This window comes from Ziziphus jujuba, chromosome 10 (genome assembly GCF_031755915.1).
Source record: "Ziziphus jujuba cultivar Dongzao chromosome 10, ASM3175591v1".
Classification (NCBI taxonomy): domain Eukaryota; kingdom Viridiplantae; phylum Streptophyta; class Magnoliopsida; order Rosales; family Rhamnaceae; genus Ziziphus; species Ziziphus jujuba.
The window spans coordinates 5814168-5958346 of NC_083388.1; the positions used below are offsets into that span (position 1 = coordinate 5814168).

The following is a 144179-nucleotide window of genomic DNA, read 5'->3' on the forward strand; positions in this document are numbered from 1 at the left end:
TATCATTGGTCTGTTTTATAGAATAATTAAAATATTGTGAATCTCAATTTTCTCTCCACCTATAATTTCTATAGGCTAAGAAAGAGTCCACGAAAACCCAACTGTTATTTTTTAACTTTTTTATGTTTTTGCATTGCTTGTTTGAAACAAAATGACAAATAACAAATGACAAAGTCAAAAGGTCAATGAGCAAGAAACAAACTTACATTTCTGGGCATTGAAGAAGAGGAGGGCCTTGTGGAGGGCAAGAGTGTAATTATCAGGTGGAGGAGGATGAGACTTATGCTTTGGAATGGCTTTGACAATGATGATAGGAAGTGCAATCACCATGAAAGCTATAACAAACGACAAGATACTCCATTTGAGAGCCTTGCGGCTGCATATTATGCAACCCAAGTCCACGTATTTGGTTTTCTTCACATCAGGCGGTCCTAAAAGCCAGCTTCTTTGTGTATCATTCAATTGATGCTGGTGATTATGATCAAGATCAAGATTGGATTGCTGACGATGATACAGAGAAGCTCTATCCCAGTCTTCACTTGTTCCATTGTTCCTGTGATGATCATCATCTTCTGCATTATTCCCTGTGTTGCTCAGCTCAAATGAGCCTCCCCAGTGATTCCCTGTATGCATATTTTCTTTCTTGCCAAACAACAACCAGATGATTTTCTTGTACTTTAGGAGAGTTTCAGAAGATGGGCATGGAATTCATTCATTCAATCATTGCATGCATGGTATGCTGATGATACATATGATCATTGACCGTGAAAGAAAAGAAAAAACAGAGCAAACAGGGGAAGAAAAAACTGGTCTGGTTCTTCCTCTGTTTAAAAAACAGAGCAAACAGGGGAAGAAAAAACTGGTCTGGTTCTTCCTCTGTTTCTATCTGTTTCCGCGTGTCAGTTTCTCTGTATATATATTTTCAATTGCCGGTGTATATATTTGTTTATATGTAAAAAGGAATATGAAAGGAAACAGAGAGTTGACTTGAGATATAATTTGATTTTAATTGGTATTTATTTATGGTATGATGATTTATTACTATAAAAAAAAGTTATATATATATATATATAAAATGCTTTAATTATATATATATATATATATATATGTATGAAAATGCTTTAATTTCTTAGAGTTTGTTTTTGGTCTGACTTAGGGGCGGCTCTGTTTATTAGCCTTCACATTCTTTGACATGTGCAACTCATTTTTACTTTTTGTTTTAGTCTTTGTTTTTTTATAAATGGGATTTGTTTTTGGTTTTTTGGTATCTTATGGGGATTAGATCCTTTATTTGTTTCAACATAGAGAATGTGAAAGTATAAATTTCCATAATCCCCGCACAGATTTAGATGCGTTAAAAAGATGGAAAAAGAGTGCGGTAGAACAACAATAATTTTATTTCCAAGGTATACCACTAATTGAATATTTTATGCATCGGCCTAATAATAAAATGGTACATAAACTATATTATATATTTAATCTGTTACTAGCAAAGCATTTACCACGTGTAAAACTCACCCAGTTGAGGAACCATAAACACATACTGCTTCCATAAATAATCATATTAACTGATAAGATTTATTCCTAAAGTGATTTTTTTTCTTTTACATAATATATGGATATTTTTTCTTTCTTTAGCAAGAATGAATTGGTAATTATTTGTTTATTTTACCAGGAAGGGTGAATTGGTAATTGAATTGACAAAATGTTTACGATTTCTACTTTATGTTAAAGTCAAATCACGAGAGCACTTTGTGATACTAATATCTCACGGTGACATATTATTACAATTATTATTATTACAAATTAATTTATTGTTTCTTTTTTTCTTTGTTCATGATGTCACAAAATACCATTGATATTGAAAGTTTGGAAATTAAACTCACTGGATACATGAGAAGGAAAATAATAAGTTTTAAGCTAGTGGCCAAAGACAACTCCCAATTTTACTAAAGTGATTGGATGGTCTAATAAGCAATAAAAAATCAACAATGTCATACTGGTTTAGTAGATGGAGTACTTAGAAAGATGATGCATTGTGTTTGGTTGGAGTTCATTCAAAAAAATTAGAAGCCAGTTGTTTCGGTACAATATTTTCAACGCGCAAAATAAATAGTCCGAAAGAGAAAGTATATATGTATGTGTATATATTTATTGGTGACGAAGGCAGGCATGCAAGTCTACACAATTTGAACAATTCAAACGTTGTTTCTTTCTACGTTCCATCTAACAATTTTTAGTTCCTTCATACATCTATACACAAAAATATAAAAAATATATACTCGTTTTTCATTTATTACTAAGCATTGATGGCAACCCACAATCCACCAAATTCCAACAAATTAAACGCTAAAAGCAAAGACCACTCCACTTTCTTCTCTGCATCATTATCATTTTACAGCTAGCTAATTTGGGTTGAATCTCATTCTCAAACATCATTAAACTCATTCATCATCAACAACCAATATGATATTAAAATATTCTTTCTGGGCATTTTATACATATAATTAGTAAATATATTATTAGGTGTTTGAAAAGTATTTTAAGTGTTTTATTCTTTCTGGAAGTTCTATTGCTAACTACCCCTTCTCTTTACATAATAATATTGTCCCTTCTCAAGTGTATATAATATAATATTTCTAAATATTATCTTCTTGAAGCTGTTAGATAGCTAAGGTATAATATCCTACTCGTGAATTGTTTATTCATTACACGTTTTTTGGTTCATATATACAAAAGCAAAGATATAAAATATAGATCTGTTAGCTAGTCCATTACACATTGATATTATTCACAAATAAATAGATCTAGAATTTCCCAAAAGTCATCGTCAATGATATTACGGTAGCGAAGAGCTCCCAATAATATATTTTAGTGTATATTTATATATTTTATTTGGACGAAGAAAAGTGAGATGAATGAAGAACAAAATGAAGGAGGATGACATCATAATTAATTAATAAGTTGATTTTCATTTTATACTAATGTATTTTTCCTTCAGATATTAATGAAATTAAAGTTGAATATGAACATAACCAATTATAGGCTTGTACCATTTAAAAATGTGAGTTCAAGCAGAGTTTGGTGGAGGGCCATAAGTCTCCACCATAAGTTTGTCGTTGGAACATATTATTTTGGAAAAAAAAAAATAAGTAGAAGAATGTTACAAACAAAATTAAAAAAAAAAAAAAAAGAGAATATTCTCCTCAACAAATTTAAAAAGAAAAAAAGAAAAGAAAAGAAAAGAAAGTAGAATAATGTTGAGAGTTAAAGATCTCCAATTTGAGCTTCCTAGATTTTTTATTTTGCCTATTTACATGGAGTATTGAAATTAAAATTAATTTATTTTTTGATATGAACTTTTTTTTTTTCTTATTATTGGGGTTATTTGAATTTACAATTTTGAAATTATGAATAATACCGCTAGACTATTTTCACAAAATAGTATTTTGATCTGAATGTTGGGTGTTAGAAAATATTGATAGTTGTTATAATATTAAATAGGAGTTGGGTGATTGTTGATTTCAATTTCAATGGAAATTAATTAGGATATAATAATAGTTCCTCCTTACGGAATTGATTTTGTCTACAATTAGCATTTCCAATTAGTCATAACAGCCATTTTGAACTCACTTATTCATCAGAGTTGGTATGATAAAATTGAAAATGGCCATCATATAATATAAAATCGATGCTTAATTAAATCAAAATTGCATTAATATATATATATATATATATAAAAACGAAGGTCCATGTTCTTATTGCAATGGGCCATTATTAAAATTGTCAAGGACCCTTTTTAATTGAGGCTTGGGCCTTGATAGTAGAAAAATTTGGTGAACGCGGATGAAACAGGTCTCTACATCTTCATGTCAATTGTCAACATAATTACCCAAAAAAAAAAAAAAAAAAACAAAAAGAAAAAAGAATAGTCAATTGTCAATATTTTTTTATTTTTTTATTTAATTTTTTTTGTGTGGAATTGTCGATTGTTGTCAATATCAAATAGAATTCCATAAAAGAAAAAAAAGAAAAAGAAAAAGAAAAAGAAAGAAAGAAAGGTCATCTTAATTATGATAAGAGGCTCATGTATACCCCCAAACAAATTTTTTTTTTTTCACAATTAAATTTTGAGTTTTTATTTTTTTAGAAATAATTAAATTCATTAAATAGTTTCTCTTTTCTCATTATATTTTTTTTCTGGGTGAACCAGGCGTAAGAGTTTTATTGAAACTGGAAACAATAATTTTTTTTAATTCTGCAATGTTTGCCAAACAAAAATAAATAAATAAATGTAGTTTAATAATTAAAAAAAAAAAACAATACTTAATCCACGTAGAAAGTGACTACTTTCATTCATCTATTCAAACTTTTAGACTGATTCAAGCTTCTTTAATGAATACGTTGCATCCATTAATTGGTATTTTATAGATAATAAAATTTTATGACATCTTCAAGAAATTGGCATTGACACAAAAATTGACGATTTAGTCAAAATCTTAAAGCTTTAGGTCCCTGGCATTATTATATTAAATTGCATCTCTTGGACCAAATTCTGAGTTTTTATAGAAAATTAATCTAAAAAACACTTTTAGACTCAAAGGACGAAAAAAAATTAAAAAAAAAAAAAATTCCCATTGGAAACCAGTCATCTCTTCACCATCGTCTTGTTTGCTTTTTTCTTTCTCCAATTTCTCTTGAAATCATGTAGTACTAATTCAACAGTTGACACCATAACTCCCACACAGTCAATCACTGATATCCATGGCCAAACTTTAGTTTCCAAGGGACAAATCTTTGAGCTTGGCTTTTTCTCTCCTGGAATCTCAAACAAAAGGTACCTAGGAATATGGTACAAGAATACCCCACATGTAATTGTCTGGGTAGCAAACAGAAACAACCCACTTACTGATTCTTATGGGACATTAATCATCACCAGCGATTGAAATCTTCTTCTTCGGAACCAAGCAAGGAACACCATTTGGTCCTTAAATTCATCAGTGGTAGCAAACAATCCAGCTGCTAAGCTTTTGGAGTCCGGGAATCTTGTTGTTGGAGACCAAAACAGAATGGACAACAACAACAACACCTCTGATCATGATACTGTATATTATGCATGGCAAAGCTTTGATTATCCAACAGACACAATTTGAGCAGGCATGAAGATTGGATGGAACTTCAAAACTAGTCTTTAAAGATATGTAACATCATGGAAAAGCCAAGATGATCCATCAATCGGTGATTTCACATTCAGGTTGAAGAACAAGGGTCTTCCTCAATTATTCATTGCCATGGGAAACAATATAAAGTCTTAGTGAGGACCATGGGATGGACTTAGATTCAGTGCTAGTCCTAATACACTAGCTAATCCTGTTTTCAACTCTACTCTAATATCTAACGACGAGGAGTTGTATTACACTTTCCAGACCATTTCCAATGCAGTCGCTACACGCATGAAAATTGACCATTTAGGCTCGTTAGATCTCTTTATATTGCATAATGGCAGCACCAATTGGTCTATGATGTATACAGTGTCAAGTCCAGCGGCACCACTGCACCGACAGTGTGAAACCAGAAGCTCACCATTTTTGATAATGGTTGCTGCATTTAACATCGAAAAACAACTTGTTGCTGTAACTGGGCAACTGTTAGAAGAAGTTGAAACTGGTGGACATGCACCGACCTTGTGAGCCTATAAATAGGCTCCATCCCGTTGCATTCAATCCAAGCCAAACAAGTTCAATATCATCCCAAATGAGGAGTATTGAGAGTAAACTCCGAGAGAGAGTGTTTAAGTCTCCAAAGAGAGTTTGATAGAAGAGTTAAAACTCCAGAGAGAGTTTGATAGTAAAATAAGAGAGATTTCAGATGAGAATTAGAGAGAGAAGTTTTGTGTTTTGTATTCTATTTCCCAGAGAGTAATAGAATTCTTTTTATTTTTCGTCTCACATTTCTTCTCTATAATGGCCAGAGAACCACAACAAGTGGTATCAGAGCTCCAGGTTGAGAGCTTGGGTTCCAAATTTGAAGAAATAGAACCTTTGTTCTTCAAGTTGGTGTTTCGAAAAATTGCTTAAATTAAATATTTGATGATACCAGGTGAAAGTACTCGATGAGAAGAGAAAAACCAAGTTCGTTGGAGAGCAACTCGACTGCGAACAAGCCCACACGCACCGCCTGAAGTTTTCTGCAGCAGATCACTCGCCTCACAGGCCACATGCACCGTCTGGAGGTTGAAGACGACTACGTCATTTGCCACGTCACCACACGCAGCCACATCATCCACCATGCAACCCACACATCGTCAGCCATGCAATAGCCACATCATCTGCCACTTGTTGACACATCATCATGCTGCCATGTCAGCAAAAGTTTCTGAAATTGCAGAACAGCCCCTATATTTTTAGAAATTACAGATTGACCCCTATAGTTTTTGTATTTACAATTTGACCCCAAAATTTTGGAAAATTTTATTTTTGCCCTAATAATTTTGATGACTATAGTTTGACCTCGGAAGAGTCAAGTCCACCATTTTTGGCCATTCCAGATGCAACGATTAACTCCGTTTTGCCAAATTCAGCTTTGTTTTTTTTTTGGTGAAGTGATTATGTCAATGGAAGAATCATCTTCGGGAGCTATGGTTAAGCTCATGCCACCAATTATACACTTTGGAGACCTCGAATGGAAGATCTCCTCAATTGTAAGGATTTTTTTTATCCTATAGAAGCTAAAGGAGTAAATCCAAGAAGCAGAATGGAAGAAATTAAACAAGAAAACAATCAGTCAGATCAGGCAATGGATCGATCACAGTGTCTTCCATCATGTAGCGAAGAAAATGGACACATATGTCCTCTAGAAGAAATTAGAGGACATGTACCAAGCCAAGACTGCTCGGAACAAAGCCCTGTTGCTTAAGTGATTGGTAAATCTAAAATTACAAAGTGGAACTTCTGTAGCCGAGCATATCAGTGAGTTCCAGAGCTTGATAAATCAACTATCTGCTGTGGATTACCAACTAGGGGATGAGGATCAGGCTTTCCTACTTTTAAGCTCTTTTCTAGACAGTTGAGAGACATTGGTAGTCTCTCTTAGCAATTCGGCTCCGAATGGCAAGCTTACTATGTCTATGGTTAAGGATGCCCTATTTAATGAAGAGGTCAGGATAAAGGACATTGGCATGGACCAGTCACATGCCCTCGTCACAGAGAGAGGAAGACAGCAAAGAGGTGGTCGAGACAGCGAGAGAGGTAAGAACAAGAGCAGAGGCTGATCTACAGATTACAAGAAATCATCATATAAATGCTATCATTGTGGCTTGGAGGGTCACTTGAAAAAGAACTGCAAAAAGTTGTTGAGAGAGCAGAGACTTCAAGGAAATCAGCCGAAGAAGGATGGGGAAACACTAGTCGCTATTACAAGAGAAGTGGCGCTCTGCTCCACCCAAGAAGAGACATGTCTTCATATATCAACCCAAGACATTGAGTGGGTAGTCGATATTGCAGCATCCTACCATGTCACTCCATATAGAGATTTCTTCAAAACGTACAAAGGAGGAGACTTTGGTACGGTAAGAATGGGAAATTCCAATTTTGCAAAAAAGATGGGAACTGGTGATATTCAGGTAAAAATAAATGTTGGTTGTACAATCACTTTAAAGGATATCTTTTCCAGATCTTCGGCTTAATCTACTTTTGGGAGCAGCCTTAGACAACCAAGGCTATGACAACCATTTCAGCAAAGGCAAGTGGAAAATGACGAAAGGTGCCATAGTTGTTATCCGATGACATATTTGTGGAACTTTGTACAAGACTCATGTGAAGATATGTGTAGATAGCCTCAACATTGCAGAAGGAGAGGCGTTTCAAAATCTATGATACCAGAGACTTAGTCAGATGAGTGAAAAATGATTGTCTACTTTAGCAAAGAAGAAGCTTATCACTATTTGCAAGGATGTTGCACTAGATCCTTGTAGTCACTGCTTGTTCGGTAAGCAACATAGAGTCTCTTTCAGTTCCTCTGCATCGAGGAAATCATGGTTGCTTAGTCTGGTGCACTCTGATGTTTGTGGTCCCATGGAGGTGGAATCATTAAACGGCAATAGGTATTTCCTGACCTTCATTGATGATGCTTCTCAGAAGGTGTGGGTATATTTTTTGAAGACAAAGAACCAGGTATTGGATTACTTCAAATTGTTTCATACCATGGTAGAGCATGAAACAGGAAAGGAGCTGAAATGTCTTCGCTCAGATAATGGAGGGGAGTATACTTCCAAGGAGTTCGATGCCTACTGCAGAGACACAACATTCAACATAAGAAGACGGTCCCTCGCACCCCACAACATAACGGAGTAGTCGAGAAAATGAACCGGACAATTATGGAAAATGTTAGAAGTATGATCAGTATGGCTAAGCCGCCAAAGCCATTTTGGGGAGAAGCTGTTCGTGCTGCCTGCTATTTAATCAATAGATCACCATCAGTACTGTTGAATTTTGAAATTCCGAAAAAAAATGTGGTTGGGTAAGATTCCTTCCTACTCTCACTTAAGAGTATTTGGTTGTTTAGCTTATGCACATGTATTCAAGGAGCTCAAAGAGCAGCTCGATGCAAGATTTACTCTATGCATCTTTATAGGATATGGAGATGACTAATTTGGATACAGGTTATGAGATCTAAAAACAAAGAAGGTTATTAGAAGCAGAGACGTAGTGTTCCATGAAAACTAGACAATGAAAGACATCGAAAAGCCTAGAATGTCTCCTAATCATAGTTCTAGTGTCAAAGATTTTGGTTTTAATCCAGCACCAGTCCAAATAGCCACAGAGTATAACGAGGTGCATGAAAATATACTAGAAGCAGATGAGGAGGAAGAAGGGGATGTTGAGAAGGGGGAGACTCAATACTCTCAGGAAGCTGCAAGACCATCACAGCAGTTAGATGATGGTACACCTCCTGAAACCAATGGTTTACAAGTTCAGAGATTTGAGCAAGGCCGGATTCCATCAAAGAGATTTCTAGAATCTAAGTATATTTTGCTTATTGAAGAGGGGAGCCAGAGAGTTTCCAGGAAGCTGTTTCTGACCAAGGTAAAGAAAAGTGGCTGCACGCAATGCAAGATGAAATTGAATCTTTGTAGAAAAATCATATATATGAGTTGGTTAACCTTCCAACATGAAAGAAGGGACTAAAGAATAAATGGGTGTTCAAGCTCAAGAAAGATGGCAGCAGAAAGGTGGTGAAGCATAAAGCTCGATTGGTGATCAAAGGATTTCTTCAGAAGAAAGGAATCGACTTTGATGAGATTTTTTCACCAGTGGTAAAAATGACTTTAATTCGAGTCATTTTTGGTTTAGTAGCAAGTGTAAACCTAGAGCTTGAACAGATGGATGTGAAGACAGTATTTCTTCATGGTGATTTACATGAGGAAATCTACATGGAGTAGTCAGAAGGATTTGAAGTTTCAGGGAAAGAAAACCTCGTTTGCGAGTTGAAGAAGAGCTTATATGGCCTCAAGCAAGCACCAAAACAATGGTACAAGAAGTTTAACTCGTTTATGGTGAGTCAAGACTATAAAAGGACTGTAGCAGACCAGTGTGTTTATATTCAAAAATTTCCAGATGGAAACTTCATTGCACTCTTGCTATATGTTAACGACATGTTGATCGTTGGACAAGATGCAATGAAAATTAGTCAGCTGAAGAATGAATTATCTAAGTCCTTTGATATGAAGGATTTAGGACCAGCTCAACAAATTTTGGGAATGCAAATAATCCGAGACAGGAAGAACAAAAGGTTATAAGAGAAGTATGTTGAATGAGTGATAAAGAGATTCAACATGGATAAAGCCAAATCGATCAGCATTCCACCTGAAAATCATTTCAAGTTGAGTAAGAAATCGTGCCCCTCATCCAAAGAAGAGATAGATAATATGGCATCCGTATCTTGTTCTTCAGCAGTAAGAAGTCTGATGTATGCAACGGTGTATACCAGATCAGACATTGCTCACGCAATAGGTGTTATGAAGAGATTTCTTTCAAATCTTGGAAAGAACACTGGGAAACAGTCAAGTGGATTCTTAGGTATCTTAAGGGTATATCAAAGCTATATTTATGCTACGGGGGAGGTGACCCAGTCTTAAAAGACTATGCGGATGTAGATATTGCTGGAGACCTTGATAATAGAAAGTCTACATCAGGTTATCTTTACACTTTTATAAGGAGAGTTGTGTCATGGCAGTCAAGATTGCAGAATTGTGTTGCTTTATCCACTACAGAAGCAGAGTACATTGCCTCAGCAGAAGCGAATAAATGAATGTTGTGGTTAAAGCGTTTTCTCACAGAACTGGGCATCAAGTAAGAAGACTACAAGATACATTGTGATAACCAAAGTGCCATAGATTTGAGCAAGAACTTAATGTTTCATTAAATACAAAGCACATTGACATCAGCTATCATTGGATATGTGAACTAATAGAACAACAGTTGCTGAAACTGATGAAGATCCATACAAAGGAGAATCCAGCAGATATGCTAACAAAAGTTGTTGCTCAAAGGAAGCTGAAGCTATGCAGAGACATAATCGGAACGGATGCCACCATCAGTTTTTAAATACGACTGAAGGGAGAGAATTGTGAAGTCCAGCCGCACCACTGCACTGACAGTGTGAAGCCAAAAGCTCACCATTTTTGACAATGGTTGCTACATTTAACACTGAAAAACAACTTGTTGCTGCACTTGGGCAACCGTCAGAAGAAGTTGAAATTGGTGGACATGCACCGACCTTGTGAGCCTATAAATAGGCTCCATCCCGTTGCATTCAATCCAAGCCAAGCAAGCTCAATATCATCCCAAGTGAGGAGTATTGAGAGTAAACTCCAAGAGAGAGTGTTTAAGTCTCCAAAAAGAGCTTGAGAGAAGAGTTAAAACTCCAGAGAGAGTTTGATAGTAAAACAAGATAGATTCCACGTGAGAATCAGAGAGAGAAATTTTATGTTTTGTATTCTATTTCCAAGAGGGTAATAGAATTCTTTTTATTTTTCTTCTCACATTTCTTCTCTATAGTGGTCAAAGAACCACAACATGCAGTGCCTTATGAACTGTGCAACAATTATGGTTACTGTGGTGCTAATGGCTTTTGTAGTACCAACAAGGATCCCATATGTGAATGTTTGGATTGGTTCATTCCGAAATTTGATGTGTATGAGGAAATTGCCATTGGAATATTGCAAGAATGGAGATGACTTTGTGAAGCTTGGCGGTGTGAAGTATCCTAATTTCTTGGAGTTCTGGTCCAATGAAAGTATGAACTTGGATGAGTGCAAAGAGTTTTGCTTGAGGAACTGTTCTTGCACAGCTTATGCAAATTCTGATATTGAAAGAAGAAGCAGCTGTATGGTATTGTAACAGCCCAGCCCACCCGCTTGTGATATTGTCTGTTTTGGACCCCACCCGCACAGTTTTAAAAGACTTCTCAAGAAAGAGGTATCCACACGCCCTTATAAAGCATGCTTCATTCCCCTTTCCAACCGATGTGGGATCTCACAATCCACCTCCCTTGCGGCCCAGCATCCTCGCTAGCATACTGATCCGGGTACTGGCTCTGATACCAACTGTAACAGCCCAACCCAACCGCTTGTGATATTGTTCGCTTTGAGTCCGCCCGCACGGTTTTAAAAGGTTTTTCAAAGGAAAGGTATCCATACCCCCTTATAAGGCATGCTTCGTTTTCCTTTCCAACCGATGTGGGATCTCACAGGTATGGTTTGATGACCTGATTGATGTTCAAGAATTGAGAGTCAAGAGAAGTGATTTAGATGAAATTTGTTTGAGATTGCCTGCTTCTGAACTTAGTAAGTTTACCACCTTATTCCCTCTTTCAATTTTCATTTTCAAAAGAAATTTACCATTTTTTTTTCAATACTAGGATCATATATATGTCATTTTAGAAACTTAAAATGGTTAGAGCCCATGTATAAGTGTTTGACAATTGACATTGCAAATGTCCTGTTTGCATGTGTTTAGTGAATCTTAAAATAAACAGAGAAGTTGGAGAAACTTCTATGGAAAAGCTAGATTTGATTGTTAGTAAATGAAAGTGGAAAAAAAAAACTTGAAAAGTTGCGTCTGTGTTTTTTTTCTCTTATAGAATCAATTCAAGATGGGAAAAGAAAAAGAAGATTAGAGACAATCATAATTGTTTCAGTAATTACCTCTAGCATATGTATCTTGGCCCTGGTTCTCTGGTGGATATTTTGGAACACAAGAAAGAGCACGTTGAGAGGTAGGAAAACTACTCCCATTCTGTTTAAAACTTAATTGGTTCTCGTTTTCAGTATCTTGTTGGAATAGTGTCATAATTAGTCATTGCATTTTTGAACTTATGAGGAATAAATATTGATATACTAGTGCAAAAAATTGATGATAAAGAAGATGTAGAACTGCCTTTATATGATTTGGCTACCATTGCTTCTGCTGCAAATAATTTCTCTCCTGAATGTATGATCGGATCAGGCGGCTTTCATTCTCTTTACAAGGTACATTTTTTATGTTAGTGTATAGTTGAACTATATTTATGTATGATATTTATGCATCTGATCATGAGAGCAAATAAGAAATTTATAAAAACTATGATTTTATATGATATTATTCAGGGGAACCTTATAACAGGACAAGAAATGGCTGTAAAAAGACTGTCCAAGAATTCAAGAGAGGGTATTAAAGAGTTCAAGAATGAAGTATTAACTGATTGCAAAGCTTCAGCGTAGCAATCTGGTTGCACTTTTAGGATGCTGTATTCAAGGAGAAGAAAGGATATTAATCTATGAGTATAGGCCCAACAGAAGTTTGGATCATTTAATCTTTGGTACGAAATATTCTTAAACTTAATAATCACTAAAGTGGTTCTACTTTTGGGTTTACAAAAGATTTTTTGTAATAATTTTGCAGATAATGAAAGAAGCATGAAAGTGAAATGGAAGTAATTATTTGATATTGTCATGGGAATTGCAAGAGGACTTCTCCACCTCCACCATGATTCTAAACTTTAAATTATTCATAGAGATCTTAAGGCAGGCAACATTTTGCTAGATAGCAACTTGAATCCTAGGATTTCTGACTTTGGCTTAGCAAGGATTTTAGGAGATGATGATGAAAAAGAAGTTAGAACAAGGAGAGTAGTAGGAACATAGTAAGTGGGAAACTAAGATTTCTTACATTTTTTTTTTTTAAAATTTTCCATATACCAAACTTATTTATTGATTATAATGTTCATTATCTATATATAGTGGGTATATGTCTCCAAAGTATGTAATTGATGGAAAATTTTCAATAAAATCCGACGTGTTCAGCTTCAGTGTTCTTCTAATAGAAATCATAAGTAGAAAAAAGAATAGAAAGTTCTCACATCCTGATCACCATCACAACTGATACGAACCTAGGACGACCTGCTTCTAAACCTGTATTATATTAGCCCGGATCTTAATTAAGTTCAAGTTCTAATGGAATTGACCTCAACCTCTAACCAACCTGTGGTTAGAAACTTTGGTATAATATAGACGCCACAATAGGGGATGGAAAATCTATTGATAAGTCAAGCTAAAATAACCAATTCTCTAATGGTGTTTTAGGTGTTCTCAAAGAATAAAGAGATAATTAATCTCACAAGTATTTTCTTAATCAAATCAAAGTTGTATTTTTATTAAAAAATAAGCCTTTAAATAGGCTTTGAAAGAAATAAAATAAACCCTAAAAACCCTAGGAAAAACCGGCCACACGCATAAAGAAACCTAGTTGGCCGCAACTATACTTCCTTTCCTAATCTAAGTTTGATTAATTAATTCCTTTATATTAAATTAGAAATTAATTAATTTACAATAAAAAAAAAACCTTCCTAAAGTTATTTGTCCAGAAAATAAATAAATAAAAACCAAAAAGAAATAAAGTCAATCGCAAATTAGGTAACGAGTTGACTTTGACATCTAGGCTGAATTATGTCTTCAACCGAGCTAACTTATGTCTGCCTGATGTCCGAGCTAACTGATGTCTGTCCGAGCTAACTTGTATCTGGCCGAGCTAACTGATGTCTCTCCGAGCTAAGTTATGTTTGGCCGAGCTAACCGATGCCTGTCCGAGCTAAGTTATATCCGATGTCCAAAGCCCGAGATCAAATATCCGAGGCAAGGCTCCGATGTCCGAGGCAAGGGTGTTCGATATAAAATGTCCGATGAATGAGTATCCGATGTATCAGCCTCCACCACTTGAATACTTAAAACAGGTATTTTATCTTCAGGTATGGACAAGCCTTTTTGAGAATGAATTACTCTCTGGATAAAGGCAGCAAGGTTATCTTTAAACCTCTTAGCTTGAGCCCTAGTGATCGGTCCAGACTTCATCCGTATCAGATCAGTACCCCAGCGAGTTGTCGGTGGTGTGAGCTCGAGCGGGTTCGCATCATTCCCCTCCTCTTGAAAAGGATTTGTCCTCAAATTGAAGTCATCACCTGCGGCAAAAGGAGATAAATCAGCAACATTAAAGGTGGCACTAATACTATACTCACCTAGTAAATCAAGTTTGTAGGCATTGTCGTTTATCCTCTCCAAAATTTGAAAAGGTCCATCGCCCCTTGGCATGAGTTTGGATTTCCTTTGTTCAGGAAACCTTTCTTTCCTTAAATGCAGCCACACAATCTCCAGGTTCAAACACCATTGATTTTTGGCCTTGATTAGCCACCTTTGCATATTGCTTGGTCCTCCTCTCAATATTTGCTCGTGTCTTCTCATGAATCTACTTTACAAATTCAGCTTTTTGTTTTCCATCTAGATTAGCACACTCACTTAAAGGTAAGGTGTTAAATCTAATGGAGTCAAAGGATTAAAACCATAAACAATTTCAAATGGAGTAAATTTAGTTGCTGAATGTAAAGACCTATTATATGCAAATTCAACATGTGGCAAGCATTCTTCCCAAGTTCTTAAATTTCTACTAATTAATGCTCTCAACAATGCAGACAAGGTTCTATTTACTACTTCGGTTTGTCCATCAGTTTGTGGATGATAAGTAGTTGAAAATAAAAGCTTAGTACCTAATTTAGCCCACAAAGTTTTCCAAAAATAGCTTAAGAACTTAGCATCCCTATCCGAAACAATACTTTTTGGCATTCCATGCAATCTCACAATTTCCTTGAAAAATAAATTAGCAATATTGGATGCATCATCAGTTTTGTTACATGCAATAAAATGTGCCATCTTAGAAAATCTATCTACTACAACAAATATTGAATCCTTACCTGTCCTTGACCTAGGCAACCCAAGGATAAAATCCATAGACAAATCTTCCCAAGGATAGGTAGGAATCGGCAAAGGCTTATACAATCCATGTGGCTTCAATGTTGATTTTGTTTTTCGGCACTTCAAACATCTTTCACAAATTCTCTCAACATCTCTCCTCATGTTAGGCCAATAAAACTGTTCTTGCAGCAAGGATAAAGTTTTTAAAACAGCAAAATGACCCATTAAACCACCCCCATGTTCTTCCCGAACCAATAGTTCCCTAATACTACAATTAGGCACACAAAGTTTGTTTTCCTTAAACAAATATCCCTCAAATATGTAAAATTTATTAAATCCATGTTTCAAACAGGTTCTAAAAATTTCTCCAAAGTTACTATCATGCTCATATAGTTCTTTCAATTATTCAAATCCAAGCAATCTAGCATCTAAGGTAGAAAAGAGTACATACCTTCGGGATAATGCATCGGCAACCACATTTTCCTTACCTTTTTTGTAGCGGATCACATAGGGAAAAGTTTCAATAAATTCAATCCACTTGGCATGCCTTCGGTTGAGCTTTCCTTGACCTTTGAGATGCTTCAAAGACTCATGATTCGTATGAATCACAAACTCCTTTGGCATGAGATAATGCTGCCACGTCTTCAAAGCCCTCACCAAAGCATACATCTCTTTGTCATAAGTCGGGTAGTTTAGGGCAGCTCCATTTAATTTTTCACTAAAATAGGCTATGGGTCTTCCTTCTTGCATTAAGACAGCTCCAATACCTACACCTGAAGCATCACACTCAATTTCAAAAGTCTTAGAAAAATTTGGCAAAACTAATAAAGGTGCATCACACAATTTTTCTTTCAACAAATTAAAAGATTTTTCTTGTACTTTCCCACATTTAAAGCCGACATTCTTCTTGACAACTTCATTCAATGGTGCTGCTATGGTACTAAAATCCTTGACAAATCTTCTATAAAAGCTTGCCAAGCCATGAAAACTCCTCACTTGGGTGATAGAAGTAGGAACTGGCCACTCTTGAATTGCCTTCACCTTAGCTTGGTCAACTTTGATTCCTGCAGCACTTACTACAAATCCTACAAACACAAGTTCATCTTTGCAAAATTTACATTTTTTAATGTTAGCAAACAATCTTTCCTTTCTAAGAACTTGCAAAACTTGCCTAAGTTGATCCACATGGTCATCCAAATTTTGGCTATATATTACAATGTCATCAAAATAAACAACCACAAATTTACCAATAAATGGACGCATTACGTGATTCATGAGCCTCATGAAAGTACTAGGTGCATTGGATAATCCAAAAGGCATAGCTAACCATTCATACAGTCCATATTTAGTTTTGAATGCGGTTTTCCATTCATCACCTTCTTTCATCCTAATTTGATGATAACCACTCCTAAGATCAATTTTTGTAAACATGCAAGCACCATGCAACTCATCAAGCATATCATCTAATCTAGGAATGGGATGCCTATATTTGATGGTAATGTTAGTTATAGCCCTATAATCAACACACATTCTCCAAGAACCATCATTTTTAGGTACCAACAAAATAGGAACAGCACATGGACTTAAAATCTCACGAATGTATCCTTTATCAAGCAAATCACTTACCTATTTTTACAGCTCCTTTGTTTCTTCGGGATTGCTCCTATAAGCTGGTCTATTTGGTATGGCAGCTCCTGGAACAAATTCAATTTGATGTTCTATCCCTCGAATAGGTGGTAGTCCACTTGGAATTTCATTTGGGAAGACATCTCCAAATTCCTTCAAAAGAGAAATCATTGAACTTGGCAATTCAAGTTCTTCAAAGTTAGTTTGATCATTAAAATAATTTTCTTTATAAATCATGACCACCAAATGTTTCTTACACTCAATAACCTTATTAATGTCCCTAAACTCAAATAAAAATTGCTACTTAACCTTTCTTTTCTTTCTTTTCCCTTGGATTGGCGCAAACCTTCGGATTTTTCTTCCTTCTCCATGCTCTCGGTTTTGCCACTTTCTTTCTCCTCTCTTTCGGATTTTCCTTGATCTTTCCACTCAATATAAGTCTTAGAAACCTTACCTTGGTCAGCAACCTCAATCTTACTTCCTTGAAAGGGTGGTGAAGCCGTTGGTGCCATATTTGCTTTTTCCTTGAGCTTTTCGGCTTCTCTCCTTTGTTGCATTTGTAATTGGTCTTTGTAAACCTCTTTAGGAGATAATGGTTCCAGCTTGACCTTCTTTCCTTTAAACCTGAAAACAATACTATTTCTAAACCAAAATGAATAGAATCTTTATCAAATTGCCATGGTCTACCTAGTAGTATATGTCCAGCAATCATGGGAACAATATCATATAAGACTACATCCTCATATCTACCTATACTAAATTTTACTTTGGCTTGTTTATTTACCCTCATCTCACCACTATCATTTAAACATTGTAACCTATAGGGTTCTAGATGTTTATTTGTTTTCAAGCCTAATTTATTAACTACAAGATTACTTATCACATTGATACAACTCCCACTATCTATAATCATGCTACAAATTTTACCTTGTATTTCGCAGCGAGTGTGAAAGATATTTTCTCTTTGTATCTGCTCTTCATCTTTGTAGACAGCAAGTACTCTCCTTGAAACCAAGCTCAACTTGGCATTAGATGTATCTACAGGTTCGGCTTCATCTTCATTGCAATCCTCCTCTTGCTCGGTTTCAGCCCCACTAGCCTCACTCTCGGATTCCACCTCTCCATTACCCTTAATTACCATTATTCTTCTATTCGGGCATTGGCTGGCTATATGTCCTTTTCCTTGGCACTTGAAACAAATAATTTCTCTTGACTTTTGAGGTTTAGGTTCAGATTTTACCTCACCTTTAATGCCTTGGACAAATTTGGCTTTAAGTTCCCTTCTTGACCGGTTAGTAGCTTCTTCACCAAGCTTCGGTTTCATCTTGCTTTCATAAGTAGAATTGTTTTTCCAGCCACTTGAACTTGTCCTTCCACTGCTAGAAATTCCTCCAAACTGTGTGCTAACACCCCTCCTCTTGAATTGGTTCTCAAGCTTAATTGCTACATACAACATCTTCTCCAATTCCAAGTATTGTTGTAACTCAAGTTGGTTGGCAATGTCACAGTTTAACCCTCCAAGAAATCTTGCCATTGTTGCCTCCCTATCCTCCCTCATGTTTAACCTCATCATAAGCATCTCCATCTCTTTGTAATAATCCTCCACGGACCTAGTTCCTTGAGATAAAGATTGAAGCCTTTGTCGCAGCAACCTATGGTAATGGGATGGCACAAACCGTTTTCTCATGGCTCCTTTCATTTGACGCCATGTCAAGATTAAATCATCACCAACTCTCCTTCGGGTATTTTTCTCATTGGTCCACCATTGGAGTGCATAATGGCCAAACTCCATTGCTGCCAACTTCACCTTCTTACCGTCTGAATAGTTATGGCAGTCAAAAATCATCTCCATTTTTTCTTCCCACTCCAAATAAGATTCGGGATCACTTTTACCCATAAAAGGTGGGATATTAACCTTGATATTTCCCAAATCATCATCTGTATCTTCCCTCTTATATCTTCCATGGCCAGCTCTATCTTGGACAGCAAAAGTTTCATCCATACCTTCCTCAAAGTCTCCACCGAATGGCTCCTCACCAAATTCCTCTCTCGGTCTCTCGTGACCACCTCGTCCTCGACCTCATCCTCCATGGAATTCTTGCCTATTTCTTATGTTCGGAATTCCCTGGGAAACTTCTAGCCTTCCCATTCTTTGATTCATATGCTCAACTTGAGCACTAACCTGCTGTATTGACTCCAAAACAGCTCTCATGTCCACTTGGTCTCCATTCCCGGTAGTTCGGGCATCGCCATGGAATGTTACGGACTCTTCCTCATTGATCCTCAAGGGTGGATCTCCTCTCCTCATTCTTGATTCTGTCATGTTAGTATAATAATGCAATAAAAATAAAATAGGACCTGACAATTTCACTCCCTTTCGTGTTTCACTCAAACGAGGACTCGACACTCGTGTTTGCACACCTGTTTCGGCTTTTACCCTTTTTTAAGCTCACATACTCTTACCTTTTTCCACTCAATAAGTTATCTCAAAGTTCTAATTAAAACACCTACAAAATAGCAATTAGATCACTAGTATGCTTTAATTAAACTTATTAACAAACAGCAAGCAAAAGGTAGGCAATACCGAAAGAATCCAACAAATCCTAATTTTTTTCGGCTTTCTAGACAAGAAAACACATAAAATAATGGGAAAACGTTGAAATTTTTGAAAACTGCACCAGATGGTAGTAGATTATGAGTTCAAGAATAAAATTCCAGAAAAAGAAATTCAAATACGAACAAGAATCAAAGGGAACAAAAATATAGAAAAGTGTTGGTTGTTGTTCTTGTAATTCAAGTTTTGTATCAAATCCTTTAACTGATTTTAATCCAAATAATTTAAGCACCCAAAATCCAAATATCCAGCAGCAAAAATAATTTCCTAGCACTCAAATAAAAAAAAAAAAAAAAAACCCAGCAGCTGCAACAAATTTCCAGCAAACAAATCAAACTCCAACAAACCGAAATATTTTTATTTTTATTATATATATATTTTTTATATTCGGCTTTACCTCTTTTTTTTTTTCTTTTTTTTCACTCACAGAACATAAGCAACTGCAGTAGCAAGAATAATTACCAAAATTGCAATTCCAACTCCAAACAAACACCAAACCCGTGACCTCCAAATAAACACAAATGTGCAGTTTTTTTTTTAAATTTTTTTTAGTTTTTTTTTAATGTTGCCGCAAACTCTTTTTTTTTTTTTTGAATATATGAATGCAAATATCTAAGACTAAAATAGCAAAAAAAAATCAACAAAAACCAAATTAACAAGAACAATGATAAAAGACAACCAACAAACTAGGAAATAAAAATACGACAAAACTAGGAAACCTAATTCAACTAGGAATTTTTTTTTTTTTTTTTAAGATGCAGAATGTGTATGGTGATAGAAGCAACGTTAACCTAATGCTAAAATTGCAGAATAACACAAAACAAATAAAGCAAATAAAGATAGATCAAACCTGAATAAAATTTAGCTCTGATACCAAATGATACGAACCTAGGACGACCTGCTCCTAAACTCGTATTATATTATACGAGTTGACTTTGACATCTAGGCTGAATTATGTCTTCAACCGAGCTAACTTATGTCTGCCTAATGTCTGAGCTAACTTATGGCCTATCCGAGCTAACTGATGTCTGTCCGAGCTAACTTGTGTCTGGCCGAGCTAACTGATGTCTCTCCGAGCTAAGTTATGTCTGGCCTAGCTAACTGATGTCTGTCCGAGCTAAGTTACATCCGATATCCAAAGTCCGAGATCAAATATCCAAGGCAAGGCTTCGATGTCCGAGGCAAGGGTGTTCGATATAAAATGTCCGATGTATGAGTATCTGATTTATCAGCCTCCACCACTTGAATACTTAAAACAGATCTTTTATCTTCAGGTATGGACAAGCCCTTTTGAGAATGAATTACTCTCTAGATAAAAGCAGCAAGGTTATCCTTAAACCTTTTAGCTTGAGCTCTAGTGATCGGTCCAGACTTCATCCGTATCGGATCAGTACCCCAGTGAGTTGTCGGTGGTGTGAGCTCGGGCGGGTTCGCATCAACAACCTCCTGGGACATGTAAGAGACAACTCACTCCTTCTCTTTGTCCATAGGCAGAGAAGTTAATTTGATTTGGTAAATGAGTAAGGCCAAAAAGGGTAAAATAGTTTTTTTGTTTTCAGGCATGGTTGCTGTGGAATGAAGGCAAAGCCTTAGATTTAATGGATGTAAGTTTGAAGGATTCAAGCATTGAATATTCTAAAGTGGTACGATGTATTCAAGTGGATTTATTTTGTGTCCAAAATTTTCCACGCGACAGACCAACTATGTCTTCCATTGTTTATATGTTGGAGAATGAAGGAGCCATATTCTCTTGACCTAAACAGCCTGGTTTTTTCATGGAAAGGAGTTCAAATAATGAGGGCTTAACAATGTCAAGAAATGTAGGGCCCTCATACTCACATAATGAAGTAACTATAAGTATGATCATGATGAATGGTAGATAGATAATAATAAAAATTTAATACATATGTTTTAGTAGATGGAATGAGAAACGTGTTTTGTGTCCGGTTTAAAATCTTTTTATACTTTTATTTGACTTTAACCCATATGTTTAAGCGTGTTTTACCATTACCTTGTCAATAAGGTCAAGGATTCAAGGTCCATTCTCAATTTTTCATTATGTTTGATTGTCTGAGCTCCATACTTTTGTTTGACTTTAACCCATATGTATAAGTATGTTTTACCATTACCTTGTTTTGTTCAATAAGGTCAAGGATTCAAGGTCCATTCTCAATTTCTCATTATGCTTGATTGTCTTAGCTCCATATATAATCGGATATGGGGAAAAAACACAAAAGAAGGAAACAATTGTATCAATGCAATCCCGGCTTGATGTGCTGTTAACTACGTAACTAAAAACGTAAAATGAGCAATGCTCCTTCTTGGATGCAATTATTCATCATAGCAAATATTAATTAATTTATGATTATTATATACATATATATATATATATATATATATATATATGTATATTCATACGGAAAAGTGTCATCTTGTCATATGGATCCTACTTTGGCTTACTTTTACATTTCTATCACCACGTAATGATAGTAGATAATTGTGAAAAGCAAACAAGATAGCCCACATTGGCTTTATCAAATAAAAATAAAAAGAAGAAGAAGGAAGAAAAAGCCACCGTTTCTCCATACCCTAGAGAAATCATATCAAAATCTTGGAAAAAATAAAAAATCCATTAATTATGACCAAAAACCTCAAGAGGTTCATGTGCGATTTTCCCTTTCATGAAAAATGGTGTTAAAATCTTGAAATGGATTATATAGATGTATCTCCATGCACAGCCAGGGACACCAAATAATAACTAATAAGAAGAAAAAAAAAAAAAACAATACTGTCAGTAAAAACGATAGAATGGAGCAAGGGGAATAAATTTTTGCCTACTTTCCTTTTTTCAGTCATTTATTTTTTTATTTTTTTTTAATTTTTAATTTTTGTCTCTTTGTTGGTGTCTTAGTTGAATAATTCATGGTAATTATTATATATACGGTTGCACACTTTCCATAAAAAAAGAAAAAAAGAAAAAAAAAAAAAAAGCTGCCTGGCTAATAAATTTATCCCGATCGTGTCAATTGTTATAAATTTTATGCTAAGCTAAACCAATTAAGTCAATTGGGGAGATCTAATTTATTTAGAGTTTAATGAATTTTAAATTTTTTTAAAAATCTAGGATATTCTGTATATTATGGCCAAGGATATAAGCAATGATTCAAATCTAGAGGTTAAGCATACTCTGCAACTTTACGTGAGGCAGATTTTTATTTTTTGGGGGGGTGATAGTGGAAAAGTTGATAGATAAGCCACCTGTTTATATTTTGATGAAATCAATAATAAAATATAAAAATAATAATCAAATTTTAATGAATTTTATAAAAATATATTAAGGGCAATACTGTAAGTACTATGTTTTTTACTTAAGTTTTGGTAACTAATTATGTAATAATTTTTTAATAATGGTTAAATCTATAAAATTGATATTGTCGTATATTCATGATGATGGTTAAACTGATATAGTCATATATTCATGGAAAAATAAAGTACTTAAAAGATACTAAATCATGAATACTGAAAATTTGATAAAAATATTTAATCATTATTCTAGATTTATCAATATATTAATGTTACCTACTGTACAAAAGGACGGAAAGAAAGGACCTCTATTCTTCTAATTGATGGCCTCTCAATTCTTTACTCCCTACTTCTAATGATGCCAATTGTAGCATGTATACACCCAGATTATGTGAAGATTGAAGATAAAATATAGAGAAATTATTGTATTTTGTACCTTCAATTTTCTTGATTTTGTGATTTAAGCCTTAGATTTCTAATTTGTTATTATTTGAATTATATTTGACTTTTGAGCAATGGGATATTTAACGACTATTGCCATATGAGTTGCATATAGGAGGTTCAAGTGCAATTTTTATTTTTATTTTCAAAAAATAAAAGTATTCAAGTACAAAATTATAAGATTAAAAGGTATTAAATTGCATTTTAGTATATTTTAATTAAAATCTAGTACATTTTGATTCTCTACGTAAAGCTTTTGTTAAACACATTAGTCAAAAGTCAAATATGTTTTAACTTTATGGCAATACTCAAAGGAAGCATAATGCAAACAGGCTGTAACTTTATGGTAATTAATTTTTTTTAGAAGAAATTCTTTAGGTATAGGAAATATTTATCCATTATTTAAAATATTATGGAATATAATTGAAGTAGAAAGACAGATAATAAAGAGTTATAGAATTTGCTTGTGCATACAGAATGTAAATTTTGGCAAAATATTTAAAAATAAAATAAAATCAGAGAATAATATTTAGCCTAAAAAAATGAGGTTATGTTATGAAAATATCACCATTCATCACCAGGAGGAAATAAGATTAAAGATTATATGTGCGCAATACCAAAAAAGGTTCCTAAAACATGATTGAAGAGCTCCATTAATGAGATCATACTTATTTTAGAATCTAATCCATAAACTAAAAAAATTGAAAACATTGTCTAATTAAGTTAAACGAGCAAGTAGACAACAATTATAAGCCCTAATAAATTTGTTCAGAAAAAAAAAAAAAAAGATACTCACTCTAACTCTAAACTTATATTGTTTGTGTTTGCTGTTTAGATATGTTTTGTTTGACATAATTTCTATTTTTATTTTTATTTTTAATTTTTCAAAAGTACTTTTTAAAAAAAATATTTTCCATAGATTTTGATTAAAAATAATTTTTAAAAATTATCCAAACATTTTTAAAAATAATTTCTAAAATTTAAAACTCTTTTCGGCTTTCTAAAAACCTGCCGCACATGGCCTGGAGCGGACCTTAGGTCTACTTATACTTGTTATGTTTCGAAAGTGGGCCATATGGCTTAAAGAATCCTATATGTTCGCCTCCCTCTACTCTTTCAGTGTCGAGTCTCCACTCTCCACTGCTCCTACTCGACGGGTACGACTTCCTTCCCTCTGCTCTTTCAGTGTCGAGTCTCCACTCTCCACTGCTCCTACTCGACGGGTACGACTTCCTCATCGCCATCGCCAACCAAACTTGGTACTGCTACTGGTACTAGTGCTGGTACAACAACATTATCACCAGGTAAGTTTACAAGGAGGAAGATGAAGATGAATAATAATAATGATGCTGATGATGATGGCTTAGAAAGGAGAAAGATACCACCCAGAAAGAACAACAACAGGGAGGAGGAAGAAAGAGGAAAGCGAATTAAGCCACCCTTCCTCATGAACATTGATGAGCTACTACATGTATTACGTACATCTCATGTTATTATTATTATTTATTGTAGATTGATCTGGTAAATACATGCATCTCATGTATCTTATTATTTATTATTGTATTTGATTTAATTTAGTCCAAATTTGTTGAAAGAAAATTGGTAAGTATATTGACGGATGGTTAGGCTATATAATGTTACACGCTTGTTAATTAATGAACCCATTGTTTCATGAGGATCCGTCAAAAGCCGAGAGAGGCCCGTATAGTGCTCGAAAGGCTCAAGGCTGGAGACAACATTTACCGCGTCAGCTCAGCCTCCGAATAGAGAAATGGAGCACCTTCACCTAGATGAAGGCCAGAGTTTATTTTTTTAATGATATTTTTGTAATTTAGATTTACTAATTATACGTTTACTTTCAAGTTTTAAGGTCAATTTTCTCATGTTTATAATTTAGATTGTAAAAGACTTTTTATGTTGCTCTTTTTGGAAGATCCAAGGCATATATTTTTAATATGAAAGCTCAAATTTGTTTCTACTTTAATTTCTTGATAATTGATATAATGTATCATGTTTGGTGCCCAACAATTAACATAGTTCTTTACACATTAGATTCTTCATAATCATGCTTCCATATTGGAATTTCAGTAAAAAATGATAGAAAGGGGCAAGACGAATAGAAGCATTTAATGCATTCTTTAACCTTTAGCAATAACCAAAAAACACAGACAAAAATATTTTTCTTATATTTTACAAATCTATGTGCACGTGAATGGCTCTAGGTCAGTATCTCCATTAGATCCATTTTCCAAATCTGTTTTTGCACACACTTTTTTTTTTTTTTTTTTTGGGCTCTTTATTGCTGACAAAACAAAAGTCAATTTCATAGTTTGACTCCCATCCACATCGGACCAATCATTTTGCACAAACAGCATGTCAATGGGACATAGACCTTGATTGATTCCCCATCAGCATGCATTTAAACGGTCCATGATTGAGGTACACCATCTTCTTTCACTGCACCATTAAAGCATTGAATCAAAGATTACCGACAGCTCACAAGCCATCTTCTCTGCTCTCTTGCTTACAGACAAAACTGAGCCATTCTCAGACAAAGCACTACAAATTTACATAAAAGCAAACGGGAATGTCAAATAAGATCATATACAGATTTAGAGAGAAATGCCCTTTTCGTTTTCTTCACAATGGAGATGGATTTCTCTCTGTCTTTGTAGATCTAGCTTAAATAAGTACACTGTAGGAAAAACCCAGCATTCTTTTTTGAGATAAAAAAGTAGTTCTTTAATAGATACAAAGAAAAAAAAAAAAAATTGGTCCAAGAAAAATGAGAGATTGCAAAGTTCTTTGTTTTGCAATTGTTTCGGTTTTACTATGTTTTCATGGTGGTGTTAATGGTGAAGACCCGTATAGATTCTTCACGTGGAAAGTCACTTATGGTGATATTTATCCCCTTGGTGTTAAACAACAGGTACCTTTTTCTTTTTCACTTTCTTTTCCTTTTTATTGGCTTTTGGAAGCAGGAAATTGTGTTTCTTTTTATGTGAGTTAGTTGAATGAATGTGAGAGAAATGGCTGCAGGGTATCTTGATCAATGGCCAATTTCCAGGGCCCCAGATCGATGCTGTTACAAACGACAACTTGATTATTTTCGTTTTCAATGGACTGAGAGAACCATTCCTCATTTCTTGGTAATGCACCTAACCTCAACCTATTCTCTCTGTTTCAGTCTTTAGAACTTTACTTTCTGTTTGTTTACCGAGAGAGTGCTTGAAAAAAAAAAAAAAAAAAAATTGAAGGGATAAAAAAAATTGTGGGTAAAGTGCTGGGTTCTCAATATCTACTGTTCTGAAAAAAGTTGTTGTCCTAAAATGTTATTTTCTTTCTCTTTCATCAGCTTTCTGACTCATCAACCAACAGTCAAAAGTGATGTAACTTGGGAAAAATTTGATTCTCTTAACCTAATTGAATTATCTAATAAAGTTTATGCTCTTCATTTGCTTTCACCGAATCTACTTCTTTTAACTTTTTCGTCAACTGAAATAATGTACCTTTAAATTTTTTCCCAATGACTATTTTCTCCCTGCAACACAATCAAGCATCACCCATTAAGAAAATTCTTCAAGCGTGGGGCTATTTTAGTAATTTGGTTTGTGTAAGTACTTCATTGATTCTATTCCAAAAAGATCCATGAAAAAACACGGTTGCCTTTTGAGTCACTTTTGTCGGACTGTGTTTAGTTAAGTGATATCTCATAGACATTGGCTTGAGGATCTGACTTTGGTTTGGAGGATGTTTGATATTAATCTACATAAATAATCATTAATTTCTTACTACACCTAATTACCTCCTAGGACTCATTTTGATCGGCTGCAACCCAGTTCATGATATTAAAAAGATCTCAGCCTTCCACATGCTAGGTCTCTGCTTGACTGTCTCCACCTCAACATTACAGATCAATTATTAAACAAATTGACAATATTTGTATTCTGCCAAGTAATAAATGCTGGGGCTAGTGGATAGGGTGTTGTTCCCAGTAACTTTCAGACATTTATTTTTTAAATATAAACTTATAGATATCAAAGGATACCATTTCACTTAATAACATGTCTTTACTCTTTAGCTTACCAATTACTGCACTTTATTATTCATCTTTGAACACAAGAAGTAAATGATCATGGTAATATTCATATGCACATTTACATCTTGCTGGGTTTTAGACATGTGAGGCTGTCCGCATTGAATGTGTTAGGAGGGAATTTAAGCTTTTGGACTTCCTATTGCATAATAAATTTGATTGTGACTTCTTGCATCTGCTTTAATGGTGTTTGCAGAGGAAAAAAAAAAAAAAAAAAAAAGGGAATAAAGTGCAATGTATCTAAATGTTTGTACAGTCACTTCAGAATGGTTGTTTTGGTAGTTAGTTTTCTTTAGCAAAGGGTTAGGAGTCGCTTTCTTGTAGTGTTTCATAATCACACATATCTGGATTGTAATGTGAATTAGGAAGTAGAATAACTAGAACTACATAGCTAAGGTATATAATATAATATTGTCCCTTCTCAAGTGTATATAATATAATATTTCTAAATATTATTTTCTTGAAGCTGTTAGATAGCCAAGGTATAATATCCTACTTGTGAATTGTTTATTCATTACACGGTTTTTGGTTCATATATTCAAAAGCAAAGATAAAGTAAAAGGGTAATAATAAAATGTAAATCTGTTAGCTAGTCCATTACATATTGATATTATTCACAAACTAATAGATCTAGAATTTCCCAAAAGTCATCGTCAATGATATTACAGTAGCGAAGAGCTCCCAATAATATATTTTAGTGTATATTTATATATGTTATGCGGACGAAGAAAAGTGAGGATGAATGAAGACCAAAATGAAGGAGGATGACATCATAATTAATTAATAAGTTGATTTTCATTTTATATTCATGTATTTTCCCTTAGATATTAATGAAATTAAAGTTGAATATGAACATAACCAATTATAGGCTTGTACCATTTAAAAATGTGAGTTCAAGCAGAGTTTGGTGGAGGGCCATAAGGTTATCGGTGGAACATATTATTTTGGTAAAAAAAAAAAAAATAATAAGTAGAAGAATGTTAGAAGCAAAATTAAAAAAAAGTAAGAGAATGTTCTCCTCAAAGAATTTAAAAGAAAAAAAGCAAATAATGTTGAGAGTTAAAGATCTCCAATTTGAGCTTCCCACATTTTTTATTTTGCCTCTTTACATGGAGTATTCAAATTAAAATGAATTTATTTTTTGATATTAATTTATTTTTTAATTGTTTGGGTTATTTGAATTTACAATTTCGAAAGTATGAATAATACCACTAGAGTATTTTCACAAAATAGTATTTTGATCTGAATGTTGGGTGTTAGAAAATATTTATGTTTGATTGATATTTGTTATAATATTAAATAGGAGTTGGGTAATTGTTGATTTCAATTTTAATGGGAATTAATTAGGATATAATAACAGTTCTTCCTTATGGAATTGATTTTGTCTACAATTAGCATTTCCAGTTAGTCATAACAGCCATTGTGAACTCACTTATTCATCAGAGTTCGTATGATAAAATTGAAAATGATTATCATATAATATAAAATTCATGCTTAATTAAATCAAAATTGCTTTAAATATATATATATATATATATATCGAAAATAAAAAAACCAAGGTCCATATTCTTATTGCAGTGGGCCATTATTAAAAATGTCCAACAAGACCCTTTTTAATTGGGCCTTGGGCCTTGAGAAATTGCCGAACATGGATGAAACATGTCTTTACATCTTCGTGTCAAGAGTCAACATAATTACCCAAAAAAAAAGAAAAAAAGAATTGTCAATTGTCAAGATTTTTTTTTTTTTTTTTTGGTGGAATTGTCAATTGTTGTCAATATCAAATAGAATTCCATTAAAAAAATAAAATAAAAAAGAAAAAAGAAAAAAGAAAGAAAAGGAAAGAAAGAAAGCTCATCTTAATTATGATAAGAGGCTCTTGTATACCCCCAGGCAATATTTTTTTTCACAATTAAATTTTGAGTTTTTATTTTTTAAGAAATAATTAATTTCACAAAATAGTTTCTTTTTTCTCATTATTATTATTTTTTGGGGGGTGAACCAGCCATAAGAGTTTTATTGAAAATGGAAACAATAATTTTTTTAATTCTGCAATGTTTGCCAAACAAAAATAAATAAATAAATGTAGTTTAATTACATAATTTAATTTCTGTAGCTAGCCCTTGCTTATTTATTTATTATTTGTGGCATGCAGAGTGGAGCCGATCAATTAGCACACACCATTAACTTCACCAATTTGAAAGTAACAATTCTCCTCAAAATCACATTATTAATAGTTTTACCTTAAATTATTAATTACAACCACTCTTTTCTCGTATCATACAATGATAATAGATTCAAATCCCTCTCCACCTAATAATTATTATTAAAAAAATTAAAAAAATAAAAAGAATAGTTACTCCACATATAAAGCGTTTACTTTTCATTCATCTGTTAAAACTTTTTGACTGCTTCGAACTTCTTTAATTAATATGTTGCGTCCATTAATTGGTATTTTATAAATAATAAAATTTTATGACATCTTCAAGAAAAGAAATGGGCATTGACACAAAAATCAACAATTTTAGTCAAAATCTTAAAGCTTTAAGTCCTTGGCATTATTATATTAAATCACATCACTTGGACCAAATTCTGAGTTTTTATGGAAAAGTAATCTGAAAAACACTCTTAAACTAAATGGAAGGAAAAAAAAAAAAAAAAAAAAATCCCAATGGAAACCTGTCATCTCTTCCCCATCATCTTCTTTGCTTTTGTCTTACTCCAATTTCTCTTGAAATCATGTAGTACTAATTCAATACTTGACACCATGACTCCCACACAGTCAATCACTGATATCCATGGCCAAACTTTAGTTTCCAAGGGACAAATCTTTGAGCTTGGCTTTTTCTCTCCTGGAATCTCAAACAAAAGGTACCTAGGAATATGGTACAAGAATACCCCAGATGTAATTGTCTGGGTAGCAAACAGAAACAACCCACTTACTGATTCTAATGGGACATTAATCATCACCAACCACGGAAATCTTCTTCTTCTGAACCAAGCTATCAACACCATTTGGTCCTCAAATTCATCAATGGTAACAAACAATCCAGTTGCTAAGCTTTTGGATTCCGGGATTCTTGTTGTTGGAGACCAAACCAGAATGGACAGCAACAATAACCACGACTCTGAACATGATGTCGTATATTATGCATGGCAAAGCTTTGATTATCCAACAGACACATTTTTAGCAGGCATGAAGATTGGATGGAACTTCAAAACTGGTCTTGAAAGATATTTAACATCATGGAAAAGCCAAGATGATCCATCAACCGGTGATTCCACAGTCAGGATGAAGATCAAGGGTCTTCCTCAATTGATCATTGCCAGGGGAACCAAAATAAAGCTTCGGTCAGGACCATGGGATGGATTTAGATTCAGTACTAGTCCCAATACACTAACTAATCCTGTTTTCAACTCCACTCTAATATCTAACGACGAGGAGCTGTATTTCACTTACAGGACCGATTCCAATGCAGTCACTACACGCGGGAAAGTTAATCATTTAGGCTTGTTAGATCGGTTTATATTGCATAATGGCAGCACCAACTGGTCTGTAATGTATACAGCACCTTATGAACGGTGTGACAATTATGGTTATTGTGGTGCCAATGGTTTTTGTAGGATCAACAAGGATCCCATATGTGAATGTTTGGATGGGTTCGTTCCGAAATCTGATGAAGAATGGAAAATGATGAATTGGGCTGGTGGGTGTGTGAGGAAATCGCCATTGGAATATTGCAAGAGTGGAGATGGGTTTGTGAAGCTTGCTGGTGTGAAGTATCCTGATTTCTTGGAGTTCTGGTCCGATGAAAGTATGAGCTTGGATGAGTGCAAAGAGGTTTGCTTGAGGAACTGTTCTTGCACAGCTTATGCAAATTCTGATATTGAAAGAAGAAGTGGCTGTATGGTATGGTTTGGTGACCTGATCGATGTCCGGGAATTGAGACCCAAGATAAGTGATCCAGATGAAATTTATTTGAGATTGCCTGCTTCTGAACTTAGTAAGTTTGGCACTTTATTCCCTCTTTCAATTTTCACTTTCAAAAGAAATTTTACCATTTAGTAAGTTTAACACTTTATTCCCTCTTTCAATTTTCACTTCCAAAAGAAATTTTACCATTTTGTTTTCGATACTAGGATCATATATATGTCATTTAAGAAACTTAAATGGTTAGAGCCCATGTATAAGTGTTTGACAATTGACACTGCAAATGTCCTGTTTGCATGTGTTTAGTGAATCTTAAAATAAACAGAGCAGTTGGACAAACTTGTATAGAAAAGCTATATTTGATTAGTTAGTAAATGAAAGTGAAAAAAGGTGAAAAGTTGCATCTTTGTCTTTGTTTTTTTCTCTTACAGAATCAATTCACGATGGGAAAAGAAAGAGAAGATTAAAGACAATCATAATTGTTTCAGTAATTACCTCTAGCATCTGTATCTTGGCCCTGGTCTGGTGGATATTTTGGAACAAAAGAAGAAGCACATTGAGAGGTAAGAAAACTACTCCCATTCTGTTTAAAACTTAATTGGTTCTCGTTTTCAGTATCTTGCTGCAGTAGTGTGATAATTAGTCACTGCATTTTTGAACTTATGAGGAATAAACATTGAATTTAATAGTGCAAAAAACTGGTGATAAGGAAGATGTAGAACTGCCTTTATATGATTTGGCTACCATTGCTTCTGCTACAAATAATTTCTCTTCAGAATGTATGATCGGATCAGGCGGTTTTGGTCCTGTTTACAAGGTACATTTTTTGGTTACTGTATAATTGAACTACATTTATGTATGATATCTACGCATCTGATCATGAGCACTAAACCAGAAATTTATAAAAATTATGATTTCATATGATATTATTCAGGGGAACCTTATAACAGGACAAGAAATAGCTGTAAAAAGACTGTCCCAGAATTCAGGACAGGGTATTAAAGAGTTTAAGAATGAAGTAGAACTAATTGCAAAGCTTCAGCATAGGAATCTAGTCGCACTTTTAGGATGCTGTATTCAAGGAGAAGAAAGGATCTTAATCTATGAGTATATGCCCAACAGAAGTTTGGATCATTTTATCTTTGGTATGAAATATTCTTAAACTTAATAATCACTGAAGTGGTTATACTTTTGAGTTACAAAAGATTTTTTTTAATAATTTTGCAGATAATAAAAGAAGCACGATACTGAAATGGAAGAAATTATTTGATATTGTCATGGGAATTGCAAGAGGACTTCTCTACCTCCACCGCGACTCTAAACTTCAAATTATTCATAGAGATCTCAAGGCAAGCAACATTTTGCTAGATAGCAACTTGAATCCTAAGATTTCTGACTTTGGCTTAGCAAGGATTTTTGGTGATGATGATGAAAAAGAAGCTAGAACAAGGAGAGTAGTAGGAACATAGTAAGTTGGAAACTAAGTCTTACAATTTTTTTTTTTTAATTTTCTTTATACCAAACTTATTTATTGATTATAATGTTCATTATCTATATATAGTGGGTATATGTCTCCGGAATATGCAATTGATGGGAAGTTTTCAGTAAAATCCGACGTGTTTAGCTTCGGTGTTCTTCTAATAGAAATCATAAGTAGAAAAAAGAATAGAAGATTCTCACACCCTGATCACCATCACAACCTCCTAGGACATGTAAGAGATATCTCACTCCTCTTTGTCCATATGCCAAGAAGTTAATTTGATTTGGTAAATGAGTAAAGCCAAAAAGGGTAAACTTGTTTTCTATTTTCAGGCATGGTTGCTGTGGAATGAAGGCAAGGCCTTAGATCTAATGGATGTAAGTTTGAATGATTCAAGCATTGAATATTCTCAAGTGGTACGATGTATTCAAGTGGGTTTATTATGTGTCCAAAAGTTTCCACATGACAGACCAACTATGTCTTCCATTGTTTATATGTTGGAGAATGAAGGAGCCACATTGTCTAGACCAAAACAGCCTGGTTTTTTCATGGAAAGGAGTTCAAATGACGAGGGCTTAACAGTGTCAAAAAATGTAGAACCCTCATACTCGCGTAATGAAGTAACCGTGAGTATGACCATGATGAATGGTAGGTAGATAATAAAAAAATTTAATGCATATGTTTTAGTAGATGGAATGAGAAACATGTTTTGTGTCTGGTTCAACATGTTTTTATACTTTTGATCGACTCTAAGCCATATGTATTAAGTATGTTCAACTATTACCATGTTTTGTTCAATAAGGTCAAGTATTCAAGGTCCATTCTCAATTTCTCATTATGCTTGGTTGTCTTAGCTCCGTATATTATTGACTATGGGAAACCCAAAAAAAAAAAAAAAAAAAAAAAAAAAAAAGGAAAAGATATGTGAAAAATTGTAAAATGCGGTGAACGTGGATCGAACACGTGACCTTCAGATCTTCAGTCTGACGCTCTCCCAACTGAGCTATCCCCGCTTGCGGTTCTTCCCTTTTGATGGATATATTACTTCAATTGTGTCATTGGCAACCTACATTCCCCATGGCAAAAATTAATTAATTTTTTTTTATTATATACAATACATATATATATTCATATAGATTAGAGGTGGGCAAAATCCAATCCAAGCCGTCCAATCCAATCCATTTTTAACGGTTTGGATTGGATTTTTATATTAATTGGATTGGATTGAGTTCAAAATATTATAAATTGTATGGATTGGATTGGTTATGGATTTGAAATATAAATCCAATCCAATCCAATCCGATCCAAATAATATATTATATAACTAAAAATTATATATTTTTTATTTTTTTCATTTTTATATATTAATTTTAGAATATTTTTTTCATTTTTATATATTAATTTTTAAATTTTTTTTTCCATTTTTATATATTGATTTTTAATATATATATATATATATTTTTTTTACATCCCCATCATATATATATATATATATATATATATATTACATTTATTGTATCCAATTGTTACTTATATATATAAATATATATATATAAATGTTTAAATATAATTTATTGCTAATTTTATTGTTTTGATATTTGTAGAGCTTACAGAATCAACTAAAATTAGTGAATCTGTCAACGTTGATTGACTTATGATTTACCAAAATTTTAAGGTTAAAAAAAAAAAGGAATTATGCATTGATTCTTGAATGAATGATTTTTGACGAATGTATTATTTTACATTATTTGTTCTAACAATTTTAATTTGATTTTATAGGAGTGAGATGATGACATTAATGTTTACTATTTAATAAGTGCATGATGTGTATCATTTTTTACATTTTCTTCTTTATTTTCCATTGTAGATTATGTTGTATTATTCTAATTGTATTTTATGTTTGAATTTGAAAATTTTTTTATTTATATTATATATTTATAAATTAGTAAGTTTCAAATCGATCATAAATGGTTTGGTTTGGTTTGGATTTAATGCTTCAATGGTTTGGTTTGGATTGTAAATTAGAAAAACCGATATATATGGATTGGATTGTATTTCGGTCCAAAATCGAACCAATTCAATTGCCCACCCCTAATATAGATTGAGTGATTGTGTCATCTTGTCATATGGATCCTGCTTAAGCTTACTTTTGCATTTCTATACCTAATGGTAGTAGATAATTTGAAAAGCAAGGATGATAACCCACATTGGCTTAAAAATTAAAAAATAAAAATAAAAAAATAAAAAAGGAAGCAGAAGCCACCATTTCTCCATATCCTAGAGGAATCATATCAAAATCTTGGGGAAAAAAATCCATACAATTTTGAACAAAAACCTCAAGAGGTTCATGTGCAATTTTCCATTTCATGGAAAATGGTGTAAAAATCTTGAAATTGATTATATAGCTGTATCTCCATGCACAGCCAGGGACACCAAATAATAACTAGTAAAAAAAATCATAGTGTCAGTGAAAACGATAGAATGGAGCAAGAGGAATAAATTTTTATCTACTTTCCCTTTTTTTTTTTTTTTTTTTTGGGTCTCTTTCTTGGTGTTTTAGTTGAATAATTCATGGTAATTATTATATACACGGTTGTACACTTTCCTTAAAAAAAGAATAAAAAAAGAAAAAAGAAATAAATAAATAAAAGGCTGCCTGGCTAATAAATCCCTATAGTGTTAATTGTTATAATTTTTATGCTAGGCTAAACCAATTAAAAGGAGATCTAATCAATTTAAAGTTTAATAAATTTTAAAATATTTTAAAAATCTGGATATCCTATTTATATTTTGATAAAATCAATAATAAAATATAAAAATAAGAATCAAATAATGAATTCTACGTTAATGTTACCCTACTGTACAAAAAGGGGGAAAGAAAGGATCTCTGTTCTTCTAATTGATGGGCCTGTAACAGGCCTCTCACTTCTTTTCTCCGAACTTCTAATTATACCAATTGTAGACTGTATACAACCAGATTATATGAAGATTGAAGATAAAATATAGAGAAATTATTGTATTTTGTACCTTTAATCTTGTTGATTTTGTGATTTAAGCCTCGCATTTATAATTTTTGTTACAATTTGAACTATATTTGACTTTTGAATAATAGGATATTTGACTGCCATTGCCACATGAGTTGCAGATGAAATGTCAAGGTGCAATTTATTTTTAAAAAATAAAAAATAAAGGTATTAAAATACAAAATTATAGAATTAAAAAGTATTAAATTACACTTCAATATATTTTAATTTTAAAATTATTACATTTTAATTCTACATAAGGCATTTGTTAAACCTTTGTTAAAGCCGTTAGTCAAAAGTCAAATATGTTTTAAATTACAACAAAATTGTAAATCCAGCATTTGAACTATAAAATTGCAATAGTCTAAGCAAACATAGTGCAAACAGGCTGTAACTTTATGGTAATTAATTCTTTTAGAAGAAATTCTTTAGGTATAGGAAATACTTATCCATTATTTAAAATATTATGGAATATAATTGAAGTAGAAAGACGGATAATAAAAGAGTTATAGAATTTGTTTGTGCATGCAGAATGTAAATTTTGGCAAAATAACAATAAAAAAATAAAAATAAAAATCAGAGAATAATATTTAGTCTAAAAAAAGGAGGTTATGTTATGAAGATATCACCATTCATCACCAGGAGGAAATAAGATTAAAGGTTATGTGTGCGATACCAAAAGCCGGTCCTAAAACATGATTCTTCAGCTCCATCGAGATCATCATACTTATTTTAGACTCTAATCCATAGACTAAAAAATTGAAAATATTGACCAATTAAGTTAAACAAAAGAGCAAGCAGACAACAATTATAGGCCCTAATACCAAGTTACTATACATACCCAAAAAAGGAAGTGGAGCCAAATTTGACTTTGCACATCAAAGCATAGTGGGTTGTTTGGCATAACTTGTGTTTCGATATGTTTGGAAAATTGTCAAAAAAGGGCCATGGATGGTGATAAGTCCACTACAGATTCTATAAAAGAGAGAAAGTGGGATGTTAAATGGGTTTTGGAAATTTATTTATTTATTCAAAATAAAAAAAAGACTCACTCTTACTCTAAATTTATATTTGCTCGTATTTGCTGTTTAGGTATATTTTGTTTGGTATAATTTCTATTTTTATTTTTGTTTTTTCAAAATTAATTTTTTTAAAAAACTATTTTTCATAAATTTTGATTAAATTTTTTTTAAACTAAAATTATTTTTCAAAAATTGTCCAAACATTTTTAAAAATAACTTTTAAAATTCAAAACTCCTTCTAACTTTCCAAAAACCCTCCGGCACCTTAGTGGAGTGGACCTCAGGTCTACGTATTATTTTTTGAAAGTGGGCCACATGGCTTAAAGAATTTACTCTCCACTAGAAATGTCAGGACCCGTCCAAAATTCCTCCCCGGAACCCTAGACAAGCCCTGATCCCAGGGAAATACTACCGAACCTTCCAACGGAAAATCCGGCAGCACCTCCCCTAAGGGTAGGACTAACCAAAAATTACCTGCACTGAAAACACACTTCAAAAATTCATCCCCTTATTCCTCCCACATTACTACAATTTGTTTTCATAAATTTACAGCACTTCAAAGAACAGTAAATCAGTGCATAAAGAACAACTACACGTCCAATACAGTATACAGAGCATTATACAGATAAATGTGCAATTTATAAAATGACAGATAAAGAAGCAATACAGGATGGAGAGGAAAAAGGGAAGAAATACTTCTTGAGCTTCGGCAATGAACTGAGACGTTGGGCTCGCCCCGGACAATCAACATCTCCAACCTGGACCTAGAGGAACGGAATTTAAGAGTGTGAGATGCTAATCATCTCAGTGAGTGACCCTATCTACTATACACCTTTAATATTAATAGTATACCATTAAATCCCTTTATTTGGTATACTATTAATATTAAAGGTGTATAGTAGATAGGGTCACTCACTGAGATAATTAGCATCTCACACTCTTAAATTCCGTTCCCCTAGGTCCAGGTTGGAGACGTTGATTGTCTGGGGCGAGCCCAACGTCTCAATTCGTTGCCGAAGCTCAAGAAGTATTTCTTCCCTTTTTCCTCTCCATCCTGTATTGCTTCTTTATCTGTCATTTTATAAATTCCACATTTATCTTTATAATGCTCTGTATACTGTATTGGACGTGTAGTTGTTCTTTATGCACTGATTTACTGTTCTTTGAAGTGCTGTAAATTTGTGGAAACAAATTGTAGTAATGTGGGAGGAATAAGGGGATGAATTTTTGAAGTGTGTTTTCAGTGCAGGTAATTTTTGGTTAGTCCTACCCTTAGGGGAGGTGCTGCCGGATTTTCCGTTGGAAGGTTCGGTGGTATTTCCCTGGGATCAGGGCTTGTCTAGGGTTCCGGGGAGGAATTATGGACGGGTCCTGACAGTTGGTATCAGAGCTCTAGGTTCTAGTATTCCTAAGGGACTGTGCATTGTTGTGCACCCCATCCGCGTCTAATCTCTCGTTTTATCTATCTTAAAGCGTTCTTTCCGTTTGTCTTGAAGCAAATTCGTTGCCCGAGTTTGAATAACTCTAATCTTCGAGGGTGTCAAAATATTTTTTCTGATCGATTATTAAAACTTAAACCCTTTTCAAAGTGGTATTTGAAATTAAAGGTGTTTTATTCAAGTGTTTTTGTTTATGTTCGTACATGTATTTGTATGTTATATCGTTTGATATTATACTGCACCATATGGAGGCGGCGAACCAATGTGGTCCATGTAGAGCTAGCCCCATGATCATGTTGCGTACGAGTCCAGGGGATTGGACGGCCAATATAGGCAACCACCCTGGTTTGTATTGGTAGCAGAGTGTCGGCGACAGTTAGAATCATGGATCACGTAGTATGTAGAAGGTATCGTACGTACATCCATTATGAGCGTGCATATTTTATTTTATTTTATTATTTGTTCTATGTTATGGTTTTTCCAAGAGCGACTTAAGGGTTAAGTATCGCCAGTTGAGAATCCAAAGTAGGATATCGTTGAGTTCAAAAAGGAGATCCTAAAAGAAGCGACGTGGAAGCTCGAGGCTCAAATCCGCGACTGATGTTCTTATACGTTTCAGCGACGTAAGAAATTTTGAGGACGAAATTTTTATAAGGGGGGAAGGTTGTAACACCCCGTCCCGAACCATGTCGGAATTTTTGCACGTTGACCGAGGTTGACTGTTGACCGTTGACCAAGGGGTCAAAAGTTGACTTTTGATCCGATTGAAATTCTAGGTTGACTGAGGTACCGTTACGAAGTACACATTGGCACGAGTTCGTAGACTAGTAGCACGTTCAAAACGGAGCTACGGTTTGAAAGTTATGAGCAAAACAAGTTGAGGTCCAAACTGTCCAAGGGGTATCGGAGTTGATTTTTTATTCATGCAAGGTTGAGCTTTGACTCATGCATGGTTGTGAAGTGCTCGTCGATATGAGTTCGTAGACTAGCGGCACGTCCGATTTGGACATGTGGTTTGAGAGTTATGGACCTGTAGAGTTTTTCAAATACCATATTATTTTAATATTATTTTTAAACGCGTAACGATGTGCCACGTGTGACTTAATGAAGGTGACCATGTGTCACCATGTTGAGAAGCCACATGTCAACCATGTGTAATATCAAATTATTTTTATTATTATTTTAAATAATAATATTATTATTTAATTATTTAATTATTTTTATTTTCCTTTTTCTTTTTCTTTTTCTTTTCCTTTTTCTTTTCTTTTTCTTTTTCTTTTCTTTTCCCCACGTGGGAAAACAGCTTCTCTTTTCTTTTCCTTTCCTTCCCTTCTTCTTCCCCGAGCCCGACAGAGACAAATAAAACACACAGAGACTTTTCCCTCTCTCTCTCTCCTTTGACTTTCTCCCTCTCTCTGTTTGACCAACCGTTTGGCCGGATTTCAGTCCCCGGTGAAGCCCATCTTGCCGCGACCTCAGCCTCCAAATTTCCCGGCCAGTCGCCGCCGGACAAGCCCAGATCGGGCCGGTGAAGTCAGCGGCGGCCGGTTACGTTTTTCAGGCGATTCTCGCCGTTTCCGACCAACCCAGCCCGACCCATACCCCTATTCCACCATTTTCGACCCCTCTGAGTCCATTTCTGGGGTTAGATTGCCCAAAATCCCCACCGTTTGAGAGATCCCTCAAGTTTAAATCTGGCCGAATCTTTTCGACCAAATTCCGGCCACCTCCGGCTGAATTGGGGTCGATGGAGACCGGATTTGTAATCCTCATCGCTCAAGCTTCGATTCGGTATATTATTTGAATATTTTGGATAACATTTGTGTTTGATCCCCCGGGTACCGGATATTATTTACCCGAATAAAATATTAATTTATTTGACTGTGTGTGAATTTTGTTCTAGGAGCACGGGTGAGTCATGGAATTGATCCCATGGTGGATCATGGTTTAATTGCGTGCTCCAGGTGAGTGACCCACCTTTAAAAATGTTTTTGGGGTAATTGATTATATTTATGTGGTATTAAATTGATATCTGTAATTGGTGCTCATGAGGCGTATTTTAAATATAATCGGAAAAAATATTATTTTATATATATTTACCTATTGGTGCTAAATGAAAATTTGAGGGTCATTAAGAAATTCCCAATTATTATTTTATTGTGATTAAATGGTATTTATTACACATGAGTAAGTATTTTCAGTAATTGATTGTGTCTGAATTTTATATCATTTTTGGGCAATTAATTATGTTTAGTTGGTATTTAAATTATGCTCATGTGGTACAATTTGGTTATGGTTTTATTGTGATTTAATTTATTTATTATGCATGAGCAAAGTATATTTCAGTAATAATCGTACGTGGTTTTAAATGTTATTTTTCAGGCATAATTGGGTTAAATATTTTATGAAAATATTTGTTTAAATTTTATAAATTATGCCCGCGGTATTTGAATTGTTGAACCTCGTATTACGAGAGAAATTATGGTTTCATTGGTTATTGATGTTTTCGTACCGGATTGTGAAAAGGAAATATGTGGGATGGTAAGTGTGAAAATTTGGTATATTTCCCACGGTAATTTTGGAAAATGGTACGGTTGGTTTAATAATTATTTTAGACGCATTCACACAGTATTAGTGTTCTGGTATATGTATATGTGGTTCAGCGCGCAAGTATTATTATTTCACCCGTGAGTTGCCATTGGACCGTGGGCAGGCAAGTTTGTTATTGGCCACAGCCGCCCCCCTCCTTGGCCGGGATGATGGTTTCAGCAGCGGTACTGTCGGGACGCCGAAGTGCCGTTTGCAGGTTTCTCTCTTTAATCTCCCCGCCAGTCGGTGCTCAGGACACTGGGTATTGGAGGGCATCACTGGTATATGGTGTGGTGCGTCAAGTGTAATTTTCAGATAAAATTTCAAACCCTAAAGGTGTTCAAAAATTATTTATTATAATTTATTGCGGTTTATTTATATTTGGGGTATTTAATTATTTATTTGTTGTTTATTAAATTATTTGGTCCCTTGGTTTTCGGGAAGTACGAATATCGAGTTTTGTGAAAATGTTTTAAAAGGGAAATATTTCCAACGGAGTGAATAGCGAGGGTTTTGAGATAAATTATTACTTCAAATGTTTATTTATTTATTTATTTAATTGTTCGGTATTGATTTATTAAATCCCTTTATTTGGTATACTATTAATATTAAAGGTGTATAGTAGATAGGGTCACTCACTGAGATGATTAGCATCTCACACTCTTAAATTCCGTTCCCCTAGGTCCAGGTTGGAGACGTTGATTGTCCGGGGCGAGCCCAACGTCTCAGTTCGTTGCCGAAGCTCAAGAAGTATTTCTTCCCTTTTTCCTCTCCATCCTGTATTGCTTCTTTATCTGTCATTTTATAAATTCCACATTTATCTGTATAATGCTCTGTATACTGTATTGGACGTGTAGTTGTTCTTTATGCACTGATTTACTATTCTTTGAAGTGCTGTAAATTTGTGGAAACAAATTGTAGTAATGTGGGAGGAATAAGGGGATGAAATTTTGAAGTGTGTTTTGCAGTGCAGGTAATTTTTTATTAGTCCTACCCTTAGGGGAGGTGCTGCCGGATTTTCCGTTGGAAGGTTCGGTGGTATTTCCCTGGGATCAGGGCTTGTCTAGGGTTCCGGGGAGGAATTCTGGACGGGTCCTGACAAGAAATGTCAATGGAAGATGATGGGATCGATTTTTTTAATTTTGTTTCCATTTTCACGGGAAATTTTTCATTTCGTCCACACGGTTTTTTCTTTAATATTTTTAGAGGCGGAGAGGCGACAAAGATTTCCCTATCGGAAACAAGGAGGGATGGTTTTTGCCGGTTTATTTTTTTTTTTAGAATTGATATAATTTTTTTTGAGAAATTTATATAAAAAAAATTTCTTTTATGAATAAAATGTAAATAAAGTGACTAAAATGTAATAAAAATATAATAAAATATATCAAAGTCCAAATTTACAATTATAATAAAATACATTCTAAAAAAATATCATAATTAAAATATATAAAATATAAATAAATAAATTAATATATATATATATATATATACGGACTGGGTTCGGGCCGGTTTCTTTATTCCTTGATCCCGGCCTATCCCCGATTCGGGGCTTGATAATTTATCCTGAGCCCACCCCATATTCCTAATTTTTGAAGGAAAAACTGCTCCGTTAGGGGTGATGCATCGTGGTTTTCAAGATATGTGGGGCAAATTGACATTCCTACTCTCCATTGCTCCTACCCTACAAATACTACTTTTTCATTGGCATTGCCAAACCTGGTAGTGGTCACTAGGTAAGTTTACAAAGAGGAAGATTAAGACGAATAATAATGATGATGATGGCTTAGAAGGGAATAATAAAGTGAATGAGAAAGATACCACCCAGAAAGAACAACAACAGGGAGGAGGAAGAAAGAGGAAAGCGAATTAAGCCATCATGGAGAAAGAGAATCAGACGAAGAAGAAGAAAAAGAAGAAGAAGAAGAAGAAGAAGGGTAAATATATGATTGTTTAGAAGAAGAATCTCCCTCACTCCCAGCAGGAACATCAACCACCACCCTTCCTCATGAACGTTGATGAGGTACTACATATAGTACATACATCTCATGTTATTATTATTATTATTTTTTTTTTTTGGTAATCTATTATTATTATTTATTTTAGATTCATCTGGCAGATACATGTCATGTATGTTATTATTTATTATTGTATTTAATTTAATTTAGTCCAAATTTGTTGAAAGAAATTTTTTTAGTATATTGATGACAGGTTCGGCTATATAATGCTACACACTTGTTAATTAATGGACCCACTGTTTCATAAGGGTCCTTCAAAAGCCGAAAAAGGCCGTATCGTGCTCGAAAGGCTCGAAGCTGGAGAAAACATTTGCCCCCTTCAGCTCAACCTCCGAATAGAGAAATGGATCACCTTCACCTAGATGAAGGCCAGAGTTTATTTTTTTAATTTTATTTTTACAATTTAGATTTACTAATTATATGTTTATTTTCAAGTTTTAAGGTTAATTTTCTCGTGTTTATAATTTGTATTGTAAAATGCTTTTATGTTGCTCTTTTTGGAAGATCCAAGGCATATACTTTTAATATGAAAGATCACATTTGTTTCTATTTTAATTTCTTGATAACTGATATTGTGTATCATGCTTGGTGCCCAACAATTAACATAGTTCTTTACACATTAGATTCTTCATAATCATGCTTCCATGTTGGAATTACTCTTATGTCTTAGCCAGTTTCCTTGTGATGAGGTGCATATTTTGGATAGTTTTTTTTCCTTTCCATTTGGATGCCAGGTCGTTTCTTTCAAATCCTCCATTTAGTCTATATAAGTTAGATTTTACTCCTCCAAATTTGGCCTCTTATTCTGAAGACAGTGAGGAGGAGATTAATTATATTGAGTTAGAGATGTTGAGATGCATACTTTTGGTTGCCAGTTGGATGTTGGTAAAGTTTCTTAACCATGATGTGGTCAATGTTCATCCTAAACTAATTTTCTTTTTTATTGTGATTTGTTATCTATGTTGTTTACTTTGGATGTAAAAAAAAATCTCTATTTTAGATTACTTTCATGTACTTGTCTTTTGCATCTAAGTAGTTTTATATACCAATAAATGATTGGTGATGTGCTGCATGTTTGTCCAGTTGACGAAATGCTACCTGTGGTTTTATGTCCTGTTCGAAGGTGTTTTCAAGTAAATTTGGCAGTTGGATTTTTAATAAGTTTAGTTTATCTCAACTGTCTAAGCTCTACTTTGGGTACTCTTCTTGATATTGTGTTGTATTTTGAAATTTAGTCTCGTACAGATAATGAAATTTTAACATTTTACTATTTTTTTTAATGGAATCCCAGTACTGTTCTAATCCAGTTAGATATAAAATAATAATATTTTAACATTTTATTAATTTTCATGGGAATCCCACTGCTCTAACCAATTTAAAACGTACGTCAAGAGATCAAAAATTTCAAAGCACGAGAAAAGATTTGCAGTTCTGCCTTCAACAAGCCCTTTCAGCTCAAGGTTGAGAAAGAAGGAAGCCCAGAGGGCCAGAGTTTATTTGTTAGTATTTCAAGTTTAATGATTATAGTTTTCACTTCCAAAATTTTAGAGTTTCATTAATTCTTTGAATTATTTTATAGTTTGAATTTATTTATATGAATAATAATAAAAAAAAGTTTTTTTATGAATAATATTTGAGTTTTTCCATCTTGCGCAAAAAGTTGAAATGTGCTCCTTGTTGGATTTTCTGAGTAATTACCTGAATTTAATCATCGTAGTAAAAATTAATCAATGTATAATTATACCAGTTTTTCTATAATGCAGATGTAGTACGGTTTTAACTTTTAAGACATCCGCACAGTAAAATTTTTATAATTATAATATAAAATAAATATTCATACGGATTGAATGAGTGGTGTAATCATCTAATAAGGATCCTGCTATGGTTTACATTTTTGCTTTTCTATCATTACCCAATAGTTTAATTGTGAGAAGCAAACAAGATAGCCCACATTCGCTTAAAAGGAAAAGTCACAATTTTTTTTTTTTTTTTTTGTTTTTACCCTAAAGAAATCGTATGAAAATCTTTTAAAAAAATCCATATTATTTTAACCAAAAACCTCAAAAGGTTGTTCGTGTGCAAGTTTTCTTTTCATGAGAAAAAAAATGCTGTAAAAATCTTGAAATAGACCACATATATTCATCTCCATGCACAGCCAGGTACACCAAATAAGAACCTAGGAAAAAAAATCATAACAATTTCAGTAAAAAAAATGATAGAAAGGAGCAAGAGGAATAAAAGCATTTAATGCAATCTTTAACCTTTAGCAATAAGTAACTAAAAAAATATTTTCTTATATTTTACAAATCTGTGTGCACGTGAATGGCCCTAGCTCAGTATCTCCATTAGATCCATTTTCCAAATCTGTTTTTGCACACTTTTTTCCCCCCCTCTTTTTTGCTCTTTATTGCTGACAAAAGTCAATTTCTTAGTTTGACTCCCATCCATGTCGGACCAATCATTTTGCACAAACAGCATGTCAATGGGACATACACCTTGATTGATTCCCGATCAGCATACATGTGCACGGTCCATGATTGAGGTACACCATCTTCTTTCACTGCACCTTTAACGCATTGAATCAAAGATTACTGACAGCTCACAAGCCATCTTCTCTGCTCTCTTGCTTACAGACAAAACTGAGCCATTCCCAGACAAAGCAATACAAATTTACATAGAGGCAAACGGGGAATGTAAAAAAGCTCATATATAGATTTAGAGAGAAATGCCCTTTTAGTTTTCTTCACAATGGAGATGGATTTCTCTCTGTCTTTGTAGATCTAGCTTAAATAAGTACATTGTAGGAAAAACCCAGCATTCTTTTTCGAGATAAAAAAGTAGTTCTTTAATTGATACAAAGAAAAAAAAAAAAAATTGGTCCAGGAAAAATGAGAGATTGCAAAGTTCTTTGTTTTGCAATTGCTTTGGTTTTACTATGTTTTCATGGTGGTGTTAATGGTGAAGACCCATATAGATTCTTCACGTGGAAAGTCACTTATGGTGATATTTATCCCCTTGGTGTTAAACAACAGGTACTTTTTTCCTTTTCACTTTCTTTTCTTTTTTCTTGGCTTTTGGAAGCAAGAAATGGTGTTTCTTTTTATGTGAGTTGGTTGAATGAATGTGAGAGAAATGGGTGCAGGGTATCTTGATCAATGGCCAATTTCCAGGGCCTCAGATCGATGCTGTTACAAACGACAACTTGATTATTAGCGTTTTCAATGGACTGAGAGAACCATTCCTCATTTCTTGGTAATGTACCTAAACCTCAACCTATTCTCTCTGTTTCAGTCTTTAGAACTTTACTTTCTGTTTGTTTACCGAGAGAGTGCTTGAAAAAATAAAAATAAAAATAAAAATTGAAGGGATAAAAAAAAGTGTGGGTAAAGTGCTGGGTTCTCAATATCTACTGTTCTGAAAAAAGTTGTTGTCCTAAAATGTTATTTTCTTTCTCTTTCATCAGCTTTCTGACTCATCAACGAACAGCCAAACTGAATGTAACTTGGGAAAAAATTGTATCTATTAAAGTTTATGCTCTTCATTTGCTTTTACCAAATCTACTTCTTTTAACTTTTCTTCTACTGAAATAATGTATCTTTTAATTTTTTCCTTAATGGTGTCCAAATGACTATTTTCTCCTTGCAACACAATCAAGCACCACCATTAAGAAAATTCTTCAAGTGTGGGGCTATTTTAGTAATTTGGTTTGTGTAAGTACTTCATTGATTCTATTCCAAATAGATCTATGAAAAACATGGTTGCCTTTCGAGTCACTTTTGTCGGACTGTGTTTAGTTAAGTGATATCTCATAGACATTGGTTTGGAGGATGTTTGATTAATATCTACATAAATAATCATTATTTTCTTACTACTTCACCTAATCACCTCCTAGGACTCATTTTGATCGGCTACAAACCAGTTCATGATATTAAAAAAATCTCACCCTTCCACATACTGTCTCCACCTCAACATTACAGATCAATTATTTAACAAATTGACAATATTTATATTTTGCCAAGTAATAAATGCTGGGCCTAGTGGATAGAATGTTGTTTCTACAAACTTTGAGACTTTTATTTTCTAAATATAAATTTATAGATATAAAAAGATAGCATTTCACTTAGTAACATGTCTTTACTCTTTAACTTACCAATTACTGTACTTTGTAATTCATATTTGAACCAAAGAAGTAAATGATCATGGTAATATGCATATGCACATTTAGATCTACTGGGTTTTAGACATGTGAGGCTGTCTACATTGAATGTGTTAGGAGGGAATTTAAGCTTCTGGACTCCAGTTTTCTTGTGGACTTCCTACAGCATAATAAATTTGATTGTGACTTCTAGTATCCGCTTTAATGGTGTTTGCCAAAACAAAAAAAAAAAAAAAAAAAAAAAAAAAAAAAAAAAAAAAAAAAATTGAAAAGAAAAATGAATAAAGTGCTATGTATCTAAATGTTTGTACAGTCACTTCAGAATGGTTGTTTTGGTAGTTAGATTTCTTTAGCAAAGGGTTAGGAGTCACTTTCTTGCAATGTTTCATAATCACACATATCTGGATTGTAGTGCCAATTAGAAAGTAGAATAACTAGAACTAGATAGTAATAAAAATTCCCATAAAGTGAGAAAAAAAAAAAAAAAATTCTGATTGCTGCAAATATCCGAAGAGTGAAAAATATCCTCTTTTGTTAATGAATCCTAACTAAGACGGCTCAGTGAATGACCTAGTGCTGCATTCGTGCTGAAAATGCTTGAACTGCCTTAATTAAGCGCATCTTGACTTTGATTTTTTGTGTTTGTATGGCAGGAATGGTATACAGCAGAGGAGGAACTCATGGCAAGATGGAGTTTATGGGACTAATTGTCCAATCCCACCTGGGAGGAACTTCACTTATGCTCTCCAAGTAAAGGATCAAATTGGCAGCTATTTTTATTTTCCATCATTTTTATTCCACAAAGCTGCTGGAGGTTTTGGGGGCATCAGAATATGGAGCCGTCCTCGGATTCCAGTTCCTTTCCCTCCTCCTGCTGGAGACTTCACAGTGCTGGCTGGGGACTGGTTCAAGACAAATCACTATGTAAGCATTAATCTAACATTGTCCTCTTAGGAGCCATGATCAGAACTTGGCTATTTCTATCTTCATTTCCTATCCTGAATTGGTACTTGTCTCTCTTGGTAATTTAGATTTTGAGACGGCTTTTGGAGATTGGTCGAAATCTTCCCTTCCCCGATGGACTCCTTATCAATGGCCGAGGGTGGAATGGATACACTTTCACTGTTGATCCAGGTATCTTTAAACTTTCAATGATCGTTTGATCATTTACCCCATCCATAACTGTTGAGAAGGTGAACAATTAGTAATCTCATGATTTCTGTAATTTTCTTTTTGTGCAGGAAAGACTTATAGGTTCAGGATATCTAATGTAGGGCTGACAACGTCCATCAATTTCAGAATTCAAGGTCACTCCTTGAAACTGGTGGAGGTAGAAGGGTCTCATACACTTCAGAATACATATTCCTCACTTGACATCCATCTTGGGCAGTCTTATTCTGTCTTGGTCACAGCTGATCAGCCTGCTAAGGACTACTACATTGCTGTTTCTTCACGTTTCACCACTCGGGTTCTCACCACCACAGCTATTCTTCACTACAGCAATTCGCAAACGGGAGTTTCTGGTCCAGTACCTGGTGGACCAACCAATCAAGTAGCTTGGTCCCTTGACCAGGCCAGATCCATTCGGTACATAATATCTTGTTACTCAAAGAATCAATCTTCTGCGTCAATATATTTTAACTATAATGTGTTTGCTTTTATTCACTATAACCTTTGCTCATCAAACCAGTTGGAATTTGACTGCAAGTGGGCCTAGACCAAACCCGCAAGGTTCATACCATTATGGAATGATTAAGCCAAGCCGGACAATCATGCTAGCAAACTCTGCTCCTTATATCAATGGCAAGCAGAGGTATGCTGTCAATGGTGTCTCATTCGTTCCCCCAGACACTCCATTAAAACTCGCTGACTATTTCAAGATACCGGGAGTTTTCAATCTTGGAGGCATTCCTAGCAGCCCCTCAGGGGGAAATGCCTACCTTCAGACAGCTGTTATGCAGGCCAACTTCCGGGAATTTGTTGAGATTGTGTTCCAGAATTGGGAGAATGAAGTACAGTCTTGGCATATTGATGGTCATGCCTTCTTTGTGGTGGGGTAAGCTCCTAGAATTCGACCCTTAATTCTCTCCAACTTCAACACCATGCTTGTACAGTAGCTCCAAACCAGTTGACATGTCTGTGAAATTGTGCAGGATGGATGGAGGACAATGGACTCCGGCAAGTAGAACACGCTACAATTTGAGAGACACGGTTGCACGTTGCACTGTTCAGGTATAATTAATTTCTTAATTTCTAAATTCTTACATATCTATATATATATATATATATATATTTTTTTTTTATATTATAGAGCCTTAACTGGTTTTTAAAAAATCATTAGTTAGTTCCGATGCTATTTTTCTATTCACCATCAAATTTTGTCAGTCAAAAGCAAATTGTAAGGCGCAAACTGTAACCCTTAGGGAAGGTCAATGAAATTGTATTAGGAAAGAAAAAAAAAAAAAAAAAAAAAAAAAAAAAAAAAGAAGAAGAAGAAGAAGAAGAAGAAGAAGAAGAAGTTGTTTTCTATCCATTTTTTGATATTGCATTCATATAGGTGCAATAAATTCAAACTTTGTTGATAAGTTTGAATGAGTTGGTAACTGCAGGTCTATCCGAGGGCATGGACCGCCATCTACATAGCTTTAGACAATGTGGGAATGTGGAACATAAGATCAGAGAATTGGGCAAGGCAGTACTTGGGACAGCAGTTTTATCTGAAGGTATACACTGCTTCAAACTCATGGAGAGATGAATATCCAATTCCCAGAAATGCTCTTCTTTGTGGCCGAGCTAGAGGTCGGCACACTAGACCTCTCTGAATAGATAAACCTTTTAAAACAAACTTTGTCACAAGAGGGTGACATGGTTTTGCTGATCCAGGACTAGAAGCTTTCTATGATTTTGCGACAAATCATTTGCCAGCAAAGAGCTCTGCTCGAGCTTTCAAGCTAATATCTTTCTAATTTTTTATTTTTCCTGAATGGGATTATCTGATTCATTTACTTTTCAATGGGGCAAGCTTCTTCTTCCATAATTTTATTATTATTATTATTATATGGGTGCCAGTTTTGATATTAATAGCATAGTTTTTGAAACAAAGTAAAGATGATTGAAATTGCTCCTAGTGTTTTTGTTGAGGAAGTACCATTAGGTATATTACCAAAAGGCAATATTACATGTGAATTTGGTGAGGTTTGCATTAATTATGCAGATTTGAAAATTACAACTAACACTTTAAGGTATGAACAATATTAGTTTAAAGAATATAAATGAAATAATTGAGGAGGAAGATGATATTTTTTGAAATTTAAATGGTGGTTGATAATATTTTTTAAACTAAATGGACTGATTTATATATAAGAACCTCATGGAGGTGAATGAAATTAACCTATGCCCAAAATAATAATAATAATAATAATAATAAAAATAAATTAATAAATAAAAGCAAGTAAGTATCAATAGGTTGTCTCAGAAATCAAGATTGTAATGCTAATTAATCTGTATACATTTAATTATCAACTTCCCCTTATGATCAGATCCTTCTAGATTATTAATATACATATATATATATACATATATATATATATATATTTATATATATATATATATATTTCTTTTCTTTTCTTTTCTAATCTGGAAGTAGGGGATCAAATATCCATTGAACAAAGCACGATGCATAAATATATATATATATATATATATATATTTTTTATGGTGCATGTATTTAGAATTATTCATCCCATATTTGGCAACTCATAATATATATTAGTATAAGGTCTAATTCAAATAATTAATTGAACAAAGCACTAGTTGATTTATTCATTTAATTTTTGGATGACTAATATATACCTTAATCATTAAATGTAAGTATATATGTATGTATATATATATATATATATATATTGGCAATTAGCCAAACATATTTTTTTTTGGGTGAAAGTATTAATAAACAATTTGACTTGTGCATAATAAAGAAGGAATGGGAAAAGAAAAACAACTGTAATAAAGATCGAATGAACTGCTTGATGGGCAGCAAATACTGAGGATGAATCCCAACAACAGCTGCATACCTTTTTCTGGAACTTTATTGGATTACAATACCCGCTTAGTAGATATGGGCTCCTCAACTTTGTTGTGTTAATAATACTTAATAATAGAGTTTTCACTTTTTGCTTTGCTTTTGTAAAAGTGTGAATGCTCTCAATAATGGGATCAATGGCTGAAACTCTTTTATTCTTTGGGATTTTTATTGGAAGTTCATGCATGTCCTCGCTTGAAGAACTTTCTTCGCACATTCTTCACATTATTCTTTGCGTGGCCATCCTGTTTATTGACACGAATATATTGTTTGTAAATTAGTCAATTATTGACACGTATATGGTCGTACAAAATTGAGTAGGTATATATAATTTTTATTTCTATTTTTTGTGAAAAGGTATATATCAATATATATATATATATAGGTAAATTACTTCATCTAAAATACTCTAATTATATATATATATATATATATATATTCACATGTAAATAATTAGGTGCATGTATGTGTTATTTTTAAGAGTCTCTTACAATAAAAAGGTTTCCTGTAGGAACTCTTAACATGTAAAATTATATATGTTCCACCAAGTACAAAGAGAGAGAGAGAGAGAGAGAGAGAGAGAGAGAGAGAGAGAGAGATATTAAACAAGTGCTCACATGATTTCATAGAAAAATTTGAAAACATGTGAACTTTTATTCTCAAAAGTCAACGGTAAAAGTATTTTAAACCCCTTTTCTATTCATAATTTTGGGTTATATTTCAAACTGTAAAGCTCCTAATAAGTTACATATAGATGTCAAAAGAAACATGGTTTTATATATACAGGCACCAGACAAATAACCAATGTTTTGTTTTAAGCTAGAAATCAAATAGAAAATGGAAACTTCTATTTTTTATATAACTGGAAGATTTTATCGTTTCATTTCCATACTGTTTCAGTATTAATACACTATAGGAACTGGAGTCCACTGACAGTTATATATTAATATATAAAAGATAATAAATATATAGAGGAGTTGCTGGAGTAGTGGAGTGGGAATGGTTTTGTGTAATCCATTTGAAAGTGAAGGGAAAGCAGCTAATTAAGATCATCTGGTCTACATAGAAGCAGACAAGATTATGAATAACAAAATATTTCATGACATAAGTATAAATATAAATTTATATAATATAGGTAGATGCATTTAAATTAAATTAGACATATTTAATCAATTATATATAACTTATTAGTTATATATGATGAATTACATGTAATTAACTGAACATATTATTTTCTATGATAACATAATAACAATATATATACAGTCCATATTTTCTAATTATAAAAAATTTTGAATAAATTTTTATTGAGAAAACCCCTAATTATGTATAATATATAAATATGTCCTCTTTTTTTTTGCTTTTCTGTTACACAGTTGGAAGCTTTGATAAAAATTTATCTAAAATTCCTAGATTAAAGACTAACTATATAGGTGTGTGTGTGTGTGTGTGTTAAACCAAACGACTGAATTAAACTTTTTTCCTGCATGTTTAGGCATGCACTTCATTCACTGCCATTAACATTCATTAATCAGCCTTGTTGACCTCCAAACAAATTAAAAATTACTTCAAATTAAAGCTATATTTAGCTGGTGATCACTTACGTCCTCTAAAGTATAGAACCACATGGCTAGTTTCGTGTCCTATTTTGTGTGCTTACGTGGAGACTCTAGCTAATATGGAATCCAACTAGGACTTTCTTTTGTCAAGCCAAAGGACATGGGTTTTCTCAGAAAAATTCAAAAAAGAATTAGTGATTATCCGTCATCTTCATCTGCTTACTCTCATTGCATGATATTTTAAGAGATATATACAACAATTAAGATATACAACAATTAAGTTCACCTACTCCACCATATGTTGTTTATTGATAATATATATATATATATATATTTTTTTTTTGGGTCTCTATACTCTATATTATACAATTTGGCAACAATTATTTGGGTTTTTATTTAAATGGAGCAAGGACTTCACTAAGTTTGATTCCGTATGATATTAATTTCTTGTCTGCTATAGTTGACCTACAGGTACAAAGACATCTCTTCCGGTCATCTTGCTTCCCGGCAATTCCATATATATCTCTCAGCTTTGAAAAAATGGTAATCAAAGATTATACAATTAAGCGGTAGTACTTGTGGGGTCTGGTATGGTTGTGTATATATATATATATATATTTATATAAATACAAGGAAGGCTATCAATAGAAGGCCAAGCAAGTGAGCTAATTAAGAGCCATGGGTGCTACTGCTACACTGAAATTTGCATGCATGGTTCTTCTTCTTGTTTGGAGCATTAATGTAATTTGTGCTCTCAGTGGAGCTGAGCATGGTGGTGAAGCAGACGATGAAAGTAGTAGCTATGTAGGTCCAAGTGGATGGAATAACTTCGATAATGATGATGATTATTGCTCATATAGAAACTGGCGGAGTTGTGGGAGTTTCTTTGGGAGAGGTGGTAGAGGCCATGGAGCTGGAGTTGTTGGTGGTGGTGGTGGTGGTGGCGGTGGCGGTGGAGGAGGTGGAGGAAGTGGGTCAGGTCACGGAGAAGGTTATGGAGCAGGAGCTGGTGTAGGTGATAGTAGTGACGGTGCCGGGGGAGGAGGCGGCGGTGGAGGAGGAGGAGGTAGTGGTTCAGGTGGAGGATATGGTAAAGGAAGAGGTTTTGGTGGTGGTGGCGGAGTAGGTGCTAGCATTGGAGGGGGAGGAGGAGGAGGAGGCGGAGGCGGAGGCGGTTCTAGTGGTGGTTATGGTCATGGTAGTGGTTTTGGTGGGGGTGTTGGTGTTGGAGGAGGTGGTGGTGGGGGTGGAGGTGGAGGAGGAGGAGGAGGAGGAGGAGGAGGAGGTGGTGGTGGTGGAGATGGAGAAGGATATGGACATGGTGAAGGAGGAGGATTTGGAATGGGAGGTGGATCAAATATTGGTCATGGTGGTGGAGGTAATAACAATTATAATGGGAATAATATAGGAATGGGTTTTGGAATGGGCATTGGATTTGGATTTGGAATTGGAAATGGAAATGGTGGGGATGGTGGTACTACTACTCATGATCATCAAATTGATGGTAATATTGGAGGAGGTCCTGCTAAGCCCTAATGAAACTCCTCCATCCATGCATGGACTTGCAAATTATCTTCTACTTCTACTTGATCTACTTAATGTTGTGACATTATAGTTTGAAGTGAGAAAATGCAACTCTACTTTTGGAAGAAGCACCAAATTGGTGTTTTTGTGATGTTATTACTGTAAAACTTTCATAATATAATAAAAAATTGTTTGTGATGAAATTAATTTTAATGAGAATTAATTAAATTAAGGTTTGATATTTATATACATTTTGCTTATAATAAAGTGAACATACAAATTTTAAGATGTCAAATTTAATATACCTTAACAATATTGGACATTGACATTGTTGCGTATTTTTTGGTACGCAATTTCCAGTGGATGAGTAAATGTACGACTATACGTGCTATTCCTAAGTAATTAAAATTAATCTGTTTATCAAAAAAAAAAAAAAAAAAAAGGGAGAAAAAAGAAGTTGAAGTAGTTTTTTGGTAAGTGTCTATTCTGCATTAAAATAGTAGGAAATGAAAGACATGGCAAATAATTTATTAAATGCCTTTTCTACAATGTTGGGTTTAATCAGGATTCAGTGATAATATATAACCGTATACCATTTCTTTCGATACTATTATATATAGATCGTTAAAAATAGTTTATATTTCGGACAAAAAATTGTTTCATAAAAGAGTTTTTTTTTTGCTTTTTTATTTTTTAAATGAATCAATATTGCAACTTGCAAGAACATTCTAGTGGTTTTTGAATTACTTATGTATTTTAATCATTTTCAATGGCATGATTAGTTTTTTTTTTTTTTTCTTTTTTTTTCTTTTGATAAAAGCAATGGCATGATTAGTTGAATTGTGGAAGCTTCACATATAGATATGAAGTTTAGGGATGTCAATTTGCCCCGCCCATCCCCGAAACCGCGGTGCACCCCCCCTAACGGGGCGGTTTTTCCCCGAAAATTCCGGAATGCAGGGCGAGCTCGGGACAAATACCTAAAAACCGAGTCGGGGACGGGCCGGGGACGGGGAATAATAATCCCGTCCCGAACCCACCCCGATATATATATATATATATATATATATTTATTATTTTTTTTATAAAATTTTATTTATGTAAAATCATTTTTTTTTTAATTTATTTTTCTAAATATGTATTTTATTATAATTGTAAATTTGTTCCTTGATGTATTTTATTATATTTTTATTGCATTGTAGTCATTTTTTTTATATTTTAATCATAAAATAATTTTTTTATACAAATTTTTTTAAAAAATATTAATTAAAAAATAAAATGGGGAAAACCGTCCCGCTCCGTCCCCGCCCCGCACCGAAAAAAACAGGTAAAATCGCGGGGATGGGATATAAAATTCCCCGCGGAGATGGGGACGGGATTTTAAAAACCGGCCCCGCTCCGCCCCGTTGACATCCCTAATGAAGTTGCACCATTCAATTTACCAAAAAACGGAAAAAAAAAAAATTCCCCTGATTCAACATTTGAGTCATTACTATGATAGATTCCAAGGTCGCTTTAATAAAAAAAATAAATATATATATATATATATAGATATTTATTTATATACGTTGCCATATATATATATATATATATATATATTTTCAAAAACCAATAAAAAAATTAAAAAACCTAAAGCCAAACGCCAAAATATATAAATAAATAAATGTTTAAGCAAAAAAAAAAATAATAATAATAATAAATAAATAAATGAATAAATAAAAATTAACGAGCGTGTTAAACCCTGCAGAAAAACCCAGTGAGAGAGAGGGAGGCGAGAAGAGAAAGAGGCCCCAAATCGCAGCGAAACGGCAACATCGCAGAGAGAGAGAGAGAGAGAGAGAGAGAGAGAGAGAAGGTCAGTTTCTCATTCATCTCCCAGCACACACTTTGAGATTGAGAGCTTTCCAATCTCTGAATTTTTGCTTTCTTTTTCCCTTTTTTTTTTCTTCTTCTTCTTCTTAATCTTTGAGGGCTTTTATCAATTTCTTCTGTTAAAGTTTGAATCTTTTCAAGTGTATTTACTCTACCCAATATGCAAAATCTGTTCTTGTTCTGCTAATTAATACTTATAGTTATTATCATTGACCGTGATTCTATTATTATTTTCCCCAGTATTTTCCATATTCTTTTTGCTCGCCCTAGAGCCCCCATAGCAAGCCTCCTCTTCGTGTTCGCCGAAAAACCCTACAACAATGGCGGACGTGGTGCAGTACCGGATGGAGCGAATGGTCAATGAGTTCGATGACCTCGAACGCCGTGGCCTATTCACTCGCCGTGAGATCGCTGAGATTGTCAAGCAGCGCCGCAAGTTCGAGTACAGACTCAAGCGTCCCTCTCCACTGAAGCAGGACTTCTTGGCCTACATTGACTACGAGACTCAGCTCGACAAGCTCCGGCGGCTCAGGAAGAAGTCGGTAGCTCGCGAGCTCAAGGAGAAGGGAATCAACGCCAATAAGAAGAAGATGAAGAAGTCTGTTTCTGACTATGCTGGTGTTTCCAGGATTGTTGAAATTTACAGGCTTGCGGTTATGCGGTTTAAGGGTGACATTGAATTGTGGTTTCGGTACCTGGAATTTTGTAGAGAGCGAAAGAATGGCAGAATGAAGAAGGTAAAAAACTAAAAATTTCCCTTTTTTATTTTAAAAATCTAGTTTTGAAAGCCTCTGTTTCTCAGTTAAAAAAATATTTAGGAATTGGAGGGAAAAAGTATGAGCATAATGGTTTTTGGTTGTTTCTGCATTTGTAAATTTAGCTGCTAATTGGAAGTAAGTGAGTTTTATTGATTGATTTAGAGCTCGTGTGTTAACATTAATATTTTCCCGAAGGTTTTTTCTTTTCTTTTTTTTTTTTTCTCTGTTTGACTGATGGCATAGGGGAAGCAAGTGAAAGTTCTATAGGTACGAGGGAAAAACTCAAGGTTGGAGCCAAATATTCAAATTGGGCTAAGTAGCATGTTTGTTGTGTCTCTTCTTAGGCCCTATTAGCTTTATAGCATTCTACCATGCAAATTTCAAGCTCTTTTTGTTGATCATAGCAAGGTAAAAGAGAAAAATCTATTTACTCATTTCTATCCTCTTCTGGCTTTGAAACAAGACTTTGTTTCAATTGGCCTCTTTATAGGGATTAATCATTGGTAAGCTTCACTTCAGCCGTTTATCAGTTTGTCTCTTAACAAACTAAACTAGATAATTAATCATATGATATCTGCACCTTTTTGCACCTATAATCATTTTTCAAATGCTTGCAATCTACTGTTTCTTTCTAATTGTTTGTTTTCCCTTCATATATATATATATATATATTGAATTCTGTAGTACCGATTATTTTAATGTCAAGTTTTGAGTTATTATCATATTTGCATCCTTGAATTGGTTATTTTCCCCAAAGGTGTTGATTTTCTTTAGCCTTGCGTTAAACTAGTGAGCATTCTACATCCTGTGTTAATATGTACAATGGTATACTTACTAATAGAATATTCAAGTTGGGCTAAGTGGCGTCTTTGTTGCGTTGATGATAGCAAAGATAAATAGAAATTTCTGTTTAGATATTTCTATCCTCATATGGCTTTGAAATAAGAATATGTTCCAGTTGATGGACTTTCACTTAAGTAAAGGGATTAATCATTTGTATACTTAAGTACTTCGCTATTTATTTTGTTTCTGAACAAACTAAAGTAGATAATCATATGATGTCTGCTTGGTGGACCTTTATGCAAGTACAATTATTCTTAAATGTCTGCAATCTACTGTTTCTCTCTAATTGTTTGTTTTTCCTTTTTATATATGGATTTTATGTGAATGATTATCTTTTTACATTAAGTTATGAGTTATTATCATACTTGCATTCTTGAATTGGTTATTTGCCCCCAAGGTGTTGACTTTCTTTAGCCTTGCTTTGAAATAGTAAGCATTCTACATCCAGTGTTAATTTGTCCAGTGATATGCGTGTGATTCGATTATGTCCACTTGCTTTGTCAAATTTTACTTTTCATCTTTTTGGGATTGTTAAAGGACTGATGTATTCTTTTTACTCATTAATATATACATGCACTTCTAGGTCTTGGCCCAGGTTATTAGGTTTCATCCAAAGGTCCCAGGTATTTGGCTGTATGCTGCAGCTTGGGAATTTGACCACAACTTAAATGTTGCAGCTGCCCGTGCTCTCATGCAGAGTGGGTTGAGAATGTGCCCTACTGCAGAAGACCTGTGGGTAGAATATCTTCGGATGGAACTCACATATCTTAATAAGTTAAGGGCCAGGAAGGTTGCTCTTGGAGAAGATGAGGGAACTCTGATTCGTGATAAAAAGGCTGATGATGGATTTGTGCCTTTTAATGATGAAAGAGAAAATGATGATGGATCAAATGTTGAAAGTGGGGATACAAAGAAGAGAGTAGACTTGTTTCGAGAGCAGGGATTTAGTGTTTTAAAAACCATATATGCTGGGGCAGTTGAAGCTCTTCCTTCTAGTTTGACACTGAGAAAGCGATTTCTTGACATTTTGGATGCTACAGACTTGGCGCATTCAGAAGATATGCGGAAGGAAATACTAAGTGAGATGAAGAGAGACTTTTCAACAGAACCAGAATATTGGGACTGGCTTGCAAGACTTGAATATGATCCTGAAAGTATAAAGGAAATGAGTGAAGAACTCATGCTTTCTCAAATACAAAAAGCAGTTCAGGTATGAGTCACTCATGAAATCTCATTTATAGGTTTTGTATGATTAGTTTCTTCATATTTGAGAGCTTGGCTATTATACAGCATTAGATTTAGATGAAATATCTATATTTCCTTTCGTGAAGTGCCTATAATTTTCTAATGAACACCCTGGGTGCTTTGTCATGAGTAGGTATATGAGGAGGCTATAAAAGTTCTGCCTTCTGCAGTAATGTATAATCTGTATGTAAGTTTTCTTAGGGATATTATTGCATCCCAAAAAGGAGAAGAAGGATCTTTGGGTTTATCAAGCCAGTGTGCAACTTCTATATCACATCTCTTGGTGGTATACGAGAAGGCAGAAACAATGGGGTGCATTACTGAGGATCTTGCATGCCAGCATATTTCATTTTATTTGCAGCTGGGAAGACTGGAAGAAGCCAGGAAACTAGCAGAAAAGCTTTGCCGTGAAAGATTTTCAGATTCAGTAAAGTTATGGTTGTTAAGGGTCTCAGTAGAAATTAAACATGTAACAAGGAATTCCCCATCTCCGAGCAAAGCTGATCTTCTACCTATATTTGAACTCCTAAAAGATGTTTTGACCAGAGCCTCTGTATCAGAATCTGAGAGTTTGTGGCTGATGGTAAGTTATCTAGACTTTATCTCCTGTCGAAGGCCTGATTCATGAACATAGATAATTGAAATTTTGGCCTTTTTGTTGATATTTGAGCTATGGTGATTCCATAATCGTAGTTCATCTGTTATAGGTGTCAAGATAATCTTGGAATCCAGCATTAGTTGTCTATTTTCTTTGCAAGATGCCAGATAGGTTGCATGAAGCCCTGAACTTTATGTAGATTTATCAACATTTGGCAGGCATTTTACTTGTTTGAAGTTTGGAAGCTCAATCAAAATTCTGTTATTAAATGTGCCTGTTTGGTTAATCAAGTAACTATCTTGTTTTTTATATCTATTTTCCAATAAAGGAAAAAAAAGAAATTCTGATGCCTTCATGCTGTGATGACCTGGTTTTGCTTTTGCGTTGTCTCTATCTAATGAGTTTCCTATATGCTAATAGTTAACGTTATTATTTAAATTTAAGTTGGCTGAGATCCCTTTAGTGCAGACCTTTTTACTTTCTCCCCCCCCCCCCCCCCCCCTCTTTTTTCTCTCCTGAATTTATATTCTTTTTGTTGAAAGCATTTAAATGACTGGAAACTTAAATATTCAAGATCATTAACATTATCTCACATTGCAGGCACTAAAATTGTTTGCAAATCAAAAAAGTTATTTTGACAAACTGGTTGAGATTTCTATTGGATCATTAATTAAAGATGGTGGCATTGATGATGGATTCTCCCTCTCTTCTGCTATTGTGAATTTTGTTCTACAAAAAGATGGAATTCAGCAGGCTAGAGAGATGTACAAACGGTAGGTCATGAATAATGAAGTGATGATTTTCTTTAAAGTATTACTGACATTCACAATAAATCTGTATTTTAACCTTTTAAGACCTCACAATGCAAAGCAATTTGTATGTCGTTTGCATACATTGAAGATACTGAGCTTGTATTTAGCTTCAATTAGAAGATACTGAGCTTGTATCTTGCTTCAATTGCAGCTTTCTTGCTTTACCACGTCCAGGGCTTGCTATATACAGAAACTGTATTCAATTGGAATCCAATCTTGCATCAATTGGTGATAAAGATGGCCTAGTAAACGCGAGGAGATTATATGAATCTGCACTTGCAACTTACAGTCAAAATGTGAGCTTATGGCAAGATTTCCATAAAATGGAGACCAAGGTGAGCTTTCCTCTTTAAGCAAAGAGATATTGCAGTTTCAAGTCAAAGATTTTATGTTTTTAGGGGGGGATGAAGATTTGCGATGTAATTTATGATTCCATCACTTGGGGCTTTTTAGCTAGAAGACTAGTTTGGTATACATTCTAATTCTGGTGAAAATATTTATTCGCTCACAAGTTTATTCTGACTGTACAGTTAGGGACATCAGAAACAGCTAGTGCAGTCTATTGGCGTGCAAGGAAGATTCTAAAAGACACTGCAGCGCTTCTAATGCCGGAGTTGTAATGTATGTTTGTACATCCAATTCAATTTTGACCTTTAGACATAGTCATCACTTTTTATAGTTGAATGGTAAGCAGATGCGAAACCGTAATGCAAGTTGTGTTCCCCAACACAAAAGAAGTGGGAGCTTAAAGGGGGTAACGGGTTTGTAGCATAACCCGTTTGTATTCATGGGGTAGTATTAATTTTATTTTTGTGCTTTCTATTCCAGTAATTGAGTTTCCAAATTTTTTTTTAATCTGTATTGATCAAACTGTTACTTCTGATGAAAACACTTAGAATTTGCTAATTTATTGAACGTTAGAACCGGATTTTGTTGATATTGGGAAGTGGGTTTTTCTTTAGGAAGCTGTTTACGGTTCCCCACGAAACAATCAAGAACACTTACATCAGCTTCAATGGAAGATTCCAGCAGATTGCAAATTTGTTTAGGGTGTTTTTAAATGGAACAGGACCAAGTTTCAGACTGCCAAGATTTCCAAGGCGGATGGTAGTAAATCTGACTTGCTTTCTAAAACGTTGTTACCAATATAAGGGATATTCGACCAGCATAGATTCTATAAAGTAAATAGCATATACGGTGTCTAGCTTGTGAAGATTTATAGAACACACAGCAGCCAACTTTCCATACCCTAGTTATATGATCATTATATATATATATATATATATAATTTTTTTTTTTTCTTCCCTTATTTTGCCCTTTCACTTTTTTCTTTTACTTTTTGCATTTAAAATGGTTTTAGGCTATACTAACTTACTAAAAAAAAAAAAAAAATCCTGAAGGCTAAGAAAATGAGGAGATTTTTCAGAACTGAAGCGCTATACTCTAGGCCATTGTGGACTCACCACCTGCAATGCACATAATTTACCGAGTGAGTATTCAACAAAGATGAACACTTAAGCTAATTCCTTTACGAGCCTAACTGATTTGTTACCATCTGAAAATGGCTACTCGTGAAAATATAAGATAATATTCTGATGCTAGGGACTAAATTTCTTTCAGATATCACCTAGAAGTGAAATTGTGTCCGTTATAAGCTTAATTTACCATTCGTTACTAAGATAATATTATAATATTCAGCTAACCTCGAGCGTACTAAACACTAATCGCATTCGGCTAGCAACAACTGATGGCTCCTCAGCTCTTCCCACCACTGCCATTTGTTCGAGTTGAAGAGTCTTTACTGGAAGCCTGAGGAAAACATACATGAAAAAGTAACTCATGGAAACTTTTACCTTCAACGCAAAGGAATTGAAAATTTTAATTTTGTTTTGAAAGCTCATGTAAAAGCTCATATCAGGAGAAATTCCTCATCCCTCATGCTAATTAAGAACTAGATGTTGATTAAAGCATCTCACCATGCCATTCCTCTCACATAATATGCATTCGCTATGAGAGCACAAAAGCCTTTCCACTGAAGCCTTACTTCATCTGACACTGGAGGAGTGGATGACCACCTAACTACAGTCGGTTGTGGCGTACACAATATGGTGATGAATAAAATGCTCAACCACAGAATACACTCATCAACCTGCATCACCAAAAAGCAAGAAACGGGCTTTACATCTTTACCCATTCAGAATATTTAATAAACACCTGAAACTTTAATAGATTTATAACCTGTTCGTCGTAGGGGACGGTGTCTTCATTCAAGAATAACAATACAACATTATGTCTTACAGCTCTAAATCATGATAAATACTTCTCTAGTCGTCTTATAGATTGATATATCAGTGAATGTAATTATGCAGGTGATGCTTTGCCTTCACAAGTTCGTTATCAACTTATAGATCGATATATCAGTGAATGAGATTATGCACGTGATGCTTTGCCTTCACAAGTTCGTTATCAACTTAAGACAGAAGTGCCTTTTTTTACCTCTTCTGATGCAATCTTAGATTTCAAACTGGTTCTTCCACCATAACTTTGCATTGCCTCGATTTCCTCACCGGATTCCATCATATCAATGAGCTCTTTCCTTAATCCTTCATCAGTGCAGCCCAGTGCATAAGCATTCACTCCAGCACTTATAAACTCCTGATTGATCAAACATGTTATTTGAGAAAGACAATAGAGGAAATCTCACACAATAACAGGTCAAGCAAACCATTGAATATACTTTTAGGTTGTCACCTCCTCCACGATCAACTACGTTCCTGTACCGCCTAAACAAACTGATTGCTATGTTGCGTGATGAACGATACTCATCATCAGATGGAATTGAATCATGCAATCGGCACTGCAAAATCCAGAAATTCAAAACACTTAAAAGCAGTTACACTAAACTTAAACTCAGTGAAAAACCAAAACTTTCACCAAAAACTTTGCAAGACAACTTACCAGCCACTTTTTTGAAGATCCAAGCTGGGACACATGATGGGTGTTTGATAGAAAACGACCTTTCCAAGAAATTGAGGAACTATGGAGTACATAATTACAAGGAGCTCTGATGTTAAGGCTGGGACAAAATGAAATACTACTCAAAGAATTGAGATGGGTTATCTTGGATAATGATGACTCTTTTAGCGAGCTAGAGTCTGGATGTGACCAGCATTTGGTATTAGCTCCAGGAGCATGGACCGTCAGCATGTTTAGACCATTATAATATTACCTTGAATCCAAAATGAATGTTGGAGTTTAGGCACTGAATGCTTTTCTACTTAAACGGATATAATAAATATAGCCAAATTCATAACAAATTTAATAATAAAATTTAACCAACAATTTTCTGAGAAAATTTGTACTTTTTCCTCAAAGGGTAATGACAGCATAATATTAGAACCCAATCAATTTTTTGTTTATTTATTTATTTTATTATTATTTTTTAACCTTATTTTCCTGATGAATCAGATAGTTAAAAGAGAATTCTAGCAAGCAATGATCAAATTCATCCTAAATTCAATATTCAATACAGTTGATTGAACCTGCGCAGACAATGCTGAAATATCATCTTTCAAGGAAATAAAAAAACATTTATGATTGTTCAACAACAATTTCTCAATTAAGCTCAAAAGGGTAGGCAATTTCAAAGCCAAACAATCCAACCATGCATTATGTCAAGAAAAAGCTTGGAATTGATAAACTATTTGAGGAGAATCACACATATGTATATAGGCAAGTAAGTTTTGAACAGTGATGATCAATATAGCAAACAAAAAAGCTTATATATGTAGAGACAAGTAAAACTAACCTGGTTAGGATGATTTAGATAATCTCATCTGCAACAAAAATTAAGAAAACAAAAAAAACTTAAAATATAAGTCAGAAACCAGCAACAACTGAGAGAGAGAGAGAGAGAGAGAGAGTCAATAAGAAAGAAAAAGAAGAAGAAGAAGAAGAAGATTAAAGATAGAGGAATTTAAAGTAGGAATCTAGTGGGTTGGAGGATCTCACAGAGGCCACCAATTTTATGAATGGCTCCAGAGATTCGGTTTGGAATAATATTGATTCAGAGTATGTATATATATATATATATATATAAATTCCAGGAAAAATATTTCTGGCTATTATAAGAATCCTCAACGTAGGGACTTTCCCAGTTCGACATTTGCAAGGCAACTCTGATAACGACTCGCTTCCCTCATCATTTTCAATTCTAAATTCACCACCCATGTTTATACTTCTATTTATCGCCAGAAAAAAGTTTAAACTTTTATTAATAAGCTATATTAATTAATATATATATATATATATATATATTTTTTTTTTGAAATATATGGAATACTAATTTATTTCATACGATTGGCAAATCTCTTTTTTTTTTTTTTTTTTTTTTTTTGGTTTTCACTGTTTCTCTTTAAACCCCATCCAAGCCCAAATACAAAAGGCCAGCCTATCCTATCACAAATCACTGTGATCTAAACCCAAGCCCACTGCCCCGATTCATGACCCATTGCCCATTGCTACATTTTATTTCTTTACCAATGTTACATTAGGACATAGAGCTCTGCAATGAATGGAGAAACATAAAAGCACCCACAATAATAAGTCTGGGTAATGTGAGTCTTCTCAGCTTTCTCTCTTTCTGTCTTCGTTATTGATTCTTCATAATTATAATGTGGCTTGGCTTGAACTTGGTAATATATTCTGGCTGTCACTCTTGGCTTAGTCTTCAGAGCTAACATATTGGAGTAGCTAATGAAACTAGAATGAAGAACAGCAATTTGACACTTTACGTTGGACTTCTGGTTCAAACATGATCTTAGTTATTATTATGCAAGAAATATGGACATCAAACAGTGATATGTTGTTGGCAACTAGCAAGACTCTTTTGTTCTCACCTTTGGTTACTTTCATTGTTACATTCTTTCTGAAAAATAGCTACTTTTATTGGTTTAGAGTGTAATTTGGTAGCCAATTGCATTTATGGAGGGTGATTGGTTGAACAACTTTGATCTGGATTTCATTTTTATAGATCAAAGGATTACAAATTTACAGTTCCCCTGGAGTTTTTACACTTTAGTCAAGTTATCATATTACCCACCAGTCATTTAGAATAAAGATTTTATGTTCAGGTTTGTCACCTTGTGCTCAGGCAGTGGAATTTATGTTTGTGCTCTTGAAATTTTGTTTATTCTTAAAAGTTTATATGATAATTAATATATGAAATTAATGTCTTTTTAATTTTAAGATAGTCTTAGAATTTCCATCATCATCAATTTTCTTTAACTGATGTTATGTTTGTCATTGCTTTCTAAAGTGCCTGCTGAAAACTGGAAAGTAAATTGTATTTGATTTTTATTTTTCTGTTGCTGGTTTGGTTACCTTGCCGATCTTCCCTGCGACGCAGTAGCTCATCTTGTAGATTTCGTTGACACTTTAGGGGATTTCTGACAATGTTTTACCAATAAACTTTTCTTTGCATTTCATCAATTATGTGCAGATGAAAAAGAGAAAGGAAATATCTGCCACTGATCCCATTGCTATTCTTGACTTGAAGTCATCATTCATCAGCATTCTTTCTTCTGTGACTACAAGTCAAGGAAAGACTATGGTTTCAGGGCTTCAGCAAGGCTTCAAAGAAGGAATCAAAAGAGAACATTAGGAAAGCTCGAAGAGCTTGTATGCTCCTTGAGAAGTCTTCTATAACAACACTTGATTTACTGAAGCAAGGGTTGGAGAAAACTAAATTAAATCATAAGAGTGATGATGATGATGACAATGATATGGAGGTCAAACCTACGAGGTTTGGAGGTTACAACTGGTCAGCGACATATGAAGAACTCTGGCAGAGGCTACATTGCAAAATTGAAGAATGTGGGGCTTCTTGGGCTTCTGGAGATCTAGATAAAGCAAAGAAGAGGCATGAGAAAAATGACGAAAAGAGGAACTCAGCAAAAGAAAAACTCAAGATGGACATGGGATCTGATGCTATGGTACTTCTAGAGGTAATCCAATTAATAAAGTGGAGAAAGATGTCGCAGAGGCTTAATAAGAGCTCACATTCAGTCATGTCAAACTTGGGAACGAAGATGAACATCAAAGACGAAGAGAAAACTTTCAAAATCAAAGGAACTTGAGAGAGCAAGAAAGTTGGAAGAAGCAGAGAAAGATCCAAAGAAAGGTGAAATTATCTAAAAGAAACATTTGTGGAATGCTGCAACAAGTGGAACTGCAGGGATCAAGGTTCATGATGACGCGAAATTGTTGAATAAGAGCATCCAAAAACGGAGAAGAAGAAGCATAAGAAGAATGCTGAGAAATGGAAGGAAAGAGTAGAAACCGCTGGGAAAATGAAAGCAGTGCATGGCAAAAAGAGATCAGAAGATATATCACAGAGAATTCATGACAACAAGGTGCGACGAATTGCAAGAGAGAGAAGAAGCTCATGCAGCCTGGATTTGAAGGTCGCAAGGAAGGCTTTATCAGTGAAGCTTCAGCTTAGGTCGCTACTCAATGACCAACAGTTTCTGCTTTGATACTGTTATGGCGTTCTATCTACTTCCCTCCTCGAGAATTACGCTAAACAGTGTATGACATGTTCAGGATTATGTTTTAGGTGTGTATTCTTATTACAGGAGTATCCGCTTTCTTCATCGTGGCAGCTCCTTGTGTTGTTTCTCTTTTCACTGCTTGCCTATAACTACATTATTGAGGAATGTGATTCAAGCATGGTGGGAAAACGGTGTTGACTGATATTTGATGTTATTTATTACAGGAAATATATATATATATATATATATATTTCAGCTGCAATACTGTCTAATGAATCTAAGTAATTTTTTCTTTTTTCTTGTTTTGGTTTCTTCAAGGTCCATTTCAATCTTTCTTATTTTTGCCTTCTTTATGTTGTATCAGATAATCTACCACAATCAGGATATTTGGAAAAGACAGGTTTTCTGGAAAAAGTCAGAACGATGACTTATGGTATCAGATCCAGGCAGAATGAGAATATAAACTTCAGAATGCTTATCTCTTCCACTAATATAAGCGGATGAATAGAAGAATGTGGACTATATCATCAACTTATTCCATTTGGCTTGGAAACCATCGCCAAAATGGTTGAAAACCTTTATAAATGGAAAAGCAAATACTTTAACAGGGATACTTGGTGTGTCGAATCAAGGTTCTGAATTTCTTTCCGAAAACCAAATTGATGTCCCTCTAAAACATGTACATTCAGATTTTAAACGTTTTTTGTTATGTCTGATATAATTCTTTAATCAAAATTTATTGAATGAAAACTTTTCATTTTTTCCCCAGTTTATGTCCCACAATGATGGTCAGTCTCCACGTTTCCTACCTTGACCCTTCTGTTCCATCCTCTGTTTTGTGCTTTTTAATCTTACTTATGCAGAAGTATGTGATATGTCGTGATTCGGCTGTGTAGAGAAGTGTAATATATTAATATTGGACAAATAAATGACCTCTTATATAAAGAATGTTAATTTAAATTAACGACAATATATTAAAATATAAAAGATGTGTCTTTTTTTGTTTTTTGGCTTGAATATTAGTCAACCTTTTTTTTTTTTGGCTAAGAAAATATATAAATACATATATATATATATATATTGGTCAACCTTACTTACCCACTTGCCATACAAATACATTTTTTTCATTATAGTTATATGACAAATTGATTTCACAAATGTATATGTATATGACAAATTGAGAATCCTCTAAATTTAGAGGCTATTGGCACTGGCAGGTTTCATATTTGCTGCTTCCAAAATTTCACTAACCATTTGCCATTTGGTCTTTCCCCAACTTAGGAATCCCTGCACTACTAGATCTCAACAGCTTTTTGTCATTCATTCTCTCTCTATACCTATTATACCCTTAAAGCGATCCCTCAACAACTTTGATGTTCCGTTAGTTACTCTGATCACCTACTCTAAGCTCCACTAGATTAAACCGTACACCCTTTCCCCGACTTTGAATCCTTTTTTAACTTCTTTTTGGGTAGCTCCAGCTCACCTACTCTACCTCGGACAAATGTCAACGGCATGTAAACTATCATCTAATATTCTTCCTCGTATCAACCGTCAGATGATTCAAGTACATGGGAAACTAGGTGCTCCTCAGAACACCCAAGTAGGAAAAAAGAGTGGGGAATGGTTAAATAGATTTGGATGTCCTTTGTCACGTAGTGCTACCGCCACTCGCTAACGATGGGGTGCTATTTTGGCTGTCTCTTTTAGCAAGAGAAGAGAAACCCTCCTCCACCCACTACAAATTACCAAAGATTATTCTTTTTAAATATAAAAATTCGACAATAAATATTTGGATGTAGTATCTCTGTCTCTCGTATAGTCTTACATAATATAAAAGCCAATCGCTTTTAATCTTTTATCCGGGTGTGGATGTGGGAGGCTCATTTGGGCTCTCAAATTTGTGCTTGTTTCTGAAGAAGAGAAGATAAGAGTAAGGCTACCCATTTTTATTTGTGAGCTTTTCTCACTCCCCTCTTCTTTGTATTGTTGCATTTAATCATCTGGGTTTTAATTGTTGAGCATATCTGCATCAATACTGTGTGTGTGTGTGTAATTTTTTTTTTTTAATTCAATTTAAAAGATGTACCATATGGAGATCTGTGTGGTTGGATTAGATGGTGATGGAAAATCTCGTTGGGATCTAGATGGCTTGTTGATATTGGATTTTTTATAAAGGTCTCATTTTTATGAACAAAGAGTGCGTGTAGCTGGTAGAAAATTGTGGGAATGTAACTATTGCTTCTATTCGATATTTGGGTTTTCAATGCCAAGTTTTTATTTTTTCTTGCTTTTGGTTTGTATGATGATCTGGTTGCCGTTTTCCGATTTTGTTTTACTGCCAGCGGATGACTTGAAGGGTTCTAATATATTCCTGGACCTCTATTTTGAAAAAGTGGTCATTCACAGATTTATAAGTTAGCTTTCTACTTTTGGTGATTCTGGCAATGTGCCAGTGCAATGCTGCCAAGCCGTCTGTATCAAGTACATTTGACTAACTGAATTTCCACGTCTTGTCCAATTACTCTTTTGCTTGCGCAAAATTTACATGGATTCATTGGTTATCTCATTGCTCTGCACATTCTCTCACATGAGCAATTGAAAGTTATGTTGTCTATGAAGTGTGAAGATAATTGTTCTTTTTACTAATCTATATATAATCTAGTATATATACTGGCTTCTCAATTAGGAATTACTAATCCTAGACATATGCATGGTCGAGTGCATCTGTTTTGAGTAGAGTACTGTACTATATTTGAGATTCATCTGGATGTTGTGTGTACCTGTAAATTTCCTCTGATTCTGTTGATCAGATACTCTCTGCCAAGAAAATGAGAGGGAGTTTGTGGCAACTTGGGCAGTCAATTACCCGTCGTCTTGCTCAGGCTGATAAGAACTCTGTAGCTCGTCGATTCTATTCTGCAGATTCTGAGCTTAAGAAAACAGTTCTCTATGATTTCCATGTCGCTAATGGTGGGAAGATGGTGCCGTTTGCTGGGTGGAGCATGCCCATACAGTACAAAGATTCAATTATGGACTCTACTCTGAACTGTAGGGAGAATGGCAGTCTTTTTGATGTCTCCCACATGTGTGGCCTGAGCCTCAAGGGAAAAGACAGTGTTCCTTTCCTTGAAAAGCTTGTTATTGCTGATGTTGCTGGGCTTGCCCATGGAACAGGGACCTTAACTGTTTTTACAAATGAGAAAGGAGGGACAATTGATGACTCAGTGATTACCAAAGTCAACGGCGAACATATATACCTGGTGGTGAATGCCGGCTGTAGGGATAAGGATCTGGCTCATATTGAGGAGCATATGAAAGCATTCAAGGCTAAAGGTGGGGATGTATCATGGCACATCCATGATGAGAGATCTCTTCTTGCCCTCCAGGTCAAACCTTGAATCCATTTATTTATTTATTTCTATCATCAAATTTTGATTTTTTTTTTCTTATATTTTCTATCAGTAAATGTATAATTTGATCGGATTTTAGTAAATGTATCATCTGGTCTGATTTGAGGAGATTCTATCACCCATTTGTTACAGCTTGTATTGTAAGTGTTATGTGGTAAGTATTGTTGTATATGATGCATTGTTCAAGAATTGTCTGATTTAACTGTTTTGGACTGAGATTCCACCACCCATCCCCCTCTTCCTCTTTAAAGTTCCTTTGAAGAAATAGATAAAGTGAATGTGGTTCTTTGCTATGATTTTTTCTTCCTTTTGACTCTATCTTCCTTTATTGAATTGTATTTTTGACTAAGTTTCTCTGGACATGTCTCTTCTTAGAAATCATGTATGATATTCTGTTTCATTCAAATGAGTCTATCAGAGCAAGCAGTTCCTGACTACCAAAACCTCTGTGTTTTTAATTTTTTATACTGTTTCTCTACCTTTTTCTTTTGTCTTCTCTTACAACAAAAAATCTGGACTGTTAATCATAACAATGCTAAATACGATATTATTGTTTTGTTTTTGTCTTTTTTAAAACTGTTACCACTCTAGGATCGCTATCACACATACTTTGATTATTGTTCTTTTCCTAATTATTATCTTTTCTAGTGACATCAAGGAGAATTTCTTGATTTTTCGCAGGGTCCCCTTGCTGCTCCAACTCTTCAACATTTGACAAAAGAGGATTTAAGTAAGATATATTTTGGAGGGTTCAGAATATTGGACATCAATGGGGCGAGCTGTTTTCTCACAAGGACTGGGTATGGTTCCCTTGTCTAATTTTTGGCCTAAAGCTATCAACATAAGGGACTTGATGTGTAATGCATTTTCACATATGAATTTTCAGCCGATGATCCTTGATTTATCTCAGTATAGTTTACATTTCCTGTATTCTTACCAACTAACCAATTATCCTTTATCGTTGGAGATAGCCATAAGGATATTTGATTGCTATTTTCCTTTTTACCGAGTGTTTTAGGTACACTGGTGAAGATGGATTTGAAATTTCTGTTCCATCCGAGCATGCAGTTGACCTTGCCAAAGCGATCTTGGAAAAATCTGAAGGAAAAGTGAGGCTGACAGGACTTGGTGCTCGAGACAGCCTCCGGCTAGAAGCCGGTCTGTGTTTATATGGCAATGACATGGAACAGCACATAACACCTGTAGAGGCTGGACTTACATGGGCCATAGGGAAGAGAAGAAGGGCAGAAGGTGGCTTTCTCGGAGCTGAGGTGATTCTCAAACAACTTGCTGATGGTCCATCGATCAGGCGTGTTGGCTTCTTCTCTTCAGGCCCACCTCCAAGAAGCCACAGTGAGATTCAAGATGAGAAAGGTACAAACATAGGGGAAGTCACTAGTGGGGGATTTAGTCCCTGCCTCAAGAGGAACATAGCTATGGGATATGTGAAATCCGGATTACACAAGGCCGGGACCAAAGTGAAGATTGTGATTCGAGGAAAAGCCAATGATGGTGTTATCACAAAATTGCCATTTGTACCATCAAAGTACTACAAGCCATCCTAATTCAAGTGTGGCCTCTCAGCTCCGGAATAATCTAATTGGCTCTCTTTGACTTCTTTCTAAAATTTGAGTACTGCACTCGGTACAAATTTTCGATTTTCTATTTATTATGTGTTTGGAATGGAATGAAGTATGTGCTTTTGACTTGCATTTGAGTATGTTTCACCATGGCTGGGTCGTCCTTTCAATCAAACTGAAGGAAACTAGGCCAATCTTTGATGTTTAAGTTGGTGATGGATTGCAAGAGCACGATCCTTATCCTACAAGTGAGAAGCTTCTGACCTTTTTTGCACCACTTCTTAGTCAGCAATTTATCATATTATTGAACATTTTTTAATCCAAAAATCAAACACAACTTCTACTTATCTTATTGGCTTTGCATTCTTCTCATGACATTATAATAATGAACAACTAATTATTTTTATTTCTTTCTACAATGTTTAACAGTGTACCAATTTTTCAACATAGTTTAAACCAAAAATAAAATAAGATAGATATATTACTCTTTTTTTTTTTTTTTTTTTTTCCCGCTTTGTAATGTTTCTGGGTTCCAATTACTCTTCCCAACTTTTTAAAATTTAGCATTGATATGAGTTTTACAATGGTAAATGTCAATGGAACTGTTAAATTTTATCATTTACTTTCTAAAGGCATGATAAAAAATAGTATTGTCCAATTATAAATATTATTAAATAGTTGCGGGCTCCACTTTTGGTTTACTTTTAACAAATTAAAAACAAAATAATGTTGATTAATTTAACATGTAACATAGGACTTACAAACTTTATGACAGTAGGATCCAATGTTAAAGTTTGCTCATTGCAAAATTGATGCTGGGTTTGAGACCGAATTTACCATTAACAAAATTTGCAATGCCCCATTGAAGTATCCAAATGAAAGGCTAGTGATATATATTGGCAATGACATTGTTCAAATCCAATATCATAGGAGATTCTCTCATGTTTGGAATATAATTCCAACATATTATTACCCATACATATATATAGGATTTCTATGCCCCACTAATATTATCAACCTATTTATATCCATCCAAACAATAGTACATCATTAAAATATATTTTTATATTTAAAAAAATCTAAATAGAAAAAAAAAATATAACATAGTATATTTATGTGAACCCATTGATAATTATTGTTAGTTGTTATTTTAACTTTTTTAACATTCATTACAATATTTTTCTCTCTATGATCGGTGATATGACATGCATTCCTTATAAGACCTTCATAAAGTTTTTATTATATTAAAACTGTATATATAAATATAATATAATAAAATAAAAGAAATTAATAAACTGCTTTGTCTTTTCGGAGTAAGAGAAAGCCTAATTGCATGGCAACATGGAGATATAAAACTTCAATGTTGGATAGTTTTTAGTTTATTAATTTTCATTGTTAGTTTATTTTATTTTATTTTTTTAACAATTTTAGATGGTTATATACGTAAAAAGAACAAACCAACCAACGTATTAATTATAGCAGCCATATACTCTAAACTTATTATTTTGTGAAAATTTTATTTTATTTTTTGTAAAACTTTAACACGTAGCAAAATAATATTCGACCGTGAAAGAACATGAGTGAAAAAATATTCTGAAAAAATATAATGAAATATATAACCATTTTTTTATTTAAAAAAAAAATGCCAAAACAATTTTTTTTAGGATATTTTGTTTTCAAACCCAAAACCAAAACATTTTGTCCAATTTGAGCCCATGGCGATGAGTTTAGAGTATAAGGAGGATCGGTAAACGGGTTATATTCGACCCGTTCCGTGTGGGTTTGGTTTCGTAGGGTAAGGAGGAGGACTAAGGGAAGAATTGCGAAGAAGAACCGCTGAAAGAAGGAAAAGCTCAGTGAAAACAGCAAGAAGAAGAAGAAGAAGAAGAAGTTGGGGGTGGTTTTGATATTCTGCTTCAGCAGTAAGAGCGAAAATGGATGAAGATGAATTTCGGCGGCTTCTTGATCTCTTCCCCACCGTTCGATCTCCCGATTTTTATGTCAGTGTACAGTTTACTCTCTCTTCCTGTGTTTGTTTTATCAATCGCCGAAAGTGATTGTTGTATTCACTGTTTCGTTGAAAGAACTGGACCTTTAATTGGATTCTTTATGTTAATAGAATTGTTGAGAAAAAAGAATAAAAGATGGGAAAAAAAAAATTTCTTTGTTTTATTTGGAAATATGTCTCTTTTCAACTTCTGGGTATGCGAGGAAATTGATGAAAAAATCAGATAGCAATGTTTCCCATTGAAATGTGTATATATTTTCTTAATGGGTTTCTTGAAATTGATTCATTAGATCACAATTTACACTATGAACTGTGCATTTTTTTTTTTTTTTTTTTATAATTTTTCTACTGGAATTTATTAGCTGAATGTTTCTAAGATAAAGTAATGAATAAGCACTTATATGTATGTTAGCTTGCGGTTATTATCGAAATTGGACCAAAAATAGGCTATAAACGAAGCATGCTTTGGCTATACCTGTATTTGTCAATAATTGAACGCTGGCACAGCTAATTAAGTAGAGTCGAGAAAACGTATTCTCCACCTGGAAAGTTGGTGGAGAAGCAGTAATATTCTTCTTCTCTTCAACTGGTTTCACATGAGTGAAGTATAAGTAGTCATATGAGGAAAAACATTTTCAAGATAAATGCACAAAGTGTGCAAAATCTCTTGAACGAATTTACCAGATTCATCTACCTGTTGTTTTCATTCTTCCTACTTGGTTTATTTATAGCATGCTTGAGTTTTGTTAATGGATTCTGTCACAAATTTACTGAGTGGTAGTTGTGTTTTTGTCTGGAGATTTATGTGATAAATTTAATGGTGAGTTAGCTTTGTATGAGCTATTGTCTTAAACAAGTATTTAATGCAATTTCAGGGTGAGTCAGAATCATCAAGTCAATCACCTTCTACAGCGGCACAGAAAAAAGAGGTACAACTGAATACAAAAAATTTCAATAGTTCTCTAAAGTTTATATATATATATATATATATATGCTACTTGACATTTGTGAATTACCTAACAGCTAAAAGAATGGCAAGATGCATGGAATGACAGAGATCATAAAGAAGTTGAGAGTCGTGAACTTGACCATCATGGTATGTCATAATGTTACCACCTTAAAAATGTAAAAGACTAGTATGCTTTCTACCAGTTTAATGGGATTTGTACAGATGTATATTCTGTTGCTTTGGGCTGAAAAACATGTGACCTCACCCCAACCTTTAAGACTTTTAGTTGCTTAGTTGTGCTACATCTATCATAACCTTGGCATATATATGATTAACAATGTTGCACGACCATGTTCCAGTAATTGGACATTAATATGTACTCGATTATTGGACTTGTTTGATTTTCTAAGTACTTTTAGGCGTTTGGAGTGCCAGTAATCATTTCCATACAGTACCATGTCCTAGCATTATAGGTCTACACGGAGTGAAGGGGTTCATTATTCTGGGATATATATGTTAAAGTGATCCTTCTAAAGCTTCACCTTTTTTTTGGGGAGTTTTAGAGTGGAATGTTCTTTTTATTGGAAAAGTATATGCTGACATTTACATTAAATTTTAAAGTACTTTTTGGTGATCCTCTGAATTGAGTCTTATTATTTGCCACTTCTGAGATTCCCTTCCATTTTATATTTCATCATTTCGCATTTAATCTTTATTCCTCAAAGATATGTGTGTACTTATGTTCTTTTTGTCCTTCTCCAAAAATTTCTAAGGATTTATGTCTATTTATCTTCATCCTATGTGTGGCCAGGAACTGAAGAATAAAAAATAAAAAATGGTGTTAATTTGTTGCAATGTGTAACTAAGACACATTTCAACTTTTTAGATACTTTTAAACTTATTTTTTTCATGTGAAAATGCTCTGTCAGATGCATTCTGGGAGAAGCTGAAGTCGGCTGCTGAGAAAAAGGTATGTTAACCTTCACCTACTTTTTATCCAATAATCACTGAAGTTGCTACTACTGCTGATTGTGGAATTTTGAATATTTTACATATTCTTGCATTTGAAACATTTTGGCTGTTCCTTTGGTGATGATTTGTTTTCTGGGTGAATATCCATCTTCCATGCCTATCAGGTTCTCTTTCGAATATATTAGAAATCTAGACAGAATTCCCTTGATACAATTGGGAATTAGTCCATCCATGTAAATGAAATGTTTTGTTCTAGTTATGTCAGTATTATTTATTTTACGTGTAATTTTCAAAAGCAACAAAGTAAACACGTGTTGGGAAACTAAATAAGCTTGTGCTTGATTGTTTTTGTTTAGGTGGGTGCGGCAGAAGCAGAAAGGTTTTGTAAGACATTTCAACGGATTCATAAGAAACTTGTATGCTGTGCAGTATCTCATTTTAAATATTAGTTCTTCATTTAAATTTCTATTTTGTATTTTGATCTTGTGTTAAGCTCTTCCTTTTTTAACTTTATTTTACAGGTTTATGAAGAACTGAGTCCAGATGCTGCACGAAACTTTCTCACCTTGTCAAAGAGTTCTGAACGTTAGTTTTTATTTTCTTGTATGATTTGTACATTTTTATGATATCATATGCCATTGGTGACTATAGCAGTTGTAACTGGATCAAATTGTAAACTTTAGGGATGAATTAAATGAGTTGATTGATGGATGTTAAATTTTTGAGAATGCTATGGAAGGCTTCCCAAGATACATCTGTTTTTGGACCAAATAAATGCATTATGACAATGAAATTTTGTTCAGAATAGAATTGTTTAACTGATTTTTTATGGTTAACTGTGCGTGACACGGTTTTGCCTTTTTGTTTTCTGGGGAAGGAGGGTTGCCCATCTAAATTTGTTTTTATGTTTTTGCTTTTGTTTTTGTTTTTGTTTTTTGCAACACTAAAAGATGCAGTTAAATGATGTGGGGGACGAGGGTCATTTTGCACGTATAACGTCAATCCTTCCAAAATATTTACTTTTGTGTCAATGCCATGGTTTTTTAATTTATAGTAGCTAGTATCTCTTTCAGAAAAGTCCGGTAGCAGAATTACTGTATTCTCAAGCACCTCCATATTAAATTTAGTGCAAGTTACTCACTTTTTTTGAATGTTCCAAAAGTTATTTATTTTATTTATTTATTTTTGAATCTAGTTTAGTTGATTTATTTTTAAGTCTATAGGCTCGATGGTTTATCAAAAAGAAAAAGTTGTCAATTCCTTTTTGACACGATCAGAGTGATGGCATCGCATTTCCTTTTTATCCCCTTTAAATATTTTGTTACATCATCATCATGCACCATAAAATAAGCTGGGTGCACACTAGATCAAAACTCTCTCTCTCTCTCTCTCTCTCTCTCTCTCTCTATATATATATATATATATATATGCATATATATTTTCTCATCGTGTTGATCTATAAATACTAACAACTATTTGACACGACACAGATAGATTAGATGTCAAATTTCAATCTGAAAGAAAAACTACTTCTGTGAAAAAGAAAAGATAATTGATAATTCCCAATAAGGATTACAATGCAATTACAGAACTTGTTTCCATGAAAATAGCATAGGAATGTTGTGTCTTTTGTCTAATAAAAGTCTCAAATGGCAAAATGCTACAGCATTATCAAATTGCAGCTATTAAAAACTTAATTCAGCGTAGCAAGGAACAGCTCTCCTCAAGGTGCAGTCCAATTCTCCGACACAATAGAAGAACACAATGCCACGTTAGTCATGAAGAGTTCCCAAGATATCGTCCTCTCTAAATAGATGATACCTGAAACAGTATAAAAGCCACACAATCAGTAGGAATAAAAAAAATTAAAATTTTTACTACACCTTAGGCAGAAACACTACAATCAGTCAGACAACCATATTTCCAATATTTGTAGATCCTTGAAAGCAAGAGATTCAAGCAGGCTGTTCAAAATACTGAACATACCACGCAACCGGACTTTGACCAGACACATTTCCATTTGCTTAGTCTTGTAAAAATTATTATTTTCCTTTGGATTTTAAAAATATATCTGGTTCTTCAACTCCCTAACACTCTCTCTGCCCTTTACTCATGTCTCACCCTGATCTCAAAACTCAACTACACTTCATAACCTCAGGCACCATCAATACCTCACAGCATTAACATCAATCATTCACTATTATTGGTTCCTTTAAGAGCTTGGCTCCAACGCAAACGAACAGGACATGTGCAATTCTACGCTCTGCCATTGAAATGAAATTCAATGAATTGTTCTAAAGCTGTAAAAAAAACTCATGTTTGGCCACACATAACATTAGAGGCTATACTTAATGATTTGACTAACAGATATCAGCAGCAGACATGAAATTCACTACCACTTACAAAGCATGATACAGATTTACACACTGCAAGAGAAATGAAACTACAATGCATAATTCTAAGCAATTGACTTTTACAACTAAATAACAATGGGACTTCATTTGCAAATCAGAATACATTGAACCTCATAGGATAAGATTGCCTCTATGGAATCACTGCCCTGGAACAGGCTACTATAACCCTACAAGCCTTTCATATATGATCATTGTAGAAAGACAGCTTGCCTTCTTAGAGAATGCTCCAAATAGCACAAAGGTTAAGCAAGCCAATTCTCACCATGAAGAAAGGAAAAAAGAATGCTTTCTTGGGAATCAGGGAAAACTTTATTATTTATAATTATTTAAATCATGTAAACTGTAAAGTGATTCCAAGTGCCATTACAAAGATGCTAAAAGATAATATATCATTTCTACGCCATTCTCTAACTGTAGCTCAATGAGCTTATAAACTGAAAGTAGAAATTAATTACTTGCTGATAAAGCCGAAATGGTATGGGTGACAAGCATATAATAAAAATAAACAAAATCTTACTCTTTATCATTGAGCTTCACTTCAGTTCCTCCATATTCAGGCAAAAGAACTGTGTCTCCTTCCTTCACATGTAGAGGAATAAGTTTCCCATCTCTGTCCCGAGCTCCCAGGCCAACAGCAACAACTTTTCCAGAGTTAAGCTGAATTATCAAGCATTGACAAAGAAGATATAAATCAATCCAGACGAATAACAGCCATGACATGAAGTGGCTCAACTTAGAGGATAAGTATGTAATTTGTCATTAGAGTATTGCATTTTCGGCAACCTTCTAATGTAGAAACAACTTTTGCAGGAGTCATAGACATCAATTTAAAACCATCAAGTGTATTCAATTTATAACAAGAGGACAAAAGGAAGTCGGATAAGCTTTGTCAAATATTTCAGTCTATCATTTTTCATGAAACAGGGAGAAAGTAACTAATAGCTTAATAGTTGTCTCTACTTTACAAAGACCATCAGCATATTAGTCAACTTTACGTTTTAACTTTCTGCTAGTTGTTATCTGATTTTCCAATAGATAAGCAAGAGAACAGAAAAACATAATTTTAAAGATATTAAGACTTCAGAAAGGGGTAAAATTACAGTACATATATCAAGTCCATGAACCAAAAAGGAAAAAAAAAAAAAAAAAAAAGCAGAGAAAAATGAACATATGGAATTAATATAATGAATTGAGAAACAATCCGTTACTGCCAAAAAAAAAAAAAAAAGGTAGAGAACAGCGTAGAACCACACATCAAAACGCACTCAGAAGATTAAAATCAAAAAGCGATTACCACACTAGGAAAAAGCTTAGGCAAAGAAACAAACTAGATTTCTTCTAGATACAAATATTGCAATCAAAATCAAACTAAACTACAAATAAATTCACAAAATCAGCTTAAAAATATGAATTACCAACAAGGAACAAAACCCGTTTTCAAAAGATATAGCTAAGACCCAGATGACGTGCATTTCCGATCAAAACAAGAACCAAAATCCAAAGAGAAAAGAACTAAAATCCTAACTACCCAAGACCCAATCGCAAAAGATAAACAGAACCCAAATGACTCAAAGTTGGAAATTTTCAAAACCACCCAGTTTTGCAACAGCTCTGCAGAAGAAGAATGGAGGTGAAGAAAGGGGAAATGAAGAAGAAACCTTGGTGGTTTTCTCCGGAAGAATGATCCCGGAGTTGGTCTTAGAAGGAGGAACAATTTTCTCAACCAGAATGCGATTAAATAACGGGATCAGACGCTTCGCCATTGCGACCCAAAACAAGGCAGAAATGGAGACACAGCTTGAAAGCGACAAGAAGCTTGTTCTTCTTCTTCTTCAATGGGTTCGTAGCCTAATTTGTAGGGTTTTAGAGGGATTTAGTGGATCCGTGAATTTACGTTACTACCCCCCGTGACTTTAAAATATGAAATATCATATTCAGTATGGGCATGCCACAACCCACTCTGTGTGCGGGGTTCGATCCTGGTGGCGCGGGTGCCCGGCGGCCATGCCACACTAGCAAAAAATAAAATAAATAAAAATAAATAAATAAATTCTTAGCCAAAAAAATAATAATAATAAATTAAATTAAACTTCTTTGTTTTATATGTATATATAAATATATTTTAAAAAAATATATTTCATAGTTTAGTCCTTTGGTCTTTTTAATTTTATTTGAATTTAACCCATCATGATAATTTAAATTGTACTATTACTGTTTGGCTATTTGCTTAATTAATCGATCACTGTACATATAATGAAACAAATATATGCGAAGTAGTTTTTTGGAGCAGAATTAACTAAAGTATTGCATTATTAATATAAAACCAATAAATTCTATTACTTCTTTAATTAAGAATAAGCAAGTAATTAATTATTAAAACTAAATAGCTAGATTTATTATTAACGAGAGGTAGCTCAGCAAGTCTATTTCTACACAGACAACAAGTTCATCGATAGACTGGAGATGAACATCCTATGCTGATGACATGTTTGTGTCCAAAGTTTTGACAAGGATGGACAATCAATAGAGCTTCCTATGATGTACAGTTTCCTCTTCCTTGAAAGACCTGAGTTTTGTCGGTAAACAAACTCCATGCTTCATTTTCTACTAAAAGTAGATTAAATTGGGAAATTCTTCTCAAACATCCATATCATTACATAAAGCATCTTGGAGTTCGCTAACAATGGCTTCCCTTATCTTCTTTTCTTTCCTACTTGGCCGATGGCTTGAAAGTTGAAACCAAATTCAGAACTGACCAAATTGATGAACAATTGGTTGCTTGGCCTTCAAGGCATTTCTCCGTTCCACATACTCTATTCAGCCACTTTCAAAGTTGATCTTCAATTCCATCACCTTTATTCTTCTACCATCATCAACAGAATGCCTAAACTTGTCTTTCAAATGTCTCAAGTGCTGGATCTTCTGAGGCTGTCAAGGTTGTTTGCTCTTTCCTCTCTCACTCTCGCTTGTCTTTACTCCTGATAGGATCTCATACAACGAACATTTGCACTTCTAATAAAAAAACCGATAATTTATTGTTGATTTAAAAAAACTATTTTACATTAAAAAAATATACTAGAGGTCCACCAACACATACAAATAATTGACATAGATTCAGAACATGCATACAACGGAAACTGTTCAAATCCACATGCACAATTGAGCCAATATATAATAAAGAAGTGCAAATTAATAAAGAAGATCAACCATATCAGAATTTTGACCATGATGTCTAGAGTAAGTATTCTGAGCCTCTATCAACATTAAACAAGGTTTTACACTAAAATGTCATCTTCAAAAGTACAACTTCACATAGATTAATCAGCTTTATTTCCGGCTTCAAATCTAATAAAAGCAAATTGAGATCTGGGTCATCCTCTTTAATTACAACCATAAGCTACCACCCAGCAAACAAGCTCAGCCTCCCTGTGACAGCCAATCTTGCACCCCTATTATAAAGCAGAATAGAAACATGAGTTCCTTGTTTTTGATACCGTACTCATTAGATAGGTTTACAGAATCTTCTAAGTATACAAGTCTCAAGTAGTAAATTAATGTAGTATTCAAACCTTTGAAGTGTTACTGTGCTCACTTCAATATCTCCAGCCAGAGAGCATTGCCACCACAAGGAGATGTTTGAGTGCATGAAAGATTTTTCCTTGTTGGATGTTTCTGATTCTGATAATTCTGAATATATCTGTATAAAACCTCATAATAAGTTAAAAGAGTTTCATGAACCCGATGAAAGTTATGCATTATGTAAGAGTTAGCTAATTAAAATCTTTTACATTCTTAAGTTTGGTTTTTTCCTAACACAACTTGTTTTTCGCACAAGATTAATCACTGCATAAAATTTAAATATGTCTACTCTGTAGCTTGTGGTATTTGCGCTTTAAGCCTATTTAAATATGTCTACTCTGTCGCTTGTGGTATCTGCATAAAATTGAGATCTTCTATTTACAATTTGTTATCTATAGGTCCAATCCAAATAATTCAAATTGCCTAAAAATATGGAGATAAAGTTCTGAAAAATGAAGATCTAAATTCCAATTTCTCCCAAACTATAGGCACTAAAAATGAAATTACAAAATGATAATAATAGTAATAAACAAGTCCGCAGGTAGAGATAAATGAACATGTGGAAATATATATATATATATATATATATTTCCAGCAGTTATAAATATTATAATTTCTCAGATAATAGAGAAAAGAATACTAGAGAAAAAACAAGCTCCATGCTCATATAGTCATATTTAATTAATTAATGTTGAAAAGTGTATTATTTTGAAAGAATATTAATGGTGATGAACTGAATTAGTAAGATTTTATTTTCTCTCTGACCTAATCCCTCTTATCAAATGCATGCCTCGTTAATATATCTCCACCACCACAAACATTAAATTTGTCTTCTTCAAGAAATTAATAAATAAATCATCATCTTAAGAGATAATACATACCATGTAATGTTGGGTTGTGATGAGGTAGCAGCAGTTTGATGGTCCTCCCAATGCTTTTTTAGAGTTCTATTAACATCACCCTCCAAAAGCCTCTGGTATTCCACTTCATCATTTCTTGCACGTTTTGGAAAATCAATAAGCCAATCATGTTTTAATTTAATCGTTATTCTATACAGCCTTGGGGTGTATACAGTACCGTGAGAAAACGTCCCCATCTCAGGGCATTTATTCACAATTAATTCTTCCAAATTCGGAAGTCTTATTATGTTATTTCCAGAGTAGAACTTTCCAAGGCTGCACAAGTCATGAAGAGTTAAAATCTGCAGGTTGCTAAACCCAATCTCGTTTTGCTCTGTTTCAACATCACATTCTGCTTCATGATTATTCCCAATTATTTGTGTCATTCTTTTGCAATTGCGTACTTTCATTTCTGTAAGTTGTTGCAGACTTTTAGCCGCTGCTGCCGAAGCCATTAAATTTTCCAATGCATCGCAATCTGATACACTCAAAGTTGTCAAATTTTGGAAACACATTGAAGAAGTCATTAGGCTCTTTAATCTCTCACACCTCGATACGTTCAGAACTTCCACAACCCGAAAGGTTTTGCATGTTTGGACACCTTCATCACAGAGATGCACCAACTTTGGAAGTGCATCCAAATCCAATTTTCTTAAAGGCATGGGTATATCATGTGCTTCATCAGAACTAATAATTGATTCCATGAGTAGACTGCTAATACCAACATGGTCAAGATGTTCAAGTCTTTGAAAGAATTTGAATGAAAATTTACATGATTCAGAGAGTATGGAATCCAACTTTATACTCTTTAGCTTCGGAAAAGGCAATGTTGAAGACTGATCATCATGCCATATCTCACTAATGACTTCATTGCTTCGAATCGTCAGTGCTTCTAAGTTTGGGAATTTAACCTGATTATTAAGATATTTAATAATAAATAAATAAGTAGATAAAAATAATTTAAAAAAAAAAAGAAAGAAAGAGAGGAAAGTACCTTATCTTTGACGAAGAAAGGTGTTTTATTGACTGATTCTATTTCTTCATTTTCATTGTCAATGTGACTTGGAAGAGAGTCGCTGATGAAAGTCTCCATTTTTCCACAATTTTTTATAGCTAATTCTTTTAATGATGGACATTCAATACAATCTCCGGCACAAAACCTCTTAAGTTCTGGAAGGTCATATAGCACAAGAGATTTAAGTTGAGGGAAAAAAATCTTTCCAAACTTTTCTTGTCCTGCTGATTCTTCTATGGAAACTACCTCTCTTATGCTTTCACATCCACTTATCTCCAGGCAATCTAAATGCACGAGACTTCCACACAAAGACGAAGGTATTAGACTTTTCAAATTATCACACCTAGTCACAATCACTTTTGTTAAATTATTATCGAACTTTTCAAGAAGTTGCGTGTCCCATATCATTTGCAAACTATCAAGTGATTCCAAATACAATTCCTCCATGTTGCGGAACTCGACCTGTGGAATAAATAATAAATAATAATCAATCACTTAATTAAGCATGGCACATGGGCTTAATTATTTAATTAAGAAAATGCAATGAATTAAAAACGACATTGATAACTAATTCATATAAACTATATATGTGGGGAAGTTCGCATTGCTTAAAGGTTAATTTTTGGTTTTGCCACTCCAAATAATAACAATACTAATAATAACTATAACTCACTACAATAAATAAATTATCAAAATAAGTTTATCTTTTGGCCAAATAAATTTCCTAATTTTTGTTTGCTAAGAAAATAAATTTTCTAATTAAAAGCAATATTTTAAAGCAAATGTATTTTCAATGAAATTAAAAGTACCTTTTAGTCAAAATTTACTTTGTGATAAAAATTTGCAACATACAGTGTAACATTAGGTAATAAAACATTTAGTTATCTAGATATATGCTTGCCTTTGGTAAAAGTGTAACCAAACATAGGATCTCATATTCGGCCCCTCAAAAAAATAAAACGACGTAGCATATTATCACCAATTTATGGTGGTGATATCAAATATGTAACATCTCGTCACAACATATATATGACTGCAAAATATACTTTGAATTGGCAATTGACACCAAAAATGGTTAGACAAATATTGAGACCAAGTATTAAAAAAAAAAAAAAAGGTAAGAAAGAAAATTAATAATAAAAAGTAAACAAGACTATAAACACTAACAAAAGAACAAGTGATACAAATATGAATAAAGACCATATTTGCACTCCACTAAAAGTTTACACACTTCATTTTAATTTTTATAAAAGTTTTTTGAATTGACTAATTACCTAAAAATGGAAGTTATATATATAAATATATACACTCCAGCTTAAATAAAATTCATCTTAATTTATTAAATGGATTGAACTCAAGTATAAAAAAAAGGAAAGAGATTAAATTAAAAATAAAAAGGACTACAAACACTTACAAAAGAACAAGTAATACAAATATGAAAAAAGACGTTATTTGCACTCCACTAAAATTTTACACGCTCACTTTAACTTTTATATAAGTTTTTGGAATCAATTAATTTGACCCCATCTAAAAATGGAAGTTATAGATATGAATATTTACACTTTGGCTTAAATAAGATGCATCTTAATTTATTAAATTAAGGATGGACAATTTAATATGAGGATTCATTCCAAAAACAAAATCATAAACTAAATACAGAACACACACACACACACACACACACATACACCATACATATATATATATATATACACACACACACAATTGGATTGATAATTTATTTTTCTTATGTGGCTACTAACATAGATGATATAACTTGTCTTATAGAATGTCCTAACCATAAGATTTTGATGGCGCCTTTACTATATCGAAATTTATATATATATATATACTAGCTATACATATTAAGAAGATTATCATTTGATTGAAGAGAAATTGGTCTGGTCAACAAATTCTTACTTTGAATTTCATTCTTGAACCCTTATAATTTGGTAGCAATAGCACAAATTAATTAAGTTTGAATAGGAGTTTTGGCATTACTCTAGGCTAGAAGAAACGACGATGTGTCTTGTCTCCGTCGACTCTAATTAATTAACAACCAAACCATTCATAATAGAAATGTTAATCATTGTTTCATGGGAGATAAAACAAAACACTTTGTTATCTAGGTATATGCTTGCCTTTGGTAAAAGTGTAACTTATAGCATTTTATATTTTGCCCACAAAAAAAAAAAAAAGGATAAAAAAAAAAGTATTTTATCACCAAATTATGGTTTTTTTTTTTAATAATTCAATCATCAATTTTGGTTGTGATCAAATATATAAAATCCTGTCACAACATCTATATTAGTGCAAAATATTGGCAATTCCACCCCATAAATGGTTAGTCATATATTCATATCAAGTATTAAAAGCAAAAAAACATAGAGAAAATTAATAACAAAATATAAATAGAACTATCAGAGCATTTTCAATGGTTTTATAAATTGTTTCCTATATTACATATAGGTTGAGAAGACTTCTAGTCTATGTGGTATAAATGTTTATTTGATAGATATTCAACCCAAAAATCATTCTCCAATGATTTTATTTAAATCTTAATTGATTGATGATGTTTATATATATATATATATATATATATATTTTCCTTAAGAAAGAATAATATGATTTAACTTTTTTTTTTTTCTTCTTGAAAAATATCATGATAAGGAATATTTTGATAAATCATACTATCTAACTAACCACCTAAAATAAACCGTATTTTTAACAATGTTTATTTTATTTTTGCCATATCAGTTTGCAGAGTTCATATACAGTCATTTGAGTTTTTTTTTTTTAATATCTATTTATATTTCTCATATGGCAGCAAAAATATAACAATCTACAGAGCCATGGAAGTTTTTCTAATTGACTGATTTGACCTCACTTAAATATGGAAGTGATATACCTAAATATATATATATATATATACAGTTTCGCTATAGAAAGGACCAAGTTCTTTCCATAAGGTAAAATCTTAATATTAAATATTATTTTGGAAGGACCAGTTTTATATATATATATATATATATACAACTTTGATCTAGTTTGCTATTTATCTATATATCAACCTTATGGCCTAAATAGTGGCAAAATAAGAATTGCATAAAATTTTCTTCTTTTTTTTTAAGAAAAATTAAGTATGAGTGACAATTTATGATTTGCCAATTATACTCCAATGTAGCTAACCATAAAATAAGCTAAGTAGTTCTCTAAATCATAACTGGATATATATATATATATATATGTATATGTATATGTGCAGGGTTCCACTTACAAAAGTTTTTGGACAAAGATATTTAACAAATAATCTAATAGTTTTAATTTATCTAATCTAAAGGTTATATTTGTCTTTTTAAAAACCTTTAAATATCTCATATTCATATCCAAACAGCATAAATTTTTTTTTTTTTTTTTTACCTAATCTATTGATTGCTTCCAAAATAATCTTTCTTTTTTCTCAATCACAATCATCTATCTCTCTCCTTAATCCCCAATTCTTTTTTTTTCTTTTTATATGTATTATACTTATTATTTGAAATAGATCCTTATATCCTTAAGATCTCTCTAAAATATACTATTTAAATAATTAAATGATGAAACTGAAGAAGAAACTCTTTTTTAGAAGAAAAAAACTTATAATTTTTTGTGCCAAAAATCACTAAAGCCATGAAACTCTTCTTCAATCTTCATATATATATATATATATATATATGAATTTTGGTGAGAATAAAATAAAGTATATATGTTATAATTAGAAATCAAATAAGAACGCGAAAAAGCATTTGAACTTTATTAGGAGTGAATTGAGAGTAATTTTAGCAATAATAAATGACATAGGTAAATAATAACAATGTTTGAATATGAATATAAAATATCTAAGGATTTTGAAAAGATAAATATGAACACTTAGTTTAACATTATTTGCCAAATTCTTTGTCAAAAACTTTGTATGGGAACACTCCTCTATATAGCATTTCTTGTATGGTTTTTGACCAATATTTATGATAACATAATGGCCATTTAAATGGTCTAACCCAATGTTGGATAAAACAGGGGAGGTTATATATATATATATATATATACACATCAAGGGATACTTTTAAAACTTCCCTTTTAGTTTTAAACTTTTCCACATTAACCATTCTATTTTAATTCCTTTTGTAGTTTCAATTTTTTTTTTTTTGGTAGAATTCACTTTTTCTACGTACAATTCATTTATTTTTTTAGAATAACATATAAAATTTAATTGTAAAGTGGAAAAAAATAATAAAATAATAATAATAATAATAACCATCTCATTGACAGAGTAAAATAAAAATATTAGATTTTATAATGACAATATTTAAATTATAACATTTTTGGAAATTAAATTTTTGAGCACTAGTTATTACTTTTTTTGTATTGAATCTGAAAATATACATGCTAAATTAATAAAAACTAGAATAAAAAATATATATGATAAAAAGACAGTTGATATTTTAATAATGTAATAATTAATATTTGTTCACAAATAATAATTAATATAATTTTCTTTTTCAAATGAGAGCAAAATTAGTTTATTTAAAGAAAAAAAATAAACGTGGGAATGCAATTGAAAAGATATATAACAAACATAAAACAAGAAGGAAAGGAAAAAAAGAAGAAATTACCTTAGAAGTGAAAAGAGGTTGTTTATATGCCACCGAGTCAATTCCTTCAGCTTCATTGTCAATGCGTGTTGACTTGGAGTCCCTGATGATTGTTCCAAGCTTTGGAATCGAGCTTAGAGAAAGAAATTCAAGTTTAGGGAACAAAATATTTTCCAGCCTAATTTCTTCCCCTGATTCCTCTGTACTGTAAACTATCTCTTCCATGACCTTACATCTTCCAACATTTAGGACTACGAGATGCACAAGACTTGTAGCCAAAGATAATGGTATTAAAGCCTTCAAATTATCACACCCAGACACTTCAATGTTTCTTAAATTACCAAATGCTCCTTGGTCAACAAATGTTTTCTGATAATATTGAAGTTGATCACTCCATACCCTTCCGATATTGAGGTCGAACAATATCAGGAACCCTAAGTTGGAAAACTCAACCTGAGGATTCATTCCACAAACAAAACCAAAAATTAAATAGAGATCGAAGAGACAAACACATTCACATACACATACATACACATATACACACACACAAACACATATATATATATATATATATATATATATTTATCAACTAGCTATCCAAATTAAGAAGATTATAATTTGATTGAAGAGAACTGGATTTACTCAACAAATTCTTACTTTGAATTTCATTCTTGAACGCTTCTAATTTGGTAGCAATAGCAAATATTAATTAAGTTGAATATATAAGAGTGTTGGCAGTCCACACTTGACTAGAAGAAACTAAGATGTGTCTAGTTTTCATTAACTCTAATTAATTAACAAACGATACCATTCCTTATAGAAATAATGTTAATAATTGTTCCATGGGATATAGAACAAAACATATTAACCCCTTCAGAGCTAGCCTAAGTAATAATTATTTTGGCATGGTTGTTTTAAAGAATACGAATAGAAACTAAAGTGTATATAGAGCTTGGGATATAGTGAGCACTCAATGGTAATTAAGCACCACTTATTATTTAAACTAGAAGAATATGATTTCTATTATATATGTTTTTTTTCTCAGCATTTTATCATCCTTGCTCTTATATTCCTGTCCTCTCATGTAACATGAAAAACAACCTTCAACATGGAAAAACACACCATAACCTGAAAATTTCCTAATTTTTTGTTTGCTAAGAAAATGAATTTCCTATTTAAAAGCTTAGGTTAAAGAAAATGTATTTTCAATGAAATCAAAAGTACCTTTCAGTCAAAATTAACTTTGTGATAAAAATTTACAATGTACAATTAGATTGTAAAAAATTTTGTTATTTAGATCTATGCTTGCCTTTGGTAAAAGTGTAACAAAAAAAATAAAAAAATAAAAGAAAAAAATAAAAGAACATAGCGTTTTATCACCAAATAAGGATCGTGATATCCAATATACAACATCTTGTCACAACATATACATCAATGCAGAATATACTTTGAATTGGCAATTCCACACTACAAATGTTTAAACATATATTCGTATCAAGTATAAAAAAAGGAAAGAGAGAAAATTAATAATAAGAAATAAATAGGATTGTAAACACTTACAAAAGAACAAAGCAATATAAATACGAATAGACACTATATTTACCCTACATTAAAATCTTACAAACTTCACTTTAAATTTTATAAAAGTTTTTTGAACAGACTAATTCAATCTCATCTAAAAATAGAAGTTATATATATACAATCCGGCTCGCAATTGAATTTATAGTTTACTTTTTTTATGTACCAACCAACATATATGAGATAGCTTGCCATATATGAAATTCTCACCATAAGATTCTCACGCGCATACTTGCTATATCAAATTCTATATGTACATATATATATATATATACACATATATGTACATATATATATATATATTATATATATATATATAAATATATATATATGTGTGTGTGTGTAAATCAACTGGCTACACATATATGTACATATATATATATATTTATATATATATATATAAATATATATATATGTGTGTGTGTGTGTGTAAATCAACTGGCTATACAAATTAAGAAGATTGTCATTTGATTGAAGAGAAATTGGTTTGATCAAAAAATTCTTACTTTGAATTTCATTCTTGAACGCTTATAATTTGGTCGCAATAGCATAAATTAATTAAGTTTGAATAGGAATTTTGCATTTACTCTACACTAAAAGACGCCACGATGTGTCTAGTCTTGGTTAATTTTAATTAATTAACAGCCAATATCATTCATAATAGAAATGTTAATAATTGTTACATGGGAGATAAAACAAAACATTTTGTTATCTAGATATATTCTTGCCTTTGGTAAAAATGTAACCAAACATAGCATTTTATATGTTGCCCCACACACACCAACACCCCACACCCCACACACCCCCCCAAAACACCAAAAAAAAGAAGAAAAGAAAAAAGCATTTTATCGTGAAATTACTTTATTTTATTTTATTTTTTTATTCAATCACCAAATTATGGTAGTGATCAAATATATATATATAAGCGCAAAATGTACTGAATTGTTAATTCCACCCCATAAAATGGTTAGTCATATTTTCTTATCAAGTACTAAAAAAGATAAAGAAACAGAGAAAATTAATAATAAAAAATAAATAGGACTAAAAGAACATCTCCAATGGCTTGTGTATTGTTTCCTATGTGCCACATAAGTTGAGAGGACTTCTAGCGTATATGTTATAAATGTTTATTTGATAGACATTCAACCCAAAAATTATTCTTCAATGGTTTTATTTAAATCTCAATTAATTAATAATCTTTATTTATATTTTTTTTCTTAAAAAGCAATAATAATTAATATCGATTTAACTATCTATTTTTTATTTCTGAAAATTATTTTGAAAAGGAATATTTTAATGAGTTATACTACCTAACAAACCATCTAAATCAACAGTCTATAGTGTTTATTTTATTTTTTATTATATTAGTTTGATATAATTTATAGACAAAGCCACTGGAGATATATATATATATTTTTTTTAATTCTCTGTCCATATTTGTCATGCGGCAACAAAAATATGACAATCCACACAGCCATTGGAGATGTCCTTCTAGTTCATATATATACTCTTTTTTGAAGTCACAAACACATAATTTTTGGTGCCAAAAATCACTAAATCCATGAAACTCTTTTTCAATCTTCATATATATAGATATATGATTATATTCTTGGTGGCTGGTGAGAATAAAAGAAAATATTTATTTGTTAAAATTAGATAGTAGAAATCAAATAAGAGAGAGAAAAAGTATTTGAACTTAATCAGGAGAGAATGGAGAGTAATTTAGCAGTAATAAATAATTTAGATAAACAATAAATAATGTTTGAATATGGATATAAAATATTTAAGGACTTATAAAATATAAATATGAACCCTTAATTAAAATTAACTAAAAAGCTTATATTATTTATTAAAAAAATTTGTATGAGAACTCTCCCCTATATATATATGGGAAGCATTTCTTGTACCATAGTTTTCGACCAATATTTATGACAACGTAATTGCCACTGAAATGGTCTAATTCAATATTGGATAACATGGGAAGTTATATATGTATGCACATTAAGGGGTAATTTTAAAGCTTCCCTCTTCGACTTGAACTTTTCCACATTAACCAATCTATTTTCCCTTTTTATTATTATTTTTTTTCCATAAACTTTCATTTGTAGTTTGAATTTATTTATTTATTTTTTTTGTTTTTGGCCTACATCACTTTTTTTTTTTGGTACAATTTTTTTTTAGCATAAAACATTAAATTGGATTGTAAAGTGGAAAAACAAGATAAATCAAAAAAAAAAAAAAAAAACCATCATCTCATTGATAGACTAAAATAAATTATTAGATTTGATAATGACAATATTTAAATTATAACGTCTTTGGAAATTTAATTTTTGAGCCATAGTTATTACTTTTTTTGTATTAAATCTGAAAATATACATGCTAAATTAATAAAAACTAGAAATAAAAAATAGATACGATAAAAAGACAGTTGATATTTTAATAATGTGATAATTAATAATTGTTCACAAATAATAATTAATATAATTTTCTTTTTCAAGTGAGAGCAAAATTAGTTTATTTAAAGAAAAATATAAACGTGGGAATGCAATTGAAAAGATATATAACAAACATAAAACAAGAAGGAAAGGAAAAAAGAAGAAATTACCTTAGAATTGAAAAGAGGTTGTTTATATGCCACCGAGTTAATTCCTTCAGCTTCATTGTCAATGCGTGTTGACTTGGAGTCCCTGATGATTGTTCCAAGCTTTGGAATCGAGCCTAGAGAAAGATATTCAAGTTTAGGGAACAAAATATTTTCCAGCCTAATTTCTTCCCCTGAATCTTCTGTACTGTAAACTATCTCTTCCATGACCTCACAACTTCCAACATTTAGGTCTTGGAGATGCACAAGACTTGTAGCCAAAGATAATGGTATTAAAGCCTTCAAATTATCACACTCAGACACTTCAATCTCTTTTAAATTACCAAATGCTCCTTGGTCAACAAATGTTTTCTGATAATATTGAAGTTGATCACTCCATACCTTTCCGATATTGAGGCTGAACAATTTCAGCAACTCTAAGTTGGAAAACTCAACCTGAGGATTCATTCCACAAACAAAACCAAAAATTAAATACAGATCGAAGAGACAAACACATACACATACACATACATACACATATACACACACACAAACACACACACACACATATATATATATATATATATATATATATTTATCAACTAGCTATCCAAATTAAGAAGATTATAATTTGATTGAAGAGAAATTGGTTTACTCAACAAATTCTTACTAAGTCTACCGTTGGCTAGAAGAAACTAAGATATGCTAGTCTTCACTAACTCTAATTAATTAACAAACAATACCATTCCTTACAGAAATAATGTTAATAACTGTTCCATGTGATGTAAAACAAAACTTATTAACCACTTTGGAGCTAGACTAAGCAATAATTATTTTGACATGCTTGTTATAAAGAATACGAATAGAAAATAAAGTGTTTATAAAGCTTGGGATATGGTGAGCACTCAATGGCAATTAAACACCACTTATTATTTAACCCAGAAGAATAGGATTTCTATTATATATGTTTTTTTCTCAGTATTTTATCATCCTTGCTCTCATATTCCTGTCCTCTCATGTAACATGAAAAACAACCTTCAACATGGAAAAACACAACATAACCTGGAATTTTACATGTGCAAGATTGTTTTTACATGATGAATGAGAGATGACCAAGAACAATATTAGAGCAGAGATAAGAAAATACAGTAGAACAATACAAGATAAATATTTTTTCTTTCCGAGTTAAAGAGGCGCATACCATAAGCATTTGGCGTTTAGTATTGAGTGCTCAATATATCAAAGTTCTATTTATGTATCAGAAAATTTACAGCAATTACTTAAAAGGGTATACAATATATATATATATATATATACACACATAATTGATTCGATAAATACCATGTATATATTTTTTACAACTCTGCTATAGTGGACAGCACACATTCTATTACTGTTGGTGGAACGTAAAAAAAAAATAATAATTCAACATGATGGAAACATCCCATCAAAATTTGTGTGATGTGTGTTATCACATGTACATTGGAAATTGGGTATTGTTAAACCACGCACTGCATGCCTAGTTGGAATTATGTTTTTCCAAAAGAGTTAAGGCATGTTTGGTAGTGTTTTTCTATAAGCACTTCTGTAGTAATATTTTCTTCAGTGGTACTTTTGTCAAATAGCACTAAAAAAAAAAAAAAAAACAAAAAACAAAAACAAAAATGAAACAGTTATCGGTTAAATATTATATAAAAAAATTTTAAAATTACAATTGGGTAATTTTAAACAAAATGTTTTCAATTAAAAAAAAAAAATTATTTGTCACCACTACTAGGTGCTCATCATCAGTAAAATCTATATTTACATTTCAATTAGTAATAAGTTCATGGTGCTAAAGGTTATTTTCCTTTTAGGATTTTAGTTTTAAAAAGTCAAAACTGATTTACATGTATTCAATTACTAATTGATATGTAAGTATGGATACCACTAAATGGTCACTAATAATGATAAATAGCAACACTCATTGTTTTGCACCTTATGTGCTTTTATTATCCATAGCACTACTTTTTTTTGCCAGTACATTGCCAAAATGCTTTTAATTCTTAAAAGGCATATCAATCACATGAACTTAGCAAGTTGCCTCTTGCGAAATGGCCATCTTTCGTACTTTGAAATTTTCCAAAAAAGTTAAGTGTTGTTAAAAAATAAAAAAATAAAAAAATAAAAAAAAAGGGATGGATTTGTTAATAAATCAATAAAACTATTATTTTTATATAAGAATAAACTATAATTGCTATTTGTAAGTAGATTCTTTATATCTATAGATAGATAAGATAAAAGATTAGAAGGTCATTATGAGTAAAATACATAACTTGACATACAGTTTGATTAATAGAGGGACTAAATAACTAAATATGAAATGTAAGAGAGTGTGAAACGTATTTGTATAACAGAAAGGCTATGTAATTTGCCCTTTTACTATTACCATTTTGTTATACTGAATTGTAATATTTCAAAATCATATGGTAGGTGGCAAATAAACCATTTAGACTTAGAATCTTAAAATACTTAAAATTCAATAAATTATTAGTGAATATTTACATCAAGACAAATTAGTAGAAAATATTTATTCAAGCAGGCCAGAATTTTGTTCAACCCATTAAATTAAACTTTAACTTAATTTAGAATCCCCGGAGAATAGCACATATATATATATATATACACACACACACACACATGTACATTGAAGAGGTATGAATTTTTTATTCTTTTTGAGAACTTGAAGAGGTATTAATTAGAGAAATAAATGAACACCAAAGAAACCATACATGAAAAACCAAACCAATTCCATCCGTAGACCTTGGCAAATAACAAATATTATGGACATCAAAAGAAGAAAAATTAACTATAAATCGAATTTATAGAATAGATATATATATATATATATATTACATACCTTTTCATTAAAAAGAGGAATGGAGCTGGTATTAGTTGTACTCTTCGGTTGACGATCAGTGCAATACTGTAGAAGCTGCGGTAAATTTTCCAACCGTAATGAGCGCAGACGGGGAAACTCAATCTTAACATTAATGGCTTCATCGTTGTCAACTATCTCCTCTATCATCTCGCAATTCTTCACTTTAATTTCCTCAAGCAGTTTGGCGATGGAGAAACAGAAGATATTCTTCAATCTATGACATACAGTTACATCAAGTCGCCTCAAATTGCGAAAAGAGTCCGGCGAGAGTATTCCATGGCAGATCTTTTCCAACTTCACCAATCTTTGAAGCTCCAAAATCTCCAACTTCCGAAAGGCAGTTTGTCCAACCGAGTTTACGATGTACAGAATTCCAGCGTTATTTGCAACCTGAAGATGCTTACAATGTGGAAAACCGTCTTTATCTAATTCATAAGCAACACTATTCATACCCTCTAATCCATTTATTTCTATCGCCTCAGACCCTTTTAACAAATATCTACGCCCAAGCTCATCTAATTGACTGCTTCTTTCCAGGTCCATCGACAATTTTCTGTAATAAGAAGCTAGATACCGGTGAGAACCTGGCGTGGAAGGTGCGAAAATCCTTCCCAAGTTTATGGAAAAGCTTTCCAGTTTTTCCCCAAAGATGTCTTTTGGTAGAACATTAACATCGGGAATTGTTAGATCTAACAAAGAGCTAAGTTGAGGTAGATTTTTTAGCTCACTGAGACTGGCATTTCTTCTTTCACGGCCATTCTTTCCTTCAACCTCCCAGTTTTCAAACCAGGAACTTAAATTCAGCCATTCTAGATTTCGCAAACTCCCCAGGACATTTGGTTGAATAACACTAAGTCCTTCACACCTCCTCAAATCCAACACCCGCAGTCGAGTCAGTTGTCCGATTTCACTTCCCAACTCCACAACTATAGAACTTGAAAGGTCAAGAATTTCTAAATTTTTGAGCTCTCCAATTAGAGCTATGTTGCCCAATCTGCATTCATCCAAACGCAATGTTCGAAGATTCTGAAGAAAACGAAAGGATGAAGGCAGTGGATCCAAATTCACATAACTCAAATATAAAACTCTAAGCTCTTTCAATCCTTCCAAAAATCGATCTGCAATTTGACAATCAGACGGTCCACGGCGGTGCCCGGCAATCAATAATAACTTAAGCTGTGGACATTCCAATCTTTCATCTGGAAGCTGTTCAACGACATCTGTGCAGCTAAGGAGTGAAATTGCAATGGCATCTTTGAAATTTTTGTGGTCCCTCCTTCTCATGTATTCAACCAACTCATGACGATTTCTGATATTATACCAACGCCTCTCTTTGGATGCAATATCTATAGCAACATCACGGATCACATCATGCAATTTTACCCTGTCCTTGCCATAAGAACCTTCCAACAGAAGACTAGAACGTTTAAGATTTTCAACAAGCGTATTCATCTTACTTTTTGCCGTTTCCATCTCAGGAAAAGGGCCTTGAAGCAAGTCCAAACCAAAAGCATATTTCAACAAATCACCAGTGTCGATGTTTTCATCTTCTGGAAATAAACTACAGAGCAACAACAATGACTTTGCTTCTTCACTTGGCAGAAAATTGTAACTTAACTTGACACTGGAATACACTTTGTCATGCATTCCTTCGATGTTATCTGGTCTTGCCCTTCTTAACTCATCCAAAGCATTCTTCCAAACGTGGCAATTAGGTTCCTTCTTCAATGCACTTGCTACTACTGTTATCGCAAGCGGTAAGCCAGCACATTCTTTAACAATCTGAGTTGCCAAATCTGGAAACTCGGGCTTTCCATCTGAATCGTCTGTTGCTGTTTTATTAAATAAATCCATGGATTCACTTCCAGATAATTTTCCAACCTCAAAAGTACTTTCATTTCTCACATCATTCTTTAATGCATTATAAAACCTGGATGTCAATAGTATCTTGCATTGATTCTGATCACCCCCAAATGATATACCAACATCTTCATCCAAGTCGATCCTTTTCCATACATCATCTACAACCATGAGGATCCTCTTTTCTTGCCTCAATCGACTTCGTAGTCGATCTGCTCTGGCAGATAAGCTTGTCCGATCATCCAACGTAAGACCTAGCTCGCCTGCAATTTGTTGTTGAATACTTTTATAATCTGGGTATTGGGATACAGTGACCAGAATAGCTTGACTGAAAAGCTTTTCTTCCATTGCTTTTCTAGCAACTTCTTTAGCCAGCATGGTTTTACCAACGCCTCCCATCCCATACAATCCAATCATATTAACATTGGGATCTCTCAGTGCCTCCATCACCTTCCTCAAAGTTGACATTCTCGATTCAAATTCCTCGTAACCTTTGTTTCTGATTGAACTTTGACGGGTGGGAAGGTAAGAAACCTTCTCACCAAACCCCTCTGCAACTAGAATTTCACTGGTAATGCTCTGTACCATCTTCTTTGCTTTTCTGCTCAGCCGATGTCGCCGCACCGGGTTTGGGAATGAAACATTTAAACACCTCGTATTTGCTCGGCATTCGTCTCTTCGAAAATTTCTAGCCTCCTCAGTGACTGCAGGTACTCTGTCAAGCCACTCTTGAACATCGGCTTCGATTTCATGAGCATTATTTTTGGCCTCATCAACAGAATGTTGAAGCCGGTTTTTCTTATGCTCCAACTGTCGAATTACGGAGTCGAGGTTTTCCATATTGCTTCCATAGGAAAAAACATAGCCAATTTGTCGACCAACTGGTGCCACTGTGTATTCCGCAATTTTCGCAACAATTGCAATCACAACATCCATTTTTAATTCCAAAGCCCTGCCTCCCTGTTAGGTACTGTAGCTCTTTCGCTTCTTTTTTTACTTTTTTTTTTCTTTTTTTTTTTTTTCAATTTCACATAAACAAATAAAAAGGACAATACAATATGACAGCAAACGAAATGAAATGATGCTGATCAATACATAGCGTAGATGAAAATATGGAAAAATAAATGAGAATCAATATCACCAGCAGAGAAAGGCTCCGTCATGGATACTGATTAACAGAGGAAGCTGAAATAACAGGTATAAACTATGGATTCCACAACAACCTTCTTTTTTTTTCTTTTTTTTTTTTTTTAAATATTCTTTAGCAAAACTAAAACAGATCTATGTGCAAAAGTGCTCCCTTCTTTTTTTTTTTTTTTTTTTTTTTTGGGGGGGGGGGGGGGGGGGGGTTTCAAACAAACAACAAATCAACAGCAAGGAGACTGAAAATCAAGAAAAAGAAAAATAAAAAAGGGAAATTAAGTGCATACGCAATTATATACTGAAACGGGGAGAGCTGCTGCTTGCCTGCAAATGAATTCACTCAATTGGATCATAAAGCAATCAAAGATAGTCCACGCGACCTAGCTGATGAACGAGTGTTGGATATGAAAATTGTTGAATAATATTGGTAAAGTGTTGCTTTGAACAATAATGGATGGTAAAGTATCCTTTCTTTTCTAAAGGGAATCCTACAATATCCTACAACACTGGTTTAAATTTAATACTCTATCTTTAATCAAGATGGTATGGTCCCATTCCTTTTAATTAATTCATTTTCATCTCATGCTTTCCACCTTAATCCAATGTACGAGTCTTTTGAATAATTCTCCACAATTTTAAAAAGTTACTTGTATTGTGGGTGGGGTAATCCATGTTCACCAATTATTTTTTTATTTTTTGGACGTATATGATCCCCATTTTGAGATGCGGCCAGATAAATAAAATAATGCAGAGAGACAGCCTGTGTGTTGGGGCAGCTGACCGGCGCTGATTTTGAAATTTTCAAAAAGTATATATTTTCAAATTTTATAATTTTGCCCCTTTAACACGAGTGACCCATGCACTGTCCGTTTGTAATTGTACCTTGTAATTTTTAAAATTGGAACGCTAATGGACCTTTGGACCAATTTGCACCGATTTAAAAAGTTGAGAGTCCAATTATAATGTTGAGGGCCCAAAGTTAAGAGGCAGAGCTTGACCATCTCTGTTTTACAATGGAAAGAGTAAAAAACAATTAATAATTCAAATATAATAATGTGAAAATACAATTCTAAACCATTAATAATAAAATTTTACTGATGGAAGGTGAGTTAATACTGATTTTTCTAAAACGTATGATTTAAATGTAATCAAAATAAAATTAAAAAGTCTAAATCAAAATTTCTCATATATATATATATATATATATTATTTGTATATGTATAAAGTTCCTTTATTAGCTTGTAGTAGTATTTCATCTAAGCTTCCATCAATTATCTCTTTTCTATGTTTTAATAACTATATCTTTTCTCTTTATTATTTTATTGGATGGACTGACTACAATTATATTCGGTCTAAGAATTTATAAGCTTTTCTCAGTTTTTATGTCAACAACCATGAAATGATCATTTAAACCTTGCATTTTACATATAAATTTAAGTCTAAATCCATATCCATGCATATGCATGTTAATAAAAAAAATTATATTTAAAAAAAAAAAGCAAAGACGAAGCATATTGTGATAGTAAGTACTCAAACAACTACTAGCTGCTGCATATTGTTTCCAGCGTCGTTTTTTGCTTTCCTATACAAACCGTGTGTAATCAAATCCCTTTAAAGATTTGGACAAATTACATTCCACATTCCTATTACTAGAAGAATCATTGAAATTGATGAAGAACATTCATTCTTCATTATTTTTCCCTTTTATTATTATTTTTTTTACCTGACTTTTTTGATCTTTCTGTTTGCTTTCGTATCCGTACTGTCGTTGTATATATATATATACATATATACATATCAGGGTGCACGTATATATATACATATATATATATATATATACATATTTCATAAGAATTCTTTTTCTGTTTTTTGTTTTGTTTTTTAACTTGTTCCCTCAAAGCCCAAGCCTGAAACCTGCCCTCGTTCTCGGCTTCTTGGCCTTATTTCCCTTTGGGCTGGATATGGAGCCCTGAACTGAATTCGTACTTCCAAGTTGGTTCAGCCTGGCTCAGTCCAATATCTCGATAAACTGAAAGATCTGCTCCCACATTGACGTGCTCAAAATTAAAAACGATGTTTCACAACAACAACAACAAAATCCCAAAATTTCATGTTTTTTAGTGATAATTTGTTCACGTTGAATATAAGTATGCAATTCAAGTAATATATCAATGAATTTATCATTTATAAGACAGTTATATATGTGTATACATGTAACCCTTATAGGCTTATACAGCAAAATATATATATATATATTGGAGCACACCTCAAACATTTTTATTTTTATTTTATTGGGAAAATCATCTCACACATTTTTAAGTTGTCAATTAAAAAGTAAATTCTAATATACTGTTATTTATCCTCTTTGCAAGAGAAAATTCTTATAATATATCATTAGTTTATATTCTTAAACCCCACCAATGACATGCATGTTGCCAATGCCACGTCACTCGTAAAAACTTCTTTTGTTCTGACAACTGATAGATAATTTATCCTGATCAATAAATTAACTATTCAATTTTTTTAACCGCCAAACAAAATTTAAAGTAATTTCTACTTTTAAGTTCCATTTTTCTACTTTTAATTTCTAACGGCCAAACAAAATTTAAAGTAAGCTAAGCTAACTCTAATTGTGGAATGTCTATAAAATATGCTCTTGTTAATTTTGTTACGTTTACTTCCAACTTCGAGTTAAGTAGTTAGAGTAGTTACTCTTTATTATAAAATTAATTTCCGTATATATTATTAATTTGTGTATTTTGTTTTGTCTTTTGGTGCAGATCTACAGGTGGGATAATGTTGATGATGAAGCAGTAAAACGAAGAGAGGGGAATATGAATATAGTTTGTGTGGGAAATGTAAAAATATTTGAATTAAAAACAAACATTAAATATTTTTTTCATATTATTTTAATAAAATTCCATAGTCTTTAATTTATTTTTGGATTTGTATTCAAAGCCAGCCGACTTAAAACATAATTTCACTACACTAAAACAAGCTTAATTTACCTTCTTTGAACTCAATAAATTGATAAGCTAGTGGATTCAGAACTACGCTTATTCATCATAATTTGATAAACTCAACCATAAGATATTTTTTTTTTTGTTTTTTTTGTTTATGGTAACCAGAATAATTTGATATAACTCAACCATAAGCTTCCTTATAGGTAACCAGCATTACTCAATTATGAAAGCTTAACAAATATGATAGTGATACACACACACAACACACATAAATTTCACCACTAATTAAAATTGAGGAAATATTACAAACATTTATTTATTACTTGTCCCGTTTTATTTGTGTTAGTTTTATAAAATTACTTGTGCTTTATGAGTTCTTTTGTAATTTTACAATTAACATTTTTTTTTTTAAAAAGAAGAAGAAGAAGAAGCAAAAGCCAAGCTTCGGACTCAAATATCAAGCCCAAGCCAGGTACTAATTCTCAGCGTTATTGTATCCATAGCGGCTGAGTTCGTCCAAGTTCGAAGATCTATTTGTAACTCACGAACGACCAAAGAAAAAAGGGGGGGAAAAAATATTATAATTTTGCTTTTCGGGTTTAGATACGAACTCCATCACATAAGCTTGATTATATTGGTAACATAGCCGAGTAACATTTCTCAACTAGCAATAGCATACTATATTTTAAATATTATAAATTTACACATTGAAAAGCAAGGCAACGTGAAAAATCTACAGTATATCCTCAAGGCAATGCCGCAATGGCTTACTACTATACCATTTTCAATGATATTGGAACAGGTGTTGAAATGCGGTAGCTGGAGAGCACTCCCAAAGACTGTAGAGTTTATTAACATCACCGTCATCATCGTCCAAATCCCAAACTTGTTTTTCAATTTTCAAATCATCAAAATGCTTTGCCAAATTTTCTTGTCGCCAAATCCGCTTCCTTTATAGTTCAACAATTATTCCATCCAACCTTGGTGTATCCACTAAACACTGGGAAAAGCACCAAATTTCTAGACATTGATTCACCATCAATGTCGTCAAATTTGGAAAACTCATAAATATTATTTCCACTGTAAAATTTCCTGAGACTGGATTAATCATGGAGTATTAAAATAATCATGGAGTATTAAAACCTTCAGCTGGTTAAATACAATCTCATCACTTTCTCTTTCAAAACCTTTTATTTATGTCATTCTTCTGCATTTCGACACACTCATTTCGGTGAGTTGTTGCAAACTCTTTGCAGTTGAAAAAGACATTAAATTTGTCAATGAATGGCACCCTGAAATACTCAAAGCTTTCAAGTTTTTGAGACACATTGAGGAAGCAATTAGGCTTTTCGATTTGTAACATCTTCGAATGTCCAGAATTTCCACAGCTTCCAAAGGCTTTGCAGGGTTGGAGTAGACTAATTTTATGACATAGATACATCAACATCGGAAGTTCGAACAACTCCAGTTTCAGTTCTATTCTATGTTTTTAATTTTTTTTTTTAAATCTTTAATATATAATGTGATTCCATTTGTTCTTAAAAAAAAGGAAAAAAAAAGAAAGAAGAAAAAAATGATCCATCAATCTTTAAAAAGGTAATAAATAAAAATTGCATTGAAAATGATATAATTAATGCTTTTTTAATATAATAATTAATGTATGTAGTTGTAAGACATATTTATTTTATTATTATTTTTTTAAAGCGACTATAGTTGGAAAGTCTTTTAATTTAACTAGAAGAGAGAAGTAATCTTAACCGTATAACTGCTTGCTTGCCATACGTCGTTAAATTTTTAAATGCTTAGGTAAAACTTTAGATGATAAGAGGATCTACATCCATATATAAAAAGGAACTAAGAAATAAATGTTAATGCTTCTTCACATTTTCCTAAAAATAAAAAATAAAAATAAAAAATTAAAAATTGGTACAAGTAATAAATAAATAAATTGCTGAAGTATTTTCCTTTTGGATATGGTAATGACATATGATTTAAATATTGAGTTATAGTTTATTTCAATTTAGAACTGATATGAATAGTTCCCTTTTTTTTTATTGCTTCAAATAAATTTATTTATTTATTTTTAGGTGGATTAATATTTCTTTTACATTTTTACTACTGATTTAGATTTTTTTTAATAAAAAGAGAACTTTTTTAAATTTATTACATTTGATCCTTGAAAAATGACCAATCATACCTCTGACTGACAGACCTCGTGATATGTACGTGCCACTAAGCGGATGGAAAATTTAAGAAGAATTAGGGTGGACTTTTTATTGTATTTGAGGATCAAAAGTAAGAAAATAGATAGAGGAACGGAAGTTAGATTCACCCTATATAGTCTAGGGATTAATAGTTAGGATTATTCACAAAATAATGTTTTTTTATGGTTTATTATTATTTACAACTCTTTAGCAAAAGAAAGTTAAAGGAAAGATATACGGTAACAATAACAAATTAAAGTCTAGAGGATAAAAAATGGAAACAGAGTTAAATGATCAGAAAGTGCAATACACACACACACACACATACATATATATATATATATATATATAGCCAATTTCAATGAAAATGCTAATTTAAAGATATTGTGGGAGTCAAATTCATCACACCTCCCACAACATGCTGCACAATATATATCCATATAATATTCTCAAATTAACATCTTCATTAGAGCATATATATATAGAGCACTAGCTGCTTGTGTAGGTAGGTGCATCTTAATCAGCTAACTTAGACCAATCAAAGCTCACAGGGCTCCAATGAATTTTGAATGGATATGGGAAGTGGATTTGAATATTAGTGCTGTAAAGTTTAGGATGTGAATGCTCTTGAATAAAAAAATGTAATCCTATTCTCATTGTCTACACGGTGCTATATAATGCCCCTATTCTAGCTACTATTTTATTCCAAACCCATAGCTTTTATTTAACCCAATGTCTGAGTTTGGAATAAAGAGTTTTTTTTTTTTTTTTTTTTTTTTTTTTTTTACCTACTATGAGTTTTGGAATAGAGTATCATATGTTTATCTTTTGCTTTAGGTTAATAGTTAAAGAACAAATTTCCGCCTAAGCAAAGCATCGTGTTCCTGATGACATAATATTATAAAGTTTTCTTCTTTCTTCTTTGGGCTTTGATTTCTCTCAATTTGTGGGGTTATAGAGGTATTAAATAAAGCTGTGAATTTACGTTGATGCCTGCGACTTGTCATTCAATTATGCTTTTCTTTTTCCAATAGTGCTACTTAAAACTTCAAGTTTTCAAACACAACCTCAGCATTTGTGTCATCTCCTTCATTCGCCACGATTTCAATAATCCCCTCGCAGTCTGTTATGCTTAGCCTTATAAGTTGCGATAGACTTGTGGCCATTGAGGAAGCCAGTAAGTTTTTAAATGCATAGCATTCTGATACTCTCAGAGCTGTCAAATTCCGGAAGGACATTGAGGATGGCACTAAGCTCTTTAATATTCCACATCTTATTACACCTAGAATTCTCAAGTTTCGAAGGACCTTGCCCTTTTGAACTTCTGTCAGCAAATGCATCAGATTAGGAAGTCTGGACAATTTCAATGCACTTAAGCATATTGGTATAAAAGCAGATCCAGCAACAACCCCTTTATGACAGTAAATCTCTTTCAGAAAAACACCACTCAAACAAGATTCTCAAGATTCTGCAGTCTATAAATACATTCGAAAAACAACTGGTTTATGTAGAACAACTCAAATGCAGTACCTTTAGCTCGTAGAAATATGCTGCTGGAGATTGTGTATGCCATATCTCATCCATGACTCCACTCGAATCCACTGTCAACTCTTCTAACTTGTCCAAGACGACCTGTGAAATGAAAGTTTAATTATTAAACTTTAGGATAGTATAATCCTCGAGAACATCAATGAAACTTAAACATTGTTGCAAAATATGGAGTAGGCATACAGTATTTGCCCCTGGTTAACGCATTCTCTGCTATATGTTGGTATTGATTATTTTACAAAAATTACAAAATTAAGAAGATGACAATGACAATGTTGTTACCAAAGAAAAGATGGAAAGAAAAAGACAGAAGGTAATGGTATTGTAAACACAAAAAAATCAGATTTCCAAAAAATAAGGCCTGAAGAGATAAGAAAACAAACAAGGATATTGGGAAAGGAAAGACAGAGAAGATGAAAAAAGAAAGAAAAAAAGAAAAAAAAAGAACCTACCTTATCGTTGAATAAAGGTAGCATAGCCAGCGAGTTTATTTCTTCAGGTTTATCAGTAAAATTTGAAATGAATGTCCTTAGTTTACAATAATTTTCTATCATCAGTTTTAACAAGGATGAGCATTCAATACAATTTCCCGAACAAAACTTTTCAATGACCTTACATTCACTTACCTCTTGGTTTTTCAAATGAACAAGGCTTTTTAAAAATACATGATATTAAATTCTTTAGCTTACGACAGCTTTTCACAGCCAATCTCGTTAACTTATGCGTGTATAACCTTTTTGGAAATTGATTGTTCGAATTTTTTGTAAAATTAAGTAAAATAGTTCCAAGATCTCCAAGTTGGGGAACTCAATCTGTGAATCAAACACAATCATGAACATAAGTACTTTTCTTTCATGAAATTTGGTAGAGATTGCAATAGCAGGGAGTGTAACTGTGGAAAACTCAAAATCACATCATCAGCTACATTATTAATGCTGTGAGCTTCATTTTATCTTCCACATGTGACTATCTTCTGCATGATTCTGCATTCACTCATTTTGGACAGCCTATACTTCCCTTTCTTGTGCTTTGTTTTATAAACATAAAAATCATGTCTACCAAAATAGCCATAAAAGTAAAACTCCACAGTCTACCCATCAACCAAAATGTACACAGCATGACTTAAGGGGGGAAGGAATTCCCCTACTCTTTACAAACTGACAATTTGCTAGTAGATTGCATACCACTTCAATAAACAGTTTTCCTAATTAAGCGGTCAATGGATGGTCCTTCCATAGCTTTTTCTTGGTTGCACTAATATCACTCTTCCAAAGATGCTAGCTGTTTTGGTTTATGATATTCAATGAATTGAAAATACCAACCTATATATTTTATTTTTGCCAAATGCATTTTTTGTCCTCTATTTCTGTTGAAATAACACTTATTCTAAAAGCTTAAACTGATGGAAGGTAGACTTTTATCATTTGATTTATATTTTTCTCTAACACTCTCCCTCAAATGTAAGCCCGCCTCTTTTGGATTTCTTTTTGGGTCTTTATATTTGTTTTTTTATTTTTGGTGGAGTTGTTAAGTTTGAACTCAAGATCTCTTGGATCTTTGGCTCTGATACCATGTTGAAATACCACTGATCCTAACAATTTCTATTGTTATAGCCTCATAAGAGTAAATCTGCATCTCAGGGGCAAATTGACTCCCACTTTCTTTTTCTGAAGATGGAAATTTCATTATACTATATCCAGAGTAAACTCTTCATCGTATTAGGTAAATGGTGGGGAGCCTAAATCTTCAAGTTGCTAAACAAAACTTCACCATTGGTGTCACCTACCACATTTGCAGTTATTTCAATTCACTCTCTTGCAGTATGCTATTCTTAGTCTTGTAGCTTCTGAGGAAATTAATTGATTTATTGATGCTGTCAAATTTAGAGAGGACATTGAGGATGAAACTTAGCTCATTAAACTGCCATATTATTTCCCAAAGTCTAGAAGGCTTTATGGACTTCTGTACATAGATGCATCAACTTAGCAATTCTATCCAATTTTCAATGCTCTTATGCATGTGGATCCTTCAATCCATTTTCAGCTTTTCTAAGATAACCAAGACTACTTGTCAAATGATTATTAGAATGTTTAAGTAAAGTAGTTAAATACACCTTCTTAGTTAAAAAAAAAGAAAATGTTAAAATACACCTTAAAAGCTTTAGGATTAACTTATGTTTTGGCATTGGTTCTTTTAGAAGGGGAAAGAAAGAATACAAAATTCTACAAAGAATTTAACACAGTGATCATGTTGCTAGAGGGGGGGATAAAAAATGAAATGAAAAAGGACATCAGGTAATGACATATAAACACAACAACAATTAAATTTCTATAACAGAAGACCTAAAGTGAGAAGTAAACAACCAAGGATACCAGGAAAGGAAAAATTGAGTAGCTAGATTTATTATTGATGAGAGTTAGCTCAGCAAGTCTATTTCTACGCTAATGACAAGTTTATCTGTAGAATGTAGATGAACATCCTACGCTGATGATAAGTTTGTATCCAAAGTTTTAACAAGGATGGACAGTCAATAGAGCTTTCTATAATGTACAGCTTCATATGCCTTGAAAGATTGAGTGTACTTTTTTTTTTTTTTGGCCCACAATGTTGGTAAACAAACTCCATGCTTCATTTTCCGCTAAAAGTAGATCAGGAAATTCTTTTCAAACATCCATATCATTACATAAAACACCTTGGATTCGCTAAAAATGGCTTCATTCATCTTCTTTGCTTTCTTGCATGGTCGATGCCTTGAAAATTGAAACCAAATTTAGAAACGACCAAATTGATGAACAATTGGATGCTTAGTCTTCAAGGCATTTCTCTGTTTCTTCACTAATTCCACATACTCTATTCAGCCACTTTCAAACTTGATCTTCAATTACATCACCTTTATTCTTCTACCATCATCAACAGAATTCCAAAACTTGTCTTTCAAATGTCTCAAATGCTGGGTCTGGCTTTTAATGCTATCAAGGTTATTTGCTCTTTCTTTTATAACTCTCAATTGTCTTTTATAGTATCTCATACAACAAAAATTTGCACTTCTAATCAAAAAATGATAATTTATTATTGATTTTACAAACTGTTTTACATTAAAACATACTAGAGGTCCACTAGCACATACAAATAATTGACATGTAGCCAAATTCACAACATGCATACCATGAGAAACTATTCAAATCCACCACACACAACTGAGCCAATATATAATAAAGAACTAAAAATTAATAAAGAAGATCGAACATATTAGAATTGTTGACCATGATTTCTAGAGTAAGTATTCTGAGCCTGTATCAACATTAAACAAGGTTTTACACTAAAATGTCATCTTCAAAAATACAACTTCATGTAGATTAATCAACTTTATTATCGGCTTCACGTCTAATAAAAACACAAATTGAGATTTGGGTCTTCCCCTTTAATTACAACCATAAGCTACTAGCCTCTATATGACAGCCAATCTTGTACCCTAAATAAAACAGAATTGTTTTAATATAGAGTAAGAGCTCTTTAGCTGTGATATTGTACTCATTAGATAGGTTTACAGAATCTCGTAAGTATAGAAATCACAAGTAGTAAATTAATGTAGTATTCAAACCTGAAGTGTTACTGTACTCACTTCGATATCTTCAGCCAAAGAGCATTGCCACTACAAGGAGATGTTTGAGTGCATGAAAGATTTTTCCAGGTCGGATGTTTCTGATTCTAATAATTCCGAATATATCTGTACAAAACTTTGTAATATGTTAAAAGTTCCATGAACCTAAGAAAACTTATATAACTTTTAATATGTTAGGAGTTCCATGAACCTGATGCATCATGCAAGAGCTAGATAGTTAAAATATTTTACATTCTTAAGTTTGTTTTTTTCTAACACAACCTGTTTTTTGGACAAAAGTAATCACTGCATAAAATTTAAATATGTCAACTATGTAGCTTGGGGTATTTGCACTTTAAGCCTTTATTTTTAAAATGTTGGAATAAATAAAATGTTGCAATAAAATTGTGATCTTCTATTTACAATTTGTTATATATAGGTTTGAAGTCCAACTACTCCCAAACTATAGGCACCAAAAATGTAGTTACAAAATGATAATAATAGTAATAAACAAATTGGCAGGTAGACATAAGTGAACAAGTGGAAATCTATTGTATTCTCGATAGCCTACAAATACATGGATTGGCCTTCGACTATCTCTGCTTATTCATTCAGGGATACAGAATTTTGGTCCAAACACCTTCAACTTTATTTATCAGATTCTTTTGGATGTGTGGCTTTGTGTGTGTGTGTGTGTGTGTGTGTGTATTTATGTGTGTGTATATTTCCAGCAGTTACAAATATTATAATTTCTCAAATAACAGAGAAAGGAATAATAAAGAAAAAACAAGCTCCATGCTCATATAGTCATATTTAATTAATTAATGTTGAAAATTGTATTATTTTGGAAGAATATTAATGGTGATGAACTGAATTAATAAGATTGTATTTTCTCTCTGACCTAATTATTAAATGTATGCCTCGTTGATACATCTCTACCACCACAAACATTAAATTTGTCTTCTTCAAGAAATTAATAAATAAATCATCATCATCTAAAGAGATAATACATACCATGTAATGTTGGGTTGTGATGAGGTAGCAGTAGTTTGATGGTCCTCCCAAAGCTTTTTAAGAGTTGTATTAACATCACCCTCCAAAAGCCTCTAGTATTCCACGTCATCATTACTTGCAAGATCCAAACGCTGAATAAGCCAATCATGTTTTAGTTGTTGTGGTTCTCTGACCATTTTAGAGAAGAAATGTGAGAAGAAAAATAAAAATAAATCTATTACTCTCTTAAAAATAGATTACAAAACACGAAACTTCTCTCTTGGAGGATTCTCACGTGGAACCTGTCTCTACACTATCAAATTCTCTCTGGAATTGCTCACTCTTCTCTCAAGCTCTCTCTGGAAGTTAGACACTCTCTCATGGAGTTTACTCTCAACACTCCCCACTTAGGATGATATTGAGCTTTCTTGGGTTTGCTTGCCATGCATGCAATGGGATAAGCCTATTTATAGGCTTACAAGCTCTGACAGTTGTCCACAATTGTTGAGCAAGTTGGAGTTCGGTGTTAAATGCAGCAATGGCCATTGTCACAAATGGTGAGTTGCTGGTTTCACACTGTCGGTGCAGTGTGGTGTAGCTGGACTTCACAATTCTACCCCTCCAGCTGCATTTAAACTAATGGCCATCTGCCATCCATTCCAGCTATGTCTCTGCACAGCTTAGCTTCTCTTGAGCAATGAATTTTGTTAGCATATCCACTGGATTCTCCTTTGTATGGATCTTCATCAGTTTCAACAACTGTTGATCTATTACTTCGCGTATCCAATGATAGTGGATATCAATGTGCTTTGTACGGGAATGATACATTAAGTTCTTGCTCAAATCTATGGCACTTTGGTTATCACAATGTATCTTGTAGTTTTCTTGCTTGATGCCCAATTTTGTGAGAAAACGTTTTAACCACAATGTTTCCTTACCCGCCTCTGCTGCAGCAATGTACTCTGCTTCTGTAGTGGATAAAACAACATACTTTTGCAATCTTGACTGCCATGACACCGCTCCCCTTGCAAAAGTGTAGAGATAACATGATGTAGACTTTCTATTATCGAGTCATAAGCTCTTATTTAGCTTACATACGATTCTTTCCTTGAAACCTCAAATCCTTCTAGCTGCTCCATGTAGATTTTCTCATGTAAATCACTGTGAAGAAATGTTTTCTTCACATCCATCTATTAAAGCTCTAGGTTTAAACTTGCTACTAAACCAAAAATGACTCGAATTGAGGTCATTTTTACTACTGGTGAAAAAATCTCGTCAAAGTCAATTCCTTTCTTCTGAAGAAATCCTTTGACCACCAATCGAGCTTCGTATTTCGCTACCCTTTTGCTGCCATCTTTCTTGAGCTTGACCACCCATTTATTCTTTAGTGACTTCTTTCCTGTTGGAAGCTTAACCAACTCATAAGTATGATTTTTCTACAAAGATTCCATCTTATCTTGCATTGCTTGCAACCACTTTTCCTTGTTTTAATGAGAAATAGATTCCTGGAAACTCTTTGGCTCCCCTTATTCAGTAAATAGAATATACTTAGATTCTGGAAATCTCTTTGATGAAATTCGACCTCTCTCAAATCTCCAAACTTGTAAACTACTGGCTTCAAGAGGTGTACCATCATTTAACTACTGTGATGGCCCTGCAGCTTCTTAAAAGGATTGAGTCTCCCCCTGCTCAACGTCCCCTTCTTCCTCCTGGTTTGCTTCTGGCATATCTTCACGCACCTCATTATCCTCTTTGGCTATTTGTGCTGGTGCTAGAGTAGGACCAAAATTCTCAGCACTAGAACTACAATTAGAAGACATTCTAGGCTAGAACTACAATTAGGAGACATTCTGGGCTTTTTGATGTCTTCCATTGTCTGGTTTTTATGTAATATTACATCTCTGCTTCTACTAACTTTCCTTATTTTCGAGTCCCATAACCTGTATCCGTATTCTTCATCTCCATATCCTATAAAGATGCATGGAGGAGATCTTACATCGAGCTTCTATATGAGCTCCTTGGATACATGTACATAAGCTAAACAACCAAATACTCTTAAGTGAGAGTAGGAGGGAATCTTACCCGATCATACTTTCTCTGGAATTTCAAAATTCAACGGTACTGACGGTAATCTGTTGATTAAATAGCAGATGGCACGAACAACTTCTCCCCAGAATGGCTTTGGCAGCGTAGCCATACTAATCATGCTTCTGACCTTTTCCGTAATTATCCAGTTCATCATCTCGGCTACTCCGTTATGTTGTGGGGTGCAAGGGACCATCTTCTCATGTCAAATGCCGTGTCTTATGCAATAGGATCGAACTCCTTTGAAGTATACTTGCCTCCATTATCTGCGCGGAGACATTTCAGCTTCTTTCCTGTTTCATGCTCTATCATGGCATGAAATAGTTTGAAGTAATCCAATACCTGGTCCTTTGTCTTCAAGAAGTATACCCACACCTTCCGAGAAGCATCATCAATGAAGGTCAAAAAATACCTGTTGTCACTTAGTGATTCCACCTCCATGGGACCACAAACATTAGAGTGCACCAGACTAAGCAACTCTGATCTTCTCGATGCATAGGAACTAAAAGAGACTCTATGTTGCTTACCAAACAAGCAGTGACTGCAAGGATTTAGCATAACATCCTTGCAAACAGTGATAATCTTTTTGTTTGCCAAAGTAGACAACCCTTTTTCACTCATGTGACCAAGTTTCTGGTGCTACAGATTTTGAGATGCCTCTTACAATGTTGAGGCTGTCTGCACATATCTTCACATGAGTCTTGTATAACATTCCATAAATATGTCCTCGGGCAATAATTATGGCACCTCTCATCATTTTCCATATGCCTTTGCTGAAATGGTTATCATAGCCTTACTTATCTAAGGCTGCTCCCGAAAGTAGATTAAGTCGAAGGTCTGGAACATGACGGATATCATTCAAAGTGATTGTACAACCAACATTTTTTTTTACCTGAATATCACCAGTTCCCACTATTTTTGTGAAACTGAAATTTTCCATCTTTACTGTACCAAAGTCTCCTGCTTTGTACATTTTGAAGAAATCTCTATGTGGAGTGACATGGTAGGATGCTGCAGTATCGACTACCCACTCAATGTCTTGGGTTGATATATGAAGGTATGTCTCTTCTTTAGTGGAGCAGAGCGCCACTTCTCCTATAACAGTGACTAGTATCTCTCCATCCTTTTTCGACTGATTACCTTGGAGTCTCTGCTTTCTCAACAACTTTCTGCAGTTCTTTTTCAAGTGACCCTCCATGCCATAATGATAGCATTTATATGATGATTTCCTACCGTCTGTAGATCTACCTCTGCTCTTTCTCCTTCCTCTCCCCCCTATCTCGACCACCTCTTTGCTGTCTTCTCTTTCTGTGACGAGGGCATGTGATTGGTCCATGCCAATGTCTTTTCTCCTGGCCTCTTCATTAAATAAGGCATCCTTAACCATAGATATAGTAAGTTTTCCATTCGGGGCTAAATTACTGAGAGAGACTACCAATGTCTCCCAACTTATCGAAGAGAGATTAGAAGTAGGAGAGCTTGATCATCATCCCCTAGTTAGTAATCCACAGCAGATAGTTGATTTACCAAGCTCTGGAACTCACTGGTATGCTCGACTACAGAAGTTTCACTCTGTGATTTTAGATTTACCAATCACTTAAGCAATAGGGCTTTGTTCTAAGCAGTCTTGGTTTGGTACATTTCCTCCAATTTTGTCCAGAGGAAATATGCATCCATGTCCTTCGCTACATGATGGAAGACACTGTGGTTGATCCATTGCCTAATCTGACTGATCATTTTCTTGTTTAATTTCTTCCATTTTGCTTCTTTGCTGGGATCATGGTTTGCTCCTTTAGCTTCTATAGGATTAAACAAATCCTTACAATTGAGGAGATCTTCCATCCGAGGTCTCCAAAGTATATAATTTGTGGCAGTGAGCTTAACCATAGCTCCCGAAGATGATTCTTCCATTGACATAATGACTTGATAAAAAACAGAGCTGAATTTGGTAAAATGAAGTTAACCATTGCATTCGGAACGGCCGAAAATGGTAGACTTGACTTGTCCGAGGTCAAAATATAATTACCAGAAATTTTAGGGCAAAAATGCAGTTTTCCAAAATTTTGGAGTCAAACTATAAATATAGAACTACAGTGGTCAATATGTAAATTTTGAAAATATAGGGGTTGTTCCGTAATTTCAAAAATTTTTGCTGGCGTCGCAGATTGTGATGACGTGGTGATAGCGTGGCTGATGATGTGTTGGATCGCGTGGCTGATGTGTCTGATGACGTGTCAGCTGACGTGGTCATTTTCAACCTCCAGACGGAGTGTGTGGGGCGTGACCTATTATAGAAAATTTTGGGAGGCGCGTGTGGGCGCGTTGAACATTGCGTTACTCTTCTAAGAACTTCTTTTTTCTCATCTCGTCGTGTTCTTTCACCTGGTATTTTTAAATTATCGATTTGAATAACTTTTTGAAACACCATCTTGAAGAACAGATGCTATGTTTCTTCAAATTTGGAACCCAAGCTCTCAACCTGGAGCTCTGATACCACTTGTTGTGGTTCTCAAACCATTTTAGAGAAGAAATGTGAGAAAAAAAATAAAAATAAATCTATTACTCTCTTGCAAATAGATTACAAAATACGAAACTTCTCTCTTAGAGGATTCTCATGTGGAACCTCTCTCTACACTATCAAATTCTCTCTGGAATTGCTCACTCTTCTCTCAAGCTTTCTTTGGAGTTTAAACACTTTCTCTTGGAGTTTACTCTCAACACTCCCCACTTGGGATGATATTGAGCTTTCTTGAATTTGCTTACCATGCATGCAACTGGATAAGTGTAACAACCCAGTCCACCCGTATGAGATATTGTCCGCTGTGGGCCCAGCTCGCACGGTTTTAAAAGGCCTCTCAAGGGAAAGGTATTCACACCCTTTTATAAGGTATGCTTTGTTCCCCTTTCCAACCGATGTAGGATCTCACAATCCACCTCCTTTAGGGCCCACCGTCTCAGTAGCACACTGATCCGGGTCTGGCTCTGATACCAACTGTAACAGCCCAGTCCACCTACATGAGATATTGTCTGCTTTGGGCCAGCCTGCATGATTTTAAAAGGCCTCTCAAGGAAAAGGTATCCACATCCTTTTATAAAGCATGCTTCGCTCTCCTTTCCAACTGATGTGAGATCTCACAATGAGCCTATTTATAGGCTTACAAGGTCGGTTGCAAGGCCACCATCTTCAACAAGTTCTGACAATTGCCCACAATTGTTGAACAAGTTGGAGTTCGGTGTTAAATGCAACAATGGCCATTGTCAAAAAATGGTGAGCTGCTAGTTTCACACTGTTGGTGCAGTGTGGTGCAGCTAGACTTCACATTAGTTTAATTGTTATTCTATACAGCCTCGGGGTGTATACAGTACCATGAGAAAGAGTCCTCATCTCAGGGTATTTAATCACAATTAATTGTTCCAAATTCGAAAGTCTTATTATGTTATTACCAGCGTAGAACTTTCCAAGGCTGCACAAGTCATCAAGATGTAAAATCTTCAGGTTGCTAAACCCAATCTTGTTTTGATCTGTTTCAACATCACATTCTGCTTCATGATTGTTCCCAATTATCTGTGTCATTTTTTTGCAATTGCGTACTTTCATTTATGTAAGTTGTTGCAGACTTTTAGCCACTGCTGCCGAAGCCATTAAAATTTCCAATGCATCGCAATCTGATACTGTAAGAGTCCAATCCACCCACATGAGATATTGTCCATTTTAGGCCCAGCCCGCACGGCTTTAAAAGACCTCTTAGTGGTTTAGGGGTCCCACCCCTTCACCTGCTAGTCCCACTGACCTAGACCTCCCAGGCCCAACCGAGATATTGTCCGTTTTGGAAGCTAGATGGTGAGCCCAATCCTACCCCTCACAGTTTTATTTCCTCACATGAAGGCCTCTCAAGGGAAAGGTATCCACACCCTCTTATAAGGCATGCTTTGTTCCCCTTTCCAACCGATGTGGGATTTCACAATCCACCCCCATTGGGACCCAGCGTCATCGCTGACACACCGATCTGGGTCTGGCTCTGATACCAACTGTAACAGTCCAGTCCATCCGCATGAGATATTGTTCGCTTTGGGCCCAGCCCACACGGTTTTAAAAGGCCTCTCAGTGGTTTAGAGGTCCCACCCTTTCACCTGCCAGTCCCACTGGTTCGAGCCTCCCACGCCCAACCGAGATATTGTTCGCTTTAGAAGCTAGGTGGGGAGCCCAATCCTACCCCTCACAGTTTTGTTTCCTCACAGGAAGGCCTCTTGAGGGTAAGGGAAAGGTATCCATACGCTCTCATACGCCATGTTTCGTTCCCCTTTCCAACCGATGTGGGACTTCACAGATACACTCAAACTTGCCAAATTTTGGGAACACATTGAAGAAGTCATTAGGCTATTTAATCTCTCACACCTTAATACATTCAAAACTTCCACAACCCGAAAGGTTTTACATGTTTGGACACCTTCGTCACAGAGATGCATCAACTTTGGAAGTGCATCCAAATCCAATTTTCTTAAAGGCATGAGTATGTCAAGTGCTTCATCAGAACTTATTAGTGATTCCATGATTGGACTGCGAATACAAAAAAACTCAAGATGTTCAAGTCTTTGAACAAATTTGAATGAAATTTATATGATTAAGAGAATTTGGAATCCAACTCTATACTCTTTAACTTTGGAAAAGGCAATGTTGAAGACTGATTACCATGCCATATCCCACTAATGACTTCAATCTTGTGAATCTTCAGTACTTCTAAGTTTGGGAATTTAACTTGATTATTAAGATATTTAATAATAAACAAATAAGTAAATAAAAACAATTAAAAAAAGAAAGAAAGAAAGAGAGGAAACTACCTTATCTTTGATGAAGAGAGGTTGTTTATTGACTGATTCTATTTCTTCATTTTCATTGTTAATGTGACTTGGAAGAGAGTCGCTAATGAAAGCCTCCATTTTTCCACAATTTTTTATATCTAGTTTTTTTAATGATGAACATCCAATACAATCTCCGGCATAAAACCTCTTAAGTTTTGGAAGATCATATAGCTTAAGAGATCCAAGTTGAGGTAACAAAATCTTTCCCAACTTTTCTTGTCCTGCTGATTCTTCTGTGGAAACTACCTCTTTTATGTTTTCACATCCATGTATCTCCAGCCGTTCTAAATGCACGAGACTTCCACACAAAGATGAAGGTATTAGACTTTTCAAATTATCACACTTTTTCACAGTCATTCTTTTTAAATTATTCTCGAACTTTCAAGAAGCTGCGTGTCCCACATCATTTGGTAACTATTAAGTGACTGGAAATACAGTTCCTCCATGTTGGGGAACTCAACCTATGGGATAAATAATAAATAATAGTCAATCACTCATTGTTTGAAATAATAATCAGTCACTTAACAAAGCATGGCACGTGGGCTTAATTATTTATTTAAGACAATGCTATGAATTAAAAATTACATTGACAACTAATTCATATAAACTATATATGTGGGGAAGTTCGCATTGCGTAAAGGTTAATATTTGGCATTGCCACACCAAATAATAACAATACTAATAATAACTATAACTCACTACAATAAGTAAATTATCAAAATAAATTTATCTTTTGGCCAAATAAATTTCCTAATTTTTCTTCGCTAAGAAAATAAATTTCCTAATTAAAAGTTTAGTTTAAAGCAAATGTGTTTTCAATGAAACTAAAGGTACCTTTTAGTCAAAATTTACTTTGTGATAAAAAATTACAACGTACAATGTAACATTAGGTTATAAAACATTTTGTTATCTAGGTCTATGCTTGCTTTTGGTGAAAAGTAACCAAACATAGGATTTCATATTTGGCCCCCCAAAAAAATAGAACGACATAGCATTTTATCACCAAATTATGGTTGTGATATCGAATATATAACATCTTGTGACAACATATATATGCCTGCAAAATATAATTTGAATTGGCAATTGCACACCATAAATGGTTAGACAAATTTGAGATCAAGTATAAAAAAGGGAAAGAGAGAAAATTAATAATAAAAAGTAAACAGGACTATAACACTTACAAAAAGGACAAGTAATACAAATATAAATAAGACATTTCACTTTTAACTTTTATAAAAGCTTTTAGAATTGATTATTTTGACCTCATCTAAAAATGGAAGTTATATATATAAATATATACACTCCGATTCAAATAGCGTTTATCTTAATTTATTAAATTAATGATAAAAAACTTAATTTGAGAATTCATTCCAAAAGTAAAACCGAAAATTAAATACAGAAGACACACACATATATATACACTACACATACATACATGCATACATAGACATATATATATATATATATATATATATATAAACATAATTGGATTGATAATTTTTTCTTTTTTATGTGGCGACCAATATGGATGAGATAATTTGGCATACAAAATATCCTCACTATAAGGTCTTCACATCTTTACTATACCGAAATTATATATATATATATATATATATATATCAAACAGCTCTACAACTTAAGAAGATTATCATTTGATCGAAGAGAAATTGGTTTGGTCAACAAGTTCTTACTTTGAATTTCATCCTTGAACGCTTATGATTTGATAGCAATAGTATAAATTAATTAAGTTTGAATAGGAGTTTTGGCATTACTCTACACTAGAAGAAACGATAATGTGTCTTGTATTCGTTAACTTTAATTAATTAACAACCAATACAATTCATAATAGAAATGTTAATAATTGTTACGTGGGATAAAACAAAACATTTTGTTATCCAGATCTATGCTTGCCTTTGGTAAAAGTGTACCCAAACATAGCATTTTATATGTCGCCCATTAAAAAAAAAAAAAAAAAAAAGACAGCATTTTATCGCCATATTATGTTTTTTTTTTTTTTTAATTCAATCACCAAATTATGGTAGTGATCAAATATATAAAATATTGTCACAACATATATATATATATATATATAAGTGCAAAATATACTGAGTTCGCAATTCCACCCCATAAATGGTTAATCATATATTCATATCAAATATTAAAAAAAAAAAAAGAAACAGAGAAAATTAATAATAAAAAATAAACAAGATTATAAGAACATCTCCAATAGCTTTGTAGATTATTTCCTATGTGGCACATAAATTGAGAGGATTTCTAGTTTATGTGGTATAAATGTTCATTTGATAAACATTCAATCCAAAAATGATTCTCTAATGGTTTTTATCTAAATCTCAATTAATTAATGATATCTCTTTAAATTTTTCTATAAAAAAGAATAATAATTAATAATGTTTTATTTATCATTTTTTTCTTTCTGAAAAATATTTTAATGAGGAATATTTTGATGGGTTATACTGTCTAGCAGACCATCTTTGACAGTATTTATTTTATTTTTTTACTGCACCAGTTTAAAAGAGTTTATAGACAAAGCTATTAGAGATACTTTTTTTTTTTCCCCTTTTATTAAATCTATGTCCATATTTTTCATGTGGCGACATTTGCACTCCACTAAAATTTTACACAGTTTACTTTTAACTTTTAGAGTATCTCTAAAGGTTATGTCCATTGGAACTTAGGTGGCAAGGGATTTGGAAAATGTTAAAGCTTGGAAAGCATAGTATCTATTAATGAACAATGTCTATTTAAATTTCTTTTCCAATGGATCATGTTTAAAATTTTAAATGAAATGAGTTGGCATTCTGTAAGAGGAGATGAGAAGAGATGAGAAACAAAAGGCTGTAAATTAATGATAAGAAAGGAGAAAGGAGAAAGAAGAGGGAATATATTGAATTTATGATTCACATTGTCTAACAAATCTCCTACGAAGAGAGGGTACAATTTCTTTTCTTTTCTTCTTTTTTTTTTTTCTTTTTTTTCACTTCACCTTAACAAATCTCTTGCACATGCCAGTAGAAAATATTGTTTTAAAAGGTTATTTATCCATTTGATGTGGTAAAAATATTTTTAGACGGATAGAACTAATTGATATTCTATTGAAGATGCTCCTATAGAATTTTTTGAACAGACTAATCTAACCTTGCTTAAAAATGGAAGTGATATATGTATACACATATAGTTTTGATCTAGTGAGCTACTTAGCTCACCTTATGGTCAATGATATGATGTGCACAATACTCAATGCGGGCAAAAAAAAATTGCATAAAATTTTCATTTAAAAAAAAAATTAGTATAAGTAAATTGGCCGCTATTAAAAGATTCATATTCCTTTCTAAGTTTTTCATATTAAAGAATGAAAAATAAAAAGATATTGAAAATTAATATCACCATTTACAATTTTCAAATTTTACTCCTATGCAACTAACCATAAGATAAACTAAGTGGTTCACTAGATCATAATTCGATATATACACACACATAGGTGTTAGGACCCATGCAAAATTCCTTACCGGAATCCTAGACAAGTCCTAATTCCAGAAAAATCCTATTGGACCTTCCGATGGAAAATCCAGCAGCATCTCCCCTAAGGGTTGGACTTACTACAAAATTCCCTGCAAAAAAAAAAAAAAAAAAAAACACACTTCTAACAATATCTCCTTATTCCTCCCACCTTACTACAATTTATTTCCACAAAGTTCAGCACATCAAATTTTAACAGGGAACCAGTGAAATATTTTATAAATACATCCATATAATATACGGTGCGTCAAAGGTTTACAATTAATTTTGGAATTAATACAACAAAGTATATAAACAAATAGTGCAAGGTAGAACAGAAAAGAAAGAAAGGACTCCTTGGAATTCGGCAGCAACTAAAACATCGAGCTCACTCCAGTCGATCACATCTACTAACCTGGGTCTAAGGAAACAAAATTTAAAAACATGAGATGCTAATCATCTCCATGAGTGATCCAATCCATTATACAAAATAAACTTAACCAATTAATAATAAATAAGTTAATAAATAAATACTAAGCATTTGAAATAATGTTGTCTCTCAAAACCCTCACAGTTCACTCAGTTGGAAATGTTCCCCTTTTAAAACATTTTACAAAACCCAATAATTGTATATGACCCAAAAACCAATAAAGTAATTAACCAATAAAATAAATAGAATACAAAATAATTTTAGAATCTAAAATTTACACTTTGAGATTAATAATAACAAATAATTGAATCCATATTAATGATTATAATACAATCACAAATAAATTAACCAAGCCAAGGGAATAATCAAGGAATATTAATAAATAAAATGCAAATAATATGCAACAAATCAATTTAGTAATAAATGGGTTTAACGTAAAACAAAATTGATTTTAATGAATCTTAAATTTATGTAATCCTTAAAAACATGATAAAATATATTTTTGGACACAATAAAAATAAATAATAAAATCAATATAAATAAGATTCATGTAAAAACCTCGATTTAAATAAATAATAAAAACATGAATAAAATACTTTTAATTTCAAATATCACTTTGAAAAACATTTAATTTTTGATAATCGATTGGGAAAATATCTTGACGCATCATACTATATACCAGTGATGTCCAACGGTGTCCAGCGTCCCAAAGCACTGTCTAATGGGGAGATTAAGAGAGAACCTACATTCGGTCACCGTGGTGTCCCATCGGGCCAATGCTATCAACAGTCACCAGGCCATGGAGGGGACGGCTGATGCTCACTATGCATTATATCCTGCCAGCCCTCAAGTCCAATGGCCTAATCATGTGCCCTAATCATATCCATGTAAATCCAGTACAGAATACTAGTACTGTATGAGTGCATCTAAAAATCATAAAATCAATATATTTTTAAATATCCAAATCTCATAAATCCCACTTTTAAAATCCGTTGGTTCACATCACATTTAAACCCATAATATTTTTACATTTCTTTTTAATCATCAACATCATAAATCCACCACTTAAAAATCCATCAATTTCAAATCCATCGATTTAAATATAACAATTTTCAACACCATGAAAACCAGATCAATAATCAAACGTATAAATATGGATTTTGAACTCAATACTTTAATACAACTATTTTTCTCAAAACCTTAAAATTAATTTATATCAAAATCACATAAATTTCATATTTGCTTAAATCCACATCAGTACATTTATTATACGCAATAAATTCCATAATATAAATTTAACAATAATTGACCATAATTTAAATCCATAACTTCTTTAAAACCAAATATATGAATTCCATGCAATATGTGCTTAAATCAATAAACTTTTGGCATCATAAATTCAAAAAAATAAATTTAATAACAATTTAAAACATAATTTATTTAAAAACCTGAAATATAATTTTTGATGCAATACATGCACTAAGTCAACATAAATCATCATCATAAATTCAAATAACAATTTCTTAAATATTAAACATATATAGCACATTTTTCATAAACAAGCACATTTTTCATAAATTCAATTAACACCATATATATATATATATATATATATTCACAATCCCAAAATATAGTTTGGTGACATTACATATATTAATTAATCATAAATTTGACATTACATATATTAATTAATCATAAATTGACATTATAAATTTTAAATACCAATTTGTCTCAAATATCAAACACAATTATTTTTCATAACTTCAAATAACATAAAATATCCATAGTTTAACTTCTGAAAATAATTTGAAGGTGGGTCACTCACCTCGAGCATGCAATTCAATCAAGATCCTCCATAGGATCAATTCCACAATCCACACATGCTCCTCCTGGAGATCGGACCCGTGGTGGCTAGGATCTCACCGGAAAGCTCTTGGATTTAATGCCCTTGATTCTCTCAAACCGTTGCGAATTGGAGAAAATTGACCTTAAATTTGGGTTTAGGGAGGTCGAATTAATGGAGAAGAATAGGTGGGATGATAGGAAACTCACTGGAACTGGGTTTTCTAGTGAGCCGCCATGGTCATCGGAATCCGCCACCTCCGGCGGCCATGGGCTATAAAATTGGGTGGGGAGGTAGATCTGGTGATGGATAAACCAATGGGATCGGCGATGAGGAAACATAGATTTGGTTTGGGAGAAATCGACCGGAGAAGGAAACGGGCCACTCACAGAAAAACACCCCGATCCCGGCGCGTTGCAGCTATCTGGCCATGATTTTTGGCTAGTCGGCCAGTTTTGATGGGTGGGTCAAGGTGGTCAGGCGTGTGTACTGTTCTGGTGGCCAGAAATGGGTGAACAGCGATTGCCGATGGTGGTGGCTTCCTCCCTCTCTCTCTCTCCTCCCCTTTTTCTCTCTCTTTCCCCCGGCCCACACGAGTTTTGGCCAAATAAAAGCCACCCGTGGGTGACACTGTTCACTCATGGGATTGGCTGAGAGAGCAACACGTGGCACACAGTGTTCACTTAATTCAAATATATATTAAAATATTACGCTATTCAGAAAATGTTGCAGGTCCATAACTTTTCAACCAAATGTCCAAATTAGGCGTGCCGTTTGTCTATGAACTTGTATCAACGAGTACTTTATCATTATATAAGAGTCAAATCAAAATTCTACATAAATAAAAAGTCAAACTCGGCACCCTTGGACAACTTGGACCGCAACTTGTCTTGCTCATAACTTTCAAACAGTAATTCTAATTTCGACGTGCTACTTGTCAGGACTCGTCCAAAATTCCTCATCGGAACCCTAGACAAGCCCTGATCCCAGAGAAACCCTACTGGACCCTCCAATGGAAAATCCGGCAGAACCTCCCCTAAGGGTTGGACTTACCACAAATTTTCTGTACTGAAAACACACTTCTATATACGTCCCCGTTATTCCTCCCACGTTACTACAATATAATTCCACAATTTGTAGCGCTCCAAAAGAATAATAGGGAATTAATGCAGTATTTAATAAAATGCATCCAATACAGTATACAGAGCATTATACAAATGAATGTCGAATTAATACAATGTCAGATAAAGAAGCAATACAAGATGAAGAGGAAAAAGGGAAGAAGTGCTCCTTAGACTTTCGGCAATGAACTGAGACGTCGGGCTCGCCCCGGACGATCAACGTCTCCCAACCTGGACCTAGGGGAACGGAATTTAAAAATATGAGATGCTAATCATCTCAGTGAGTGACCCTATCTACTGTACGATTATAACCGTAATAATAATTATAGCACACTTGATTAATTAAGAGTAAATAAATAAATAATAATTAATTAAAAAAAATATTTTCTCTCAAAACCCTCACCATTCACTCCATTTGGAAAGTTCCCCTTTTTAAAAGTCATTTCACCAAAACCCAAATTTGTACCCCAATTAATATCATAAAAATTGATGCTCAAAAATATGAATGAACAATCATTGTAATGTTATGAAATATCTCAAATCAAGATGTAAACATTTGAGCATGCACTGTAATAAATACAGTCCACCAAATAAATATGAAAATGTAGGAATCACCCCAATATTTGTAACTCAACAATATATATATATATATACAAACATATACAATGTACCATACGACGTACCAATCTGTAAACCGTAGAATACACCCACCTCACGACTCTCAATATTGAACGGTGTCGTGGAAATAATAAATAACCGTTGGGACATACCCAACCTCATGGTCCGTGGCAATAATAAACCGTTGGATGATACCAACCTCACGGCACCGTGGTAATAATACTAAAACCATCGGATGAACCCGACCTCACAGTCCATGGTAATAATAGAAAACCGTTGGATGAAACCAACCTCACAGCACCGTGGTAAACCCAGCACGCTGTAATATAATACTGAACCAAACTCTGGTACTATATGGTACATCGATTAAAATAACCAATACAGTATCCTACTGTATCATAATCATAATTTAATTGTCAAGTTCAACCGCTTGTTCAAATATTTCAAAATCTTAAAATATCATTTCATACGAAAACCATAAATACCACAGTGACATTTATTCACCATAAACCAATTTTAAGCACCTAAAACTATAAATTATTTGATCGTGCTTAAAATTATATGATTTTCAATCTGGTTTCTCAAACCAAATAGTTTCCAAAATGATTTAAAATCTCAATTTAAATACCAAAATATTTAACTACTCCAAGTTCACTTATGAACCCATTAGAATATAAAACCATTTAATACATTGTCAAACCTTACATAAAATGACAACTCATATTTAATAAGGCAAATATTTTTATATGCATAATCCAAATTTTCAATCAAATGGTATATAAGCCAAATTATTTGAACACCTATATATTATATTATACCCCAAAACAATTTTTTTTAAAACTAATAACCATAGCAATAATTACAATAAATCAAACCACAATTTCTTTAAATTTTCAGTATATTCTTTTGGCACCAAAACGTATATTAAAAACATTATAAATTAGCAATACCATTCTAGATAGAAATTCTCATGATATCGAACACATAAACATATTTTGGAAATATTCAATTATGAAATATTCCAACAAATTAATTTAATAATTAATAATTTCAAATTCAATTTCGTAAAATTCTTTGAATCAAAATATTTTTTTAATATATAAATATTTTGATTCACTCAATTGGGCATCAAATTTTCACAAATAAATCCACTAAATATTTGGCACATAAAAATATCAATTTCAAATATTCAATTCACACAAAATATTCACAAATTTAATTTCCGAAATTAATTTGAAGGTGGGTCACTCACCTGGAGCACGCCATTAAACCAAGATCCTCCATGGGTTCAATTCCATGACACATCCGTGCTCCTAAAACAACAATATTACACAACTCAAATAAATTAATATTTTATTCGGATAAATAATACCCGGTACCCGAGGGCTTAAACACAAACGTTAACCAAAATTGACGGGTAATATACCGAATTGAAGCTTGAGTGACGAGGATTATGAATCTGGTCTTACTTTCCGGAGATCGGACCCGAGATGGCCGGAATCTCGTCGGAAAGCTTTCAGCCTTTAGAGCCTTGATTCTCCCAAACTGTCACGAATTGGAGGAAAATGACACTGGATCTTGGTTCAGGGGGTCGAAATTAGGAGGGAGGGACCGGAGACGTGACTGGGTACTCGCCGAAACTGGATTTTCCGGTGAGCCGCCTCGATCACCGGCAACCGTCGTAGGCGGCGGCGCATCCGGTGGCCGATGGCTGAGATTTTTGGGGGTTTTGTAGATCGAGGGGAGAAGGTTCCAATGGGACCGGCGGTGAGGCAAACGGAGGTCGGACGGCGAAGAGATCTGGGTTTGAAGATTTTCGGCCCCTAGCCGGAAAATACTCCGATCCCGGCATGTTACTGGTCGGTTGGCCGAGAGATTTGGGTGGCCTATCGGAATTGAGGAGACGGAGGTAGTGGGGTGGCGCGTGTGGCCCTCTGGTGGCCGGACGATGGCCAACCGGTGGTGGCCGGTGGTTCTCTCTCTCTCTCTCTCTCTCTCTCCTCTCTCTCTTTCTCACTCCTTCCCTCCCATTTTGCCAAAATAAAAGCCACCGTGGGTGATACTGTTCATCCACATGGACCTCTCACATGTCGACACATGGCATCACTGTTCACTGATTCAAAAACATTAAAATATTACGGTAGTCTGAAAACTTCACACGTCCATAACTTTTTAACCAAATGTCCAATTTAAGCGTGCCATTAGTCTATGAACTTGTATTGACGAGCACTTTACAACCATACAAAATTTAAAGCAAAATTCTACAACCATAAAAAGTCAACTCCCGGCACCTTTTGGACAATTTGAATCTCGACTTGTTTTGCCCATAACTTTCAAACCGTAGCTCCGTTTTCGACGTGCTACTAGTCTACGAACTCGTGCCAATGTGTACTTCATAATAGTACTTCAGTCAACCTAGAATTCCATCCGAGTCAAAAAGTCAACTTTTGACCTCTTGGTCAACGGTCAACGGTCAACGATCAAAGTCAACAGTTAACGGTCAACCTCGGTCAAAGTTGGAAAATTTCCGTTGTACTTTGGGATGGGATGTTACACTACCAGTCTACAAACTCGGGATGATACGTACTTCGTATTGGTGCCTCGCTCAATGCAAAATTCCACCCGAAACAAAAAGTCAAAAATTTACCTCTCCTCGGTCAACGGCGATCAAACTTGGTCAATCTCAGTCAATGTGAGAAATTTTCCTGCGTATTTTGGGATGTCGTGTTACATAGGTTTCACATATCAAGTTTTTGGACAAAGGTATTTAATAATAATCTAATCCTTCTAATTTATATAATCTAAAGGTTCATGTTTGTTTTCTTCAAAACCCTTGAACATCACATAATCATATCAATTAAACAACATTTATTTTTTACCTAAACTATTGATTACTTCTAAAATAACCTCTTTCCTCAATCTGAATCATCTATCTCTCTCATTCCCCAATTCTTCTTCTTTTTTTTCCCTCTTTATCTACATTACTATTATTTTTATTTGAAATAGATCCTTATATCCTTGAAACCTCTCTATATTATACTATTTAAATAATTAAATAATGAAGTTGAGAAATTCTTTACATGATCAACAAAAGATAAAAATTCTATATTATATCCTTATAGATTGTTTGTATATACAGACAGATAAGATAAAAGATTAGAAGTATCATTATGAATAAAATATATGACTTGACAAATAGTTTGATTAATATAGGGACTAATAATAAATATGAAAGTAAGAGAGTGTGAAACATATTTCTATAGTAGAAAGGCTATGCAATTTGCCGTTTCTATTATTACCATCTTGTTATACTGTAGGTCAAAAGAAGATGGCAAGTAAACCCTTTAGGTTTAGAATCTTAAAATACATAAAATTCAATAAATTATTGGAGAATATTTACATCAAGAGAAATTGGTAGAAAATATTTATTAATTTTTTATTCAAGTCGGCCATAATTTTGTTCAACCAATTAATTACACTTCAACTTAATTTAGAATCCCCATAGAATAGCGTACATATATATATATATATATATGCGCGTACGTTGAAGAGGTATTAATTCTTTATTCTTTCTGAGAATTGGAAGAGCTATTAATTAGAGGAATAAATGAACACCTAATAATCCATACATGAAAAACCAAACCAATTCCATCCATAGACCTTGGCAAATAAGAAATATTATGGACATCAAAGGAAGAAAAATTAACTATAAATTGAATTTATGGAAGATATATATTACATACCTTTTCATTAAAAAGAGGAATGGCGCTGGTATTAGTTGTACTCTTCGGTTGATGATCAGAGCAATACTGTAGAAGCTGGGGTAATTCTTCCAACCGTAATATATGCAAACGAGGAAACTCAATCTTAGCATTCATAGTTTCATCATTGTCAACTATCTCCTCTATCATCTTGCAATCGTCCATAACAATTGCCTCAAGTAGTTTGGCTATGGAGAAACAGAAGATACTTTTCAATCTATCACATTTAAATACAATAAGTCGCCTCAAATTGTGAAAAGAGTCCGGTGCAAGTCTTCCATGGCAGATCTTTTCCAACTTCACCAAATTTTGAAGCTGCAAAGACTCCAAATCTAGAAAGGTAGTTTGTTCAACCGAGTTTACGATGTACAGAATTCAAGCGTTATCTGCAACTAGAAGAAACTTACAATGTGGAAAACCCTCTTTATTTAATTCATACACAACACTATTTTTACCCTCTAATCCATATAGTTCTATCACATCAGACCTTTTTAACAAATTTCCAAGCCCAAGCTCATCTAATCGACTGCTTCTTTCCAGCTCCATCGACAATTTTCTGTTATAAAAAGTTCCAAACATGTATTCATGATGATGTATCATGGGAAGTCTTGGACACGATGCTAAGTTTATGGAATAGCTTTCCATTTTTTCCCCAAAGATGTCTTTCGTTAGAACATTAACATCAGGAATGCTTAGATTTAACAAAGAGATAAGTTAAGGTAGATTTTTAGCTCACTGAGACTGGCATTTCTTATTTTATGGCCATTTACTCCTTCAACCTCCTAGGACATTTGGTTGAATAACTCTAAGTTTTCCCCATCCTCCCAAATCCAACACCCACAGTTGAGTCAGTTGTCTGATTTCACTTCCCAGTTCCTCAACTTCAGAGCAAGAAAGGTCAAGAATTTCTAAATTTTTTAGCTCTCCAATTAGAGCTATGTTGCCCAATCTGCATCCAATCAAACGCAATGTTTGGAGATTCTAAAGAAAAGGAAAGGATGAAGGCAATGGATCCAAATTAACTTTATTCAAATATTAAACTTTAAGCTCTTTGAACCCTTCCAAAAATCGATCTGTAATTTGAGCATAAGACAATCGAATCAATAATAACTGAAGCTGCGGACCTTCCAATCTTTCATCTGGAAGCTGTTCAATGACATTTGTGTAGCTAAGGAGTGAAATTGCAATGGCATCTTTGAATTTTTTGTGGTCCCTCCTCATGTATTCATCCAATTCATCAAGATTTCTGATATTATACTAACGCCTCTCTTTGGATGCAATATCTATAGCAACATCATGGATCACATCATGCAATTTTACGCTGTTCTTGCCATAAAAAGTACAAGCATCCAACAGAAGACTAGAACGTTTAAGAATTTCAACAAGCGTAAGCATCCTATTTTTTGCCACTTTCCAATTAGAAATAAAGCCTTGAAACATGCCCAAACCTTAAGCATATTTCAACAAGTCACCAGTGTCTATGTTTGCACCTTCTAGAAATAAACTACAGAGCAACAACAATGACTTTGCTTCCTCACTTGGCAAATAATTGTAATTTAACCTGACACTGGAGTACACTCTTTCATGCATTCCTTTGATGTTATTTGGACTTGACATTCTTAACTCATGCAAGGCATTCTTCCAAACATGGCAAGGTTGCTTCCTCAATGCACTTGCTACTACTATTAACACAAGCGGTAAGCCATCACATTCTTTAACAATCTGACTTGCCAAATCTGGAAACTCGGGTTTTCCATTTGAATCGTCTGCTGTTTTATTAAACAAATCCAAGGGTTCACTTCCAGATAATTTTCCAACCTCAAAAATATTTTCATTTTTCACATCATTCTTTAATGCATTATAAAACCTGGATGTCAACAATATCTTGCATTGCTTTTGATCACCACCGAATGATACACCGATATCTTCATCCAAGTCGATCCTTTTCCACGCATCATCTACAATTATAAGGATCATCTTTTCACGCCTTAGTCGATCTACTCTGGCAGATAATCTTGTTTGATCATCCAACTTTAGACCTAGCTTGCCTGCAATTTCTTGTTGAATACTTGTTAGTGTAATGTCACTTTTGTTGCTGTCATAAGTTGCTTTGTAATGATTAGTTATTGTACTTCAATTTTTGGTAAAAACATTGTTGTATTATGTAGCCAAAGTATGGCTTGTCTTTTGGCAATATGATTACTGCAATAGTAGGTGAAAATTAAGTGGTTTACTATTTATGAAAACTTGTGGTTATATGTTCTGTCCAAAATGAACGATGGTGTACACCACACCAATTTAAGCTTCTTTCTCTTTCATTTTTGTTGTGTTTTTTGTCAAAAAATCCTACAAATGGTATCAGAGCTCTAATGATCTTAGTGGGGCTGTAAGTGAAATAGCAAAAAATACAGAAATCTTCCTTCTACCTTTCCTTCCTATTTTAAATGGCTTCAACTCATTTTTCTGCTCCATCACCTCCTATATTTTCTGGAGAAAATTATGCCATGTGATCTATAAAAATGAAAGCTTACCTTTAAGCTTTTGACTTGTGGGAAGTAGTAGAGACCGAAAGAAATCCTCCCCCTTTGATAACAAATCCCACTATTGCTCAAATAAACCAACATAGTGAGGAGGTTGCTAAAAAGTTTAAGGCTTTATCTGCCTTATATGCTGGTGTTTTAGAAGTGATGTTCACTAAAATTATGGCTTGCACTACAACTAAAAAAGTCTGGGACAAACTGAAAGAAGAGTTCTAAGGAAGTGCAAGAACAAGAAAAATGCAGGTATTGAACTTAAGGAGGGAGTTCAAAACTTTAAGAATGAAGGATTCTAAGTTGGTAAAAGACTTTATTGACAGACTTATGAAGGTAGTAAACCACATCAAAATTCTTGGAGAGAAGCTAGGAGATAAAAGAGTGGTTGAGAAAGTGCTGGTCAACTTACCAGAAAAGTTCGAAGCAAATATCTCATCCTTGGAGGAGTCAAGAGACCTGAATCAGATTTCTTTTTCAAAGCTTGTTAATGCTTTACAAGCAACTGAACAAAGAAGATCTATAAGACAAGAAGAAACCTCATAAAGTGCTTTTTTAGTATTACAAAAAGGTAAGGCTCCAGTAAACAATAATCAAAGGAACCAGCAAGGTGGAGGAAGTAATGTCAAAGAAAAACATGGTGTTGGCACAAGTAGAGAGGGTGAAAGAAAGAAGTTTATGAAGTGCTCTCATTGCAAAAAGGACAACCATCTTAAAATATATTGTTGGTTTAGGCCTAATATTCAATGTAGAGCTTGCAAACAACTTGGATATATTGAAAAAGTTTGCAAAAACAAAGGAGGACCAGTGCAACAAGCACACCAAGTACAAGTTGCTGATGAAGCACGGCAAAGTGAGGAAAGGATGTTTGTTGCTACATGTTATGCAGAAAAAGGCAACAAAGAAGCTTGGTTGGTGGATAGTGGCCACACTCAACATATGACTCATGATGCTAATCTCTTCAAGGCCTTGGATAGAAGCTTTGTTTTCGAAATCCAAATAGGAAATGGAGATTTTATTCAAGTTCAAGGCAAAGGAGAAGTGGCTGTGGAAACTTCAACAGGTACTAAACTCATTTCAAATGTGTTATATGTACCCGAAATTAATCAAAGCTTGTTAAGTGTGGGACAAATGCTTGAAAATTGATATTCTTTGAATTTTCAAGATAAGTCTTGCATAATATATGATCAACATGGAAGTGAAATTCTAAATGTTGGAATGAAAGATAAAAACTTTATGGTAGAGTGGAACAAGAAGGAAAATAATATTTTTTACGCCAAAACTAGTGATGAATCTAAGTTGTGGCATAAAAGACTTGGTCATTTTAACTATGACTCATTGAATCTAATGCATGAAAAGAAATTGGTGGAGAATATACCTGCTGTTAGCAAAAACCTGGAAGTGTTTGAAGTGTGTCAGCTTGATAAGCAACAAAGGCTACCATTCTTTTTGAAAGGCGCTTGGCAAGCCTCTGAAAAGCTTCACTTGATTCATAGTGATGTATGTAGACCTATGAGTGAGAATTCTATCAATAGTAGTAGATATTTTCTCACTTTCATAGACGATTTCTCCAGAATGTGTTAGGTGTATTTTTTGAAACAAAAATCTGAAGTTGCTGAGATATTCACCAGCTTTAAAGCCATGGTAGAAAATCAAGCAAAATGTAGCATAAAGGTGATACGATCAGATAATGGGACTGAATATACAGCTCAAAAGTTTGAGTTGCAATGGAAAGAAGCTGGAATTCAACATCAGCTGCCTTCTCCCTATACTCCTCAGCAATATGGGTTAGTAAGAGGAAGAACAGGACTATTATGGAGATGTGTAGATGCTTGTTGTTTGAGAAGCAATTACCAAAGAAGTTTTGGGCTGAAGCAGTGAATACCTTAGTGTATTTGCTAAATAGATTACCAACTAAAGCATTGGAGTTTAAAACTCCATATGAGGTATGGTATGGGGTCAAGCCTACTGTGGAGCATTTGAAGATATTTGGGAGCATTTGTTATACACATGTTCCTGAAATTCAGAGAGACAAGTTGGATCAAAAAGTTGATATGGGAATTTTTATTGGTTACAGCAGTAAAACAAAAGGGTACAGAGTATATCATTTGAAGACTAATAAGTTAATTGTTAGTAGGAATGTTCAAGTTGATGAGGTTGCTGCTTGGAATTGGGAAAAGAGTGAAGTTTAAGCCTCAGAAAAGAATTTTATCCAAGAACATGATGAGATTCAGGAGGAGAATGATTCAAATGATGAAGATGCTGTTGGAATCGAGCTACAAAATCCTTGACTGATATATATGAGAAAAGCATCCGAGGTACAAGACCTCTGAATGATGCATCCGAGAGAAGCATCCGAGGTACAAGACCTTTGACTGATGCATCTGAGAGAAGCATCCAAGGTACAAAATCCTTCATTGATGCATCCGAGAGAAGTGTCCGAGATACAAGACACCTATCTGATATCCGAGATACAAGATCCTTATCCGATGTCTGAGCTATAAGACCCCTGTCCGATGTCTGAGATACAAGACCCTTGTCCGATGTCCGAGATACAATACCCCTGTCTGATGTCCGAGCTATAAGACCCTTGTCCGATATCCGAGATACAAGAACCCTATCCGATGTCCGAGATATAAAGCCCTTGTCCAATGTCCGAGATACAAGACTCCTGTCCGATGCCCGAGTTACAAGACCCATGTCCGATGTTCAAGGTACCAGACCCTTGACTGATGAATATGAAAGATGCAACCTAGCATTGTGTGATCCAATTACTTTCTATGACGCCAATCAGTTCGAGACAAGGAGAGAGGCCACGAAAACAGAAATCAATATGATAAATAAAAACAAAACTTGAAAATTGGTGAACAAACCCCAAGGCAAAAAGGCCATTGGAGTTAAATGGGTCTTTAGGACCAAGGTCAATGTAGATGGTACAATAAATAAGCATAAAGCAAGATTGGTAGTTAAAGGTTTTGTGCAGCAACCTGATATTGATTATGGAGATACGTTTGCACCAGTTGCAAGACATGAAACAATCAGATTTCTACTAGCACTTGCCGCTCAAAAAGGCTAGAAAGTTTACCATTTAGATATGAAATCTGCATTTCTAAATGATTACCTACAAGAAGAAGTATATGTTGAACAACCTGAAGGCTTTGTTGTTCAAGAAAAGGAAGACAAAGTTTATAAATTGCATAAGGCTTTTTATGGCTTGAAAAAGCTCCTAGAGCTTGGTATAGCAGAATTGACTCATACCTTGTTGGAAAAGGATTAAAAGGAGTGAGAATGAGCCTACTATGTACGTGAAGTCAGGTTCAAATGATGAAAAATTGATTGTTTCTCTATATGTTGATGACTTGTTTGTTACAAAAGGAGATTCACAAAGTGTGTTGGAGTTTAAATCTGAAATGCAAAAGGTGTTTAAAATATCAGATTTAGGAGTGATGAACTACTTTCTTGGCATGGAGATATATCAATTTAGTCATGGCATTTTCTTATCCCAAAAGAAGTATGTTGTGGAATTACTCAAAAAGTTTGACATGGATAAGTGTAATCCAGTTGACACTCCAATGGTTTACAATCAAAAATTTGAACTCGAAGATGGTGCTGCCAAGATTGAAGTTTCAACCTATAGAAGCCTTATTGGAAGTTTTCTGTATTTATGTGCTTCTACACCTGACATTATGTTTTCTGTGAATTTGCTTTCCAGATTTATGCATGCTCCATCACATATGCATTATTCTACAGCTAAAAGAGTGCTAAGGTACATTAGAGGCACCATAGACTATGGTGTTTGGTTTTTAAAGCAAGAAGAAGACAAGTTGATGGGCTATGTTGATAGTGATTGGGCTGGAAGCATGGAGGATTCAAAAAGTACTTCAAAATACTTATTTTCTCTTGGTTCAGGTCCTTTTTCATGGAGCTCACAAAAACAAGGTTCGATTGCTCAATCCACAGCTGAAGCTGAATATATTGCTGCTGGAGCTGCTTCAAATCAAGCTTTATGGCTAAGGAAGTTGCTTGTTGATTTAAATGAGAGGCAAGAACAAGCTACCACTATATACTGTGACAACAAGTCTGCAATTTCCATTGGTGAAAATCCAGGTCAACATAGAAGAACAAAGCATATTCCAGTCAAATATCATGCTGTGAGAGAAGCTGAAAGAAATGGTAAAGTGAAGCTGATTCATTGCAGTTCTAAGGTCCAGTTTGCTGATATTTTGACAAAAGCTTTTCCAAGAAACAGGTTTGAAACATTAAGAAATGATCTTAGTGTTTCTAGCAAAAGTGCCAAGGAGGAGTGTTAGTGTAATGTCACTTTTGTTGCTGTTATAAATTGCTTTGTAATGATTAGTTACTGTACTTTCAATTTTTGATAAAAACATTGTTGCATTAGGTAGCCAAAGTATGGCTTGTCTTTTGTCAATATGATTACTGCAGTAGTAGGTGAAAATTAGGTGGTTTACTATTTTTGAAAACTTGTGGCTATATGTTCTATCCAAAATGAATGAGGGCGCACACCACACCAGTTTAAGTTTCTTTCTCTTTTTTTTTTTTTTTTGTTGTGTTTTTTGTTCAAAAAATCCTAATACTTTTATAATCTGGGGTTTGGGATGTAGTAACCAGAATAGCTTGACTGAAAAGCTTAACTTCCATTGCTTTTCTAGCAACTTCTTTAGCCAGCATGGTTTGACCAACACCTCCCATCCCATACAATGCAATCATATTAACAATGGGATCTCTCAGTGCCTCCATTACCATCCTCAAAGTTGACATTCTCACTTCAAACTCCTCATAACCTTTGTTTCTGATTGAACTTTGAAGGGTAGAAAGGTAAGAAACCTTCTGACCAAACCCGTCTGTAGCTTGAATTTCACTGGTAATGCTCTGTACCATCTTCTTTACGTTTTTGCTCAGCCGATGTCACCAAATGAAACATTTAAACACCTCGTATTTGCTCGGCATTCATCTTTTAGAAAATTTATAGCCTCCTCAGTGACCCCATTTGCTCTGCTAAGCCACTGTTGAATTGCAGTAAAGATTTCTTCATCGTTTCTCATGGCCTCGTCCACAAAACGTTGAAGCTGGTCTTTCATAGTCCCCAACTGTTAAGCTTTGTTCTTGAGGTTGTCTATATAGCTTTTATAGGAAAAAACATAGGCAATTTGTCGACCAATTGATGCCACTGTTTATTCACCAATTTTTTCAACAATTGCAAACACAACCTCCATTTATAATTCTAAACCTTTATTTCCTTGTCTTTTTTCACCTCCCTACCTCTGTTAGGTACTGTAGCTCTCTATGTCTCCGCTATTCAACTTCTTTTCTTTCTTCTTTTTTTTTTCTTTTTTGTTTTTTTTGTTTTGTTTTTCATTTTCACAAAAACAAGGGAAAAAGAATGTGACAGCAAAAGAAACAAAATGATGCTGATCCATTAGTGTAGATAAAAATATGGAAAAATAAATGAGAATGAATCTATGGATTACACAACAATTTTTTTTTTCTTCTTTTTGGACTTTTTCAAGTAGTCTTTAGCAAAACAAAAACAGATCTAAGTGCACAAGTGCTTTTTTCAGGTTTTCAAACAAACAACAAATCAACAGCAAGGAAACTGAAAATCAAGAAAAATAAAAATAAAAAAGGTAAAGTACATATGCAATTATATACTGAAAGGGGAGAGGAGCTGCTTGCCTGCAAATAATTCACTCAATTCGATCACAGAGCAATCAAAGATAGTCAACGCTAGCTAGCTGATGTATGAATATTGGATATGAAAGCTGTTGAATAATAGTGGTAAAGTGATAGCTTTGAACACTACTTTAATGGATGGTAAAGTATCATTTCTTTCCTAAAAGGGAATCCTAAAATATCCTACAACACTGGTTTAAATTTAATACTATATCTTTAATCAAGATGGTATGGTCCCATTCCTTTTAATTAATTCATTTCATCTTATGCTTTCCACCTTAATCCAATGTACGAGTCTTTTGAATAATTCTCCACAATTTTAAAAAGTTACTTGTATTGTGGGTGGGGTAATACATGTGCACCAATTATTTTTTATTTTTTGGACATATATGATCCCCATTTTGAGATGCAGCCAGATAAATAAAATAATGCATAGAGACAGCCTGTGTGTTGGGGCAGCTGACCGCACGCTGATTTTGAAATTTTCAAAGAGTATATATTTTCAAATTTTATAATTTTGCCCCTTAAACATGAGTTAGTTACCCATGCACTGTCCGTTTGTAATTGTACTTTTAATTTTTGAAACTGGGACGTTAACGGACCGTTGGATTAATTTAAAGAGTTGAAAGACCAATTATAATGTTGAGGGCCCAAAGTTAAGAGGCAGAGCTTTACCATCTCTGTTTTATAATTTTTATTACTATTATTTTTTAGAAATATTTTATTTATACTTATGAAATTTGGTTTAAATATAAAAACATCTTTTAGATTTCTAATAGTATCATCTATACCCTTTGAAAGGGTTTAAATTACCTTTATATATTTATTTAACTAAATTACTTTCAACATTCATTTTATTTCTTTTCTTACAATAATTAATTCAAAATTTCAAAATTTTGTTAATCTATATTTTAATTGATTTTATTTAAACTAAATGATAAGTTTTCAATATGAAAAAAAAAAAAACCTATGTGGTGATTTTAATAAATTAATTTTTCTTTTTTTTAAACCAAGTGATAATTTGTCAAATATATTTTACTAAATGTATTTAACTAAGTATATTATAATTTTTCAAATATATTTATAAATATATAACTTACTAAAGAAAGCTTATGTAATTAAAATTATTATATAATTTTTTTTATAAAACATGGAAAAAAAATTTATCACATAATTTAAATAAAAATTAATTAAAAATATTATAAAAAACTTTAAAGTTTTCATATCAATTATTGTGAAAAATAAAAAATTAAAAAATTAAAAGTAATTTAACTTAAATAAGAGTATAAAAATAATTTAGATTCTTTCAATTAATATAAATGATATTGTTAAAAACTTTAAGGATATGTTTTTTTTTACATATTTAGTCCAAATCTCTAAATGAAATATTGCTTTATTTTTTTGTTCTTATTTGTTTTTCATATTCCCTTCACTTTGCTTTTCCTTGGAATTGCACATGCATGTTTATGTGCAGTGTCATTCCCAGTCCCCACTTGTCCCTTGCTCACGGGCTCTTATATATGCACCTTTGGTTTACTTCTCTTTCCACCTCGGACATGTCGTCTTGGGAAGACCTATCCTCTACAACTCATTTTACTTTTACCTGTAATCGGATCTGTCTTTTATATGCTTGGGCCTTGGAATACAAACAAAATACTGTCCAGTGTTAGTTTTCAGTGTTTGGCCAACCAGGGAGTGCCATATTTTTGTTTGAGAATATTATTCATAACCAGATAATCATGCTCATTCATCAAAGATAACAAAAAATAAATAATTAATTTTTGTAGCTTGTGCTTGGTTGCATTAATATCACTCTTCTAAAGATGCTAGCTGTTTTGGTTTGTGATATTCAATGAATCGAAGATACTAATCTATATATATTATTGATCCCAAATGATTTTTTTTTCCCCCTCTATTTCTATTGTCATTGCCTCCGCAAAAGAAAATCTGCATCTCAGGGGCACATCGACTCCCAACTTCTTTTTCTGAACATGGAAATTTGATTATACTATATCCAGAGTAAACTCTTTATCAAACTAGCTAAATGGTGGGAAGCCCAAATCTTCAAGTTGCTAAATAAAAGTTCACCATTGGTGTCATTCACCTACTACATTTGCAGGTTTTTCGATTCACTCTCTTGCAGTATGCTATGCTTAGTCTTGTAGCTGCTGAGGAAATTAATTAATTTATCAATACTTTCAAATTTAGCGAGGACATTGAGGATGAAACTTAGCTGATTAAACTGCCACATTAGTTCTTGATGTGTAAAATTCACTCGCAAGTATACGAATCGTTTTCAAGTAATAAAGTAGAAAACTAGGGTTGTCATACCCAAGGGATTAAGAATTAAGTACCAAAGATAATTAGGTTTTGATAATATTTGAACTAAAATTTAAGATGGCAATTGAAAATAAATAAACTAAATTAAACAAAAGCAATCAATTAAAATTAGATCAATTTCAAGTAAAGAGAGAGTTAAATTAATAATTATGAATACTAGGGCACTTGATTTCACCACTAACTATTCCAATTTAATTACTTAAATATGTGAATTTAATTAACTAGTAATTTTGTTAACCACACTTAATCACAAAATTAATCAAAAGTAGTTTCCACTCACAATTGATAATATTCACCTAACCTAATTTATTCCTTCCGGCCTATAAATTAAATCATGCAAATTCATCAAGCATAGATTAAGCAAATAATATGGCATGAGACATAACTATTTTCCAATCAATTATGCATTCATGTAAATCATTGGAGATCCATAATATTATCCTTTTCCAAGCTCAAATATTGTTAAAATCATTCATTCCTTCCGACCTATGAAAGCATTAAGCATACCAATGATTTATTAATAAAACACATTACTAATTAAATAAAACTCAACATATATTAAAATAATTAAACCTTCACAGTTAGGGCTACATCATAGCCCTAGCTATGAAAATTAGTTCATGCAAAAAATAAATTCAACATCCATAATTATTAAAAATAATAAGATTCAAGAGAAAGGAAAAGAGAATAAAAACTATTGAAGAAATTCTCCTCCAAGAGCTCTCAAAGTCATAGCCTTCTTCTCTAGGCAAGCCCATGTCTCTATGCCTCCTCCAAGCTCTCCAATTAATCTTCTAAAACTCTAAAACTTTAAAACTCTAGAACTCTTAAGAGAATCTTAGAAACTCCCAAAATTTGGTTTGTTTCTATTTAAGCCTCCTAAAAGCTCTTAAATAACTCTCTAAACTTGTATATCTCCTTTCAATGTGGTGGGGGCTATATATATAGGACCTTGGAAACCTTTTTCTCTCTTTATTTTCAATGTGGGAGTCTTGTAAGATACCTTTTTTAGGCCATGAAGAGGGTTGGACAAATTTCATGTGTAAAAAGGAAACTTGATATTACTTGCTCTCCAATACTTTTCTTTTATCAAATTCCTCCTAAAAAAATAGTTAATTAGTCTAATTTACCTTTAATGAAGCATGTGACATGACATGTGCCTCATTAATGATAAATTAACCAATTATTAACACTTGTTTTTATCTTGGCCCTCAAATTACCTTGATTCCCTCTTTTGATCAATGGTAGAGATTTAACTAGAATATTCCTTTTTATAAATTCCAAACTTTAAATGATGATAACTCTTTACACGTACCTCAAAATTCAAAAATAACGGGACATTTGAAATCCTCAGATCGTGATGATGCATATGACATCCACTTCCACCATGAAATTCTCGATAGAATCTTTACGGAATCTTCAAGGTATCTTTTTGGAATCTTTTTAATGCTTAGTCCGTTCGAGCTTAATCTTGCTTCCCGCCATAATTCGACCCAAGGAATCCATCTTTATGGTTGTTTTCTTAAAATTCCTCCTCTTTCACCTAGATTAAGAAAAATACATAATTAAGTATTTTTCCATAACAAACTAACATAAACTAACAAATATTAAGCTATAAATATGGTATAAAATTATCAATATTTTAGACCTAACAGTTCTCAAAGTCTAGAAGGCTGTTTCCTTATGGACTTCTGTATTAGATTCATCAACTTAACAATTCTATAAAATTTTCAGCTCTTCTAAAACAACCAGGAATACCTATCAAATGATTATTAGAATGTTAAGTAAAATAGTTAAATACACCTTCTTAGCTTTAAAAAAAAATAATAATAATAAGGTTAAAATTCAGGTTAAAAGCTTCAGGGTATACTACAAGAATCGCAATGATAGACGACATAATTAATGCGTCGCACAAAATAAAAACCGACGTTTTATGAAACATCACCTAATATCCTGTTGCTAAAACTATAAGACAAAAGGCGACGTATTAATAATGTCGCTTAATATTAAAGAAAAGCTGACGTTGTACAAAATGCATCGCTAAAAGTTTAAAGAAAAGCCGACAGAGTTAAAATACATTGCCTATTTTTTGAGTTTTTAGCGACGCTTTTTCAAATGTGTCGCCTATTTTTTGAGTTTTTATCGACTTTTATATTAATTTTTAACGACGCTTTTTTGTAATGCGGCCCCTTTTTTTAAAAAAATTGCTTATTTTAATTTTGTGAAAATTGATTAAAATAGTAAAAATATAAAATAATTAAAATACAAAAAAAATTAAAACTAGCTTCATCCAAAATTATTAGAATACAAAATTTAAAATAAACATTTTCATAACAAAATAATTATCAAATAAATTAAATATTATTTCATGAAATATTTTTACAATTTGGTAAACTGCTGTATATGCAAAAGCAAAAGCAATATTAATTAAACTTCCATGAATGCATAGTCATTGAGATGGAAGTTAACATCTTCTTGTTGATGATATTACACCCTCATACTGCATATGGAAAAATTAAAAAAAATTATTAACACTTATGCAAAATAAATAAATGTTAATTATCATTAATAAGTAATTTAGTGAATGAAAATTTAAAGAATATTACCATTGTTGATACGAACCTAGGACAACCTGCTCTTAAACCCGTATTATATTAGCCCGGATCTTAATTAAGTTCAAGTTCTAATGGAATTGACCTCAACCCCTAACCAACCTGTGATTAGAAACCTTGGTATAATGTAGACGCCACAATAGGGGATGGAAAACCTATTAATAAGTCAAGCTAAAACAACCAATTCTCTAATGGTCTTTTAGGTGTTCTCAAAGAACAAAGAGATAATTAATCTCACAAGTATTTACTCAATCAAATCAAAGTTTATTCTTATTGATAACTAAGCCTTTAAATAAGCTTTGAAAAGACAACTTAAAAACCCTAGAACATAAAGAAAACTGGCCACCACACATAAACAAACCTAGTTGGTCGAAACTACACTTCCTTTCGTAATCTAAGTTTGATTAATTAATTTGTAACACCCCATCCCGAAGTACACCGGAAATTTTCTAACTTTGACGGAGGTTGACCGTTGACCGTTGACCAATGGATTAAAAGTTGACTTTTTGTTTCGGTTGGAATTCTAGGTTGACTGAGGTACCATTATGGAGTACACGTTGGCACGAGTTCGTAGACTAGTAGCACGTTGAAAACGGAGCTACGGTTTGAAAGTTATGGGCAAAACAAGTCGAGGTGCAAACTGTCCAAAAGGTGTCGGGAGTTGACTTTTTCTTGTTATGTAATTTTGTTTTGACTTTTGTATAGTTATAAAGTACTCGTCGATACGAGTTCATAGACTAGCGGCAGGCTCAAATTGGACATCTGGTTAAAAAGTTATGGATGTTTGAAGTTCGCCGGATACCGTAATATTTTATTATATCTGGCTTAAGTGCACAGTAACGCCACGTGTCAACACCTGAATGGTCCACGTGGTGAACAGTGTCACCCACAGTGGCTTTTATTTGGCAAAAGCACCGAGGAGGAGAGAGAAAGAGAGAGAAGAGAGAGAGAGGGAGAGAGAGAACGATCGGCCGCCAGAAATCGTCCAATTTTCCGGCCGACCCTTGCCACACGCGCCAGCCACCGGTGAAGCCCAGTCCCCCGCGACCCAACCTCCAATTTTCCCGGCCAGTTGCCACCGGATGCGCCCAAATCGGGCCGGTGAAGTCGGCTGCGGCTGGGTAAGTTTTTCCTGCGATTCTCGCCGTTTCCGGCCAACCCAGCTCGACCCATACCTCTATTCCACCATTTTCGACCCCTCTAAATCCATTTCCGGGGTTAGATTGCCCAAAATCCCCACCGTTTGAGAGATCTTTTAAGTTTAAATTCGGCCAAAGCTTTCCGACCAAATTCCGGCCACCGCCGGTCAAATTGAACTCAATGGAGGCCGGTAATACGATTCTCGTTCCACAAGCTTCGATTCGGTATATTATTCGACAATTTTGGATATTGTTTGTGTTTGACCCGGTACCCGACCCCCCGGGTACCGAGTATTATTTACCCGAATAAAATATTAATTTATTTGACTGTGTGTGAATTGTGTTCTAGGAGCACGAGTGAGCGTGGAATTGATCCCATAGAGGATCTTAGGTTAATTGCGTGCTCCAGGTGAGTGACCCACCTTTGAAAATGTTTTGGGGTAATTAATTATATTTATTTGGTGTTAATTGATATCTGCAATTATGCTCATGTGGTGTATTTTAAATATAATCGGGAAAAAAATATTATTTTATATATATATATTTTTCCATTGATGCTAAACGGAATTTTGGGTCATTAAGAAATTCCCAATTATTATTTTAATGTGATTTAATTGTATTTATTATACATGAGCAAGTATTTTCATTAATTAATTGTGTTTGGATTTTAATATTATTTTTGGGCATAATTGGTTTAAATATTTTGTGAAAATATTTGTTTAATTGGTGGTTTAATTTTTATAATTATGCCCATGGTATTTTATTTGTTGAACCTCGTGTTACGAGAAAAACTATTGTTTTATTGTTATCGATGGTATCGTACCAGGTCTGTTAAAGGAAAATATGTGGGATGGTAAATGTGAAAATTGGTATATTTCTCACGGTGATTTTGGAAAAAGGGTACGATTGTAATTAATTTAGTAATTATTTTAGACGCACTCATACAGTATTGGTGTTCTGGTATATATGTGGTTTAGCGCGCAAGTATTATGTCTCCCGTGAGTTGCCATTGGACCTAGGGCAGGCAAGTCTTATATATTGCGCATCAGCCGCCCCCCTCCTTGGCCGGGATGACGGTTTCAGCAGCGGTACTGTCGGGACGCCGAAGTGCCGTTTACAAGTTTCTCTCTTTAATCTCCCCGTCAGTCGGTGCTCGGGACGCTGGGTATCGGAGGGCATCACTGGTATATGGTGTGGTGCGTCAAGTAGAAATTTTTCGGATAGAAATTTCAAACCCCAAAGTGTTCAAAAATTATTTATGATAATTTATTACATCTTATTTATATTTGGGCTATTTATTTATTGTTTATTAAATTAATTGATCCCTTGGTTTTCGGGAAGTACAAATATCGGATTTTGTGAAAATGTTTTAAAAGGGGAACATTTCCAACTGAGTGAATAGTGAGTATTTTGGGAGAAAATATTACTTCAATTGTTTATTATTATTTATTTACGTAATTGTTGGTATTAATTAAATTTCTTTATTTGTTATATTAATAATATTAAAGGTGTTCAGTAGATAGGGTCACTCATTGAGATGATTAGCATCTCACGTTTTTAAATTCCATTCCCCTAGGTCCAGGTTAGGAGACGTTGATCGTCCGGGACGAGCCCGACGTCTCAATTCGTTGCCGAAAGTACAAGAAGTATTTCTTCCATTTTTCCTCTCCATCTTGTATTACTTCTTTATCTGTCATTGTATAAATTCCACATTCATTTGTATGATACTCTGTATACTGTATTGGACATGTAGTTATTATTTATGCACTTATTGCTGTTGTTATTTGAAGTGCTGTAAAATTGTGGAATCAATTTGTAGTTTTGTGGGAGGAATAAGGGGATGTTTATAGAAGTGTGTTTTCAGTGTAGGGAATTTTTGGTAAGTCCTACCCTTAGGGGAGGTGCTGTCGGATTTTCCGTTGA

General features: G+C 33.5%; 11 protein-coding genes, 1 non-coding gene and 2 pseudogenes across 21 annotated transcripts in view; 8 read left to right on the plus strand and 6 right to left on the minus strand.

Moving 5' to 3' along the window:
• Positions 1 to 924, minus strand: part of LOC107410658 (endoglucanase 12) — a 3982-nt gene extending 3058 nt beyond the window's left edge. Inside the window, exon 1 of the mRNA XM_016018109.4 lies at positions 207 to 924. Within this exon, the coding sequence (XP_015873595.2) occupies positions 207 to 633 (427 nt within the window). The 5' untranslated portion in view covers positions 634 to 924. The remainder of the gene's footprint in view (positions 1 to 206) is intronic.
• Positions 925 to 12991: 12067 nt separating this feature from the next.
• LOC125420959 (receptor-like serine/threonine-protein kinase SD1-8) lies at positions 12992 to 21403 on the plus strand (annotated as a pseudogene).
• An 8586-nt stretch (positions 21404 to 29989) lies between these two features.
• LOC125421176 (G-type lectin S-receptor-like serine/threonine-protein kinase At4g27290) lies at positions 29990 to 33592 on the plus strand. The gene is made up of 7 exons (XM_048469171.2): positions 29990 to 31364; positions 31723 to 31854; positions 31981 to 32108; positions 32226 to 32436; positions 32519 to 32759; positions 32853 to 33003; positions 33104 to 33592. Exons 1-7 carry the CDS (start codon positions 30032 to 30034, stop codon positions 33425 to 33427), a joined length of 2520 nt encoding a protein of 839 aa, XP_048325128.2. The 5' UTR covers positions 29990 to 30031; the 3' UTR covers positions 33428 to 33592.
• A 119-nt stretch (positions 33593 to 33711) lies between these two features.
• On the minus strand, positions 33712 to 33784 carry TRNAF-GAA (transfer RNA phenylalanine (anticodon GAA)). Its single transcript has one exon. It is a non-coding gene; the product is annotated as a tRNA-Phe (tRNA).
• An 11700-nt stretch (positions 33785 to 45484) lies between these two features.
• LOC107410617 (L-ascorbate oxidase homolog) lies at positions 45485 to 50072 on the plus strand. Its single transcript, XM_016018065.4, has 8 exons — positions 45485 to 45891; positions 46002 to 46111; positions 47669 to 47939; positions 48047 to 48149; positions 48257 to 48602; positions 48706 to 49071; positions 49169 to 49247; positions 49625 to 50072. The coding sequence occupies exons 1-8, from the start codon at positions 45748 to 45750 to the stop codon at positions 49835 to 49837; spliced, it is 1632 nt and encodes a 543-aa protein (XP_015873551.3). The 5' UTR covers positions 45485 to 45747; the 3' UTR covers positions 49838 to 50072.
• A 3261-nt stretch (positions 50073 to 53333) lies between these two features.
• Positions 53334 to 54191, plus strand: LOC107410616 (putative glycine-rich cell wall structural protein 1). The gene is made up of 2 exons (XM_016018064.3): positions 53334 to 53901; positions 54064 to 54191. The coding sequence occupies exons 1-2, from the start codon at positions 53334 to 53336 to the stop codon at positions 54189 to 54191; spliced, it is 696 nt and encodes a 231-aa protein (XP_015873550.3).
• Positions 54192 to 55878: 1687 nt separating this feature from the next.
• Positions 55879 to 61244, plus strand: LOC107404490 (uncharacterized). The gene is made up of 7 exons (XM_016011444.4): positions 55879 to 56034; positions 56292 to 56788; positions 58236 to 58862; positions 59031 to 59480; positions 60096 to 60268; positions 60459 to 60642; positions 60838 to 61244. The coding sequence occupies exons 2-7, from the start codon at positions 56372 to 56374 to the stop codon at positions 60925 to 60927; spliced, it is 1941 nt and encodes a 646-aa protein (XP_015866930.2). The 5' UTR covers positions 55879 to 56034; positions 56292 to 56371; the 3' UTR covers positions 60928 to 61244.
• A 155-nt stretch (positions 61245 to 61399) lies between these two features.
• LOC107410633 (uncharacterized) lies at positions 61400 to 64479 on the minus strand. 2 transcript variants are annotated; one of them, XM_016018088.4, is made up of 7 exons: positions 64116 to 64479; positions 63266 to 63536; positions 63045 to 63164; positions 62804 to 62962; positions 62284 to 62456; positions 62011 to 62116; positions 61400 to 61773 (listed from the first exon to the last, which is right to left on the minus strand). In XM_016018088.4, exons 2-7 carry the CDS (start codon positions 63512 to 63514, stop codon positions 61744 to 61746), a joined length of 837 nt encoding a protein of 278 aa, XP_015873574.4. In that variant the 5' UTR covers positions 63515 to 63536; positions 64116 to 64479; the 3' UTR covers positions 61400 to 61743. The 2 variants fall into 2 exon arrangements, with proteins under 2 accessions (XP_015873574.4, XP_024926785.2); XM_025071017.3 differs by lacking the exon at positions 64116 to 64479 and having other exon boundaries at positions 63045 to 63189; positions 63266 to 63497.
• Positions 64339 to 66905, plus strand: LOC107410615 (uncharacterized; annotated as a pseudogene).
• Positions 66906 to 68529: 1624 nt separating this feature from the next.
• On the plus strand, positions 68530 to 71983 carry LOC107404484 (aminomethyltransferase, mitochondrial). Of its 3 annotated transcripts, none has more exons than XM_016011435.4 (4): positions 68530 to 68813; positions 69672 to 70247; positions 70953 to 71071; positions 71290 to 71983. In XM_016011435.4, exons 2-4 carry the CDS (start codon positions 69690 to 69692, stop codon positions 71834 to 71836), a joined length of 1224 nt encoding a protein of 407 aa, XP_015866921.2. In that variant the 5' UTR covers positions 68530 to 68813; positions 69672 to 69689; the 3' UTR covers positions 71837 to 71983. The 3 variants fall into 3 exon arrangements, with proteins under 3 accessions (XP_015866921.2, XP_015866920.2, XP_048324390.1); XM_016011434.4 differs by having other exon boundaries at positions 68530 to 68791; XM_048468433.2 differs by lacking the exon at positions 68530 to 68813 and adding an exon at positions 69204 to 69342.
• A 1599-nt stretch (positions 71984 to 73582) lies between these two features.
• LOC107410622 (uncharacterized) lies at positions 73583 to 76498 on the plus strand. Its single transcript, XM_016018070.4, has 6 exons — positions 73583 to 73851; positions 74735 to 74788; positions 74883 to 74955; positions 75738 to 75778; positions 76137 to 76196; positions 76302 to 76498. The coding sequence occupies exons 1-6, from the start codon at positions 73786 to 73788 to the stop codon at positions 76368 to 76370; spliced, it is 363 nt and encodes a 120-aa protein (XP_015873556.3). The 5' UTR covers positions 73583 to 73785; the 3' UTR covers positions 76371 to 76498.
• Positions 76499 to 77310: 812 nt separating this feature from the next.
• LOC107404486 (10 kDa chaperonin, mitochondrial) lies at positions 77311 to 80085 on the minus strand. 3 transcript variants are annotated; one of them, XM_016011437.4, is made up of 3 exons: positions 79853 to 80061; positions 78712 to 78851; positions 77311 to 77601 (listed from the first exon to the last, which is right to left on the minus strand). In XM_016011437.4, exons 1-3 carry the CDS (start codon positions 79955 to 79957, stop codon positions 77553 to 77555), a joined length of 294 nt encoding a protein of 97 aa, XP_015866923.1. In that variant the 5' UTR covers positions 79958 to 80061; the 3' UTR covers positions 77311 to 77552. The 3 variants fall into 3 exon arrangements, with proteins under 3 accessions (XP_015866923.1, XP_015866924.1, XP_048324911.1); XM_016011438.4 differs by lacking the exon at positions 79853 to 80061 and adding an exon at positions 79610 to 79814; XM_048468954.2 differs by lacking the exon at positions 77311 to 77601 and adding an exon at positions 77643 to 78043 and having other exon boundaries at positions 79853 to 80085.
• Positions 80086 to 81364: 1279 nt separating this feature from the next.
• Positions 81365 to 99082, minus strand: LOC107404488 (probable disease resistance protein At4g27220). 5 transcript variants are annotated; one of them, XM_060811746.1, is made up of 7 exons: positions 95377 to 99082; positions 92502 to 92933; positions 88340 to 88771; positions 83667 to 84149; positions 82655 to 83583; positions 81787 to 81881; positions 81365 to 81643 (listed from the first exon to the last, which is right to left on the minus strand). In XM_060811746.1, coding segments are annotated over exons 1-6 (5094 nt in total). In that variant the 5' UTR covers positions 98194 to 99082; the 3' UTR covers positions 81365 to 81643; positions 81787 to 81880. The 5 variants fall into 5 exon arrangements, with proteins under 5 accessions (XP_060667729.1, XP_060667727.1, XP_060667728.1 ...); XM_060811744.1 differs by having other exon boundaries at positions 81764 to 81881; XM_060811745.1 differs by having other exon boundaries at positions 81787 to 81891; positions 95377 to 99081.
• A 5525-nt stretch (positions 99083 to 104607) lies between these two features.
• On the minus strand, positions 104608 to 133174 carry LOC132799664 (probable disease resistance protein At5g47260). Its single transcript, XM_060812099.1, has 8 exons — positions 132839 to 133174; positions 131870 to 131984; positions 129505 to 129991; positions 128785 to 128892; positions 128399 to 128499; positions 127926 to 128275; positions 105098 to 105199; positions 104608 to 104994 (listed from the first exon to the last, which is right to left on the minus strand). Exons 1-8 carry the CDS (start codon positions 133172 to 133174, stop codon positions 104608 to 104610), a joined length of 1986 nt encoding a protein of 661 aa, XP_060668082.1.
• Between the last annotated feature and the right edge of the window lie 11005 nt (positions 133175 to 144179).

Excerpts from the sequence above, each read along its gene's own strand:
- LOC125421176 (XM_048469171.2), top strand. The coding sequence starts at position 30,032 with ATGGAAACCTGTCATCTCTTCCCCATCATCTTCTTTGCTTTTGTCTTA. Across the intron at positions 32,109-32,225 it reads GTTTTGGTCCTGTTTACAAG|GGGAACCTTATAACAGGACA; the intron begins GTACATTTTTTG and ends GATATTATTCAG. Across the intron at positions 32,760-32,852 it reads AGGAGAGTAGTAGGAACATA|TGGGTATATGTCTCCGGAAT; the intron begins GTAAGTTGGAAA and ends ATCTATATATAG.
- LOC107410617 (XM_016018065.4), top strand. The coding sequence starts at position 45,748 with ATGAGAGATTGCAAAGTTCTTTGTTTTGCAATTGCTTTGGTTTTACTA. Across the intron at positions 47,940-48,046 it reads GGTTCAAGACAAATCACTAT|ATTTTGAGACGGCTTTTGGA; the intron begins GTAAGCATTAAT and ends TTGGTAATTTAG. Across the intron at positions 49,072-49,168 it reads CATGCCTTCTTTGTGGTGGG|GATGGATGGAGGACAATGGA; the intron begins GTAAGCTCCTAG and ends GAAATTGTGCAG.
- LOC107410616 (XM_016018064.3), top strand. The coding sequence starts at position 53,334 with ATGGGTGCTACTGCTACACTGAAATTTGCATGCATGGTTCTTCTTCTT. Across the intron at positions 53,902-54,063 it reads TGGAGGAGGTGGTGGTGGGG|GAATGGGTTTTGGAATGGGC; the intron begins GTGGAGGTGGAG and ends GGAATAATATAG.
- LOC107404490 (XM_016011444.4), top strand. The coding sequence starts at position 56,372 with ATGGCGGACGTGGTGCAGTACCGGATGGAGCGAATGGTCAATGAGTTC. Across the intron at positions 58,863-59,030 it reads AAATACAAAAAGCAGTTCAG|GTATATGAGGAGGCTATAAA; the intron begins GTATGAGTCACT and ends TGTCATGAGTAG. Across the intron at positions 59,481-60,095 it reads CTGAGAGTTTGTGGCTGATG|GCACTAAAATTGTTTGCAAA; the intron begins GTAAGTTATCTA and ends CTCACATTGCAG.
- LOC107410633 (XM_016018088.4), bottom strand. The coding sequence starts at position 63,514 with ATGCTGACGGTCCATGCTCCTGGAGCTAATACCAAATGCTGGTCACAT. Across the intron at positions 62,457-62,803 it reads CTAAGATTGCATCAGAAGAG|GTTGATGAGTGTATTCTGTG; the intron begins GTAAAAAAAGGC and ends TTGGTGATGCAG. Across the intron at positions 61,774-62,010 it reads TAGTGTTTAGTACGCTCGAG|GTGGTGAGTCCACAATGGCC; the intron begins GTTAGCTGAATA and ends TGTGCATTGCAG.
- LOC107404484 (XM_048468433.2), top strand. The coding sequence starts at position 69,319 with ATGCTGCCAAGCCGTCTGTATCAA. Across the intron at positions 69,343-69,671 it reads TGCCAAGCCGTCTGTATCAA|ATACTCTCTGCCAAGAAAAT; the intron begins GTACATTTGACT and ends TCTGTTGATCAG. Across the intron at positions 70,248-70,952 it reads GATCTCTTCTTGCCCTCCAG|GGTCCCCTTGCTGCTCCAAC; the intron begins GTCAAACCTTGA and ends GATTTTTCGCAG.
- LOC107410622 (XM_016018070.4), top strand. The coding sequence starts at position 73,786 with ATGGATGAAGATGAATTTCGGCGGCTTCTTGATCTCTTCCCCACCGTT. Across the intron at positions 75,779-76,136 it reads AGTCGGCTGCTGAGAAAAAG|GTGGGTGCGGCAGAAGCAGA; the intron begins GTATGTTAACCT and ends GTTTTTGTTTAG. Across the intron at positions 76,197-76,301 it reads AACGGATTCATAAGAAACTT|GTTTATGAAGAACTGAGTCC; the intron begins GTATGCTGTGCA and ends TTTATTTTACAG.
- LOC107404486 (XM_016011437.4), bottom strand. The coding sequence starts at position 79,957 with ATGGCGAAGCGTCTGATCCCGTTATTTAATCGCATTCTGGTTGAGAAA. Across the intron at positions 78,852-79,852 it reads TTCCGGAGAAAACCACCAAG|CTTAACTCTGGAAAAGTTGT; the intron begins GTTTCTTCTTCA and ends TTGATAATTCAG. Across the intron at positions 77,602-78,711 it reads GTGAAGCTCAATGATAAAGA|GTATCATCTATTTAGAGAGG; the intron begins GTAAGATTTTGT and ends ATACTGTTTCAG.
- LOC107404488 (XM_060811746.1), bottom strand. The coding sequence starts at position 98,193 with ATGGATGTTGTGATTGCAATTGTTGCGAAAATTGCGGAATACACAGTG. Across the intron at positions 84,150-88,339 it reads AACCTCTTTTCACTTCTAAG|GTCGAGTTCCGCAACATGGA; the intron begins GTAATTTCTTCT and ends TTTATTCCACAG. Across the intron at positions 83,584-83,666 it reads CTTTCTTCGTCAAAGATAAG|GTTAAATTCCCAAACTTAGA; the intron begins GTACTTTCCTCT and ends CTTAATAATCAG.
- LOC132799664 (XM_060812099.1), bottom strand. The coding sequence starts at position 133,174 with ATGGGTCTTGTAACTCGGGCATCGGACAGGAGTCTTGTATCTCGGACA. Across the intron at positions 128,893-129,504 it reads AGAGTGTACTCCAGTGTCAG|ATTGGGCAACATAGCTCTAA; the intron begins GTTAAATTACAA and ends GATTGGATGCAG. Across the intron at positions 104,995-105,097 it reads CATATTTCTACGAGCTAAAG|ATTTACTGTCATAAAGGGGT; the intron begins GTACTGCATTTG and ends TTTCTGAAAGAG.